The 138,587-nt window shown below is 42.1% G+C and overlaps 2 protein-coding genes, 1 long non-coding RNA gene and 1 pseudogene across 4 annotated transcripts; 3 read left to right on the top strand and 1 right to left on the bottom strand.

The window, feature by feature from the left end:
* Positions 1-5,266: 5,266 nt before the first annotated feature.
* Positions 5,267-6,930, top strand: CCL13 (C-C motif chemokine ligand 13). Its single transcript, XM_057501174.1, has 3 exons — positions 5,267-5,531; positions 6,100-6,214; positions 6,651-6,930. Exons 1-3 carry the CDS (start codon positions 5,459-5,461, stop codon positions 6,796-6,798), a joined length of 336 nt encoding a protein of 111 aa, XP_057357157.1. The 5' UTR covers positions 5,267-5,458; the 3' UTR covers positions 6,799-6,930.
* Positions 6,931-20,423: 13,493 nt separating this feature from the next.
* Positions 20,424-50,911, top strand: LOC130683689 (uncharacterized). 2 transcript variants are annotated; one of them, XR_008997573.1, is made up of 4 exons: positions 20,437-20,506; positions 32,462-32,598; positions 38,556-38,690; positions 50,431-50,911. It is a non-coding gene; the product is annotated as an uncharacterized LOC130683689 (long non-coding RNA). The 2 variants fall into 2 exon arrangements; XR_008997574.1 differs by lacking the exon at positions 32,462-32,598 and having other exon boundaries at positions 20,424-20,506.
* A 15,246-nt stretch (positions 50,912-66,157) lies between these two features.
* LOC118935875 (transcription initiation factor TFIID subunit 10-like) lies at positions 66,158-66,760 on the bottom strand (annotated as a pseudogene).
* Positions 66,761-72,749: 5,989 nt separating this feature from the next.
* On the top strand, positions 72,750-133,218 carry LOC118908930 (serine/threonine-protein kinase TAO1-like). Its single transcript, XM_057499504.1, is given in 19 exon segments — positions 72,750-72,881; positions 78,520-78,591; positions 81,179-81,280; positions 82,675-82,720; positions 83,287-83,383; positions 84,898-85,011; positions 87,460-87,557; positions 91,309-91,402; positions 92,778-92,859; positions 95,401-95,517; positions 97,350-97,553; positions 101,283-101,507; positions 109,668-109,796; positions 112,337-112,540; positions 114,904-115,143; positions 119,048-119,260; positions 120,160-120,342; positions 132,133-132,393; positions 132,396-133,218. Coding segments are annotated over 19 exon segments (2,799 nt in total). The 3' UTR covers positions 132,582-133,218.
* Positions 133,219-138,587: the final 5,369 nt, after the last annotated feature.

Here is a 138,587-nt window from a genome sequence, read left to right as displayed (position 1 = left end):
GAACTCAAGGTTTTAAAGGTAGATAATAGATACATGGATAGATCGATAGATAATTGACAGATTGAACTACATACATGGATCATAGATATGTGCAAATTGAGCATATGTTCAACCACCCAATAATTTTCCAAAATACTGCCAAATATTTTCCAAAGCTGTTGCACCAATTTACATTCACTCCACCAGCAGTGTATGAGAGGTAGAGTTGTTCCACATTTGGTACTGCAACATTTCATACTGTCATTCTTTATAAATTAGCCATTCTGATTATGAGGATAGTTGCGTGTAATCCAGATAATTGTGGTTTAAGTTGACCTTTTACTCATGACTAGTGCAGTTGAGCATCTATTCATATGTTTATTCTATATCTTCCTTTATTGGGTCCTAGTCCATGTTGTCTTTTGTCCATTTTTTAAGATTTTTTAGATTGGCATCTTTTTCTCATGTATTAGAAGCATTTTTTATATTCTGAATAGGAATCTTTGGTTGGGTGTGCTAATTGAAGTATCTTCTCATAATCTGTGATTTTCCTTTTCACTCCCTTAAAGATGCCTTTTGATGAAAACAGCTTCCTAATTTAAAATAGTCCATTTATCAATATGTTCCTTTTTTATTAGTGCTTTTGTTTTCTGTTAAAGAAAATTTTTTTAACCATTTCAGAGAAAGATTTGGCGTTGGCTGGAAGCCTACATGAGTGACACACAATGTAAGCTAGGCCTCGAGTAATTCCTGTTTGGGCCAGATGAGAAGAATGTTACTGGGGATGAGCTATTAGAAGCAAACATGGATCTGGGAGAGAAGGTGGTCGGAAGCAAGAAGGAAGGCAAGCAGTCTTGCACTGTTTTCAGGGCTGGTAGATGGACTTTCCTCCTCCAGGGTCAAAATGACAGTATCCTCTTCCTCTGCAGGCTTTGCCTTTCTCTGGAGACACCGAGTCTGAGGGCAGAGAAGGCCAGTCAGTGCTGGCCCCCTCCCTTTCCATCAGCCACTCCAGTGGTCGGGTATCCATTCTATAAAGTGCAAAGGTTGCTGTGGCTCAATAGTCCTTAGAACCCTGAAGAGTACAGTGAGATGGACAGGGAGAAGTGTTAAGCACTAGGTGGCCCAGCTCTGCTTCCCTGAGCAATTTTACTTTTAATCTGTTACACATCAGGGCTTCCCGAAAAATCATGCGAACAGACTTCAGTGAGTAAACAAGCCTCTGAAAACCACATTGTCCAAGTGAAGCCAACTTTACATGTTCTCATCTAAGACAGCAGGGAACTAAGATTTCCCCTGGCTACAGGCACGTTGCAGGATGCCACAGCAACTTAATGATTCCAAAATCACAGGATTCTATAGTTCTAGGAGACTTATATTGTATAAAGGTGACTGAGCCGGAGAAGAGCTAGCTGAGCTCTGCCCTGGCATAACTGAGTAACTGGTATAGAACCTCCATAATCTCTCACTCTGAGTGGTGGGTTGACCGGATTTTCAGGGGTCCAGAGAATACCATCCATTTAAAGCCAATATCAGATAATCCCAGAAGGTCTCAGTATTTCTTTCCCCAGTGCAGAGTCACCCTAGTTATATGGCAGCAGGTTCCTCTGGGGAAGGCTTGGGGAAGATTTACAGTATAAACCTGTGAGTTTCTAGATTTAGCAAAAATATTGCCAAGGGTATAATTATACTAAAAATGTATTCATTGTTAATCTGAAATTCAAATTTAACTAAGTGTCCTATATTTTATCTGGCAACCTAGCATTGCATGGTCCTTCCTAAAAGAGAACTGGGTCCCACCCTTCTGGGCACTCCGGATCTATGAACTGGCTTAAATCTAGTAACTGGGTGAAAGGCCATGATTCTGTTCTATAGACTTACATTAGGTTTCTGCCCATGAAACCTAGAATTTTCTGCTAAAGTGAAGCAGTATCTTAGTAAGCACCTCATCTATCTCATGCCTAGGGAGCCCATAATCACAGTCACAGGTTCCTGCTGATCAAAACACTTACTGGCACTCCAGTCCTGGGGCTCCTCGGAGTAATTGTGCCCACTTTGTCTCTGCTGCCTGGTAAGCACCATCGTCCAGCCTCTGCAACCCCCGGATCCCATTCCTCCCACTGAGATCCAAACCAGCTCCATTACAACAGTGGCATGAGCCTGACCAGAGGCATGAGCATCAGCTGGGAACTGGTCAGAAATGGATGTCATTGGCCCTGTGCTGGGTACTTTCCACACATTGTCTTATTCAATTCTCACATCACAAGGCTGGAATAATTAGCCATCAGTTTCCTCTAATAGAACCAAGCAGTTTCCTCCAAATCACATAATCAGTAAATGGTGGATATGGGACTAGAACCCATGTCTGATTGAACCCAGATTACAGGCTCTTAAACACACTTTCCCATGAGATATTAGGTCCTGAAGCAGAGGGAAGGACAGACAGGAGCCCTTACATATGTGTGGGTTGAGTGTCTCACCTACTCAGTTTGGAGGAAGATCCGAGGTAAGAATAATATACAAGGTGCAATTGGTCAAATTCATTGACATGGGCATATTTGCCCAGGATTCAGGATTTAATGTGTTGGCACTAGTGCCTGGGAGTGATGTTAATGTTCAGCTAGATTGGCTGATTGGAGTCTAGACTGGAAAATAAGCCTACAGTTAATGAAGTTGAAATGCTGAAACATCCCTGGGATGTTAGGAAGGAGTCCAAAGGCTCAGGAAAGTGGATCTGTTTGGTTGGATCTATTGTATGCAATATCCTCCCAGGAAAGGCCAGACACACTTCCTTTACCAAGGCATTAAGGGATGCTTTGATGAGGCCTTGATGAAAGTGCAGCATCCTTAAGAGCTCTCTGGAGGCTTCATTTTAGATCAGAGAAGGCCAGGGGATATGCTGTAATTCCATGATCCTCAAACTTTAGTGCACATCACAATCATCTTGAGGGCTTGTCAAAACACAGTCTGCTGTACAACTACTGGTAACAGCTTAAGTATTCATGATGCTAACAGATGCCACTGTGGTGCTTCTAAAACATATAAGCAACCCAACCCCAGAACCCTGTTTGGAAGGTGTCTTGCTTGAAGGTTTCAGCCCCAGGCAAGTTCACTATGGATTCGGTGAGACTGAGAAATGACAATGGAATGTTCTTGGGGTAAAAGAATTTATACCTGTGCTTTATTCTCCTGGTGATAGGTTGAGCACAAGAATCATGTCTGCATCCAGCAGTCTGCAGGTCCACAATGCTCCTCCATCTCTGCCTCTACCCAGAGCACTGGGCACAACTCTTTATATAGTGACTCAGTCAATAATAGCTTATTGCCTCTGGGTGTGAAGCAGTAAGCCAATTACATCATCAAGTAGTTTAGGGTTGGGTGAGGATCCTGGCCATAGGAACTTCCATTTTCCCCTTAGAAGGTCTACTTCCAGGAGCCATTTCCAGTACCTAAACCTATGTTGGTCACGATCCTGGAAAGAAATAGGTAACACTTGAATGATTTGAGGAAGGTGTCCTAAGAGCCTATTTACCAAGATGTGGTCTGGGTGTAAAGAAACCAGAGGGGTGCTTCAGTCCTCAGAGGCTAGTAACAGTGTGGTGACCACCTCTAAAGTACAGGCACTGGTTCCCCGAAACTAGATGAAAAAGGCCACTTAGACGAGAAAGCCATTGGTTGAGGGCTGCATCCAGGAGGAATAGCAGAGAAATGGGTGCTTCAGCTGTTCTCTTCTCCCTCTCCAGTGCCTGAGAGGCTCCCAGTGTCCGAGCCCAACCTGAAGCCAGAAGACCTGCAGTCTCATTAACGTGATCCACACAGGTTGGCTTCCCGAAAAGAGGATGGGCGAGAATAGAATGCATCTGGAAGGACAGCTTGCAGTCTTTTCTCATGTGGTTCTTGACAAGTTTTTGTATCAAAATTATGTACGACTCAAATAAAACAATCTGAAGAGTGTACACTCTTGATATACTCTGGAAGAGACTGTGTGAAGTTGGAATTGAGTTCTTGGAATGCTTGGAAAAGCCAGCTGTTAGAACTCTTGAATGTTTTCAGAGTGATCTTCAATTGCTGATCCAATTTCTTTAATAGTTTTAGAGTGACTTGCTCTTTCATTTTTTCCTGCAATATAGTAAATTATATTTTTTTAGAAATTCATCCATTTCATCCAAATTCTGGTTATTGGCATAAGGTTCTCATTTTCTTTTTGGTGTCTGCAGGCTGAGTGGTGACACCCTCTTCTATTTCTACTGTTGTCTATTTCATGGTCAGTCTCAAGAGAGCGCTAGCTTCACTATTGACTGGCCAAAGAATCAACTTTGGGATTTGTCCATCCTTTCTAATATATGTCACTTTCTATTTCGCTCATCGCAGCTCTTTATTTCCTTGCTTTTACTCTCACTGGAGTTTTGCCAGAGTGGAAGGATGCACGAGAATGGAAAACCGAGGGGAGGGTATTCCAGGCAGGTGCAAGAAGTGAGCCAAGTCTGGGAGCCGGGACTGAGACGGGGAGTGGGTCACTCAGGCAGAGGGCCCTGTAGGTTTCCAGTGGGAGTCCACCGCTGTTCCTGGCCTCCCACCATGCCCACTGCAGCCCCCATTCTTGGCTAGGGCACACATCCGTCACAGGAGGGAGCCAGTCACAGAAGCAAGGAACCACGTCCTTGCCCTTCTCTCCCACCCCCTCCTGCCAACAGCTCTAGAAACTCAATAGTGCTTCTGGAAAACAAGGAGCCTGGGCAAATCAGTGCTTTTCAACTCTATCTCCATGGGCCTGAGAGGCAGAAGGGGACATCACACAAGCATGCTATGTGAGGAGCCCCTGTCATCAGAATGTGTCTTTGATTTGTCTCAAGCATTGGACTTCCTCATAAAACTTGGGTGGAAAGAGGGTTCTGCAGCTCAATGCAAGCGTGAAGTCGCCTGTACTCATATGTAAGCACACCGGCTCTCTCTTCCCTTGTCACCACTCACTCCCCAAGAGACTTTGGACAAGTTATTTACTGTCAGCGTCTTCATCTGTAAATGGGTGTGGCGATAATGGGGGACACCTTGTCAGGACTAAATACAAACTGTGTGAAGCCCTTGCACAGTGCTCTTTCTCTACGGGGGTTGTTTTTCGTTTTGGAGAAAGCAAGGCCATGGAACAGCTCCTTGGATCACTGCCTGGGGTGGTGACGGCACATCTGTGTTCCCGCTTCCTCTGGCCTGGGCAGCTGGAAGGAAACCGTGCCCGCCCTGCTGCAGCCCACAGCTTCCCGCCTGCATTTCCTGGAAAACTCCTTGGAAGCCCAGCCTCCAGCTCAGCAAATTCAGGACCCCTCTCCATCTGGACTTGACCATGACCCTGTCCATCCCTCTGGGAGCTCCCCCACCGACTGCTTCCTATAAAAGGCAGGCAGAGCAGCTGGAGGAGCAGACAGGCTGAGCCAACCTCAGAACCCATCTCGCCCTGAAGGTCCCACGCCCAGCCTCCGACCTGATGGTCTCTGCAGTGCTTCTGTGCCTGCTGCTCACAACAGCCACCTTCAGCACCCAGATGCTCGCTCAGCCAGGTAAGCTCCGTCTCTCTCCTTCTTTCCCTCCCTCTTCTTCCATTTCTCTCTCCTTCTTGGAAGGCCTAAGTCAAACTGTCCCACTTCTGAGCCTATCAGAGCACCAGGGATCCTCAGAGCTGCACTTAACACATCTAATTTTACAGACAGACAGCTGAAGCCCAGGTGGGGCCTAGGAGGGGTCCTACCCCCACACCTGCAGTCGTCCCAGAACCAAAATAAAACCTAAGCTGCCCTCTCCAAATCCAGGGCCTTTTCTTTGACTCCAGTTGATCTTCCCAAACTCTGCAGATTGGGGGCCATATCCAGGACCTGTCACACTGGCCTCTCCTGCTCAGCAGTGAGGCATCCCCACCGTGCCGCTGAGAGAAGGGACTTCAAAATCTTAAGCCACATGTTCCAGGTCCCACCCCGCCTCGGGACCGGGGTGGAAGCACTGGACCTGGGGCACATCAGATCCATTCCTAACTCTTTGCTTTCCTTCCCCCACAGACACGTCCTGCTGCATTCATGCTGAGGAAACCCGAGCACTTCCTAAAAGGCCTTTTCTTTGTGACTTTATTTCTAGATGCACTCAGTGCCCTGTCCACTTGCTGTTTTACATTTAATAATAAGAGGATCCCCTTGCAGAAGTTGAAGAGCTATCGAATCACCAGCAGCCAATGTCCCCAGGAAGCTGTCATGTGGGTAGAAAACCCGTCCTCCTTCCCCCCTCCCCTTCCCTCCCCACCTCCAATTCAAAGTTCTGCCCCAGAAGACAGACGTCAGACTAATTTGGGATCTTATATCAGAGGATAAGATCTACCCAGACTATGTAATCCAAAGCCATCTATTACTACATCATAAACTGGCCCAGAGAGGGCCACCTCACTCCCTAAACAGCCTAGCTCACACCCCCACGCCGCTTTGGCAGATGCCAGGCCAGCTCCTCCTAGGGTGGCAAAAATGGCAACTACCTCCACAGGCCCCTTCTTCCCACACCCCTACTTCCTCTTGTCCCAGGGTGGCCCCCTTACCTACAGCATGTGGGCCAAGCAGGTTTTGGAATCCAGTGAGTCATCTCTTAGGTAAAACCCTCAAAGAGCTCCATCTAACTGTATGGCACTCCTTCACCCTCAGCCTCAGAACGAAACTGGGCAAGGACATCTGTGTCTCCCCAAAGGAGATGTGGGTCCAGAATTACATGAAACACCTAGATCAACAATCTCATACCCAGAAGACTAGAACTCGTCCAACCCCTGAGACGAAGCCGGAGTATGAGAAATGACTGTTTATTCTCCTCCAGCCTTCCTGTCTATACCCTGGACTAATTTTGCTGTCATTTTCAAGTAGGGTGGTTTCTGTTTGGGATATAAAATGTACTATGTCATAAGTAATATTTAATAGTATTTGAATTGTTGCTGGTTTGGTGTTTATTTTGAATACTGGTGATCTTTTTTTTAAAAAAAAAAAAAGCAAGAGCTCAAGCCAATTGGTTCCTTGATGAGCCCCAGATCTTTCCCCTGGAGGGAGCAGGTCTCCCTCCTGCTTAACTTTCCAGGGGTTGTGAGCATTCCCTGAGGATCATGGAGATGAAGGCAGTCTAGGGAGGAGAGTGCCTTGTGATTGGAGGGTGTTACTAAATATGTAACAGAAGAATGCAATTCATAAGCCTGCTGACTCTTTGCAGAAAATACACTTTGTTTAAAATCTCTAACAGTGTTTCTTAGCCCGACCAGTAAGCAGTGCTCCGAGGTGCAGGTGGATGGCAGGGGCGCCAGAGGAATGAGGATATAGCGAGGCCTTTCCAGTGGCCAACCTGGGCTCCTCCGAATGTGCCAGGGAAGGCCTGGCTTGCCATCCCAGCATATTCTAGAACGAGTGTTCCAGTCGCTAGCATCAGCTTCTAACTGGCCTCTACCCATATGCCTCCCGGCACTGAGCAGTCCCCAGAGTAATACAGACATTACGTGCACCTGACCCCCAGGGGACCACTAGATGCCCCAGTTCTAGTTAGCCCTGGACTTGACAGAGAGGGTGGGACTTGGGCACAACTGGCCTTGGAGGATAGCACAGCATAGTCATAGCAAAGATTCTCTAGAAGAGGTGCAGAATAGAAAAGTGAGGAGGAGGCCTGGAGGAAAAATCCCCATTTCGTCACTTCGGGCTCCAGAATGGAAACGTTAGAGTTGCTTAGAAAGGAAGGTTGAGGCATGGTTTTAGAGGAACTGCAATACCAAGATGGGGAGTTTGGAGTTAGTTCTGAAGGCAGGAGGTATGTACTGAAGGCTTTGGAGCCATCAGGAGGGCAGGGGGATGCCAGGGCAGGGGAATGCCAGGGCAGGGGAGGCCAAGAAGAGAAGCCTGTGGCCATGGGCAGGATAAAGCTGTCAAGGGAGAACTGAGAGCACCCTACTACAATAGTCCAGGCAAGAGGAAATGGGGCAAAGCGGGGAATTTCTCCCCTAAAGCCAGCACACTGGCCTTTAAAGGGTGCCAGTCCTGAGATCCAGAATTTACTTCCCTCCTTTGCTAGTCTCCCTAGAGTCATGCATTATACAAGCTAAAGCCTTTGACTGTCCCTCTGGAAGGGACAGGGCCTCGTCTTCCTGCTCGTGAAGGGTTCTCCTGCTCTTCCCAAAGCTGCCTTTCCCCAGGTGAGAGGATGAGCTGCGTTGGCACCTCTGTAAGATCTAGGACCCACCTGGGCCTGCACACTCACCAGGACCCTTCCCTCCCAGGACAAGCTCCTGCTAACCAACTCTGCAGGGTCTTTCCAGTGGAGAGAGGGTACCTGAGCCCTGCTGGGTCAGGTGGTCACTTGGCAGTTTGGAACACGGGAAGGAGTTCTGGCCTGGGAAGCAGGAGCCCTGGGCTTGAGTGCCAGATCTCTCCCTGACTTGCTCTGTATCCTCATGCCTGTTGGTGTCCCTCTCCAGCCCTCAGTCACCTCATCTATCAAATGGGGCTAACAACATCTTAGAGGCAGAAGAACTCACAAGATCCCCTCCCGCTAGGGCAGCTGTGACTTTTGGATGACATCAGCCCCTTTGGGCACGGAAGGGAGGGAGAGGCTCCTGCACCCAGACATGGACTCAGTCCAGCTCCCTGCCTGCTGCTTCACTGAGCCTACCCTCACCGCCAAACCCAGAAGCAGAGAATCTGCATCACAGCTGTGAATGCACGCTCACCCCCCAGGACAAAGGCAGTGAGCTGGGAGATGTCAGTCATTTATTGGATCCTATTGACAAGGAGGACTGGCACCAAGTCCAACAAGTGTGCCCGCTCTCCCCCACACACATGCCCCTGTCCCCAGGCCCCCAGTGCCAATCAAATTTGCACCCCGGAATTCCTGTGGTACAAGAGGTCCAGGGAAGCAGGAGATGAAGATTCCAAAATTTAAATATGTAAAGTGCAACAACATAGCTTATCAAGACCAAGCAGACCCTCCACAACCTGGCAAAGTTGGGCAAAAGGACTGATGTGGGGTTAGAGGCTGGAGGGACAGGTGACACCATGAGGTCTCTGGAGTCCAGGGTGGAAAAGAATCTGCTCACATGTGCTTTCACGGGCAGGTTTTTATCCCTTTTAACACATTCTTAATCCATCGGGCTGTGTTCAAGGCACAGATCTTTTGGCCTCCCTTCAGCTCGACTCTGTGGGCAGAGAACAAAAGAGCTGAGTCATCTGAGTCACCCCTGGGTGCCACACACAAGTCCCACCTCCCACTCCTCGCTGCTGGGTGCCCCTAAGCTGCCTCTCTGGGCCTGTAAAATGAAGTCGTTGCATGAGACGTGTGGCTCACACATTGGGAGGGACACCCAAGCTTCAGGGGGAACTTATCAAATTGAGTTTCCTGAACCCCTTTTCTGGAGAGCACAGTTCAGTGTACAAGCGTGGAGTGAAGGCTGGAGACATTCTGAGGATTAGCTAGCCCGGAAAATTTCCACCTAGAATATCTCCGAGGGCCCCCACTCCTGCTCCATCTTTTCATGTGTCTGTGTCCATCTGGGATCCTCAGTCATTGCTTTGGGGTCCCTGTGTGTGTTTGTACATGCGTTTCTTTTCTGGACTGCCCACCTCCTAAATATGGCTATCATCTAAGCTATAGACCAACTCTGCCCTTATTATCTGAGTGAGCTTAGACAAATCTCTCTGCTTCCCTGAACTTCAGTTTTCATGATAATGAAAGTGTGTGCCCCAAGAAACTCAGCAGAAATAATACACTGAAAGTGCCTTAAAGACACTGAGTGGCAAGAGTAAGCGACCTCAGTCAAGCTTCATGTTGAAGCCTCTCCCCAGCTAAAGATGCAGAGGAATGTCCAGATAATAAGGTGCAGGCGAGTTACCTGCCCACGGTCGCCCAAGGCTAGAGGTTGGCAAATCCAGAAGCAGGCACTAATTGTGACCCCTACCCCTTATTTTTTCCACTACGCAGTAATTCCTGGAGATTTTAAATAATTCTTTCCCCTGGGTACAAAGTATTAAGATATAATTCTTGATAGCTTGGCGCTCCAAGAAGCAAGTCACTTGGGGGAGCCCAGTTCCTGGCACCTACGAGGAAGCGCATCGCTCCCCCAAGCGCCCAGCCCGGCTCTGCACCCAAGGTTTTGACGGCCTCGCGGGCTGGGTTTGGAAACCTTAATCTGGTGGTGAATAGCTCCATCTCGTGTCTGCCATTCTAATTGCATGTGGGCCGGTTTCTGTTACCTGCAGGAGGGAGTTGGGGGCTGACAGGGAGGGCCACTCACATTATACCACCATGGTAGGGGCAGGAGGAACTGGTGTTTCTGTAACACTGAACTCTCTTCTGGGAAATCTTTTTCTCCACAAATGTGTAGCAACAGTTGGAGGATGACACAATCACTAGGAAAGAAGCACAAAAATGGTTTGCATCCATTTCTCAACCAGGACTTTGTTTTAAAAAAATGCCTTCTGGGACAGGCCCAGGCTTGGGGACCACCACATCCAGGGGGCTCTGGTGCAGCACTGTGTCACCAGCCACCTAGTTCTATATTCAGGGAGAGTCGGGACACTGGAATTCAGATCCCTGCTCCCCACACACGAGCTGTGTGGCCCTGATCAAGATGAGCACAGACTCCCATCTGTGAAATAGGACTTCCTAGACCGATTTCTAAAAGCCCTTCCAGTTCTGACAGCCCACCATGAGTGTATAGTTCCACCCCAATATTGGGGCTCAAGGGCTCTAGACCCCACACTCTGGGGGCCTAGTGAGTCTGGTACATGCAGGGCAACTGTGATCCATGGACCTGGGGCAGGATTAGGAACTGTTCAAGGAGTTCAAACTGATGGAATGACAGGCAACAGCGTCCACACACTCAGAAGGCAGCTCCCCACTCCCTCTCCACGAGGCCCTCCTCCCCGGGCCCCCGGGCCCCACTCACAGCCACTGTGCTGTGAGCCGTGAGCACGCTCTCTCCCACCCGCAACCCCAGAGAACTGCGTTCCAATCCTGGTTCCTTCCTCCTAGTTCTACTGTTTACAAAGCCCCTTTCGTGTGCCTCGTATTAGGTCAGTATTCTCTCAACAGCCTCGGGGGGTGGGCATTATCGATCCCATTTCACTGATGGAGAACCCAGAATTTGAGAGTTAGTCACTTGCCCACGGTGAGCCAGCTGTTACAGCCCCAAGTCCTGACTGCCAACTCTGCCTGTTACACTGTGGAAACAAAACCCAGTCCCTGCTCTGGACCTCAGGCTTGGCCTACGTAGCCTCCCAGTTCCCCTCCATCAGTCTGCAAGGCCTGGGTGAGGCAGGGCTTCCTTTTGCTGAAGCTAGCAGCTCAGCCATCTGGCTTTGCCCCAGACTCGGTTCTCGGATTGGCGCCCCTGCCCCACCCCACCCAAGTCCTCCATTCTGCCGCTCCTGCAAGTATTCTTCCCAGAGGAGGGGAGAGGGAGGCAGTGAGTCCGCTCCAACCCCAGAGTGCCTGCCTGCACCTCTGCCCTCCCCAAGGTGCCTCCAGCCCCACTCACTGCTCTTGCTGTCCACATCCTGCGGCCACATCGTAGCCAGCAGCAGACATGCCAGGGCCGTAGTGACGAGCTTCATCTTGGGCAGTGCAGCACAGGCCCCTGTGGAGCAGCCTCAATGCATCTGGTGGAGCTAAGAGCTCCCCCTGACCCATCCTGCAGTGCCAGAGCTTTTTATTAGAAGGCCTCGGTGGGGTTTCCCAGACCTTGTGCAGAGGTGGGGAAGTCACAGAGAGAAGAGAATGTTATTCGTGTCCAGTGACCACATGGAAAACTCCTGCCACCTCTCCTGGGTGGTGTGCAAGGTGTGGGGTAACTTCCCTGAGTGGAGGAGCAGATAAGGATCTTGAGAAAACGAGTAGGAGCTGTCCCTGCTGAGTGAGCCAGGGAGAGAGGTGGGTGAGAGGAAGTGGCCTGTTTGGGGCTTCTCCCACCCCACGTCTTTCCATGCGGAGATGGAGCTACTGTCCCAGGAAATGGCAGAGCAGCAGAACCTTGGACCAGGACCAAGACACACCGGTGTTTGAACCCCAGTTCTAAAAATTAGTGGTTGCGTAAACTCACCCAAGTCACATGCCCTGCAAAATGGAAATAGTAACATGTGTCTCAGGATGTGGATAAGAATTAGATGAGATCTGCTGTGTCAAGTGCCTGGCCCACTACTTGGTATTTCTAGTTTTTCAATCACTCCACACTTCAACAGTGTTCTAGGTCCTTGGATGGGCCCAGGGAAGACAGCTCCCAGTGAGGTGTGGTGTCTGACCTTGACTCACTGCCCTTTGACACTCAGATAAACAAGTAAAACCATCCATTGTGAGGATATGTGGAAGGCAGAGAGAACGGGGCACTGTCCACAGGTGTTGGGGGCCTCCCAGGGGAATGCTGTCTAAGCAGAGTCTCCCGCAGATGGGCTGACATGGGAGGGGGCGTGACAATAGAGGAAGGAGCTTATGTCAGGACAGACAGGCAGCAAGGAGCAGATTCATTCTGAGAGGTCAGAAAGACCTGGAGTGTGAGGTCAGGAGAGTGACAGGAGTGGGAGGTGGCTGGAGAGGGATGCGACTATACAGCTACAGAAGGGCCAAGTCGTGAAGACACTGCACGCAGTGCTTGGAATAAATAGCACACAGTAGGTGCTCAAGAAAATATAACTGGCTGGGCCGCATCCATGTATTAAAGTCATGAGGCCCACATGCATCATATAACCATAGAGGGTTGGCTAGGCTGATCTGCTCCAAAGGCATATTCTCTGGCTCAAAAACCTGCATGGCTTCCCCTTGTCAGTTGGATGAAGTACAGGCTGCTCACCCTGGTGTTCATTGGCTCCTCATGCAACGTCTCCACTGATTCCTGCATGTTTGAATATTTGCAGTCCCTTGAGAATGCTGCACGCTTTCCTATCTCTAAGATTTTGTTCCTACTCTATCACCTGTGGGACCCTCCTCGTTGCCTTCCTCTGAGAACTTTCTACCCATTCCAAATGCCACTGTCTCCATAAAGCCCCTTCTGCTCTCTCCAACAGATAGTCATTCAGCCTCCTTGGAAACCCCCTGTCCCTGCGTCACCCACATGCAGGCCTTGTATCCCTGCAGCCCTTCTTTTCAGTGTATTCTCCAGCCTAACACCTCACGTCAGGGCTGAAAGATCCCTGAAAACCATTTGCAACAACGGCTCTTAAAGTTTCCTGGGAGAGTTTTTAGAAAAATGCAAATGCTTTGGCCCTGTTCCAGAATCAGAATCAAAACATATGTGCCTACACATGTTAGGAGGAAAAACTCCCGGTAATTCAGGCACCAGAAGATGAGAATCAGGTATCCAGTGTATTTTACAGATATATATGCGATATATGTTTATATTACAAATGGAAAAAAGGCATCTCAGAAGGAGGGAACTGACTTTCCCAAGGTCATAACAGGAATTCACTGCAGAGACGAGGTGATGGACTTGAACACTGGTGATCAGACTGCCACGCGGCCGCCTCTGAGATGCTCCTTCAGCCGGGCCCTCACCACCTGCCGCTCTGCTCCAGCCATGCCCATCCATCCCACCGGCTCCTGCCACCCGAAAGGACTGGAAGTAATGGGACCACTAACCCGCCATTGTCACTGCCCTTTGTCCTTGCAGCTGGAGTCTTTTTTATTCCTCTACTGTCATTTTGGTTAAAAGAGATAAAGGTGTGTGCTTTAACTGCTGAGTGTAACTGTCGGTGTTTTAGGCTCACTTGGGACCTGGTGCTGGGCCAATAGGGCCACTCAGGAAATACTTCACTCGTCCCTGCCTCCTGGGGGTGCAGCCTGGCTCACTCAAGAAGGGGATGGGGCTGCCTCTCCAGGATATCACCTCCCCTATCTCCCCTTTACTTCTGCCATCACGAGCCCAGGACAGGAAAAGGGGGAGAAGGAAGACTTAGTCACGCCCTCTCCTCAGCTCCTTCAGCACCTGAAGGGCCAGGCACGGCTCCTGTTGCACAGAAGCCCAGGGCTCCCTGGGGGTATCTCCCCCACCCCAACTCAGCCTCTTCTTCTCTAGGCCCTGCACAAAGGTGAGGGCAAAAGTAACTCAAAAAATACATGTGGACTTGCATGAGATGGGTCAGAACGGCAGAGGATGGACTGATAAACAAGATTTGCTCTCAGCATGCATGCTGAACCATTATTCATATGAACACACTTTTCCTTAGCAGTTAGAAAACCAGAAAGTGCCTGTAGAAGGGTTTTTGTATTAGTCATCTTTTGTGAAACACGCACCAATTTACTGAGGATTGGTGGAGACCAAGCAGAGCTCAGGTATGGATTCAACTTAATAGCCTCTCCTCCAGAGGTCCCAGGGGTTCCCAGGCCTCTTGCCTTGGTGTGGACTGGAGCCTGGCCTTCCCTGCTTGCTCACCAGTTACAATTCAGCCTGATCCTTACAGATCAGGACAGAGAAATTCACGGGGGCTGGCACATTGGACCTCAGAAGATGTTTGCTGAGTGAATGAGTGAAGGAATGAACAAATGAATGAATGCATCAGGAATGAGACCTGTCCCCAGGATCCCGCACAGCAGCACCCCGACCAGCACTCTTGGAAACTGCACACAGCTTGGTCTCCACCGAGGTGTGCGAGGTGCTGGAGACAGTGGAGTGCAGCATAAACAAGCACAGGGTTTGGGCCGGAGCTCATCCTAATTCTGCCACTTGCTGCCTGTGTGACTCCCCTAACCTCCAGGCCTTCTGTTTCTCATCCATGGCAGAGGACAGCAATAGTGATGTTAAGGCCTCTTCTTCCTTCTGCTCTAGCCAACAGTCACTGCACTCCTGGGGCAGAAATGCAGACCACGACACAGGGACTCCTGCCCTCCAGGAGCTCCCAGACAAGGGAGGAGTGCGGGCCCCCAAGCAGTGATGATAGTTCAGGGTGCCTACTCCGAAGCGCGAGCCTGCTTTACCCTGGGAGCTCAGGCAGGGCAGCCTGCAGGAAGTTGGCCGATAAAGATGGAACAAGCAGACCAGGTGGAAGGCACGGGGAGGCCCCCGCGAGTGAGCGGCACAGTGGCAGTGCCGTGCAGCTAGAGCCCTGTCGGCCACATGCTGCAGAACTTTGTAAGCCGAGCCGAGACATTCACACTTCACCGAGCACGATGGGCTGAGTTGCTGTCAGCCCAGTAGCTCAATGGCTGTGCAGTGCAAGAGGCCCTGGAAAACGTAAGATGGGGCTGTGCATTCCAAGGCACTGGGGAGCCGGGACACTGTGCTGGGGGCTAGGCTTGCACTTCCAGGAGGCAGCTGGGGCCAGGTGCCAAGGAAGGGGCCAGAGAGGACACTGTGCTCACAGGTGCCAACAGAAAGCTGGGCAGCACCAGATTAGACAGGAAAGAGACCAGATGGGGGACATGGCTGTGCAGCCTAATTCATGTGATGAAGCCTCAGATGGTCCAGGATTGAGGGGAATAGGGGAGCAGAGTACTGTTTCATTGAGCATCGACTAAGTGGCCCCTTGGTTAGGATTTCCACATACTCTGCTGCCCACAGGCCCAAGTCCTGATTATGTTACACTGTCTCCTGCGCCTCGCACACCCGGTGGAGACCAGGCTGCCTGCAGTGTCTGAGGATGCTGGTGGGGCCACTGCGGTGCGGGATCCTGGTGCCAGGTCTCAGGTATCATTAGTTCATTCCTTCACTCATTCACTCAGCAAACATACTCCTAGGGCCACTGGTGCCAGCTCCGGCATGGCAGTCAGGTCAAAGAGACCTGACCACAAGAGCCAGGACCTGGAGAGGGAACCGAACACACAAACCAGGGAGTGGGTGCGACAGGTAAGGACGCCGTAATGCGCAGGCCAGAGGTGGTGCATGCCCAGTGTGAGGGGGCTCTTTGGGGTGCAGCATGGCCTTTCCACTGGGCCTGGAAGGATGAAGGTGGGATTTCCCCAGTGGCAGGGTGGAGAGGATGGGGAGCCGTGGTTATGAGAGTGGGCTCCGGGGAGACCTCCTGGCTCAGGGCCCCAGCCCCTGGTATGTATTGTGTGACTTCACTTGCTTAACCTCTGGGCTGCATGTCCAAATGGGGATAATAATGACACCTGCTTATAGGCTTTTGTGAAAACAAACGTGACATATTTCTTAAGGAAAATTGAACAATTGTTTTATAGCACGAGACTAGCCAGTGTGGAGGCTGGTGTCGCTGCAGTGTGGGGGAAGGATCCCGGCCCGCAGGGAGTGGCCAGAAGTGAAGCCAGGAGGACCGTGGGCCAGGTCTCATGGGATCCCGGTTCTAGGCTCCAGCCCTGGGACTTGACCCTGCTGGCAGCGGAGGGCCCTACGCAATCTTTTGCTCAGGACAAGGTTGTGGCCAGATGTGTGGTGTGGACTGAGGGGCTCATGCTAGAGGCTGTGGGACAGAATGAAGGGAAGGCAGTAGGGCTGGGAATTTTGAAAGAGTCTAGGCGGGCTGACAGGTGAGGAGGTGGGTTTCTTCAGGGGAGAAAGCATGAGAATCAGGAGCCAGACTCTCTGGGCCCTGCTGCTCATTTCCTGTGGGCCTTTGAGCACATCTTTCACCCCCTCTTGGGCCTCAGTGTCCTCACCTAAAGATTGGGAAGGTGGCCTAAATCAGTGACTGTTTCCCTGGAAATGGGATCCTATTAGGACCATTTGGGAAACTTGTATTAAAAGACATGTGCTTAAACCTCACTCTGGACCTCTGTACTCTAAATCCAGGGCACTGGGGTATCTTGAAAAGGCTCCCCTGGTAATCCACCCCTACTGCTTCCCTCCATCAGAAGCCCCTAGCCTGGATGACCACCAAGACCCTCTCTGGTTTGGCATTAAGTGACTGTCTGGGCCTCCATGTGCAGGCGGACTCCTGCCCACAAATCATGCCCCAAACAGCCCGTCAGCCATCCCTTGTGTGACTGGCCCCTGGAGTCAGGCCTATGATGCTGAAGGAGCCTCCTGGGTGGGTCACCCTTCCCTCTCCAAAGGGGATCAAGGCAACAGAGCCTAACAGGGCTGATCCCAACCCCTGAGACATTGGACCCTCCCCACCCTAAGAGCCAAGCCACATTTAAAATGCTTCCAGCTAAAACTTAGATTCTAACACCCAGGAAGCCAGATGTTCAAAGAAGCCCAAGACATGGGCTTGGATCCAGAAGTGTCGCAGATTCAGTTTTGTGGTTCTTGAGCTGTTTGGCCCTGAATCAAAAATGTCCACCTTGCCAAGCACCTGTGAGTTACCCGAGGAGTCGGTGTAGGTTGGGTGTGCACAGACTGGCACCAGAAGGACACCGGCGGCCCTTTGTCCTTCTCCCTTTGGACCCCAGTCCCCACAGAGCAGGACAAATGGGGGGTGGGCCCTCTCACATTACAGATGAGGAGCCAGAGGCCCAGAAAGGAAAAATATGTTGTCACATGGAACCCAGTGACAGAGCCCTTAAGACAGCTCTGCCTCTTAACACCCAGGCAGCGCTCTTCCTCTGTGATATTTTCTGGCAATGTCTCCTGTCTGGAGAGCTGGGCTGTGGTCAGAGAAAGGTGGGCAAGATCAGGGCCCCTAGGATGGTGGGAAGCCCTGTGGGATTTCTGTTCCCCACCTGAAAGCCAGGGCATGGTGCCGGCTTTGCAAGGAACAGTGAGAAAAAAGCCCCCACAATTCCACCGGGTGGAACAAGGAAGCAGGGGCAGGAAGTAGCAGTAATTTGACTCCAAAATATGCCCACCTAAAGCAAGGCCCCTGTGATTCAGGCGACATGCCCATAGGCTGCTGGAAAAGACCCCTGAAGAGCCTTTCTCTTCCTGGATTGGTAGGTGAACAGCCTGAGCCCCACCTCGGCCCACAGCCCATTTTCCAGTGCATCCTGTGCCCACAAGATGGGAGCCCAGGCTGGTCTAGGCTAGGATGCCCTTCTTTGGGTGTCTTCAGGCCTGGTTCCAGGGCTCAGTTCAGAGCTGGCACACCCCAGAAATGCTGCCATTGCCAGGTCGGGCCTCCTGGGCTCAAGTGAGCTGAATCAACTACAGATTCACACACTGAACTCACACTCCTTGCCCCTCAAGACTGGAGCTGGGCCTCAGATGTGCCAGCCACCAGAACCCAGACAGCCAGGTCTCCTGGCCTTCACCTCTGTCCTCTAGTGTGGTGGAAAGAGCATGGTCTTGAGGTCTAGACACCTGCATTTTAGCCCAGGTTGGCAGTTTGTAGCACCTGGCAAATACTAATCATCTTGCTAAACCTCTGAGTCATGTCCTCTAAACCTGGGTTCACAGTGACTCTATCTTAAGATCGCTGTGAGGTTAACATGGAAATGTGTGCAAAGGCTTCCAGCACAGCCCAGCTTACCTACTGCGGTTTCTGAGGGTTCCTGTGTTTCCTCCCTCCCTGCTAGGTTTGTCTGGGGCATCTTTACAGCTGCTCTGAAGAGTTGATTCCAAATCGGCCAAGTCCTGTTTCTCACCTAGCTTGCTCAGAGGTGGGTGAGTCTCAGGAGCCAAGTTCACATGGGGAGCATCAGAATTCAGGGCTGCTGCCTGCCAGACCCATCCAAAGTCCGCAGTCTGCGTTCCACCCACCCGTGCCCATGACCAGGAGACTTCACAACATTTCCAGCAAAATGAAAACAAGGGATCTGCATTCAAAAGCTAAGAATGTCAGAATGGCAACAGCAGAGACCTCGCAGGCGGTGCTCCATGAAGGCTGTCCTGCCCCATCGGCCCTCCGGCCGTGCTTCTGCTTCATGTTGGATGGGCATCCATCAGTTTACTCCCTGGACACTCCTCCAGCCCACACTGGGTCTCTTCTGCCCTGGTTTTCCAAAATCACACCGTTACGGTTTTCTTGTTCCAAAGTCCTTGACATAAAGACACTTCCCAAATGAGCCAGAAGGATGCATTTCACTTCCCACAAGCACGGCTCTAAGTGACACATCCTCTTTCAAGTCACACCCCCCCAACTGCCCTGCAGCAGAATCAAGGGCCAGTGCTGTTGTCAGCCAGCCAGATGTAAGACGGCAGAGAAAGGACTGTGGAGGAGGGCAGATATGAAAAATAGACGGTGTTCCTTCCACTGACCTGAGTCCATCCTGCCCCCCTGTTTCTAGCCAGAACTAGAAATCTCAGCCAAAGATTTCGCCTACCCCCAGATATGTGACTTAATTGGATGAACATGTTGGACACCCAGCCGATGTCAGGTCCTCCTTCATTAAAGGAACCTGTCACCACCCTCCTCTGCCACCTCCTCCATCCACCTTCCACAGATGGGTCCTTTGAGATACAGATGTGATAAAGCAGGTGGATGGCACTGAGCACCCCACGCCCTCTTGCTCAGTCCCTTCTTTAACAGTTATACCAGCATCATGAAAAGAGAGAGGAAATGAGCAGCCTGGCTTCTGTCCCAGCCCTGCCACTCTTGAGTTCTATTTACATAAGTGTCTGCGTGGATAAGTTATGAATTCTAACGTTTCCCCTGCTTAGCTGACCAGAGGTCATGAGTCTCATAGGAGATGATGGCTGGATGGAATGTGTGTTTGGCAAAACAGACGGCTACTGACCTGACTGTCCCTCTGCCACTGCTGTTTCTCGGTTGCATCCCTTTCCAGCCAAGCAACTGAAATATTTCACCCCATGCTCTCCAATTCCTCCCTTCCCATGTTTTTAATATACTGCAGACTGGCCTCTGTCCCTCAGATGTCACCAAAATTGCAATGGCTAAAGTCACCAGGGACCTCTTTCTTGCTAAATCCATGGCACCCTTGGCTGTCACCTTGCCTGACCTCTCAGCACCCTTGACCTTGTTGACCCTTCCTTCTGGAAACTTCCTCTTGCTGTGGCTTCTGTGACACACGATCCTCCTAGTTTTCCTCCAAACTCTATGGCTGTTACTTCTAGGACTTGTTAGAGGCTCCTTACCCTCCATCCATCCCTTAACCTTGATGTTCCCCTAGCCCTCCGTGGAATAACAATAGTTAAGAGCCAACATCACTGTGTGCCAGGCACTGCTCTAAGCACTTCACATGTGTTAACCTGTCTAATTTTCCTCAAAGCTCTGGAAGTAGGAGACAATACCCCATTTTACAGATGAGGAAATGGAGGCCCAGAGAAATTGCCCAAGATTACTCAGCTAGCCACCAGGCAGGTGGAACAGCCATAAGCAGTCGGGCTCCACTTCTGAACTAGTATTTTGTGCAGCCTCTGGGCAGATACCTGCCCCTGGATGTCCCCAGACACTTTAGCCCACAACATTCACATCAGGGTATGTGTAGGGAAAATGGAAGTTTGTATGGCCAGGATCCTCAGCTCACCCTAATCTGCTTGATGATGTAATCAGCTTACTGCATAGGCTGGAGCTTACACACCCGTCGGCAATCAGCCAATGCTGCCTGTGGTGCTATATAAAGAGCTCCACCCAGTGCTTGGGGTGGAGCAGAGGGGTGGAGGAGAGGCTGGCGCGGAGGCAGAGACAGAGACAGAGACAGAGACAGAGATGGACGTGCCAGATGCAGAGGAGACTCTAGCACTTGACCTGCCACGGTGAGAATAAAACTTGGTACTTAAACCTTTCACTCCCACCCCCAACATTCCATTGTTGTATTTAGGTCTCAAAGAATCCAGAGTGAACTTGCCAGGAGCTGGGAAACCCCTCCAGCCCAGAGCTACAGTATAGAGTCATTATTATAAATCTGTTTTACAAATGAGGAAATCTAAGCCTCATGACCCCCCCACCACAGGCCTCCGCCTGAATGCCCTCAGCAAAGGGACGTGCCCTTTGAGTCCCAGGTCAAAGCAGGTTCATGCCAGGTGAACACGGGGTGGGCCAAGGCACACAAAAAAGTGAGTTTTCTCCAAAGAACCACACACGGAGCATTTCTTCCTGGTTCCACATCTGTATTCCCCAGGGTAAACCTCCATCAGTATCTCACGTGGGTAAACAAGCAGAGAAAGACAGTGTGGTTTTACTAATTCAGGTACATCGACGGAAAGGCAAGTTGAAGTTAAGACTGTTATTAAATAAATCTGGTTCTCTTACTTTCAACCATATGTAATTCCTCCTAACAGTATTATCGGGTGGAAGGTACTTAGAAGCTATACTTTAATGGAGAGTTTATCGGGATTTGTAATTAGCAGAGCAATTGTGAGCCCTTGTAAGTAGTTGGAAGCAGATTAAACCCACTAAAGAGAATCAGCTACTCAAAAACAATAGCCGTATCCATTTACAGGCCAGTATTTGCTGTGTCAATTAGAAATGCATACACACAAACAGCTACTGTAAATCGTTCTGCTGATGCAGGATTCGACATCCCTCCCAGCAAAATCAGTCATTAATTAAGTTAACAAATATCTAAAGGATGCCTACTATGTGCAGGCACTCTCCTTTGTGCTGGAAACTACTTGCCCTTGTGGAGCTAACACCCTGGGGGAGAGAGAGAACTTTTCAAGTTAATTATGTAAACAAGATAATTTCAACCAGAATAAGTCAGTGAGGGAGCATAACAACAAAGGGATAGACCCGAGGGGCATTTGAGCTGAGACCTGAATGACAAGAAGATATGAAGGGGAGGAGAATATTCTAGGCAGAGAAAACATGAGTGCAAAGGCCTGACGCGGTATCTTAGCTTACACTACCCTTTGAGTAAGACCTGAGACAAAGAACTAAGTGAAAGCAGTTTGTTTGGAAAGTGAAGTAAGGATGATTAATCGAGTGGGGAACAAAACAAGGAAAGGAAAGGACTTAATAAAGGATATGTTATCAGGCCAACGCAACTGTGGGTGAGCAAACTGAGCCTCAAGGGGACACTTAGGCAAACATGTAGAGCACCTGAGGGATCCCATCCAGGAGTGAGGGAGCCGGGACAGTTACCCTCAAGCTCCTGCCAATCATTGCCAAGGGCTGCTCATGGGTAGAGCGGTCTTCCATGGCAGAATCCAGTTGGTGTGCAGAGATGAAATGAGAGACCTGAACGGGGTACTGGCAGCATTTGCTGCAGGCAGAGAACAGCCTGGAGTGTCCAGAAAGAAAGTCAGTGAGGGTGCAATGACAGGAAATGAGTATGAGAGGAAGGCAGGGCCCAGCTCACCTGAAGCCGAGTAGGCCAGGATGAATTTGAATTGTGTTCTAAGTGCATTTGAAGGACAGCCGAGAAGTTTCATCAGAGAGAAGATTTCTCCCTCAGCTGTGTGGAAAACAGGTTTGGGGAGGAGCAAGAGAGAATGTAAGAGGACTACTCAGGAGGCAAAAGCAGAAATCCAAGCAAGAGGTGCTCATGGCTTCGGCTGGCAGAAGGTGTACAAAGTGGTGGACCCAGGTGTGTCCGCAGAGCGGGACTGACAAGTGGGTTCATGTGGGGGAAGTAATGAAGGATGCAGCCTTGGCTTGGGTATGTTGGTACTGAGATGGGAGGATCACAGCAGGAGCGGCTGGGCTGAGCCACTCAAGAACAGAGTAACTTCGGTTAGTCACTCCCTGTTCTCAGCCTATTTTCTTATTTGGAAAGTAAGCGAGCAGAGAACTAACTGACTCCTAAGGATGCTTTTAATTCTAACGATCTATGACTTTTAAAAAACAACCAAAACAACTTCTTTTAAAGTTTCACCTCTTTTTAATACCATAAACCCATGTGAACCACAGCTCAAAGTGAAAGCTGGCAGCTTGTCTATAATCTACTTCTAGTTCTACCTTCCCTCCATTCTATTTCACCTGACTTCTTCAACCCATGATAACTAACACCCCGAATTCCCATGCTTTCCCTTAGTTCTAATCTGGTTCATAGTTCTAATCTGCATGTGTTTCTAAAATGTGTATTTTTTTTGCTGTAGCTATTTTAAAATTACTAAAAGGATATCATACTGTCCATAATTGTAAGGACTTATTTTTGCCCAATAGTATTTTCTTAATATATAACCACATCGAGTGCCCTGTGTTTCATTCATTGCATCTGCTGTACAATATCCTATTGGTTAAGTGTACTATTTACTCATCCACTCTCTTGATAGGATTTTGAGTTTTTTTTCCATCTTTTTACCACTGTAAAAAGTACAGCTATAAACATTTTTGTATAAGCAAGACTTCTATTAGATATACATAAAAAAATGAAATTGCCGACTTAGAATATTTACTGTTATGAGATGGTTCTAATCATTTTCCAAATTAGTTGCATAAAAATACCAACAACCTATTGATCACATAGATCTGCATTAGCTTGAACACTTAGTATTGTCGGAGTTTGCAATCTTTGCTTACCAAATTACCAAATTTGAGATCTCTTTTCTGGTCTGGCTTGGCATTTCCCTGACCAGTAATGAGGTGAACATTTCTTCATCTGTCTATCAGCCGTAAGTGTTTCCTCTTCTGTGAAATGTCTAATGTTTTTTTGACATTTTGTTTTTCTTATCAGTATAATCAGCCTGCTTCCTGCCTGTTGAATGCTGGGGCTCAAGATCATTTTGTGTCCTGTAAAGTCAGTCTTATTTAATCTAGACAGACAGCACTTTGGACAATGTAACTCTCTCAAAAGCTTTTTTTTTTGAGGTGTCAGTAGCCAGACTCACATTTCACTGAGACATGCCGCTCTTTGTCCCGCTACATAACATGTCAGGTGCTTTACGCTACCAGGCTTTACGGGAGCTTCCCAGGAGTCATTTTGCCCAACAGATGGGATTCCCTGGAGCTGTTTTAATCTCATCAGAGGTTTTAACAAAGGGAGTGACAGTCATGCCCTCAATTTGGTCTCCCCCTGCTCAAAGCCTTGCCTTTGTTTAGATCTTTGCCCCTAAAGTTGTCCTATTTTGAGAACACTTTACAGGCTGGAGAGGTTTAGGAGTGACAGATGATTACCCCTTCCAACCCTGTGAGCCCTATAATTTCCAGACTTCCCGTGTTCCCTTTCAATTCTGCTTGCAAATAAGCCCGTTGTTTTCTGCTATCATCCCTATCTTCAACCTGAAATGTAGCTGGGAACTACCCGCTCACACAAACACTCTGTCTCCAAACTTCTCCAGAGCCATAAATTCAGTAGGTATATTTTCTGCCTTCCAAATTATCATATGTGACAGTTTTGCTAAGTATTTCACTACTGCATTATATAGCTTGCCATTTTTCTAGTCCCCTATAATAATTTCCTTGCTGCTGGCCACTCAGCCTCAAAGCCAAAACCACACATTTTATTCTAGGCACTAGTTTCGTTCTTGGTCAGCTTTTGCTGCAGTGATAAGCAACCTGAAATATCAGTGGCTTGTAACAAGGGACATTTCTTTTTTTCTCTCAAGCATGCAAGTCAACTGCCTCTCTGCTCTAACCTGTGGTTGGGGTCTGGCTCTGTCTTCCCATCCCTGGGACCACACTACAAGAACAGGTTTTACTAGGACATGTCGTTCTCCTGGCAAAGGGTGCAGGAGACAGAGGATCGGCAGACACTTGCAATGCTTTTAAAGCTTCCGCTAGGCTGGGGTATCACATCGTATCTGCTCGCATTCTGTGGGCTCAAGGAAGTTAGTGGCCAGCCCCAAAACCAGTGATGTAGGGAAATACGTCCTGAATCATTTCAAATAAGAATATAGTCTCCCACAAATAAAAGAGAGCCTTTAATACATTCGTATACTTGTCTTGTTAGTGTGTTTATTGAGTATATGTTTATTGTATACATATTCTCTGATTTGTAGCTTATTTTCAAGTTGTCTTTTTAAGAAAGAAAAATCATTTTAATCAACTTTCGCTTGTATAGTCAACTTTTTTTGTCTTGTTTAAGAATTTTTTTCCTTTCCTCAAAGTTTAAAAATATTTCTATTATGGTTTTCTAAACATTTTGAAGACTTATATTTAACATTTAAGCATCTGGAGTTGATTTTTGTATACGGTGTAATGTAAGGGTACAATGTAATCTCTTCTTCCGTATGGATGGCCATTTTGCCAGGCCCAGTTTTCTGAACAGTCTCTCCGTTGCCCACTTCTGTGACACATGAACTATGCACATACCACAGCTTCATACATATGTGGTTCTGTGTCTGGGCTTTCTTATTTCATTTCATTGGTCAATGTGCCAAGCACTGAATTGGTTTATAACTTATAGCAAGTCATGTTATTCAGCAAAGTCAGTTCCCATCTGTGTTTTTTTGTTTGTTGTCTGCTTTTTGCTTTTCTTATTCTGCCGGGAGTCAGGCTATGCCCTTGCGGGGAGAAAAAATTTCCCTCTACCCTTCAAGGTTCTTCTAGCTGGTCTAAGAATCAAGTACAGATTAACAGGAGGAAAAAAAAAATGCTTAATGGTGTACATAGGGGGAATCCATAGACATGAGATTCTAAAGACAGTCAGGGACAGTGATGTATATATGTCATCTTGAATGAAGGGGCCAGGGTAGGGAAGGAAGGCAGTTTACAGGAATATGAAAAAGTAAATGGTAAACAAACGTTTGCCAGGCCGCACAGAAACAATGGGGCTCAGAGGAATTTTAACAGACTTTGCTAAATTCCTCCCTGTCTACCATTCCTGGTTCATATTATAAGGTAATTAACTATGGTGACAGCTGTCTTCCTGAAGCAGGTCCTCCATCTAAATTCTTTATATTCAGCTGGAAGGAGGCGGATGAGAAGTCAAAGTTTCTTTCTGAGTCCAATGGGCTTTGAACATTTTCACCTCCGACATCTCTACATGCCAAGGTGGCACATGTCGGGGCAGCCTGCCCTTGGTCCCTACACTCTCTGCGTTTACTAGCTCCCTGAACCCTCACAATTACCCAAGGAAAGCCAGTGTTATTTCTACACTACATATTTCCAGACTATGGATGAGGAAACGGATGTGCCCGTGAGGCTGACCCACAGTTACAAATAGCTCTGAGATTCAAACCCAGGCCCATCCGACGCCAGAGCCCTGCAGTCCCCACATCACACGGTTTGGGGTGGAGGAGCTCAGCTAGGAGGTGCTGAATCAAGCCTGCTCTCTGGTTCCCACAAGAAAGGAGAGGTTGCCAAGGGCCTTATCAAATGCCTGGCATTTCCTCTGCTCGTCTGCGTGCTCCCCACGCCCACCTCAGGCTGGCAGCACGGTGGGTGGAGTCATAGGCCCAAGACCACAAAGCCTGGCGCATCTGCAGAGTCACTAGCGGTGCACGCTGTCACTTTGCTGAGGATCCCCGGTAACAGGAGAAGCTGTGCAGGCTTCGTCTGACTCAGTTCGTTCTCACCGACTGCAAAGAAAAAAGAGCAGGGGCCTGACACCTGGAGATGGTTCATATTTCAAGAAGGAAGGCAGTCAACAACAGAAGTGTGTGTGTGTTGGTATACACAGCACAGCAAACTTGACTAGGATTTGGATTGTCCTAGTCAATTCACATTCATTCTGTCCTTTAGTCCTTGAAAGAGGAGGAGGTAGTCTTGTTACTCTTAGATGCAATGAGGCAAAGAGGGTTAAAAGGCTTGTCGAGTCACTCAAGATCTCTATCCCCTTAGTCAGTAGGAGAAATATTTAAGGTACTTCACTGGCTGGGTTATTTTGAACAAGGAGATAATATGTGTAGAGCAGTGGCTCTCAATACCACCTGGGGACTTCTTAGAAATGCAAATCCTTGGACCTCCCCCCACACCTCCTGAGTCTTAATTTGGGGGGCCCAGCAATCTCTGCATTCACAACCTCTGTATTAGCTGACCCCGGTGCTCCCAGTGCTCCTAAAATTTAAGAACCACTGACGTGAAGAATCCACCCTGGCACCCAACAGGGTGAATTCTCAATGAATACTTACAACTTTGGCCAAAGGTCACAGAGCTAGTCATGGAAAGTCAAAGACTTGGTGTCTTGTCCTACTGATTCTAGACAACTTTTTTCACCAAGGATAATCTTATCACATGGGAAAGAGATTTGCATATCTGGGAGGATTGGTATAAGGTCAGACATGGTGTTAAGTAGAGATCACCTGAAAATATTCAAGTTTCAGGATTGGAAAAATAACAGGACTGAGCCTTAGGCATGTGAAATGCCATGGACACTTCATACGTGGTGTATCGTTTAAGACTCTTACAGGCTGGGAGGCTGGCAAAGTCAAATGTACACATGCCATTCTTACATCTGCACATGTCTGTGTATATAGCCCCTCATACATACGAGTTGCTAATCCCATTATCCACAAGTGGGTTAAATCTCTACTGTCATCAGGCTGGCTCAGATTGAGTTTATCTTTTATATTACAAATAGCTTTTAGAATTGAAATCATTATTATAACAACATTAAACACACAGAAGAAATCGATGTCATGTCACTCCCAAAGAACTATTTGTTTCTCACTCTGCATTATTTAGCTCTTTGTAGAGAAATCTTTATATCATCCCAATTTTATCTTTTCCTTTTCTCACTGACTTCATCGTAAATATTTTCAGTGATGCCCCTCATCTTCAAAATTGCCATTGTGATGACTGAAAAACAGGCCTTCAAACTGATTTGATGTAATTTAACTACAGGGATTTGGCTGGCTACCACTATTTCCTCAATCACAGTGTTGGGCCTAGTTTTCTATACAAGTGACATTTTTGTCATGTGATGCTCTTCTTTAGATTAAATTTCTAGAAGTGGAATTATAGGAAAAGAGGGTATGAATAGGACTACTGGAACATCTAGGAAAAATGTTTCCAAAAGGAGTGTAAGAGTTTACTCTGTCAGTAGCAATGCATAAATACACCTGTTTCACAAAGAGTGGTCCTCAGCCCGGCGACATCATTCCACTCCTCCCACTCCAGTCGCCAATACAGCGAAAATGCAATCGTATGCTATTATGGGTGTGACTTTCCTTTTTATAAATCCCAGATCCCTTCTTCTTTCCAAAGACAGAGGTGGTCAAACCGACTTCAAAAAAAATTCATTTCAATAGTGTGTACGTGTATGTGCCTGCATGTTGTATATGTGTATGTGTCTGCATACATATATGTATCTGTATCATCTCTGTGGTACCTGCATCCATGTTTATGCCTCAAAGAGCACACATGTGGAGTGCCTATATCTGAGGTTTTGCTGCAGACATTGTGTTTCTGAGCATGCATTCCTTGGACTTTGCTCACATGTATGTATGAATACATTGTTTTGTGGGATCACGGATGGCAATGTCATGAATGAAATCAAACACAGACCATTTATGGTTTAACACAATCCTTCCATCTGTGCTTCTTGTTAACTATCACCTTCTTGCATAGCTGTCTCCACAAATGAATGGACAAATTAATGAGTTTAATATTTAGAGGAGTTAGGGCCCTTTTGCCAGAAAAAGCAGATAGCTACACAGAGGAGACTTTTCATGTAGAAAATAGATAATCCTGAGTAGGCTGGAACTTTGAGAACCATTTATCAGGCAAGTGATACTGAGCAGGTCACATACCACCCTTCCACACCTCTATTTTCTGAGGCTAAAGTGGGGATCATAAGAAAGGATGACTATGAAAGTTACATGGGCCACAGAAGGTATCAGGGGACAGGGTGTGCCCCACAGGGCAAGGAGTGGAGGAGAGCCAGGTCCTGTCCCAGGGCCCATCTCTTCTCAGACTCTGAAGGGTGAAGGGTTGTCAAAAGTCTCTGCAAAAAGTCTGGCCTGATGAGATGTCAAAGCTCACACACCATTGCTAACTACATGCAGGGGGCAGACCGAACTTCAAATCACAGGATCCATGGGGGAAAGACAGTCAAAAGGTCCTCATGGATGGAGGGAGTTGGGAATCACTAGGACAAATCTGTAGATTCCAAACTTTTGGAAAACCAGCAGAACTTCTCTCCTCCCTACACTTGCATCCATACAACCCTTATGGGGAACCCCAACTATGACACAGTTGGAGACAGCGGCAGAGGCTGGGTGGGCTGCCCCCTCTCCCTCCCTGGGCTCTGCTGAGGGGCTCCTGGAGCACCCACACACCCCATAGCTCCCCCAGTGACAGCCTTGCATCTGGATGGTCCTGGAGTCCCTGCCAGCACTGCCGTGCTCCAAGGCTAGATCATGGTTTCCAAGCAGCAAGAGCAGAACCAGCTCACATTTATCAAGAGCTTTCTCTGTGCCAAGGTGTGTGCTCCGCTCCCTGCACACCTGATCTCATTCTATCCTCGTGTGTTCTCCAGGAGGAAGATCCTGATAATACTATTAGGATCCCCATTCTACAGCCACAGAATATAAGGGCCAACACAGGGCAACGTAGAGAATGTGTCCAGGTTCCCTCAGCTTGTAGATTATAGGGCCCAGAAGCAAACCTAGACAGTCTGGGTCTGAATCCGTGTCCTCAGCCCTACTCTGTAAAGCCTGCCAGTTTTGAGAGGTAAGTGGCATCTTTTGGACTTAAATTTCCCAATTCTTCATCAGGAGACTTTGTGACACTCACCTTTTTTCTGTTTTTGGGGGGTTTTGTTTTGCTTTGCTTTGTTTTTAAGTATAGCTATGGGAATGGCCCCAAATTATCCTCAGTCTTTTCCCTAAACCCCAAGGTGATCAGACCAGAGATACTGTCTAACCTAAGTGAGTAGCAGGCCACTGACTCTGACAACACCCATGGCTGCTGGTGTTCCTGTGCATACGTGCTTGATGGCAGGGCAAGATGGGCCTGGAGGCAGGGGAGTACCATCTGATGCCTCTCAACATTTTATAACAGCAACTTATTTAATAGTCACTCCAAAGAGGTAGATATGATTATCCCCACTTCACAGATGGCAAAGCTAAGGCTCAGAGAAAATTTGCTGGGCATACCCCAGCTCAGAAGTAGCAGAGTCTCGATCTGGACCCAGGCCCATGCGACCTTCCATCACACTGCACCAGATTTGGTGGCCTTTGGGGACAATGGGCCCTTGCTCTTCTTCAGAGCCTTCCTCCAAGCTACCAGAGTTCCTGCTTTGCCTGCCTCCATCCCAGCCCTTGTTACCCAGTCCTGCTGATGCTTGTCACCATGTCTGTCTCCCCCACTCCTTGGGGGTCCTTAACACCAAAGGGCATGAGCACAGAAGGCCCTTGGTAAAGGTTTGCTAGGGACTGAGCAGCCCAGCCCCACTGCACAGTCCAGGCCTCTGAGGTGCTGAGAAGCCTGTGGGCCCCAGGCTTTGTGGCCTGCAGTTCTTAGAATGCCTCAGGCCCTTTAAGATTCACCTCCCTCCTGCACATGGTGGCCCTCGTGGGGCTCTAGGAAATCCCAGGGCAGTTTTTGGACTCAAAGTGTTTATATTTTGGGCTCATATTTTCCCCTCAAGTTGAGTGAGCAAAAGGATGTTCAGCCTCTCCTGGCTGTAAGGACTCCTGTCTGTCCTTCCGTCTGCTTCATGACCACGTAGGACCATGTGAATGAGACCCTTGGATCTGGAGTCAGAGGACATGGGTTTGAGTCCTGCTCTACCACTTGCTGCTTATGTGATCTGGGGCAAATTCCTTAACTTCCTGAGCCTCTAAGAGGAAACAGTTCTAACTGATCATGAACACACAGTGATGTTGCGAGAGTCAAATAAGATAACGTGTGGAAAGGACTTAGCACAGTGCCTGGCTCTGAGGAGGTGCTCAGAGAGAGTGGTGGCTCGGCCTTGAACCCTGCCCTCTCTCAGAGTCTCTGAGCAGCTGGCGAAGGAAGAGCGAGCCTGTTGAAGTGGACCAGAGGCAGCTCACCTTGGCAGGAGGTAAGGACAAAGGAGACCAAGAGGGACCCACGGCTGAGTCAGTGGGAGCTGGTGGGGGGACAGTGACTCAGACAGAGGTGCCCACCCAAAACCTCTGTCCACATATCAACCACAGGAGGCCGGTAAGAGCTTAGGCAGAAGGGCCTTTCCAGGGTGGAAACCCATGGGCAGCGTGCTAGAGAATGAGAAGGAGATTACGGTCCTGCTGGAAAAGAGAGAGGGGGCCAGAGTCACAGCCTCCCCCACAGCCCATGCAGCAGGCACAAGGGAGCTGTGAAGAGCAGGCTGTGTGGGATTCAGGAAGGAGCCTGCTTCACTCCAGCAGCTTGGATCTAAGACCCTTCCCCCATGGTCTAAGGCCCCGCTCCACACCTTACAGGGCCTTGGGCATGGCATTAGGCCTCTCTGGACCTCAGTGTCCTCATTCCTAGAATGAAGATAATAATATTGCTGACTGCATGGAGTGATGGTGGGATGTTGTGTGTATGGCAGCCCCTAGTGGGGCTCGGAGTGGAGCAGAGACCAGGAGGCAGGCTGCAGTCTCCCTGTGGTGGCGGGGCCTGAGGTGCTGGGGACACTGAGGGAGAGGGGAAGGAGCATAGAGGAAGGTTCCAATGCCCAGAAAGGCCCAGCCCCTCCTGCAAAACCAAGGTGGGCATTTCCTCAGGCAGCAGAGAGATTCTGAGATGCATGGAGCCAAGATGGGTGGGAATGTTCTGGGACCGGGGTCTTTACCCTTTTCTGCCCCCTTCTGCTCAAGGAGCTGACTGCCCACAGAGACCTTCTCGCTGTGTAACCCAGGGGAAGGCACTCACCCACTCTGTGCTTTCCTTTTTGGCATCAGCACTAGGACGTCCACGAAGCTCCAGGGTGGGAGGGGTGAGGGGGAGAGAGCTAAGCTATTGGGAAGGATGGAGAGAGAAGCCCTCAGCTAGGAACAACCCAGTAGGGCAATCAGTGGGATCCTCCTCAGTGGCTCTGGCCAGAGGACCTCACAGGAAGGGGCGACTGAGGGCAACCGAGCCACAGAGACCAAACTTAGCATCAGGTGCAGGCAAGCAAACCCTGTGGGCGCAGCTCTGCCTCCACCTCACAGCACAGAGTGAGGAAAGGCTCTGCTCCACAGCCCCCTTCTCCCTCCCCGTTTCCACAGGGCCAAAGGAGGCTAGCCTGGGCTGGGGAGCAGGGTGAGGCATGCAGTGTCTTGGATGTTGCTCCAGCTGTGTGGCTGCAGGCAAGACTTAACCTTCCTAAGCCTTTGTTTCCTCATCTCTGAGATGAGGTGATGATACTTACCTCACTGAGTAGTTGGGAGGAGAAAATACAGCTCTAAGAACAGAGCCTACTGGTGTTATGCCAGGGTGCACAGTTTTCACTAACTCTCTCAACACCCCTGCTGTGTGAATGCTTTCATCCCCATTTACAGAGGCAGAAACAGCTTCAGACCCTAACCCTCCACTGGAGAAAGCAAGCCACCCTGGGTCTTTGCCCTCCCTGACAGGCTGTTGCAAGTCTACTTTGGATGCAGGAGGAAAGGAAATGGACTTTCCCCCACACTCCCTCTGCATGCTGGGGCTTCACCCAGGTAGGCAGCCTGAAGGGCCAGCATGATATTCCCTCAGGAAAGGAAAGAATGAAAGTTCCTGGAAGTTCATCCAAGTGCTGAGGTCCCCAGCTGGCCAGGGACAGAGTGGCCTGACTACCACACTTTCCCCTTTACACAGGACCCAGGGGATCCACCTCGTTACCCTGGGAGGCCGGTGCTGTCAGACCAGCCATGCAAGGGGAAGCAGAACCCGCAGGGTGATTTCACTGTCAGACCTTTCTCTACACCTCTGTCTCCATTCTATCTTGAGCCACACATGTCTTATATCCACAGGTTACCTATTGGACAAATGTGTACTCGTTACACCCAAGGCTCTATTCCAGAAGCTAGACAAGCGTATATGAAGGCCAGGAGCCAACCTCAGAGAACTTAGTGGAGAAGACAGATGAAAATATGACCATGGTGCCAAGGTGGGTACCCCTGAGATGCCGTGGGGAGTTAGGAGGACAGAGATGGGGAGGGAAAGAGATCCAGGGCATGTGTCTGACCCAGAGCTACGATCATCACAGCGGGACGGGATCTTAGAGATTTTCTGGTTCAAACTTTTTCATTTTCCAGATGAGGAAACACAGGCAGGGAAAGGGAATTATTTGCACAGAGCCTCATAACTTACTGGGGTCAGCACAGCCAGGTGAGGACCCAGGATTCCCGACTGCTCAGGCCCACCCACAGCACTGTCATGATTCCATTTATGCCTCTGACAGGTGACCCAGCAAAGGGTGCCCAGATAGCCCAGGACAGATGCACTGTTATAACCATCAGAACTCACCGTACTCAACATGCCAGCCTTCTGTATCAGTAAGATTCAGTTCATCCAGAAACCCTGCTTATGCACAGTAGTATTTGATCTCTTCAGTAAAAGTCTAGAGGCCTGAGGTCCAGGTTATAAGAGAGCTGCACTCCTCAAAGTTGCCCCCTCCACCATCCCTAAGGTGTGGCCTGCATCCTGCAGCCTCTGGGGGCATCTGCACTCTAGAAGCAGGGCAGGATGGGGGAGAGGGGGGCAATGGGTGCACCCCTGCCTTCTAACAGGGGATACTGGAGGCTGTCACATGATAGGCCTGGAGTCAGAGCCTGGTCAAGTTGGGGACTGGAAAATGTAATTTTTGTTCTGGCTGGCTGTGACCCCAGCTGGAAGTTCTGTTACAGTGAAAAAAGAGAAAAATGGCCATCTGCCTTTTGTTTTCACACCTAAATTCACTTTCTGGGCTCTGTGTCATTAGCCTGTACTTCCCCAGGTCCTAGATACCCTGGCTGGGCCTCTCCCTTGATACCCCACTTATCAACAGTTTGGGGGTGACCATCCTTCCTCCGCCAGTCCCACCCCTGCACCTTCCCCATCTCAGAAGCTGTTGTCTGCCTCTCTGGTGAACCAGAGGCCACAGGGACTCGGGCAGAGTCGGTGCTGGACTGGGGGGCCAGGCATCTGAGTCTCAAGTCTGACTGGACTCTTCACTTGCTCTAGAACCTTCGCCTGATTGCCTGCTTTCTGGGTGAAGAGAGGGACTGTATTTCTGATCCAGAGAAGGGCCATAGGAAAATTAAAGGGGAAAAATTCCCAGATTTTCCCTCTAGATAGCCCTGTACATAGACCCAAAGATGTATCATCTTTTGAACACTCAAGAAAGCTTTAGTAATAGCAAAAGATTAGAAACAACCTAAATATCCATTAATCAGGAACTGGTTAAGCACGTACTACCTCTATGCTAGAATGTTCTAAAAGTGTTAAGAGGAACAAGGTCACTTTATGTGTACTTCTGTAGAATAATATCCAGAATATATTAAGTGCTAAGTGTAAGGGATGGGATAGCGTTTATAGCATGAAACCACTCGTGTGAAATCATATGCACTCAGATTTTTATATTGACTTGACCGTGTATAAAATTCCTCTGGGAGGCTCTGCCAGACACTATCACCCAGGGGAGGATCCAGTGATTGTGAGGACAAAGACACTTGCTCTTCACTATATGAGCTTTGTGCATTTAAACCAGTAAGAGATAAGAAGGAAAAAGAAACATTTAGTGATAATTATTTAATCTTGGATCCAGAGAGTTTTCTTCTCTAGGCCCTAACTGTCCCTTTAGGAATGGTGAGGCACTTGATAAGCCAGCTGAGGCCCCACCTGGTTCAGCTCCGTCCATGATCACCATCACCACCACCCTGAGACCCCAGGCCTGGTCCTCCCACCAGAGTCCATGACCCTTCTCCCCTCTGACACCATCCTTGGGAAAGAGACTCCAGAAGCTGAGGGGGAGGAAAGAGCCGGAGAAGGAAGCCTGGGGTCTTGTGGAGTTGGGGCCCTCCCCCTCTCCAGACCTCACTGCTGCCCAGCCCTCTGTTCCTCTTACGGAGTGAAGAGGATTGATTGGTCAGGACACCTGCATTGCAAGGGACAGACAGTCCCTAAACTGAACTCATTTATACTGGTGTACTAGTTGATTGGGTTATCAGGAGTTTGATTTTGGTCAAGTCATGCTTGTAATACCTCTAAGACATGCAAGGCAAATATAAACCCAATACACAGGTAGTTGGAGGCACCTGGAGTTCAGGGGCAGTAACATTTGGGAGTCATTAGATTCAACCACATGAAAGTGCTGATATTCAACCATGTGATCTACAAAATGGTGATTTCTTCTGGTTCAGTTTTGAACTGGTTGTTCAGGCCGTAATGTTAGATCAGATTACCGAGGGCTGAATATAGGCAAAGAAGAGACAAGGGCCACTGCCTGAGCCCCAGCATTCCCTGCTGTTAAAATGCCTGGAAGGTGAGGAGAAGCCAGGAAAGAACACTAACAAGGAACAGGACAGGGAGGGGAGGTGCAGGGGCAATAGGAAAACTGGGAGCATAGGGTGCCTTGGGAGCCCAGGGAGGAGAGTGTTTCTGGAAGGAAGGGGTGACCAGCTGAGTCAAATGCTTCTGAGATCAAGGAGGGTGAGAGCTGGTAACTGACTGTTGGATTTAGCATTGGTCACCAGTGACCTTGGCAAGAGCTATTGAAATAGATTCAAGAGAGAATAGAAGAAGGGAATTAGAGACAACTACTTACGGTGTTTACCTTTTTCTTAATACCATAAAGTGCTGCTATATTTGAGTCTTTGAAGGGAGGCAAAGGACTGAGAACAGAATACTTTGTAATCATACTATATAAAGCAAAATTCAGATAATTAACTTCCAATTCCTCTTCATCAGCAATTAGGGAACCTCTCAGCTAAGGAAATTACCTCTATGTGTGGAGCCCACCCAGATCCTTCTCTGTCACCCAGGACTGCTGAAACTTGACCCAAGCTGATCTGATTCCACACCAGTCTGAGCTGGTACCAACATGCTTAATACTAACTGCAAAGATTTACCAGTTTCTCACTGGGCAATTTTCAGTGTGCAAAGTTTAATTTTCAGTGTCCAAATGTAAGCAGACTTCTTACTACCTCTGTTTATATATAGGGTTGCTGTCCCCAGCAGGCTTGCAAACATTTTCTATTATCTGGAAAAATTTCTCTGTCTGGCCCCATTGCTCCCTCTGGAAACTTATTAATGACACCAAGACATGAACCCAGGTCTCCAGTCTTCAAGTACCATGCCCTTTCCACTATGAAACACCAGCTTTTGAGCCATTCTTTGAGATCTTTAAATAGGGAGGCAGCACCTGCAATGTAATTGATATGTTTTCCTATAAATTACTCTGTGTTCCAACCCTACCCCCCGCCACCCCCAAGAGTCTTCAGACAAATCATGACAGCTAGGTCAAAATGGAATTTTTACAACCACAGGAAATGACAATTATTTAAACTGTTTTATCTTAGAATAAATAGTGACTCAATAACTGCTTGGACCCAAACAAATGTGGTCAATAAGAATGTTAGAGCCCCACATCTACTGCCCCAAATACTGACCATCTGGGCTGATAAAATTCATCCCGTCAACTATGGAATGTCCGTGCTGATAAAGGACGCATGCTATCGTATCAGGGCTGTTTGTTTGCCTCAGTTTTTTAAAAGGTCATTGTTTAAAGAATAGCCCTCTGTGGGAAAGAATGCATGAGAATTCTGTTGAATTTTTTAAGCCTGTGACATTTAGGCATTAAATGATATTTGAAAGCTCTCTCTCTCTGCTTCTGTCTCTATTTTTGCTTCTTTCTCTCTTGTCTCTTTCTCCCTCTGCCTCCCCCAGATACTTGATAGGAAAAAAGAGAGTATTTAAATAATATATGATTTTTTTATTACACACAATATTAAACTTTTTAAATTATACAATAACCGTGAGATTTAAAATATTCCCTTTGTAGCTGTCCTTGAAGGCTTTGTCACACCATGGTCCAGGCTGAGGGACAGTTCTAGCTCATAGCCCACTTACAGAGATTCAGTGATCTGCCTCCCCGAAGACCCGCTAGGAGTCTTCCTCCACGTTTGAGCTCTGCTCCCCTCCTTGGGTGGACACCCCCTCCCTGTACTCCCGTCCCCCCACGCCAAGCTGGACTGAGGAGGATGGAAGACAGCTTTCCGCAGCTGCGGAGATTTCGATAGAAACTGAATAGCAGGGAAGCCCCACTATGGTTTCCAAAATGAACCCAGTGGGCCAAGAGTCTCTGCTACAGGTTGAAAGACCAGCAACCTCTAGCAAAGCTGTTGTTGCTCTGGTGAGACCCTAAGGGGGTCTCTGCCTGGGGTCTCTGCCTGACCTAGAATGCACACTAATTCTGCCCCCACAGCTGCAGAACACCTTGCACCCGGCCCGCGCTCTTCCACAAACGCTCTCCGTGGCCCAATCACATACCTGACTGGAGCTCCCAAAGGTCTTCAGCACGAACAGTAACAAAGGCAACCTTACCTGGACAACGAGAAGGCACCCCTGACATCACCCCTCACCCACCCCACAGCACACACCGGTATCATCCCCTTCACAGCCATAAAATACAGCGGCTAAGACACTCAACAGGCTGACTTGTTGAACAGAATTGCTTAGTATTGACCACCTGGGGACCACAGCACATGTACCAACATGAGCAGCTTTGTATCGGTCCCCAGGGCCATCCCAGCTCACAGACCGTACTCACTGAGGGCTTACCCTGTGCCAGGCACGTAGGCTCGGTGCTCATGCGCATCAACCCAGTGAAGCTTCCTGACACACAAGTGCTGTAATTATAATTATCCCCATTTTACAGAGGAGGACCTGGGGCTCGGAGAGTAAGTTAACGTTATCTCCCGAAGTGACAGACTGAGCCCACTCAGGGACCCCATGGAGTCTCACCATAGCAGCAACATAACAAAGTGACAAGATGAGAATTTGAGCCCAGAGTTATTGGTCCCCCCAAATCCATATTTATAATTACTATGTTATACTGCCTTAAAAGTTAGGAATAGCATCAAATTCTTCAACCTTACCCAGGAGGCTGTTGGTGCCTCCCTCTTGAGTAACACATAATGCGCCTTCCCTTCTGGTCTCAGCGGAATGCAGAGGAGGTTTGACAGGGATCTGCCTGAGTTGGGGGAATGCTGTGGGAACTGCCCAGATAGGGTGTGTTTCCAACCTCTACCCTTGTTGCCTAAGGGCTTCTAGTTTCAGTTGACTTCTGTCCCCTTGTGCCCCACATTCGTACTTATAAAATAAACATAATACCCAGGTATCTTTCGGTTTGGGTTGTGACAGAGAAACAGAAGCCAGTTCAATTTTTCACTGAGCCCTTAGAAAATAGTTGGTGAGCCTTCAATATGTGTTCAGTGAATGAATGACTATCTTAGGAAAATAAGAAGGGTATCAAAAGAATCCTGGGGCATCTTACAGCATCAAAGAGAAACCTGGACATCAAAGCCTTGGGAACATCAGGAATCATGGGAAGCTTTGGTGATCCCAGAAGGAGTCCATGACAGAGTGTGGCAAAGACTGGGTCTGCCGGGCCCTCCTACCACACCACTCCCACAACCTTGGCAATGCCTGGGTGGAGCCTGGTATATGTGCACATGCATGTGTGAATGTGTGTGTGTGCTCTTGAAGGGTTAAGGCCTCCTGGAATGGGTTATATGAGAGTCAAAAGCCAAAAAGGATAGATTAATGATAACAAAATTTAAAAAAATTTTTAAAAAGCCAAGAAGGATGGAAAGGAGAGGTTTCTTTTCAGGTTTTGCTTCTAGTCGAGATTCAGAACTAGCACAGCTGTTAATCCTCTTCTTCCCAGAATCAGCTCCAAAAATGCCAAAAGGAATAGAAAGGGAAAACTAAACACCGTAAGAAACTGCTGGGGGTGGGGTGCTATTGTGAACTAGAGGGTAGAGTGCAAGGTGACGGTGGCTTTGACCTGGGCAGAAGCCCAGCATGGCAGTGGAAATAGAAAAGAGAGGGGAAAATAACAGGAAGTCTGTTCTCACTTCACAGCTTTGGGAAAAACTTGTGGAGACTCAAATTTCTGGCCCAGGAATCCTCAGGAGTAGAAGCAGAGCGTTGCCGTCTGCACACAGGAGAGGCAAAGCCAAGCAGATGAGAAACAAGATGAGAAGCACACACATTTCAGTAAGAAATAGAATTGCCTTTCTGGGACCCAGAAGCCAAGCTGGGGTAAAGGGCTGAGATCCAAGCACTGTGGGAAGGGGAGGAGAGGGGGCTGGTCCTGTTACGCAGCAAATACTTCGTGTCAGACACCGGGTCAGCAGCTACCTAAGTTATCGTGGCTAATGTTCACCTCTACTGAAATAGAACATCACTACCACTTCACACGTGCAAAGCTGTCTCAGAGGGGTCAAATGGCCTGCTGAAGGACACCCAATTTACAAATAGTGCCACTAGGATTTTAACCTAGACCTGAGCCTGTGGGCATCCAGGGGCAAGTCACTTCCTGGCTGTGTGAACTTGGCCAAGTCACTTAACTTCTCTAACTTCAAATGCCTCTTCTGAAGAACAGGGATAAGACTGTATTTAACCTTCAGGTTGTTGTGAGGTCACACTGAGTTTAGACATGTAGTACTCAATAAAGATGGGCTGTCATTTTCATCACCTTCAGCCATAAGCTCCTTTAAACATTCTGTCCTATTGGTCAAATGTAAGAAATTCCGTTCTTCAAGTTAACAACCAGTTGGAGTTGTTACTTTCACTTCTTAAATAGGAAAAGTCTACCCATGGTGGCCTGAAAGGGAAGAGGCAGACTGGGATCTGAAATCAAACGCTAATCCTTTAGCAAAGGGCTCAAAATGAGACAATGAGCCCTCACTTAGGAAAAGAGCTCCTGTGAATGTCCAGAAAGACACAGGCATCACACAGAGGTCTTATCCCTAGATCTGATATTATCCGCAATCACAGACAAATACTGAAATAGTAAGCATTGGGGAGTGCTTTCTTAACAAACTGAAATCATGCAGTGACTCTTATGAAACCTCAGAACCAGCTGATACAAAGGCATTAAAACACACACATATACACATACACAGAACCACTTGTGAAATGGTTAAGTGCAGAAAGCTCAAAACAAAACCGTGGGCAGACCATTGTGCACTATAGGAAAATGTGGCTGTGAGCGGGCAGAGGCAACCAGAAAGATAGAGTGAGGGGTGCTCATGTCCAGGGAATATGGATCATTTTTGGGAACTTTCCCTGAAGTTATAGTCCTTTCAATGCAAATATAAAATATTGAGAAACAGAACTATGTTGTACATTTATGTGAAAAAAAATCACACCAGTGCAAATCTAATTCATTCTTCTTTTGCAGAAAATTAATCTAACATATATATAGTCTTATGTGGACTTATCATACCCATATAAAAATACAAAAAGTCACCTACATACATACCCATAGAAACTTACAGAAAGTCACATGGATTTATGGGCATCACTGGAATGGAAGCTGTTGGTTATCAAGAACCCCTAAGTGATTGACAGAAGGAAAGGACCTACTCTGTGCCAAGTGCTTTGCAACGGTTTCCTATAGAATCCCCATATTGTCCCTACAAAGTAGGCATCACATTTCCATTTACAGATGGCGAAGTGAGCCTCAGAGAGGTAAAGTGACCTGCCCAGCATCACACAGCTCAAGGGTGTGGCTTCTACTCGCCACATGATAGGCATCAACGGTGGGCACACTTAAATACTGGATCAGTGGGTTTTCAGGTTGCTTACTGTCAGCCTCGACCCCTCATCAGCATCCCTTTGCAAGGCAGCCCATCTCTGCCCCTTATCAGGGGTGTAGCTCCCTCCCTTCCCCAGGCTGAGCGCTCCCGAAGTGCAGGCTCCTCACCTTTCTCATCTCTGGCACTGGGTTTGGCAAGAGGAGACACTTAGGAAAAGATGGGCACAAGAATTTCCAAGTCTTCTGGACTGCTCCCCCATGATGTGGAGACCCTGAGTTAGCACGAAGGTTGCTTGTAACACAATGGCAGTCACGCATCTGTGGTTTTGCGTGGGGGAAATGTCATTCTAGCCACATTCTGTCATCTGTGATTGATAACTGATGATTGATGTGAGCAGAAATTCTGAAGGAAAGAACAGGATAATATGAGAGAAGATATCAGAACTAAACATGATAAGAAAGATTCTCTTCCTCAGGAGCAGGCTTTAGCCTGGAAATTATGCTGGGCCACCTGGTCAGTGCACGAACAGGGCCTGGCACACAACATTTTCATTTAGCATCAAATTAAGCATCCACTAAGTATTTGTTAAATGAATGGATGAATTATGATTAGTTCTTGAATCCACACAAATTTGGTTTGGTAATCCTACAGGTGTATAGAAATCAATATGCCCCAAATTAAATTCACTAGCTCCCCCTCCCTGCTCGAACCACTTCCCCGTCTCATACTCCCTCTCAGAGGTGAAGGAAGCTTAGTGCATGGGTTACCCAACCAGAATCCAGCTGTTGCCCTTGACCCCTTTTTCTCCCTCATCAGTCACCAAGTCCTGGCAATTCTCTCTTAAACCATGAAACACCTCTGCCTCTTCTCCATCTTGGAGGCCACCACCTTGGTTAAGAGGCAGCACAGTGACTAAGATTAGAGGCTCAGGAGCCAGACACCCAGACCACCACATGTTAGCTTGGTGCCCTTTGGGAAATCACTCAACCCTCTGGAACCCTCAGTTTTCTCACCTGTAAAATGGGGGAAATAATAGTCACTCCCTAAGAGAATAACTATGCAAATGAAATGGGGCAAGCAGTTTTACTTAATACAAGATCCTATTGATTAGTTTCCCTGCTTCAAGTCCTTCCCAGAGCAATCAGAAGACCCGGTTTGAAATGCATGTCTGCTCTGTCACTCACAGGGTCTAGTAGAAAGAACCTGTTCTTTGGTAGTCATAAAATGTTAGACTCAGCTTCATGTGTGCGCATGAAAGCTGGTTTCTTACACTCTCTCAGTCCTCAGTGTCCTCAGCCCAAATGCCACCAGACATTATTGGACTTTGAGATGAAATGAGATACCATGAGTGGAGCCCTTAGCCCAGGGCCTGGCATGTATTGGGCACTCAGTCTTAGCTCTTCTTCCTCTCTCTCTTCCCTTGTCAGAAGCAAGGGGAAGGGGCAGGGGGAATGCAGGAGGAAGGTGGGGTCAATCCCTGGGAAGAGGGATCCCAGTCAGCAGAGAAAATGAAGGTGGCCTTTGGTGAGTCCAGCCAGCAGCCCTTCTGGGAATCTATCCTGTTTTAGCAGATCACCCCAGAGAGCTGGCCCCGCTGTAGAGCAGTGGAGTTCCAGTGCCAGCCATTCATCAGAAGCCCCGGCAGAGCTGGTAAGACAACAACTTCCACTGCCCCTTCACACTCCTTTCCTGAAATCCCCACGTGGCCTGCTTGGGGTGCAGCATTTTAATGTGCAGCCTAGGTGATCCCAGGGCTCAGCCAGGTTTAGGACCCCTGCTCAGAGTATTTGGCTTAGCTTAGTAGGTGACTCAGAAACCTCCCTACTGAAGTTCCCTGGCTGCCCTCTTAGAGGAGAAAAGTGGCAGAAATGAGCCATATGGTTTCAAATGGACGGATTTACATTCATTTCAAGACAAAAAAGAGTAGAAGTTTTGAAAATCCACAGGGGATAGGTGACCCAGAAACCTAGCTTTGTGCCTCTGACCTCTTGTCTCTCAAAATGTGAGCGAGAGACCAGAACAGAGATGCTCAAGGCTGGGCGGGGTCTGGGCTGGGGTCGGGGGTGGGGCTTGGACCAGCACGGGGCCTTTTCTCTGGGCTGCAACAGCATCTGTTGTCAGTGTCTGATGTCCTCTCTTGGTACCCAGTTAAATGGCATATGGGGAGACAGTTTGGTGCCTGAATTCCAATAATGGTACCAAGTAGCTATGAAATAATTTTTTTTGAGAGGGGTAGGAGGATGGATCCAGAGACCCCACAGTTACTATTCTTCAGATGATCACGTGGAACCTGCCACATATCAATACAAGGAAGCCCTCACAGGTATCAGGCACTGCGTTAGGCCATGTACGTGTATGTGTACACACACATCTCTACCTATATCTATATGCACACACACACATACAAATGTCTGTCTATGTACATGTGTGCATATGTATTTATATATTCATATATAGTTATGTATTTATACATCTGGATATAATATGAACAAGTGTGTGTGTGTATGCAAGTATATATACAGAGAGAGAGAAGGCTGTACATATATGCCTTCACAATTGCCCTCACTATCAGTCCATTTTGAAGTTAGGGAAACTGAGGCTCAGAGAGATTAATTAACTTGCCAAGGTCACAAAACTGGGTTTGACTCTAGATGCTTAGGACTCAGAAAACCATGTTCTTTCCACACTGGCTCCCCTCCATACATAAATATACACATGGCAGTTCTAGCTCCCTGGAATGTGTCTTCTAAATTTTGCATATACTGACTATAGGAATCCCCAAAAGTGTCTTACTTACTAATCACATGTGAGGGTGAGGGGAAGCAGGAGGCAGCGTGCTCTGGACACATCCAGGTTGCCCATGTGTACCCGGCAAAAAGACCAGAGAATCAGCTCCCAAATAGGCTGCCTGATGGCCAACCCCTCTCCCTGCCCCATGGTATGGGGCCACGTAATCTATAACACAATTTTTAGACTCCCATGTATGGGCTTAGGAGGAAGGGGCTCAGATTTAGGAGTATGGAGCAAAACTGTTCTTTGGTTTCCACTTTGACTTTGAATGTTACAAACTGCCTCCTTGCAGACTTTAAATAATGCATGGATTTCCCATGATTATTGAACGGAAGTTTTTTCCTACAATATCCTGTGGTCTATTACTAGACTCTAGACTTTTCAATCTTCAGTCAGCACTGCTTAGCATCTCTAGTCTGCTGTGCACACTGCAAGGTGGCTTATACACAATCCCGATACTCACCACGCCAGCAAGGAGGGGTTTTTCCCACTGTGCACATAGGGAACACATTCTCATCCGGTGGCCCCGTGGGCTGTAAGTTCCATGTAAGGCAGAGTCGGTATCTGAATGGCACAGGCCCCAGGATCTAGCATGGCATACACAGTAGGCACTTAGTATTTATTGATGAAATCATAGATGATTGGACAGGGAAGTGCTGAGAGGTTAAACCGTAAATCTAAAAAGCAGGGTCTGAAGGCAGGTCTATGACTCTGATGCCCATGAACCTTCTGCTGTATTTTGCTGTCTTCCCATTGTATTTTGCTTTCTCTAATCCTTTTTTTTCTCAATCACATTTTTCAAAATTCATTTGTGCCATTTATTGGACTGGCTCTATTTATTTAGCTGGGAGGAGGTTTGCGTTTCAAAGTTCACATATTTGTTTTCAAGTCAAGGATTTTTAGTGCATGTCGTTTCTCTGAGCCTTCACTTTTCACTCTCACCTATCATATTCAGAGTTTTACACTTCTCCAGGGAGTGACTGGGTGACTGGGGTGGGGGGCAGTCCAGAGAACTGGCCACATGGGCAGTGAGATGCTGGTTAGGTTGGTAGCCAGTCTCTGGGCTGCCCATCTGAGGGCCCCCAGGCCTCCCTGACCTCCATCAGCACGGACAGCAGGCCCAGCACTTCGGCCTCCTCTGCCAGTGGCTCCCACCTAGGGGACGGATAACAGGCCAGCCGTATCAGTCCGGATAGTCAAGAGTATGCTGCTGTATTAAGCAACCCCCAATCCCAGTGACTTAAAAAAGAACCAATGGTCCATTGCTTGTTCATGCTGCATGTCCACCAAGGGGCTTCTGCTCCACCCCAACCCCCAAGCAGGGGAAGCAGCCACCACCTGAAACATTGACAGTTATGATAAAGGGAATGGGAGCTCTATGGAGTCTTACACCAGCAATTAGATGCTTGAGCCAGAAATGGCATAGGTCACTTCTACACACATGTCTCTGACCAGAGTCATTCACGTGATCCCATCCAAGCACAAGGAGGCCAGGAAATGCTGGTCCCCAAGGGCCCAGAAAGGACAGCCAAAACTAACAGATGACAGCACATCTGCCAAGGCCACTCCCCATCCTGAAAGCCTTCCTGCTTTCTCTTACCACCGAGATCAAGTATAGCCCCAGAGCAGATGACGTGAGGCCTCCACCTGCCCCACCAGCCTGGTCTCCACTGCCCCTGCCCTCCTGTCTGCAGTGAACCAGATGCCTGAGTGTCTTCAGTGGGCCCTGCTGTGCATGTCCACACGCTCTTCCTGCTGTCTGAGCTGCCTATGACCTCCTTCCTGAAGATCTGGGCCAAGGCTCCCCTTCCAGGACCCCTGCCTCCGACAGCTCCAGTTATAGCGGAGTCCTGCCTCTGCATTCCTTAGCACCTTGCTCGTCAGCATTTTGCCCCTTTCTGTTCATTCCTGTGTATGTCTCCTCCTCCAGTCAGACCCCACGGGACAGTGACTTAGAGCTACTCATCTCAGAATACCCAGACTCAACACAGTCCTCAGTCTGAGTGAGATATTCTGCATCTATTTCTTGAATGTTCGCTGATGACTACTTTGAGAGCACCTACTATTCAGTGGGTCTTAATCAGCTTTTAGAAATATTATGAATATAGGTTCTATGGTTTATAACTTATTCTGTATTTCCCAAACGAGGGGCTGCCTTGATCATGTGGCTGCACATTGTGCCGAACTCCATGGCTATTGGCTGCACAATCACCTCTGACCCTGAGAATCAAGAAGGCATGTCACAGAGAAGAAGTAGCGTCTGGCTGATGACAGACCTCCATCTTACCAGGATCCAGAAAGCATCACTGCCACCAAAGCGCAGATGGTATGACTCCTGTAACTCTGTTCTTACTTCTCTCCAGGAAGGACGAGTGTGGGGGGTGAGACTGGGTTCCTGGAAAGAAAGGAACCGAGTATACTTGCGAATTAGCTATGCCTGCTTTGATGTCTGGGCAGGAACCCTGCTCCGGCCAGCGCAGGCGTGAAGGGAAAGCAGCCGAAGTGCATGGGAGTATCCCTCGGAAACCAAGGGCAAAAAGCTGGGTCTTAGGACCAAAGGAAACAAGGGCTTGAAAGGTGCTGGGGGTTCCTCTTCTCTCTGGCCTCTATACTTCTCTCTGTATGTTACCTTCAGCCTTTTTTTTCTAAAGACCAGATTCCTCCCCTTTTCCACTCCACAGGGTGATAAATATGGCATCAGGGAGCCTATTGCTTCACAGATAACAATCCAGACCATGAGAGGGAGGTGGCACAACTCTTTGGCTGCAAATCTAGAAGCCCCAGAGAAAGGATACATTGGCCCAGCCAGGGTCAGCCATCCACTCTCAGACCAACCAACTGTGTCCAGAGCTGGAGTCCCACTGTGACCTAGCTGGTCCCACTGTGTGCAGGGAAGAGAGACTCAAGATTACTAAGAGTCATGTGGACCAAGGACCCTGGAAGTCTCATTGGAGAGAATCAGCATAGACAATGGCTCTCGATGCCAGAGGACAAAAAGGTGACCATGCTTGGTGCATAACAATCATGAGGAGAATTTGTCAAAAATACAGATTCTGGAGCCCTGTCCCCCATGAGTCTGCTTCCGTAGGTCTGGGCTCAAGCCGGAACATGTATGGTTTGCACAGGAATCCAGGTAATTCTGATTCACTGCTTGTGCCTCAAATTCAGTTTTATGTCTTTGTTTTATTCATTTCTGTTTTTGGGTTTATTACTCTTCCTACTTTCCTTCCGCTTGATAATTTGTACCCCTTCTGGGTTATTTAGGTAGAGACTTAATTCCCAGTTTTTCTTCTTTCCCCCTAATAGAGGCCATCATGAGCAATACTTTTTCCTCTAAGTGCCAGCAAGACAGTATCCCATAAATTTATATGTTTTGCTGTGTTTACATCTTTGTTCTTTAAATACTCTGTTCTGAAGAATTGCTTCCCTTCCCATGGCTTTATTTAGGAGTGCTAACTTCCCTGTGACTGGATAACCCCTTCTTGTTTGTGAGATTTATTTCTAACGTCACTGAGCTACAGTCTTAGGCTATCAAAGGCAAAATGTTTCTGACTTTTCTTATTGAATAAGTGTCTTTGTTTCCTAATAAGTGATACATTCCATGAGGAATCTATCCAGGAAGGCTAACTGGTCAAGTTCAAGATTGGGGTGTTGCTACTTTATACCCTACCCCATTAAACAACCATCCTTCATGTCACTCTTTAGCACATACTTGTTTAAAAATTTAGCAGGTAGTCGGTTGTATTGGAAAGAGAAGGTCCTTGGAGTTGACTCCTGGCCATGCTGATCATTAGCTCTGTGAAACCTTGGACAAATGATTGAACTCCTCTGCGTCCATTCCCGTGTCTGGGGAAATCATGAGTGTAGACAGGCAGGCCTCAGCTCTGCCAGGTTTTCCCCACAGGATCAGCTGGGTAAATTGAAATAAGTGAAGACATCATAGGGGTTTTAAGAAGGGGGCACAGTGTTCAGTATCCCAGGTGTGCATCACAGCCTTTCAGTGAAATAGAGCTGATGGGAGGTGAGGAAATTGTCCGTGGAAGTAGAGCCTAAATGGTGTCTACTTAGCTGTTATCTGGCATATACAAGAATATGAACCTGAATACATGAGCATCTTTCCTTCATCCCCTGTCCAACTCTTCTTATTTTTAAAAACTTAGCTCAGAGTCCATTCCTCCAGAGAATACTAGCCCATCACATATCATTGGCTCCTGTACACACAAGTCTCCTCGTGTTATTCCCATTATCATTACCTGCTTCCTTGAACTTCACCATGACACTCCGAGCTTCTTCATGGCGAGGACTGGGAGTTACTTAGAGCAGGAGGAAGGGAGAGAGCTGCTATCCCAAACCAGGTGTTTTCAGTAGAGGAACACACTGAAGAGCATGGATAGGGCATGCACATTATCCCACGGGGTGGAGTGAAACCTTTACTCAGCAGATGTTTACAGAGCACCACATGCCAAGTGCTAGACATACAGGGGTGACCCCCAGTGTCATGATTTCTCTGGGGAAGGGGGAATGGAATTCTGAGCAGGTGGGTGCGGGGGACCCAGTCCAGGTGCTGTGGGAACATGCAGACTGACGCATCTGTTCCCGTGCTGGGACGTTGGAGAGGCTGCCTGGAGGCTGTGGGTTTTAATGAGGTTCGAGAGACATGGTTCAGTAATGAAAAGAAAGGGTTCAGGAGAAGACTGCTCCAGGCTGAGGGAAGAGCGGGTAGGAGCGCCAAGGACACTGTGATGCAAGAAACCATACCCGGAGTTGCTGGATGTTAGAGGGTGGGCAGGAGTGGAAGAAGGACTGAGCAGCACCAGGCCAGATGGGCACTTGGGAACCATGTTAAGGGGTTTGGGCTTTACAAGCAAGGGGGTCCCACTGAGAAACTCATGCAGCAAACCTAAGTGAGAGATGACGGTGGCCAGGCTGAGGGTGGGAGCAGGGGAAGCGGGCCAGGGGGGTGCAGGGAGGCAGATGCATGGACGTGGAGGTTGATTGGCCACAGGGGCGAAGACGGAAGGGCAGTCCAGGGGGTTTGCAGACATCAGTGGCATCATCCACCACAAGGAAAGGAACACACGGGGGATAAAAGTGCTGACGGACAGGTGGAGAAGACGGCGGATTAGGTTTGGACAGGTCACGTTCGCTGTGCCTCCGGGTCACCTGAAGGAGATGATATGCAACAACCATCCGCTGTGCCTAATAATAATGGCAACAACTGTATTTGGCCCTCACTATAACCTTAGGAGGAAGGAAACTGAGGCACAGAGAGATCAAGTAACTTGTCCAAGGCCACAAAGACACTAAAAGGCAGAGGCAGCTTCGTATGCAGCCATTCAGGTATCAGAGTTCATATCAGGAAGCCGAGACTCAGGAGGGAGGTGTCCCGGGCCCGGACGTGTAACCGGAAAGTGGTCCACACGTGATAGAGGGACACTGAAGCCACAAGAATGGAAGCGATTGCCGAGGAACAGTGTCGAGTGGCAAAAACCAAGCGTACACAGAGTGTCTGAGGAACCCCTGCCTTGAAGACAGGACAGAGGAAGAGAAGCTGAAGGATGAGACAAGAGAAATGGCTAGAGAGGCAGGAGGGAGGCCCAGAGAGAGGCTACTCCCCAGTCAGAGAAAAAAAGTGTCCCAAGGAGAGAATAGCATCGTTAAATGCTGCTTGCAAGTCAAGAAGACGAAAACTCAGAAGTGACTTTGGGTTTAGAAATAAGGAAACCATTAGTTACATTGGTAAAAAGTTTCTGTGGAGTGGTAGGGGAAAAATCAAGGCAGTGGGCGGAGAAGTTAGCTGCAATCAAAGGCATAAGACAGCAAGTGTAGACAAGCTTTTGAAGGTAGCGGAGCGAGGACAGAGAGGACGGTGGGAAGAGGCAGTCATGGGGCTTTGTGCATAGAGCGTCTTCCTCTATTTATCCATTGTCCGTATTTTATGTTGAATATGGGAAGCACATTCAAGTCCTAAAACATCTTTAAGGAAGAAAGAGTTTTTAAATAATGAAGATAGTATATTGAAGTACTGAGGAGGAGGAGGCACTAGAGAAGGCAAGGTTGAGGTTACAGGACAGGGAGTGCATAACAAGGAGAGTGAGGTCCCCGAGAAGGCGAAGGGCGGGCGGGCTGCAGGGGGTAGACCCGTGCCTAAGCAAGGACCCTGCTCCCAGGGAAACAAGGAGGAGGCGGAAAGACAGGCTGCAGAGAGCACCCAGACCAGGGTCACCAGCATCACTGAGCTTGGGGACCATGAGTTTCCCCCGGCACCCGGGCCCACACTTGGGAGGTCTGCCTTCCGGAGCGTGCTGCAGCCCAGCAGGGACAGAGGAGGTGTGCAGGTGCATTGATTCAATGTGGGGGCTTTTCCAGAAGGGAGTAACCAAAAGATGCTTGGACAGAAGAATTTAAAATCTTGGCACCAAAATGGTGGGAGTCACATTCCACGCACCCCAGGCTGATCGGAGGGGCTGTGAACCCTGTGTTGTCATTCCCACCCCAGCCCACCCCCCACCAGCCAACATCTTTACCGCAGACCCCCAGGGTATATAGTCAAGATCGCCTCCTGGTCTCCATCACTCTCCCGGGATTGGGTTGTTGGGATGAGGGGCACAGAAATATGACATTACTGAAAACAATCAGTCTGAGGACAAACCGACCCTGTGGGGCACTCCCCAGGTCAAGCTCATTTGAAAGAAACTTGATCTTCCCTTTGTTTAAAGCTCAGAGGTGCTGGGGGAGCTTTCCAGCTGTGATCTGATTGTAATCCCTAAGTACGTACACTATGTCCCAAAGTCAGTATAAGGAGTTAATGCAATACCAGCATAAATCCCCCTAAGTCCTCTAACAGAATTTGATGGCTCTGTGTGTGGACCGCTTATTCTTCCAAATGAAGGACCATCAAAGGATTTGTCTTTTAATGGCAGTGATAGCCAATCCCTCCGGAGCAATTAAGATGTGAATTGTCAATCACTGAAACTATGCTGAGTTAAAAACGGCAGAGGTCACTGGGAGATTCCTGAGATGAATTTGAGCCCTAGTGAGGCTAATGCTAAACCAGCCAAAGGGCACACTGGGGAAAGCGATTGTTATTTCATAAACATGGCAGGGACAGTTGGCTAAGGAGCTGGGGGAGAGTTCATTTAAATTCATGCAGCATGCCGGTCAAGTTGAGTCATACTGTACCGTTGATCTGGCATGGACCTGGAGACCAGGGACCAGCATTGCCCTCCCTGCTGCTGCTGAGGAGATAAATTCCCAGCTATTGAAGAAACAGATACCATCAGAGCTCTGATGGATGTGTTCAAATACATAAGAATGAAAATTTTTGCACCACAGTGTAATAAAAATAAATATTAAAAAGAAAGCAGCAGCATCCATTATGTCCGTCACATTCTCCTTTCCAGGCCTGTTTACTGCCCAAAACAGATAATGGATGGGCCGCTGTGTGATTCTTCCTGATAAGTGGTCAAAGGAGATGAACAGCATCACACCAGGAAATGGAGATAGTAAATCACAGTGTGGAAACATGCGCGATCTCGCCAGCTATGAAATAAAATTTAGATTCAAGCAACTTTCAGGTCCCATTACATGCCTATTAAAGCTGCAAAAATAAATATGATAAAACCCAAGATTGGCAGTCGGTAGAAGCACATCCTTGAGCATTGCTTTCTGGGCCAATTTACATAAGCAATCAGGCAGCATGAATGAGAGCTCTGCCATTTCTATACTCTCTGACCCAGGAATTTTCTCTTTGGTAACAAACGCCATGGTATTAGCCCCAAAGAAAGAAAAACATGTGTAGAGCAGCATTACCTGTAATAACTAAAACTCGCCCACAACCCAAAGGCCGAAGAAGAGGGGGCTGACCAAGCAAAGACACATGTGTTAACACAGTAGAATAACACGATGGCATTTCAAATGATGAATATGGGGGCTTGGGAGGTTGCGGAAACGTTTCTATGAAATATGATATGCATGGTCATTATTAGTTGTGCATATCAAATGTCTTCCTGGGTATTGATAAAGAAGAGACTTTGGATGGAAGAGGATTCACTTAGAATTTAATGTTCATTAAGATTTTATGATAAGTTGGATACCAATTTTAGTCATTCACTCAACATTCATTGAATGTTGACCACATGCCAGACAGTAAGGATGTTAAGACGAGGAAGAAATGCTTCCTACCCCAAGAGCCCATGGTCAGAGGGGAAGACAGGCTGATACACACACGCACACACACACACAGCAGTGGCAGGGCATTGTGTACAGGGGAAGGCGTGTGGATGTCATGGACAGAATTAGGATAATTCACAGGTTGGGCAGAAGTGGAGGAAGATGATGCTCCGGAGGGAAAGCATTGCACAGGCAGTGGCCATATAGGTCTGGTGTGTGTGTGTGTGTTGTGTTTCTCTATCCCGATCCATCTGCAGGGCTTGAAGAGCCCAGGATACCACTTTCATGGGACCCAGGACTGCATTTCCAGGGCCAGCTCCGCCCTGCCATTTCCCGTCACTGTCTTCCGCCCTCAAATGGTCATCCATCCCCACCATGTACACTCCTCACCGAAATCACTCAGGGCCATTCATCCTGGGTGAAGATGCTCTTACTGTGTTATATGCTATGTGAATAGGATTATTCTGAAGGCCAGTTTAAATAAGAAAGGATTCTTATTTTATATCGTCCACGACCTATTCATTGTGGAGTGTTCTTAAAAAGATGCTTGGTGGATGGAGCTGGAGGACATTATGCTCAGTGAAATAAGCCAGGCGGAGAAAGACAAGTGCCAAATGATTTCCCTCATTTGTGGAGTATAACAATGAAGCAAAACTGAAGGAACAAAACAGCAGCAGACTCAGAGACTCCAAGAACGAATTAGTGGTTACCAAAGGGGAGGGGTGTGGGAGGGTGGATGGGGAGGGAGGGAGAAGGGGACTGGGGGATATTATGTTTAGTACCCATGGTGTGAGGGATCACGGGGAGAACAGTGTAGCACAGAGAAGGCACATAGTGGATCTGTGGCATCTTGTTGCACTGATGGACAGTGACTGCATTGGGGTATGGGTGGGGACTTGATAATATGGGTGAATGTAGTAAACACGTTGTTTTTTCATGTGAAACCTTCATAAGTGTGTATATCAATCATACCTTAATAAAAAAAATTTAAAATAAATAAATAAATAGATGATTGGAAAAGATCCAACTGTATTTTTTCTTTTAGGCCTTAAGGCCCCCTTCTTATTTTATTTATTTATTAATTTTTATTAAGGTATCATTGATGTACAATCTTATAAATGTTTCATAGGAGCAACATTGTGATTACAACTTTCACCCGTATTATCAAGTCCCCCCCCACCCCACTGCAGTCACTGTGCATCAGCGTAGTCAGATGCTATAGACTCACTACATGTCTTCTCCGTGCTGTACTGCCTATCCCGTGACCCTCCTACATTATGTGCACTGATCATAATGCCCCTTAATCCCCTAAAAGATCCAACCATATTAAAAAGAGACATGGAACCCCAGACAAACTTACCCTGTTACCATCTTCCTGAATGTGCTTGATATGTAAACCACTGCTAATGAATCGAGTGAAGTGGGAAAGTACATCAGGAATGCAAGCCCCTGGCTCAGATCAATATTAACAGATATGTGGTGTGCAGGATGTCATCCGTAAGAAATGAAAGCAAGTAGCCACAGGTTGGCATTCATTTGAATGTTGATATTTTGATAGCTGTGGGTATTATTTTAATTCAACATATAGTTTGGTTTGACAATGTGCAGCTTGGCATTTAGAAGCTAGCATGTTTGTGAGAGGAAAAGCTGGGAGCTCTGAAAAGGAAATAAGGACATAAATCAAGAGGTTCTTATGGGAGAACAATGAAAGAAGGGGCTTACTGAAATGCTATGATTACCAACACATCATCGTGAACTGGTGACTCTGAAAAAAAAAAATACGTCTCTCTTCTGAGATGACCCTAACTGCTGTGACCAATGGCGGTGCCTTGTATGAAGCCAGTAAGCCTGCAAAGTCATATAAATGCAGTCACAAGCCCGGAACGCAGTCCTTCCTTACTGCCATTCTCAGAAGACTAGGGCTCCCTGAAGGAGGAGCCTCTCCAGAGATAGATCCAGAAGGAAGCTGGGTCAGAAGTATCGAGCAGGAGGAGAGTCGCAACGTTTGCAGGGCCCTGTTGGACCACATTGGGGGTGAGTGGGGCCTGCCTGAGAAGAGGGCCCCCTCTTGTGGAAGCTGTCATGAAGCAGAAGAAGATCTTCAACTTGAACAACAAGGCAGCAATTAGAGCCAAGTGAGCTGGCTGAGAGCCTGTGAAAGACACTTGAGCCTGAGATGATCCTTTGAAAAGGAATGCTCATATGAAGTGAGCTGAGAAGATGGTGCAATGGCAGCTGGAGTGTTGTTGACGGAAGTCAGGAGTTGCTCTACATTCCTGACACCGCATTCTCAGAAATCCACCCCCAAGTCTCCATCTGTCTCCATGCTACAAATCACAGTTTCTCTTGCTCAACAAACCTCCACACAGCCCAAGCAATTTAGCTGAAGTTTCAAAATGTATCCAGATGATTCTATCATGTCTTTAAATCATACATGGTATGTGTGTGAGAAGCAAAGAGTAGAAGGCAGTGATCCGAGAATCCCTCTCTGGGGCTCCTGCACACACAGGGCCCCTTGCCTTTGCCCTGGGAGTGGGTCATGGTAGCTAATCAAGGGCACAGACAGAACCAGGGTTTTAGGGGTGGCTGGAGGGGAGTCTTAGCGGGAGGTCACCAACAACAGAGTCTGGTTGCCCTCCCTCTGCTGATGTGCACCCATTTCCTCTGCTTCCTCTTCAAATGGTCCAGTCTTATTTAGATTGGGATTACGTGGCAAAGACTGCTCCATGCTCACCAAAATCTACGTCCTGCTCTTAGCCCATCGCTAGACTGTATTTCCCAGTCTCTCCTGTAGTCGTATGCAGCTTTGTGATTAAGTTCTGCTCTAGCCCATGGGAGATGAGCAGAAATACATGCTGCTTGTGAAACTGCCCCATACGCAACTGCCAGTGACACTCCTCTCTGCTAGTGCTGCTCTCCAGCTGCCTGAAATTGAGATGCCCCCTGGGTGCCCTTGGAAACCCTTAGTTGAAGATGGCAGAGCATCCGGGAGCTTGGGACCCAGAGATGACATGAAGAATGGTCTCCTGCTGACCTCATCACGCACCAGTCCTGTAACAGAGGGAAGAAATAGCTTCTGTCATATCCGAGCCACTGTACAATTTGGGGTTTATTTGTTAGAGCATCAAGCATTACCCTAACCCGCTCAGATAGTAGCAAATGGAGTTGGAAACTGCAGCCACCCAGCCTTGACTCTGACCCAATACAGCCGAGGGATGATTTCACTGACTCCTTGCTTGCTTTTGCTAATTGAAGGAATGGTGATATCATGTGCTGAAGGTCACCCAACAAGGGAGAGTTGGTGCTCTTTGAATGGCAGCACTCTGGGGCTACAGAAAGGAAAACACAAAGTTGCACAAAATGCTGCAGGGTCGCCAAGACAGAATGATGCGTCCATGTGCTATCTGGGCTATGCTCTGCGGGATCCATAATGTGTTGGATGCTGTCCCAAGGGCAGAGACCAGTTCTGAGTGCCAGGGCAGTAGAGGCAGAAACAGGGGCTTGTGGGGAGGCCACGCAGCCAGTGGCTGGCACACAGAGTTCTCTTCCCAGAAAAGAAGGATCCTTTTAGTTAAATGTAATAAATCTCCTTTTAAGTAACACATGGCTGGGCTTGTTACTTTCGCTTTTAGGGCCCTGAAACTGGTTAAAAGAGCAATTCACATGAGCCACAAGGGAAGGAACAACTGGGATACCTAGACTGGAACCAACTCTCCCCACAGCTGGGCAGGTTTTTAAAGAGGAAACCTGGGTCGTTTACTAAAGACTTCCCCAAAAGCCATGAATTTGTGTACTTGTATCAGATCCCAGTCTTGAGGTCGGTTCTTGACTTTATGCTGACTGACAGGGGCACATCCCAGGAGGCCAATCACGGCAGAGACAGGAAGCCGTGTTACAAACAACAAAGTCTAGGGGATGTGCAGTCGAGAGAAGACGAGACCCGGGATGGCTATGATTCCAGTTTATACATATATGAGGGCCTTTCAGGCGGGTCCACAGGGCTAGTGTCATGGTTGCACAGTTAGACAGATGTGGACATTCAGTGTAGAGGAGAACTAATCCCCTTATGGTTACAGCTGTCCCAGGGTGGACAGGTTGGCCTGACAGTAGTGAGCCGCCTATCAGGAGGGGGATGCAAGCAGAATTGGAATGGCTATCTCTCAGAAAGGTTGCCACAGGGGCTCTTCTTTGTCTGGGATAGCAGGGGCGTGTGTTTGGAGGACACTTCAGGTCTAAAATGCTAAGCTTCTGAGAGAAGATCCTTTCCCAGAACAGAATGCCATCTATTGTTTTGTGCTCCCCATTCCAGCATCCACTCCCTTTTCTTGTGATAATCCATACCCCAAGCATGTTTTGCAGGGATCACCTTTCCTAGTTTAAGGGCTCAGGGACAAGTAGAGCCAACCCCTGTCCCAGGCGCAAAGCATGCTATCCGTGTTCTCTAAGCTTAAGGTCAGGCCACAGCTCTGGTGACAGTGATTAGTGCAGGAGGGAACAAGCAACTCAAGTTAGTCCAATCACAGTGAAGTTTAGGTAGGAGCTCCCAGGGAGAAAATCTTGCTCTCTGCTGCAGATCTAGAATCGGGAAGGCTGCAACTAATGCTGGCATGGGGGCCTGAAGATGGAGCCGCAGAACCTGGCTGGGAAGCAGTGAAAATCCAGGTCCTGATCCCAATGCCTAAGTGCCTGGATCCAGCTATACCTGAAGTGAGTGGTTTTTCAGTGTATTGAACCAATATAATCCATTTTTTATCAATAGTGTTTGAGATGTGATTTTTTTCTTCACTCTCAACTGGTAGAGGGTCCTGGCTAACGTGATGGGTTTTAGTGGAGAGTCTTGAGAAATAACAAAGGAGTAATAAGAATAGGAAACCAGCAATGACTTTGAGAAAGACCACAGAAAGAGGAAAGGGGACCTGTTAGCCTTTTGCCTGGGTCCCCAAGGCTGGCCAACCATGGAAGAGCCAACCACAGGAGCAGCTGGTGTGCATATCAGTAACGTCCCTAAAATTCCAGCCCAAGAAAATCATCCTAAATATTCAAAACCATCCTACACAAAACTGCTCTTTGAAGCATTATGTGTAACTTTGAAAACTTGGAGACAGTCTAAATGTCCAAAAACCAGGGGCTGGTCCACTGAGTTTGCTGCCTTCAAAAATGACATTTATGAAGTGTGTGTAATTAACATGGGAAGTTCTTATGATGGTGTGAGTGAAATCAGGGCATGAAACTGTAGAGTCAATATGAATTCAACTCTGTGAAAAGGAAAAAAAATTGTAGAATCAATATGAATTCAACTGTGTGAACAGGGCAAACAAAGAATGTAAATGTACCCAAAAGTTGAAGCTTGGATGGTGGGACCATTTTTCTTTTACCTTTGCATTATTTTCTAAATTCTCTTCATGGTTTTTTAAATGGAAGGAAGTATTGTGTGATGTTCATTGATATATATAGAGAGGACATCCCCACAGCCCCCCCTACACAATCAGTTTCAGAAAAAAGGGACAGATGAGGGACCTCTCTAACCCTTTGCCCAGCTAGAGGCAGAGGATCCTCGCAAAGCAGTCAGATCTGGTCTCAGGAGTTCCTCTCAGTAGCTAGATGACCTGTGGCAAATCTCTTTGTCTCTCTAGACCCCAGCATCCTCCTCTATCAAAGAAAAGGCATCCGAATAGATGTCCCAGGAACACAGCAAACAGCAGTCAGAATACCCAGGTTCACCCAAATGCTCAGCCATACACTTGCTGAATGACTTCCTCTCTGAACCTCAGTGCTGCCGATGTGGGTGCCCACCCGCTCTGCCCTGCCCTTGGGCTGCTGTATGCAGACAGCAGTTTGTCTTGTTAGAAAGCCCTTCCCCGCTCAGCCCTGGCTTGGCCCGTCTGTTGTCATCTCAGCCCTTGAGTTAGGCTGTCTGTAAATAGCAAGACAGCATTCTCTCTGATGGCTCTCCAGGCTGTGCTCTTTCCAGTTTTCCTGTGGCAAAGCCTGTTTACTGGCTCTCCAGAAACATGGCTGAGCAGACAGGAACCCTGGAGCTACTCCGATGGACACGGGCCCAGCAGGAGTGTCTTGGGACTTCACAACCACAGGTCCCAGCTTGTGCCCCTTGGGATGCCCCAGCTGAGAGCCTGATATACATGCCGAAGGGCTGCCTTCCCCAAGTGGATGGAATTGTCCCCATTTCATGAAAGACCCGAGTGCTGGAAAGGGGGAGTGGTCCCACAGGCTGATCAGAACACAAAGCTCCAGAATGGGGGCTGTCTGGCTGCAGACTCCACCTCCAGGACGAGCTCGGGAGTAGAATGTGCAAGAACATAGGTGACGAGTAGAAGGCCCTTAGAGGTGACAGGGTCCACCCGCTCCTCATGCAAATGGAGAAACCAAAGCCAGAGAAGCTGTGACCAGCCGAGGTCTCGTAGCTTAGCAGTAGCAGAGCTCAGGTCGGCACCCAGCGCCCCTGGGCCCTGCTTCCGCGTCCACCCAGGCAGCTCTCTGCCTGGGACAGGCAGGGAGGGGGCCTGCCAGAAGCGGAGGGAGGCCCTGTGGCTCTGGCTGGGTGGGTTTCTGTTTGTTCTCTGTGTGTGGAGCCCCTGGTCAAGTTCTCTCCAGCCCTCACCCAGAACTGGGATTCTCAGGGGTGCTGAGAAGGGGGCGCCACTCTCACTGACTCTCTTCCTCCCTACCCTGGACCTTACAGCAGCCTCTACTCTGGTCTCCTGAGACAAGACTCCTGCTTGCAACCACCAGTGGGTCCCCACTGCTCCCTGCTAAAGCCCAGCCCCTCTGCTTTACTGTACAAGGCCCTCTGACCCAGCTCCCATTTGTCCCCTAGCCCCCATTCCAGCCACATTGAGCCTGCTGAGTCTAGGGTGACCATAATCTATCACCCGAACTGGGACACCTTTAAGAGTGGAAGGGAGCTCTGTGGACAATCGTGCTGGAGCACCTTGCATTGACTGGGCTGTCCCAGACGCACCTGGGCCTGCGGTCACCCGAAGGCCAGGTCCTTTTGTAACATAATCTTACCATGTTCCCATCAGTTTTCTAACGTCTCCCCTTTCTACTTGGCAAAGGCCTACTCATCCTTCCAGGCAAGTTGAAACCACACATCCTCTGCGAAGTGAAACCCTCCCTGCCTCCAAGAGACAGGAGAATTACTCTCTCCTCTGCACCCAAACAGTTGGTTAGCACCTGTATTACAGTGCCTGACACAGTGACTTTGCTCAGGGCTTCTCAACCTCCGCACTTAGTGACATTTGGGGCCAGAACATTCTTGGTTATAGGAGTATGTCCTGTGCATTATAGAATCTTTTGCAGATCCTTGGCCTCTGCCCACTAGATTCCAGTAACAACTCACCGCCTCTACCCAGTTGTGACAACTGAAAAAATGTTTCCAGACATTACCAAGAGCACCCCCAGGGAGAACCACTGTCTTACCAATGAGTTTTTGTCCTTTATGCCGTGAATTCCAAGAGAGCATTTTATTCTCTTCTGCACTGGTCAGTGCCCCGCGCAGAATAGGTGCTTAGTACAAACTGCCTACTGAATGAATGAGTTAGAATGACCCAGAAGAACCCCAGAAATGTCTAACTCACTAGCTCCCTTGGGTGCGTTCCCAGTCGTGACCACTGGAGGGCGGGAAAGGCCTGCCTGAAAGCACAGAGCTGGAGGCGGGAAAGGCACAGATCAGGGAGACCCCAACTCTGGGGGGCCAGGGCCCCCATGGCTCTGGGGGCTGCGGTGACAAGGAAGGCCCCAGTCCCCTTAGCTGGTTCCTCATCACCTCCCTGCCCTGTAAATATTCTTACCCCGCAGGACTCACTTCTCAGACCTCTATTCTTTTCTATTCTCAATTCTTGGCTCTCATTCGGTGCCTAATTTTAAATACCATCTACATGCTGATAACTCCCAAAGCCACATTTCTGATCCAGAAATTTCCCCAAATTCATGAATCTATTCCAACTGCTTACCAACACCTCCATTCAGAGATCTAATTAATAGGCATGGGTAACAGTGCAGCCAAACCTGAGCTCCTGACATCCCCCCACCTCCGGACCAAACCCCAGTCTTTCTCCACCCCGGCAGATGGCCACTCCAGCCTCCCATTGCCCCATCCGAGCCCTTGGGCTCGCTCTTCTCCATCCCCACGTCACTCACTCAGGTCATGGCTCAAACGCACCTGGAGGCGTCTCTGTCCTGCCATTTCCACTTAGTTCACCCCACGGCTGTAACTACTTACCACAACATCATTTTGGTTAGTTTCTTGTTTATTCCCTTTCTTTGTCCCCCCCTTGTGGTCTCACTAGGGTCACAGCTAGTGTCCACTGTTATGTCCCCAGGGCAGGGCACGGGGTAAGTGCTCATTAAATAGTTGTGCAGTGAGAGTGAGTTAAGGACTTGAGGGGATGAGGGCAAGTCCTCCGTGGAAGAGCCCTGAGCTGACCGAGGAGAAATCCACTTTCAGGCCGGCGGGTTCTCCTAAAAAGAGATGGCCCGCAGCAGAGGCGCCTTTGTCCAACACAGAGCACTGAATCTCCCCGAAGTTTGGGCGAAGCGGAAGGCATGAGAGGCACATTTATTGGATGCCTATGATGGATTAGGAGGATAAACTATAAGGCCCAACAGAGTGGGCTCTGCTTGACTCTGTCCTGCCTGTGAGACCACAGATAAGCACATTAATATCTCTAGGCTGTGGTTTCATACCTGGAAACTGAGGACAGTCATCATAACAGCCTGGTAGGGCTGCTAGAGGAATGGGGACTTAGTATGCGTAAAGCACGTTGAACAGTGGCTGCCATGTGGCAAGTGCTACGGCAGAGTAGCTGCTGTCTGCGCCATGCGCTTCCCATCGCTCATGTGGTGCTTAGAACACTGTTGGGTAAGTGATTTTATTAGCCCATTTTGCAGATAGGAATGTTGAAACTCAGAGGCGATGTGTCGCTTACCTGAGGCCTCACAGCTAGAGAGAGACATTCCAGCACAGCTGTCTGACTCCTTTCCCAGAGTGGGTGGGTGGCCAAACAATAGGCCCCACATTAGGCCCTGGGGCCCCTCCTCCCCTTGTCCCCTGCTCTGGTTTCTGCTGCCACCACCATCATCAGGGCAGCTCAGTGCTTAGTACCTCTGCTTTTTAGCTCTGGCCCAAGGGAAACACAAATGCCTTCCCACCTGCATGAGCAGCTCCAAATAAGGCTGGTGTATTAAAGAAAGCTTTGCTAAACATTGAAGCAGTCGGGGTCCTCAGGCAGGGGTTTCTGTTCCTAACCTCCCCCACCAGCCTTCTCCCCATCCCCAGGGGACAAGAACAGCAGCCCCAGGGCACCAGCACAGTGGAGGTCCCACCAGGCCCATCTGCTGCCCAGGCCCTTCCCTGGGGATTTGGGTTCAGCGGGTGAAGAGAAGTCTGCAGTCTGCGCTCTACCAGGTTTCCAGGTGATTTTTGTCTTGGAAAAGTTTGAAAACCACTGGCATAGAATTGAGGGTGTGGATTCTAGAGTCAGACCACCTGGGTTCAGATGCCAGCACCACTTGTTCCTGTGTGATTCTGAATAGCTTTTCAACCTCTCTGATCCTCCATTTCCTTTTCTCTGAAATGTGGGTCATAAAACTACCTAGCTGGTAGGGTTGAATGAGGGTTCAATGAAATCATGCCTGCAAAGTGCTTAACACAATGGCCTGCTCTGAACAAAACAAGTTACTGTTGCGATTGTCAGTACTGCGGTCCTTTGTATTGTCCAAAGGGAAGCTTCCCGGAGTCTCAGATTCCCTGGGGCCCAAAGCTCAGTGCGGTGCCTTTTGCCAGTCCCTGGTGCCAGGCAGTCTCAGAGGTCCAGGCTCGGGATCCAGCCTCGGGGTCGTAGCCGTGGGGACCCAGCCTGAGGGGCCCAGTACAGTAAGGGCATGTTCTCAGCGCTCAAGAGAATGCTGACACCTGTCATTCAGGTAATGCCTCCTGGGTCACATGGACCCCACCCCCTAGAACTGTCCATGCAGGAGGCAGGTGGCCCTCTCAGACTCCCAGGCCCTGCACTGAGATGGAACCCATAGCCTGGAGGGAAGGTGAGGGCACAGAGGACCCCAGACACCTCCTTTTGGTTCTGGGGAGCCACTGGCATATGGCCTGTGACTAGATGCTGACTGACAGGTGTGACCTTATCTGCTCCCTGCCTTTGCCTGGAGACAAGCCACTCCTCAAGACATCAGGGATGCTGGGGCTAAGAAGATGCTGGCCCCCACTTCAGGGCCATGTGCCGCTCCAGAAGAAAACACAGCGATGAGCGGGCTCTCCAACTAGCGAGCAAGAGCTCCTTCCTGGTGCTCCCCACCAGCCTCCGGACATGACCTGTGCTCTGACCCTGGCCCTCCTGGCCCTCCCCTCCTCAGCCCCTCCTGTCCCACAGGAGGTGGAAGGTGGAGGTGACCAGTCATTTGGGAAGCAGGGGTCTGGGACCAGCTGGGAGAGCAGGAAGAGCCTCAGACGGGACTTGGAGCAGAGGTGGATGGATGAAGGGACCTAGAGGGTGAGAGACATGGAAGGCAGCCTGGACGCCTTGGTGGGCCTGCGAGTGTGCAGCCTCATCCCTACGGCGATGCTGACTTCTCCCACCCTGCCCCGAGCGCCTTGCACTGGGAGCCCTGCTCCTGCTCTGGTCCCGGCCTCCACTCACGCCCTGCTCTTGACAGGAGGCCTTCCGGGCAGACCCCCTTGTACTGACTTACCTGATCCCTGCTTGCCTCTCGGGCTTCCGCCTGAAGTCACAGTCTACATAGGCTGCCCTGAATGTCCCCCTTCCCCCGACTGGCTGGCGTCCTCCTGGACCCCTCTGCTCCCCGCACACAAGCCCACCCCTCCCCGCTCCAGGCCCTTTGCAGGACCAGCTCCCCACATCAGACTGGGCTCTCATGGGAGCAGACACTCTGTCTGGTGGCCGACTCTTTCCCAGCCCCTTCGCAGAGCCGAGCCTTGGAGCTGCTGACAGAAGCCGACAAAGGAAAGAAACTCTCAGGAGTCCCAACAGGAGGACATGCTGCCTGGCCTCTCGGCGACCCTGAGTTAAGCCCTCTTTCCTGGCCCCCAGGCCAGATTCTCTCCCTGCCACCCTGGGAGCCCCAGGCCTGGGGGAGAGGTCACCTGTGACCCAGGGGCTGAGAGATTCCTATCAGGTGAGGCCACCCTGCACAGCAGCTGGAAACATCTAGATGAGAGAGAGTTGGGAGCACCCATCAGCAGAGCTGCGGCCCTCAGAGCCTGAGACAGTAACCTGTCAGCCAAGGTGCCCCGTGAATATTTCACAGCTGTCAATGTTTAATTAGTGCGGACAGATTAACTCTGAAATCACACACACGTGGGCTGGCTCCCCACACCTAGAGGGGGGTCTAGAGGAGAGGCCATGCTCGCTGCCATATGGCCAGAGACGCTGCTCGCCTCCCCCCAGCCACCCTGCTGCAGGAAGTGGGGCCCCTCAGGAACCTCAGGGAAGGGACGCTGGGCAAGCGGAGGGAAGTGCCTCCCTCTCCGGAGGGGTCTGGGTATGGTGGGGCGAGGTCAGGGCTGGGGCCTGCTCTCGATGTCAGCAGCCCTCTTCCGGGCCTCCCAGACCCCAGCCTGACTTCCGGGAGCAGGTGTCGGTGTGTAATTACCTCCGTGCCTTTGGCATTCCTGGATTATGCTGTTTGTTTATTGCTTCTGCAGCAGTACCGGGAGTCTTTTATTCCCTTTAAGTTTCTTTGAGTTTTATCACATCCTGTGCCACTTTTTAATTTAATGGAGTATCCTTGGACTTCATCATCTGGTAATAAATTACCATTGTTGACGCAGTGTTTATAAAAACATTTGATCAGGGGCTTGTAAAATTTCAGAGCTGGACCTGGGCTCTGCCTGCCTCTCCATGCTGAGGTTAACCTGCCAGCACAAAGAGGAAGTCGGGTCCCACAAACGTACCAGCTTATTCCATGCCCTTGTACCTCTGGGCATGCCCTACTTTCTGCTTTGATCACCTTTCTTCCATTTCTTCCTCCTCCAAGACTAGACAGAGATCTTTTTCCTCCAAGAAGTTGTCACTGAGATCGTATTTTGTAATCATCTGCTAAGCTGAACTCCTCAAAGAGAGGAAACAAAACTTCTAAACACATCATGCCTGACTTGGGAATGGGTACATAGTGGGTGCTTAGTGATTTGTTGTTACTTTTAATAAATCGAGGTAAAAAGGAATTTTAGATAGGAACTGATCTCAGAGCACACTGTGATACAGCTGTCTTGCTGTATAACAAGTTCTTGCTGCATAACAAAACCACCACAAAATATCAATGGGATAGGATAATAAGCATTTATTTTTGAGAATATTCAGGTCAGCTGAAATTTGGCTGGTCTAAGTTCAGTTGAGCAATTTGCTTCAAGCCACAGCAGCTGGGGCAGCTCTGTTTCTCCCTGAAAGACTGGGGGTTGGCTGGGGGGCTCTGCTCCAAGTGTCTCTCATCCATCCTACACTAGTGGGCTAGCTGGGGCATGCTCATCTCGTGGCAGTGGCACGGGTGCAAGAGAACACACCCAACCACACAAGCACATTTCAAGTCCTTGATTTTGGCACATTGCTAACATCTCATTGAGCAAAGCAAGTCATATGGTGAAGTCTGAAGTCAGGAAACAGGGACATAAACTCCATATATAATGAAGCCATGGCAAGGGTTAGATGAAGGGAGTAAATAATCCATCACAAAGGGATTCCCAGCACACTATGCACAGGACCCCAGAATGACAATGGGGCAGGAGAGAGACTAGTTCTACAGACCTCTCCAACCATCATCCCCACCCTCTGAAGCCACCCCCGCCAGAGCACCAGAGTTAACAAACAGCAACAGAGATGAGATTTGAGATTAAAGAAGCCACTGATGAGAGCCACGGGTTATGGCACAAAAGCAGAAAGAAGGGGACAGAACCAAAGCTGAGAATCAAAGTCAAGGCCAGTTTTTAGATGCCAAAAGACAGAAGTCAGAGACAAGGGCAAATAATGGGCTTGGCCAAGAAGCATAGAAAACAGCCTTGTTGCTCAGGCCTGGCTGTGGGTCCAACACACGCTGTTGCCTTGGGAAGCCCCGCCCACCAAGGAAGCCCCTCCCACCCAGGCGCCATCTCCCGTCGGCGTGATCCTTAAGGACTTCGGACTTTGTGAACCTGACCGTTCCTGATGGCTCGCACGTCCGTTACCCTCAGGCCCACTTCCTCAACCTCCCCCCTATTTCTTTCTCCTCAACATACCAACTCCGAAATCCTCCCTAAACATCTCCGTGCGAAAATCAGACAGCCTCTCTCTACATCATCCGAATCCCGGGGCCTCAGGACGAAGGATGATTACCAGCAGCGGGTCACTGACAGGTAGGTGAATTTCTCTCCGACGTGTGGAACCAAATATTGAGAGTTAAAGGAAGCAGCTGGTGGAAGGGAAAGGAATCTTCTTTGGAATCAGAAAGACATGGGTTCAAATTCTGCCACCACCGTTTGCTAGCTGAATAATCTTGAAGAGCCACATGAACTCAGAGGCTCCATTTCCTTGCCTGTAAAATGTGTTCATCAGGGAACCACACAGGGCCGCCAGGGGGTCAAATGACAACACGTGCAACGCAAGGCGCCAGGCCTAGTGCGCGAGCTCGAGCTTGACATATGGCGTCCTTTGCGCTCCCTCTTTGGCCCCAAGCTCTTGGATTTTCACTGATTCTGCCTCCCTCCTCAAAAAATATATATACATACATATAAATTAAAATACCTGCCAAGGGTTTAGTGATTTCATCAGGTAATTCCCCTCAGCCCCTAAGGCCTCTATCCGGACATGGTGATTTGGACTGGGTAGGCATTATCCAATTGTTCTGAGTATTCTCTTTCCTACCTTTCATCAACTATATTGACAAGGCTTCTGTCCCTTTCTAATTGCCCATCCCTTGGATTTTTTTTCTTTTCCTTGTTAAAGACCAATTTTACAAAGCACTTCAGCAGCTCAGCCATTTTTATCATCATCATTAATTTTATTTCCCTTCTCATTTATTAATGGGCCAGGAGGCTCTCAAGGATTTCTTCCCCCTGATATATTTGTAAAACTCCCTTCCTATTCCCTTTGGCGGCCCCAACACTCCCTACAGCTTTTATTTCTTCCCTTGGCTGCCCTGCTCTTTCTCTGCCGCCTTTGCTGACTCCAGACCTTCCTTTCGGCACCCCCTCCCTGGCGGCCTCCTGTGATCCTCCTCTGCTACCCCTCCCTCCTCCCTCCCTCCTCAGACTTCATGGCAGGCCTGGCCTCTGAGACGGTCTCCAGTGGGGGCCCTGGAGGCCTTTAGTTAGCAGCAGGGGCTTGTCTGCTTGTTTCTGTTCTGCTCCCACTCTGTGAGCAGAGAGGCCCTTTTATCCACGTTGGCAGTCGGATGGAAGGGACCAGAGGCCTAGCCCCCTCCTACCGCTTCATTGCGTTAAATGTATCCTGCCACTCCCTTCTGGCCTGTAAGGTTTCTGCTGAGAAGTTCTGATGATAGCCTGATGGGTTTTCCTTTGCATGTGATCTTTTTAGTCTCTTTGGCTGCTTTTGATAGTCTGTCCTTATCCTTGACCTTTGCTGTTTTAATTATTATATGTCTTGGTGTTGTCTTCCTTGGGTCCCTTGTGTTGTGAGAACTGTGCACCTCCATTGCCTGAGAGACTATCTCTTTCCCCAGATTGGGGATGTTTTCAGCAATTACCTCCTCAAAGACACTTTCCCTTTTTTATTACTCTTCTTCCTCTGGTACCCCTATAATACGAACATTATTCTGTTTGGATTGGTCACACAGTTCTCTCAATATTTTTTCATTCCTAGAGATTCTTCTTTCCTGTTGCTCTTTCAGGATTAGTTGTATTATATGTTCATACTATATGTGGTTTTGGGAGGAAGCCTCTGTCTCACTCCTCCTGCCACCATCTTTAAACCAATCCTGTCAGTAGTGTAGCTTCTTTACACTGATGTCATACTCACTGAGGGCCGGGGTCAAGTCTTCCATAGTTAAATGTACTTGCGGCCTTTGCCTTTGCTTTGGGAGGTGCCAGAGGCTGTGCCTTTCATTTTGTGTTGTTGCAGGGCATCATGGGCAATATCTGAGATGAACTGATGGGCAGCTAGGGAGATGAGCTGAATTACATGTGCGTTCACGGCCTCAAAGCCAGCATGGTGCAGCAGTATCCAGTCAATACATCTGGGAATATAGATATGGAATCCTCCAGCTGCAATCAGGAAGTCCACTAGAGGTGTGCTGGGTACCATTGGCCTCACCGCTCCATTGGCAGTGTTGAGAGTGGCCCCCTCTGAGGATGCTGCACCGCCCAATGATGGCTTCCCCGCTCCGCTCGGCCAGCTCTCCAGCCTGCACTGCCGTGCTTCCCGTGCCCCCTGCTCGCCTCCAGCCGCAGACACCCCTGCTGTCACTGTGGGGCTGGCCTTGTTCCTTTTTGCAGCAGTGCACTGAGGGCCGTGCTGTAGGGGCAGAGGCAGTAGAAGCCAGTGCTTCTTTGCGGTCTGAGCCTGAGCCGCTACGGTTTGTCATCCGGGTGCAGGAGGCAGCTTTCTATTTCTTCTTGAGTGAGTTCTGGTAGTTAATAACTAGCACAACCAAGTAATTTGCCCATTTCAGCTATTTTGTGAAATTTAGGAGTTTAGAGGTGTTCATTGTATTTCCGTATCCTTTTAATGTCTTTAGGGATATAGTAATATCCCCTCTTTTGGGAAGTTTGCTCTTGTTTTCTTTGGTTAGCTTGGCACCGTTCTTTCAGTTGTACTGACTTTTGTTTCTCTGCAAAAAACTAGCTTTAATTTTACTGATTTTGTTGTTTAGTTTCATTGATTTCTATTCTGTCTTTAGTATGTCCTTCTATATTTAGTTTTGGTTTTATTTGCTTTTCTCTTTCTAGATTTTAAAATGGGAGCTTGGATTATTCTTTGCAGTCTTTTTCTACTATGATTTAGTGCCTTAATTTCTGAGTAAGAATCCTGTAAATTTTATGTTATATTTTAATTTTCACGCAATTCATATTATTTTCTCTTTTCCCTTGAAATATCTTTATTGACCCATGGGTTACTTAGAAGTGTATGTAATTTCCAAACTTGAGGTTGTTTTGCTTTTAACTGTTTTGTTACTGATTTTAAGTTTCTTACCCTCTTATCAGAAAACGTTTTGTATGAATTGAAATTTTTCACTTGTTAAGATTAGTTTTATGGCCCAAGGTATGATGTCACAGTGAATGTCATAATGCACACTTGAAAAGAATGCCTGTTGTGTTGTGGCCAGGTGACATACCTGAATGTCATTCGGTCCTGTTGGTTGGTGGTGTTGGTCTATGGTGGTGGTGTTCGAGTTACCCACTTTTCTCTTTTCAGTTGTATCAATTTTTCCTTCCTGTAATTTGAAGCTCTTTTGTCAGGTGAGTATACATTTAGAATTTGATGAATGGACTCATAACATTATGTAATGTCCCTCTTTACTCCTTGTAATTTTCATAGCTCTGAAGCTCTGAATATTTTGTGTGGTATTAATATAGCCTTAAGCTGTCTTTTGTTTAATATTTCACATTTCCCTTAATGGAGGTCAGATTCTCTTAGCTTTCCATCATCTGTGTCTGTTTCTCTCTCTCTCTCTCTCTCTATTTTTTTTTTGCAGTCATTCCACAAGACTTTTGCTTTGATGAAGGATTCTCTTCTGGGTTGGCAGTTCTTTTCTTTCCTCCCTTTAAAGATATTATTCAACGTTCTGTGGCCTCCATTGTATTTCATGAGAAATCTGTAATCATTCAAATTTTAGTTTATCTTTGGTTTTCAGCATCATGACATGTTTAGGCCTTATAAGGCCTAATTGTTTGTTACTGATTTTGAGTTGAGGCCTTCTCAGACCTAAACTCTTTGAATTTGCTGTTTGGGGTTAGCTGAGCATCTTGAATCTCTAAATTTATGTTTTTGTCAAATCTGTGATCTTTTCAGTTTTCAGTAAGAATTGTTTTCTCTAAAATAATTAAATTTTATTTTCCTTTGTATAACACCTATAATGTGAAATTTAGACAAATTGATACTGTCCCACAAGTTTCTAAGGATGTATTCATTTTTTCCAATGCTTTTTCCTCTCTTTTCTTCAGTGTAGATAATTTCTATTGCTTTGTTATCTTCAAGTTTACAGACTCTTCTATCATTTCTGTTCAGGGGTTGAGCCCATGCACTTTCTTTTAATTACATTTTTCAGTTCTAAATTTTTCCATGTGGATCTGTTTTTATAGTTTGTATTTTTCTGCTAAGAACTTAAGTCTTTGCAGTTTTTTCAAGAGTGCTAACCATTAGCTCATGTACTATGCTTATAACAGCTGCTTTAAAGTCTTTATATGATAATTCCAGCATGAGGCATCTCAAAATAGACATCTGTCCTTTCTTTCCCTTGCTAATTTGTCACATTTTCCAGTTGTTTGTATGTGTGTGTTGTTTGTTTCACCATGTGGACTAAAGTTTGAATTTTATTCTGGCCATTTTGAATATGATATTGTCATTTCTGAGTCATGTTTGCATTTTCTCAAGAAGGTTGATTTGTTTTATTTATTTACTTACTTACTTTTACTTTTTAGTAAGGTATGATTGATATACAATCTTATGATGGTTTCCCATGAAGAAACAATGTGGTTACTACATTTACCCATATTATCAAGTCCTCACCCATACCCCAATGCAGTCGCTGTCCATCAGTGCAGCAAGATGCCACAGATCCAGTATGTTCCTTCTCTGTGGTACATTGTTCTCCCCGTGATCCCCCACGCCATGTGTTCTAAACATAATACCCCTCAATCCTCTTCTCCCTCCCCACCCACCCACCCACACACCCCCTTTTGGTAACTACTGGTTCCTTCTTGGAGTCTGTGAGTCTGCTGCTATTTTGTTCCTTCAGTTTTGCTTCATTGTTATCTTCCACCAAGGAGGGAAATCATTTGGCATTTGTCTTTCTCCACCTGGCTTATTTCACTGAGCATAATGTCCTCCAGCTCCATCCATGTTGTTGTAAATGGTACGATTTGTTTCTTATGGCCGAATAGTATTGCATTGTATATATGTACCACATCTTCTTTATCAATTAATCTACTGATGGACACTTAGATTGCTTCCATATCTTGGGTATTGTAAAAAAGTGCTGCAATAAACATAGGGGTGCATATGTCTTTTTGAATTTGAGAACTTGTATTCTTTGGGTAAATTCCAAGGAGTGGAATTACCAGGTCAAATGGTATTTCTATTTTTAGTTTTTTGAGGAACCTCCATATTGCTTTCCATAATGGTTGAACTAGCTTACATTCCCACCAGCAGTGTAGGAGGGCTCCCCTTTCTCCGCATCCTCGCCAGCATTTGTTGTTCTTAGTCTTTTCGATGCTGGCCATCCTTACTGGGGTCAGGTCATGATTTGTTTGTTTTAGATGACAGGTTCCGTCTCACTTTCTGTATGTGGTGCTTCTAATACTAGTTCTGTTTTCAAAACTTTCCCTGAGCTCTTTGCATTTGCCCTGTGCTATGTCTCTCAGTGATAGCCTAGGACTTAGGCAGTAGTATATGTCATCCATTATTAGTTCTCTTTCTCATAGTCTTTGCTATACTTTCTGAGTCTATTTTCAACAAACACAAGTTGTTATTTGTATTACTTCATACCAAGAATGGGGTTGTCTTTTCCAGTTGTTTTCTTCTCCATGATTTCCTCCATACTCTTCAGTTTCCAGTGGCCTTTTCCCAGTTACTTTGATCAGAAAGGCACAGATGTGTTTAGACTGCTGCATTGTACAGCTCCCCCATAACTGGGGCTGTCCTTGCTTAAAGTGCAGAAAGAAGAGAGAAAATGAGAAAAAACATAATGACAGTTCCCCTCATCCTTTGTGAATGACAGAGACCCTGTTTCCTAGCTTTCCTGGCCAAAGAGTGAGGTTTTTCTCACAGGGCTGTTCTGTTCCTTTGGCACTGCATGTCTGCGGCTTAGAGAAAAAAGAAAAGGGGAAAAACGGCATATTTCCTCACAATCTGAAGATCACAGGGTCCCCTTTGGGACAGAAGAGCAGGATTCCTTTTAAGGGTTTCCTTGTCATCAGCACTGTCAAAATAGTTACTCAGGCAACTCTTTGATCAAAGCCAGGAGATAGAGGAAAGCGGAATCAGAAAACTCATGACTACACCCATTATATTTCAGGTTTTGACTTCTCTGTCCAATTATTTATATTACCTGTTTATGGAATATTGATATCCTTTGGCCATTTATATATTGTTGGATTAGGTACTTTGTGAATGATTTGGATGATGTGTATATATTTAAGGAATATTAACCCTTAATGTGGATGTTTCTGTTCTTGTGTTTGACTCAAATTTTTTGACATAGAAAGTTTTTTAATGAGTTAGTCTTTTGTGGATTAAAAAAATTTGCTAAAAGCTGTTTGGATAGTCTCCTTAATCAGAGTTTGTGTTGTAGTTTTTAAAACATTCTATTTTATTTTTCTCAAATTTGAGCCAAATTTCTTAAAATTTTTTAAAGGGGCTGTAAGAAGAATTAAGTAATCATTTAGTCCAACAAATATCTGCATATTAACTGTAAGAGATAGTGTGTAGGATGTACAGAGGTTATGTAAAGATGAATGAGTCACACTGTGCCCACTTGTCTAGAGCAGAGGGACACTTATGGTGTAGTAAATGCTGAAGGATGTTTTGGGGCATGAAGGGACAGTGACCAGCTCATCCTACTGGAGTTAAAACTTCACAAACATTACCTTTAATCTAAATTTTGAAAGATTTTGAGTGTGAATTTGTTAGGCAGATAGAAAAGAAGATGCAAATCATGCAGGGACTTACAAATTTTTATGTAAAATAATGCTTGTAATAAAGGTACTATAATTTGATAATTCAAAGTTCTTAAATACAGTCTTAAGTAACATAAAAGGCTTTTTGTTTTTCACAGGTATATAGTAAGAGTTTATATAGATTTTATTTCAGTCTCCTCATTTTAGAAGTGATAAGTTAGGAGACTTTCCTGTGGTCACATATTCTTGGAAGAATTGTAATTGAAGCTCTGTTCCAGGGAACTAACTTCCAGAGCAGAGAGATTGGTAAAAGTGTAGAATATGGGGCAGCTTTGAAAATATGTTAGAAAAGGAATACAAACTAATGATTTGAGTTTTTACTGCAATGTAGTATTAATTTAGGGAGGAGCAAAATATATGTAAATGTGTTTTATGTAGTTAGAAGTTTAATAACAAACATAATTGGTTCAGTTGACTTCACTAAAAATGAGACAGGCTTAAAATTTTTTCTTTAGTTTAAAAAATTTCTGAAATTAAAAAAATTTTAAACATTTAAAAATTAAAAAAATATGCTTTGGGCATGGAAAGAACTGGCTAGAGCTTTATTTTCCCTTATGAGTTTAATGAAATCAATTTTGGAGTTTTTCATTTTAATTGGTACATTTAAGGAGGTCATGATAACTAACATTTAATGTACTGCTCGTTGTTCCTGAGTACTAGTCTGTACTTAACATTTATCAACTCATTTAACCCTCACAGCTACCCTAGGAGGTAGGTTATTTCTTTCATTTTATAGATTTGGAAAATGAGGCTACCCAAATTCATAGTTGGTAAATAATTGTTGCCAGAATTCCTATCTAAGCAGTGTCATTCTAGAACCAGGTTCTGAAGCCTCTCATTTATGGCAGTCATTTTTAAAATTTGGTAATGTGATATAAAGGAACTGCTATCAGAACCACCAGGAATTCTGTAGTGTATCTACTTATGTAAGGAAGCAGATTTGATGAGGCCATATTTTAATGTGAATCAGGTTATGAAGGAAACAGTTATCTATCTATGTTAAATTCATTACTTTCTCGCATTTCATTTTTCTTAGGAATGTCTGTGTTAAAGTTGATTAAACACTGCCATGTGGTATCTGAAAGGAAAAGAAATCTCACTGATTTAATTTAACAAATTAAACCTATTGTCTTATTTTCTTGCATTTGCAGGTCATTAATAGGTGGGAATCTTCCTGTTGTCAGAAACATATTATGGGTACATTTTGAGTTGTTGGGCATGTTTTTAATGGTCTTCCTACTATATTTATCTCTTTTGCTGATGAGCTTATTGCATCAGAGTTAGATAAATCTTTAAGTACTGATACAGAAAACCTTCCAGGACGTAAAGATTTATCTAAGTTTTAGAAGTGTATGTATAGTATGTACTTACATACTATGTATAGTGGGAATCTTTTTTTTTAAAGCAGCGTAGGTGATTGTGATGATGAGCCGGGTTTAAGACTCCTGCCCTAGTAGGCAACACTTCTTTTCAGTGAAATTCCAGGTCTAAAATAATTTTATATATGTAGTCAGAAAATGATGTTATACTAATTATTCTTAACGACTTTTGCTTTTCCTTTTTTCTTTTCTTATTTCTCTACAATAGTTTATGCCAAAGTGGCTTCATTCATATGGATGAACCAAGGATTGGGATAGCGCTATACCATTAGAATCAGACAGCTGATTGCCCAGCAGGATGCCGTCGACTATCCCAACAGAGGGCCTGAAGGACCCTGAAATTGCAGAGCTCTTCTCCAAAGAAGATCCAGAGAAGCACTTCACAGATCTCAGAGAAGTTGGCCATGGGAGCTTTGGAGCAGTGTACTCTGTAAGTGTTAAAGGCTTAATGTCAGTGACCAGCGTTTATTTAATATCCAGTCCTGGAAGAGTAAAAATCAGTAATACAAAGAGATATAGGCAATAGTCTATTTTATAGTTACTTGCATTAGGTATATGTGAAAAGGTCATTTTATTTATTGAGCTTCTTAGATTATTGAAAAAATGGGAAAGATATTCTGCTTTAATTTCCATGTTGTTTACACTACTTTAGCAGTTTTATGACTTACATTGCTATTGATTCAAATATTGCAAAATACTGACTTACGTAAAGTCCCGTACACACATTTCATTATTATTCATTCATTATTTCTTCCTATTAAGACTGCTTTTTTTTCCTCAGCAACAAGTTTTGTATAGATGTTAAAATTTTGGTAGTATTACAGATTTAGTTTTTTAGTTTTAAAGGGTACCTTAAGAATAAAACAACAATTTGAAATATTATTTCCTCAGAGAAAATGTGTTCCAAATTTGCAACAATTTGAACTTTTTATTTATTTCCCATTTGTAAATTAGAGGTAAAAATAAGGTAGTAAAAATTCCCTCTGTAATTTTCCTACCCAAGGAGAGCTGCTGTTAAAATTTAGATAAACATCCTTCAGAATATTTTTGTGTACACATGCTTTATGTGTGTGTGTGATGTAGGTTATGTTTGTTGATTTCTGAGTTGGACACAGAATAAGGGAAGAGGCACTCAGAAACAGGTATTTCATAAACAACCTTTTTTCTGTGTTACAGTTTTGTCTGAATGTACACTTCTCCTGTTGTTCTCCTTAATACTAATGTGGAGAAATATAGAATAATAAAGGAAAAAAATATACAGACTCTTAGAAATGGGCCCAATAAGAGAACCCTGTTGAAAAGATCCCTGTCATGTAGCCCTTCAATGAGTGTCAGTAGTATTTTTTAATTGACTTACTTTATTAAGTATAATTTATATACAGTAAATACAGATATATTAAATGTATAGTTCGATGAAATTAGACAAGTTATATGCCATACAACAACTATTCAAGATACAGAATGGTGATAGTGTGGGGACTAGAAAGAAGTACATAGAGGACAGAATGATAACTTGTTTTACCTCTTTTGATAATAAATATTCTATATACTTAAAAGTTTAAATTAAGTCATTATGTATGGGGGAGTCATGAAAAGGCAAGCAGGAACAATGAATCCAACTGTATTTGGGCTATAACCACATTGGAGTAAAAACCAAAACTAATACGAGTAACTTTCATACACAGTATTTTAACTTTATACCCTCTGTCTCCTTGGGAAGAGGAAACTGCAAACAAATCTTGAACTCTTCTCAGTAAATTTGTTTCATATTGGTATGGGTGTGACAGTTCTGAAACTGTGTGTTTCAAGATTGAGCAGTGAGTAATTTTGATGTCATTTGGAGTCAGATCCTAACTGAAAGAATGATAGAAATAGGAAATTGGCGAAAGTAAGGAAGAACCATGTGGAACTAGACAAGTATTGGATAGGAATTTGTGGCATTAATATGAACTAATTGTATGACATATATATTTCCTAGCTCTCTCTTCTGTAAGATTCTAGTTGCATTGATATCCCAGTAGCAACAAGCACACTTAGCACTCAGATCTTGAATTCCTCACTACATGGATCAAGAGCTCTTGGAGTAATGGTTCATTCTATTGTGGGGACAGGGATCATTAAAGATAAGCTCTAGAATATCTTGTACCAGAAGGTTAAAAAGTGCTTTAAAAAAAAAGGGCCCTTTCTCAATAAATATGAGAGATGCCCTCACAAAAAAAAAAAAAAAAAAAAGGACAGACTTCCAATGGTAAAATAAATTAGTAACCGGGATGTAATGTATAGCATAAGGAATATAGTCAAGATATTGTAACAGCCTGGTAGGGTGATAGCTGGAACCTAGAATTATGTATATAAATGTTCTACCACTGTGTTGTACACTTGAAACTCATGTAATGTAATACTGTGTGTCAACTACCCTTCAATAAAAAATAATTATTAAAAAAAAAAAAAAAAAAAAAAAAAAAGGGCCCTTTCAAGAGGATGCTAGAACCAGCTTGAAGGTGCTCCCACTGGCCAGATCTGGAACAATTTGAGCATCAACATAAACATCTATTGATTATAACCCATTGAATAAAATAGGAATTCCTAATTTCCATGATAGATGAAGGATGGATAGATAGTTGGAAAGGGAGGGCTTTTCTTTATAATAGAATGCTGACTGATACGTGTGAAGGGAATGATAGAGTTGGGAAAAACCAGCATTTTGAAGATTGCAGCAATCATTGCAAAGATTGTTTTGGGTAGAATCTTCAGTGGTTGCTAAACCTAGGGGGAAAGTTTGATGAGCAGGATATTTATATAGTATAAAAGTATCTCTCCACGGATTGCTTGTTAGATACAAAGTAGGAAACAGGGGTTATAACTATATACATTGGAAAGAAACAGTCAAATACCTTGAGTGGGTGATGAAAATTAGTAACCAGTGATGAACAGACATTGTATGTGTCCAGATATGATACTCTGGAAAGGACACAATATAACTCCTGTAGTATTTCAGCCAGAGATGTGTAACCAGAATCTAATCTTGGAAAAGCTTCAGACAAACACAAATTTAGTAAGGTAAGTGCTGCTATGTAGTCTCGACAACTGCCAGTGTTACAAAAGACAAGGAAGGGTTGAGCAAATTGTTCCAGATTAGAAAGATGAATAAAACATGATGAGTAAGCACAATTTGTAGTCCTGAAGGGAGAGAGAAACATGACTGTGGACATTAAATATTTTTCTGTGGGTTTTTTTTGTGTGTCTGTGTGATAGGCAAACGTAATCTCATCTTAATCTGATTTAATTGTAATGTAATCTAATGAGTTTGGATTTTAATAAATTACCATGACTTTAACGTACTGTTTTAAAGTAATACTAGATTTGCAGATTTTGCAATAATAGTAAAGAGTTTTACCCTATAATCTTCACCCAAATCCTTTAAAGTTTACAAGTTTCATAACCACAGCACCTTTATCGAAACTAAGAAATCAACATTGATACACTGATACTATTAACTAAACTACATACTTTATTCAGATTTTCCCAGTCTGTGTGCTGTTTTCTGTTCTGGAATCTACTCCAGGATACTGCACTGCATTCAGTATACCCACTTTTGAACTTTATCTTGTGCTAATTAGAAAGGTAGCTCTTTAGCAAAACAGTGAAATTGGACCCTTACCTCTTACTCATACATTAAAATGTATCAAAGACCTAAATATAACAGTTACAACTATAAAACTCTTAGGGTAAAACTGCATGACCTTGGTTTTGTCAAAGGATTCTCAGAAATGACAATAAAAGCATGAACAAAAGAAAAACATAGGTATTGGATTTGATCAAAATGTAAAACTTCTATGCTTCAAAACAGTGCAAAGACAACCAACAGAATAGGAGAAATTATTTGAAATAATATGTCTGCTAAGGGACTTGTGTCTAGAATATATAAAGAACTCTTACAACTCAATAATAAAAAGGCAACCCAATTTTTAAATGTGCAAAGGATCTGAATTGACATTTCCCCAAAGATGTACAAATGGCCAAAAAGCACATGAAAAGATGCTCAACATTCACTGGTCACAAGTCTTGAAAAATTATACTAAGTCAAAGAAGCCAGTCACAAAAGACTGTATATTATATGGTTCCAAAGTGTACAGAATGGGCAAATCTCCAGAGACACAGAAAGTAGGTTAGCTGTTCCTTAGGGCTGAAGGGGTGAGGAAAAGGGATAGGAGAGTGATAACTAAAGGGTGTGGGGGTTTTGTTTCTTTTTTTTTAATTGGGAAAAATTTTGAGATAAGATACACATAATATAAAATTTACCATTTTAATCATTTTTAAATGAAACAATTTGGAGTTTCTTTTTGAGGTAATGAACGTTCTAAAATTGTAGTTATCAGTAAATTGCATGTATCTTTCATATCAATCAGTATTGCCATGTATTTGTCAGTGTACTAAAAGCTATTGAATTACACCCATTCAAATGGTTAGACCTATTGCCTAAAATAGCTGGTTAGACCTATTGCCTAAAATCAAGGGGCTCACAAATAGATGAGTAGAGAACATTTTGGAAAAATAAATTCATATTCAAGATCTTATGCAGATAGATCCACTTCACCCATTATGGTAAGTGGTGCACGTTTTCATTAACCAGTCTGCCAGTAAGTGAAATTGGAATGTCATTAGTTGTTCCCAGGACCCACTTAAAAGAATATATGTATATATATGTGCTTGTCTAATTTTTTAACAGTTTTTTTGAGATTTAAATTCCATACTCTAAGTTCACCAATTTTAAGTGTGCATTGCATAGATTTTTAGTAAGTTAGAATTTTGTAGCTATCACCATAATCTAATTTTAAATTTAAAACATTTTATCTTTGGGAATTCATTAAAGACTGAATTGAAGATGAATTCTTCCACAGATGTCTAGAGATGATTAACCCTTTTTAGTGAACTCATTTGAAATATTTTGCAGCTATCCTCTTGTGCCTTCTTTACATATAATCTTTTTTAAACACATAATGAGAATTTGGTTCTTAGTTTCTAAAGAGTTAACTTTCATGTTTCTGTTATGCTTTTATTTTATCAAAATTTCCAGAACAGTGGTAAATAGTAATTGTGGTAGCATTTTAGCTGTCTTGTCTTAATTCTAGTTAATAGTTGTTTACAATAGACATGATTTATCATGTTGAGGAATTACCTTTCCCGTGTAGGTTTTCTAAGAGTTTGGTCTTCCCTGCATTGAATACATTTGGAGTTGGGCCTTTTCTGCATTTTCAGCATTTATTGAATATATATATATATATATATATATATATATATATATATATATATGTATATATTTTTCCCCTTTGATTTGTAAAAAAATATGGCAAATTCTGAAATGTTTTCCTGTATCAAAATTTTGTACTTCTATGGTAATGTATTTTATCCAAATGAAATATTGTTTTAATGCCCTGTAATATATGATTAAAAATTTTTATTTTGAGTTCCCTTGTCTAAATTTATAAGTCAAATTGGTACCTAAGTTTCTGTTTTGTGCTGCTGGGGAGGGTTTAGTTGCTGGGTTAGACTGTCTCCATAAAATTAATGGGATAGCTTTCCTTTTTTCTCCCCTTTTATCCTGGGAAGTTCTCTGGTGAAACTTTTCCACTCACAACTATTTTAAAGATGATTAGTATTCTTTTCAGTCTGCCACCACTGTTTTACTCAAATTTTCTTCTCTAGAGCAATTTTAGTAGTTCTTTCCTAGAGAATTGTCCATTTCATTGAAATTTTGAAGTTAACAGGCCTAGCATAGACTTGTATGTACTAGTCATTTTTTTTGTTTACAGTTCTATTCAAATTTCTATATTTTTCCTCTCAACTAGCTCATTCAAAGATGAACATTCATTATTTTTATTTCTAAAGTACCAGCTCCTTGATAATTTGATGTTTTTTGCTATCTATTTAGTTATTTTTTTAATGGTCTTTAAAAGCAGTTTTGATATCTTTTTTGACATGGTAGTTTATAAATGCTTTTATTCTCAAAGAAATGATTTCCCAGATTTAATCTGATAATTTTTACAATGCTCTTATGTCTTTTTTAGGCACGAGATGTGCGCACCAATGAAGTGGTGGCTATCAAGAAATTATCTTATACTGGAATGCAGTCTACGAAGGTAGGTGAAATATATATGTGTGTATTGGCATGTTAAAGAAAGCCATACCATTTTAAATTGGGTATAGGTGGGAATTTTTTTTTTAATGTTGAAAAACATACAAATGTTAAGTGTATATCTCAGTGAATTTTCTCCCACAGACTCAATGTGCCCATTTAAATTGTACCTAGAGCCGTAAACAACATTCCTGACATTCCAGAAACCTCCCAACTGTGTCCCTTACTTTTAATTGTTTTATATATGTGCTGCTGACACGAGTTTAATTTTTTTAATTGTTGTTTAGCAGTTTATTCTATAATAGAGGGATTATCATGTCTAAGAAAGTAAACTAGAATAAGGTACATTTGACAGTAAGTATACTGGATATAAATTTTTAATGGTAGAGAAATTATCTAATGGCTGTTTCAAATAATCATCAGACAGCATATATCTAGTCTGAAAAATAAGGCAGTGGGTAATAATCTGAAAAATAAAATTATTGATACTGTATTGCATGTACTTTTGTTCTTCAGTATTCTGATTAGTTCTTAATTGCATAAGTTTATAAAATGTCTACTTCCTAAGTGTTATCTGTTTCTTTAATTCTTCAAAAATTTAATTATTTTTAATTGTGGTAAAGTACACAAAACAAATTTACCATCTTAATCACTTTAAGTGTAAGTTCAGTGGCGTTAAGGACATTCACATTGCTGTGCAACCAACACCACCATCCATCTGCAGAACTCTTTCACTTTGCAAAAGTGACATTCTACCCCCATCAAACAATAACTCCTCATTCCCTCTCCCCGCAGCCCCTGGAAATCACCTTTCTACTTTCTGTCTCTCTGAATTTGACTCCTTTAGGTATCTCATGTAATTGAAATTATGCACTATTTGTCCTTTTGTGACGGCTTGTTTCACTTACTATAGTGCACTCAAAGTTCATCCATGTTGTTGTGTGTGCTTCTGACTGTGTGTGTGTGTCTGTGTAAAAACACCACATTTTGCACATCCCTCATCTGTAAATGGACACTTCGTTGCTTCTACCCCTTGGTCATTGTGAATAATGCTGCTGTGAGCATAGGTACACAAATATTTCTTTTGAGTCCCTGCTTTTAATACTTCAGGGTATAGGCCCAGAGGTAGAATTGCTGGATCAGTCTTTAATTTTTAAAGGTTTTGGTTTTGTATATTTCTGGAATCCCTATTTTATGTTAAATCTTGTTTTTTGTGATAATCACACTTATGGGTATGATAACACTGTTGTGATTGATCACTGTTCCATTATGTTGATACCTAAAAAAACCCTTAATAATTTCTAAAACCCCTAAAGAAACTCCATTTTTTACAAGTTTACTGTAATTTTATTTGCCATTCCATAGCATAACTTTACAACTAGCTTTCCTAGCCAACTTGTGTTGGAGTCTGTTTAATTAGTCACGCCTAGAACAAAAAGTTTCACCTAGGGCAGCATCTCCTCTCATCTAATATTGTATCCTTCCTGGAAGTGTTTTTTACATTGAAGAATACAGGTTTTAGCTTTGTTTTGTTTTGTTTTGAGAGTTTGCTCCCAGAGCATTCAAATTTGAAATGTAAAGCCCATAAAACACTTTCTAAACTTAGCATCTTCCAGCTTACACATTTTACACTGTCAATATCTTCTGCTCTATTTTGTTGAGGGCTTATGAAATAACATAGGAGATATAGGATCTTAAATTCTAGTACAAAACATTTCTTAAAGTTCTGTATTCTAGTTCCCCTACCTTTAGAAATAGGATACAAGTGAGTGGTAAAGCTTGGAAAAGCTGAAACAAGAACAAAATACAGATTCCAAGTTCCCATCCCACATCTACTAAGCTCCTAGAGTCTCTGGGTATGGGCCCAAGTACCTGTATTTTCAGAGTTCCCTGATTGCTTCTTAGAAGTAACTATAGTTAGGATATGGCCTAAGTTTCTGAAGTTGTCACAGAGTAGCTTTAATTGCTGAAGGTTCATCTGTTATTTACTAGTAGGCATCAATGGGAAGGCTCTTCCTAAAACCCTGTAGGAAAATGTTTTCATGCTGCTTGGTTTTTCTGTGAACTTCCCTCTGTTATAACCTAAGTGTTCACTAGCATTTTAGAATATGTGCAAGGAATTTAGGTAATTACTTGATTTGAGTTTAAACAGCAGAAAAAACTTAACATTCGGTAGACAATATAAGCCAAAAACACAACAGCTGAACTTTAAGGTATGTAAATTATGCCACAGTAAAGTTGCACAAAAGAAGGGAGAGGTTGAACTTTTGAAGAAAAACCACTTAATATAGTATATAGTTTTCAACAGGCTTGTGTGTGGTTGTAAAATTTTAATAAGACTCATTGATAATAAATTTTATGAAAATAAAAATATGTCCTACCTGGAATGAATTTTATGTAATTGAGTTGTAAACTATACGGATGTAAGTTCTTTAAAATGTATTAGTTTGACATTTAAATATTACAAATGAAACAAAGTTGTATGTTCTTATTAACATTTTGATCTAATAATTACTTTTTTACTTGTATAGCTTTCTAAGGAAAAGCAACTGTTCCTAATTATTTCCTGTATTCTTTTTTTCTCCCCACAGAAATGGCAGGACATTATTAAGGAAGTCAGGATTCTACAAATATTAAAACATCCCAACATTATAGAATACAAAGGCTGCTATTTAAGTGAGCACACAGCATGGGTAGGTATCTGTTCTCCCCTTGCTGTAATTTTAGTAGGTTTAGTTTATAATTAATTCTAAAATGTCTCAAAATAGTCGTGTAAAGCCATGCACAAACACCTTGAAATGTCAGTTCATACCGAGAAAGGAGGAGCAGCTTTTCCTGGAACTCTTGGGCAGTAGGAGATAATAGAACTTTTGCCAGTTTACTTCAGAGATTCACCTGATCATTACATGCATGGGAAAATGTTCTGATGTATGTTAGCGGTATCATTCTTCAAATGCTTTATCAAACATTTGTTGAGAACAATCCTATCACTCAAGGATGAAAATCAGCATATATTTTTGACATAAATGTATTGTAAACTATTTAACCACAAGGATCTTGTGTGAAATGTCGGTGGTGAATCTTGAAGAAATCTGAACTGATTGTGATTCTTTGGCTGAATGATACTAAAGGTAGAAAATTGAGACATTTTATTGCAGAAAATGGAAATTAATTTTGCCCCATTGTTTAAACTAAGATAAGGTAGTAATCTTACAACAGTATAGGCATAGTAATTATGTTTTTTAAGAGGAAGGCTAAATTTTCTTTCAACAGGAATGACCTTTTATTTTTTTTATTATTATTTTTTTTTAGATAATTATTTTTTATTGAAGGGTAGTTGACACACAGTATTACATTAGTTTCAGGTGTACAACACAGTGATTCAACATTTATATACATGATAATCCTATGACCTTTTATTTTTAATAAGCTATAGCTGGTTATCATTTTAATATACTGAACTTAGATTTAGATTTGTAACATTTGGTTTAATTTAGTGGTGATGGTACTCCTAAATTTGAGGCTGTGGTTAAAGAAAAAACAGTGGCTGACAGGGTAGACTGCCTTTCTGTCTTTCAGGTTTCTCCATCTGTAAAACAAGGATGATAATAGGGTCTACTTCCAAATGTGGTTATGAGGATTAAATTAGTTAATATATATAAAATACCTTGCACATAACAGGTGTGCTGTGTTGGCTTTATAGGAAAGATTTAAACTGTAACCTAAACTTCGTATATATAGTACCAGAGGATAATTTTCTGCTTCCTAACAATACCAGTATTGCTACTATAGGTTAATATTAATAGAATATGTATATTCCTTTATAGCTTCAGTTAGTAATTATATGAAACACACATCTACAAGCAGTTCTATGTTGGCATTATAAAAGATTAATGTAGTATTGGCTTAATTTCATGTATGCATTTAACAAGTTCACAAAATGTGTAATTACAGGTAATTGATAATCAGAGTTTGTTTCACTTCAAAGTATCTTCTCGATCTCCTTGCTGAATTTGTTTTATCTCATATAGAATCTTTTAATTTTAGTAGTGTATTTTAATGATTTTATCATTTTTTTCCCATGTAGCTTGTAATGGAATATTGTACAGGATCTGTTTCAGATTTTCTGAAAGGTAAGTTTCCTTTATTTATTAAGAAAAGAAAAGTATTAGTATAATAAAATGAGAATTTGTTCAGTAAGAGATTTTTTTAATAATGTTAAAACTTTTCAGGAAGAGTGAAAACCTTTGTCTTTTCTAGAGTCTCAGCATGGTGTGCACTGTCCTCATTAAATATTATGTTTTAGCATACAGATGAGTTTTCGTTCATTATGATTTAACAGGCATTTTTCTGCATTCTTTATCATTAAACTTGATTGGTTCCTTCTGTTCAGAAAGAAGATATGTAGGAATATAAAAAGGGAAAACTTCTCTTTCATTGTTTTTATAATCACAAAATAATTGTTAAATGTTGTTTGTTAACTTTGAGGAAAATTGCCTGTGAACTATAACAAATAGGCACAACTGCATGCTTGTTATAAAGTTAAATTGCCTTGTTTTATTATCTTGGAAAGCAAAAAGTTCCTTCTTGCTAAATATTAGTTTTTAAAAATTTCCCCATATATTAGATATGTGTATATATATTTTTAAATAGAAATGTTCTATAGAATAACCATTTTCAAATGAATTCTTATTTTAAGTTCACAAAAAGCCATTACAAGAAATTGAAATAGCAGCAATTACACATGGTGCTCTCCAGGGATTAGCCTACATACATTCTCATACCATGATCCATAGGTAAGTACTTTAAAAATGATCATATGTCAATAAGCAAATGGCTTATTGAATTTATCAGACCTAGAATTTATTAATCCTGAAAGCTTTATTTGTTTTAGGTAAATGAAAGTATTCTGGAGTTTTACAAACTCATATTTTTTTTAGGTTATCCATGTCTTAAAAAGAATATACTAATTTATTTGATCTCTTTGTTGAGGATAATTTTTATCTTTTTCTACACATGCTGCCAGGCTGTCTGAAGTATGTGCACTTTATAGATTTGTGATAGAAATTTAATTATAGAATAATTTAATTTGTGAAGTGGAAAAGACGATTGGGATGATGTATTCTTACTCTTTTCATTTTACAGATGAAGAAACTGATGCCCCAATTTGTGACTAACTTCCCAAAGCTTACAAGCAAGATAGATTAGACTAGAACTAACCTAGATCTTTTGTCCTCCTGGTGACTCATAATGCCAGATTTGATTCCATGACAGAGACAAGTAAAAGCTACTTAAGACTCTATGCTTTTGAGATAATCCTTGATAGTGAATAGTAACTTAAAGATTAAACCATCATAAACTACATTTTTAGCATTGGTATTGGTTTTCCCTGCTTTTAGAAGGAAGCTAGCATTTTTTAAATTATCTATGTGAACCAGACAATACAGAGTAAACTTATATAGTAGAGTCATTGCAAATTAATGGGTTATCAGTTTTTTAGATGAGAATACTAAGGTCCAAGAGAATCCACATGCATAGTAAATAAGAGAACCGAAAGAGTTGGAAGTAAAACCTAAGGTCTTCTCAACTTCAAAGAACCTATCCATTTGTTAACAAAATCAAATGGACGAAAATAGATTGACTTACTATTATATCCATTATAGTACTATGTAGTATGAATTGACAAGTGCTTAGAAATTTATTTCTTTTTGAATGTATGGTACCCATTGGGCATACAATCCCATTATAATTTTCTTAGTTCACTTGTACATTGTTGATTTAGAAAAGAGCTTAAAAGTAAATTTGGGATCATTGATATTACCTTATCTATGTGTTTCAGTTTTCATTTCATATTTAGGTAGGAGAACTATGCTAAAGTTTGGAAAGATATGAGTTATTAAAAAAAACAAATTTAGGGCATGAGATTCTTTTTTTCCATTTTAATGTTAAGGGTATACTCAGAAATCTTACAGTTATGTAAGAATGTTCAGCTAAATTTTTTAAACCATTATTTGTACCAATAAACAGGAACTCAAATATAGAGTATGTGCTATTAATTACCTAATTTTTTCTTCTGTTTCTACTGCTATTTTATCTTCTCTTTTAGAAAATTGTTACTATATACTTACAGGAATTCTGTGTATCTCACTTCTTAATTTGGATCTTAATTCTCATCTCAACTGAGAGATTATCGAAGGCCTTAATTATTCTGATTTCTCCTGTGTTTTATAAAATTTTATATGATTTTTATCATTTTCAGTATAATCTTATGAAGGAAAGACAAATAATTTTCTGTGTTCTTTAAACCCAGAGATATTAAACCAGCAAATATCCTTCTGACAGAACAAGGCCAGGTGAAACTTGCTGATTTTGGATTGGCTTCCATGGTCTCTCCTGCCAGTTCTTTTGTGGGAACGCCATATTGGTAAGAATAGTCCTGTCTGGTATTGATCCTCATAATTGAAATAGGCAGTGTGTGGTTGTACTTTTTTCAGATGCTTTATCTTTTTTCTTGGAAATACAGTGCTGCTTTAGACATTACTCTAAGCACTATAGTTAGTTTCAGATATAGATTTGGAGTGCTGTCCTTGTATCTCCTATTGTTTCATTTGTCCCCCCAATGTTTCTTTCCTGTTATCATCTACATCATGTATTGGGTGTAGGAGTGAAAACATTTAAATATTTAAGAAGGGAGAGGATAGAAGTGCTAAGTGGAAATTTTCTTTAGATTTATACTTACTGTGTGTCAGTATCTCTGAATAAGAGTATCTGAAGACTGGTAGCTAACTACGAATTTTTTTTTAATTTTTCATTCTGGAGAATTTCAAGTATACAGGGAAATAGACAAAAATATAAGGAAGGCTCACACAGTGGTCAGCTCAGCCTAACAGCACTAGCCCGGGGCCCAGCTGCTCTGTGTTCTTGCTCCTCTTGCCCTCCCTCCACCTCCAGTTATTTGAAGCGAGTTCTAGACATCATCTAATTTTATACATAAATAATTCCATATTAATGCCAGCAAGTCTGAAGGGAATAATTTTCCACATCTTCAACTTCCATAGGTGTTTTCTCTCTGTATATGTTGAGAGGTGTCTTAGGTCTACTGCATCTTCTTTTCCACTTACCTTTCAAATCTCCCAACTCCCACTTTGTTAAAGAAAGGCTTCTCACCCATCCTGAAAGTAGAATGATGCATTGTTCTGAGGATTAAAAGCCTCAAACCATCGCCAGAGGGACAACTTGAGAATACATAATATCTAGAATATATAGCATCAGAAATATTGAAGCATTAGGATACAAAGTTTTGGCAAGGGCCCTCTGCCTTCACAGTCATCTCTCTTCACTTCCTTTTACTCCTTGCTCTTTTCCCCAATTATCTTCCCTCCTATCTTCTTTTCTAGTGGATCATAAATTACCTCATTTATAACTGGGACAATTGCCATGAGGACACATTAACATGTTATTTACATTGAAAAATGAAGTTTGGCATTTCCTGATAGAAAATAATTCTGATTTGAATGGTTGATATGACCATGCAGACTGGGTTTGCTAGTTAGGTTATTATACAGCAGTGTTTTTAATAAATTGAATGAGCTAGGTCCTCAGCTCCAAGTTGTAAATATCTGTAAAGCATGTTTACAAAATAATGTATATACATATGTGTGCATTATATCCTTTGCAACTAAGTTTATAAAATTTTGATACCAACTCAAAAATGTACAAGCACATACATTTTAAAAATAAATTCATTGGAAGTAAGAAAATAAAAAGTTTGAAGGCTACTGTTCTGTATGACCAAAACTTTCTTATGTTGAACCCCAGTTTAGATAGAATCCTCTTCCCCTGTATAAAAAAAGGGTTCTTTGGAGAAATAATTCTTCTTAGTGGTCCCCTTTTACAAATCAGTGATCAATATTTTATACTAGAAAGAAGCTAGAAAGTTGTGCATTAAAAACAAAACTACTTTTTTAACTTTGTTGAACTTACTGACTCCCCAAGCTTACTTCAACATCTTAACACATTAGAAGCCCACTATTATTGGCAATTGGAAGTTACATATGTATTAATTTGTATATAGTATATTAGGAACACAGCACTGTGTAAATATTTACATGTTTTTACACAGAGGAACACACATACGCCTGGTGACAATCTTACTAAGCAGTCAGAAACTGTTCTAAATGTCTGTCTGTGCTTAACAACAAGTACAAAGGAAGTATAAGGTGAAGCATACCAGTGAGAACATTAGAGTCTAGCTGAAGATGTGAATGAGCATTTCATTTTATAACCAAGACACCTACAAAGTTAATAATTGTATGATTTATTTAGTTATGAGTGGCTGTCGTAGCCACTTTTATCACAGAACACTACTCCTATTTGCAAAAAAGACTGACAAACTGCTTATTCGTTGTTGCTTATTGTGGCAGATATTTTCTCAGCTAAATGTAGTGAGCTTGTTTACTTCAAGGAAACAAGTGCCAGTGATAAAATGCCCTCTTTCAAGCAAAACTTAGACTTTTGTAGTAAGATACTAAAATGAAAATGTTTGAGATTCACTGGCAAAAAAGATATACAATATTAGAATCTGCAAACTTGAATTGATGCAGAATACAACCCTGCTCTGGGTAATCTTTCCTCCAGGACGCTGTTCCATGATCATGACAAATGGTGAGAATAAGTCTAACACTGTATATGCAATGGTAAATATTTACCTCCCAACCTGTAATGCATTTATTTCCCTTTACAAGAATTCTTATGTCCAGTTATATCATCTGGAATTCACACAGGTATTCTCCATGTAGACGGTCATTACGTTTTTAAAGAATAGTATACTTTTCTTTTCTTTTTTAACTTTAAGTGACATTTTATGTTTTAGGATGGCCCCAGAAGTAATTTTAGCCAAGGAGAATGAAGAACAAAAATATGGTACTGAAGTAGATATTTGGTCTCTTGGAATAACATGTATGGAACTAGGTAAGCATTGCTCTTTATTACTGTGTAGTAAGTTTTGATCAATGTTTTACCTCAATTTCTGTACAAAATTACAGATTTTTATTTTTATGTTAGTGTTTAAGGGGAGCAATAAATCTATTAAAGTCACTTTGGTTATTTGGCAATTTATATATATATATATATGTATATATATATATATATATATATTAGGTTAGGTGTATTATATTTGCTGTATTAAATTAGGTCTAAAATAGTTTATAATGTGGTATTAATTTTGAGGTATCTTTGTCTAACATTTAATGAGTATTTGTTAAACACCTAGAATATGTCTATGGTTATAGATTTACCATGTATGAAGGGTCTCTAAAGCATTCAATACACTAAAAAAATAATACACCATGATTAACTGTGACATATCCCAGGGATGCAAATATGGATCACTATCTGCAGATCAGTGTGATCCACAACATTAACAAAATGAAGGCTGAAAATCATGATTATCCCATTAGACACAGAAAAGCATTTGACTAAATTCAGCATCCATTTGTGATAAAAACTCTTAGCATAAGTATAAAGGGAAGATAGCTCAACATAACAAAGTCATAAATGGCAATCCCACTGCTAATATCCTACCTAGTAGCCAAAAGGTAAAAGTTTTTCCTCTAAGCTTGGGAACAAGACAAGGATATCCCCTCACCACTTTTATTCAACAGAGTATTGGAAATAACATCCAAAGCAATTAGATAAGAAAAAGAAACAAAAGGTATCCAGATCAGGAAGGAAGAAGTAAAACTATCACTGTCTACAGATGACATGATATTATTACATATAGAAAACCCTAAAGACTCCACCAAAAAATGGTTAGAACTAATAACCGAATTCAGCAAAGTTGCAGGATACAAAATTAATACACAGAAATCTGTTGCATTCCTATATACTAACAACAAACTAGCAGAAACAGAAAACAGGAAAACAATTCTATTTAAAACTGCATCAAAAGAATAAAATAGCTAGGAATAAACCTAACCAAGGAGGTGAAAGACCTATACTTTCTTCACGAGAGAAACTAACCAATAAATGGAAATGATACCATGTTCATGGATAGGAAGAATTAATATCATCAAAATGGCCATCCTGCCCAAAGCAATTTACAGAGTCAGTGCAATTCCTATCAAAATACCAATGGTATTTTTCAGTGAGCTAGAACAAATAGTTCTAAAATTCATGTAGAACCACAAAAGACCCCATATAGCCAAAGCAGTTCTGAGAAAGAACAAAGCAGTTCTGAGAAAGAAGAAAGCTACTATGGGGGAGGGGTTGGGGTGAGTAGTTGAGGGTGAGGGGAATAAAAGGGCACAAAAATTTTCAGTCATAAATTGGTCACAGGGATAGTAGTATAGCATGGAAAATAAAAGCACTGCTTCCGTAACATTTTCACATGTTGACAGTAACTGCAGTGGGGGGGTGAGGATTTAATATGGGTGACTGTAGGACCACTGTGTTGTATACTTGAAATCAATATAAGATTGAATATCAAGGATACTTTAATTAAAAAAATAATTGAAATGTAAAATGTCCTTTGAATCCACTGAAGGCTCCCACAGTTTAGATTTAGTAAATCTCTATGGTTTTTAGCTAAGTGCAGTGTTCTTTGACTGAATTGAGATGGTCGGGTTTATGGTTAATGACAGAATCAAAAATCATCCTCTGGTCTGATATATTGATGGTACACCATTTAGAATTTTTGAATACTTTAATAAATCACAGTAGAAACACAAGTTATTTTATTCATTAAGAATTTCTTGCTCTCTTACAACACTAAACTATGTTTTCTACCTTTATCTTGCATCTACCTACCACTTCAGCATTTTAGTAAAAATAATAATAATAATAATAAAGGGAGAAATGTGGGATCCACATATAAATCAAGTATAAAAATCAAATGAATATTCATATTTGAACTGATGGTTTACAGTTCATTATGCGTGATCAAAACCGAAAGTTTCTGTGATGACTGCCCTTGTACTGTTCACCATGTAAGAACTTATTCACGATGTAAGAATTTGTTCACCATGTAAGAACTTGTTCGTTGTGCTTCAGAAGATTGGAGACTGACGAGAATTAGGCTTGGGGTGGATTAATGATTGTGCATTGAGCATTGACTTCCCTATACAGAATTTTATTGTTAACAACCATTTGATCAATAAATATGAGATGCCCTCTAAAAAAAAAAAAAAAGAATTTCTTCAGTAATCCCTTCCCCTTCCTGGATCAACCTAGTCATTCTTAAAGCTGTTGGGAGGACAGTATAAAGCAGGTGTCCACGTCACCTGCTGAGTCATGGTAGCCCGGAGTGGCGTGTCAGAGTGCTGTGAGGAGAGGAGGGAGTTCCCACAGACAGAGTGCCTTGTAAGTGGAAGCAGAACCTATGCAGGAAGGGCGGCAGTCACGTTTGGAGATCAGAGTCCTGGTGGGGTAACCGAAGCACTCATACCTGGAAGTAGCCCAGCATGGGGTGTCAGAGGCCAAGGAGCAGGTCCACATTTTGGGGTGGGTAAACCTGACACATGGCGGTGCCTGACTGAAAGGAAGGGGGCTTCCCTCCTGAGGACTGATGAGGAGGGCCTCACTGCAGAAAGTGATCCAGTTTGGATGGGGTGTCAGAAACTGAGTGGATGAAGTAGACAGACTTGGAATGGGGTTTGAAAACTTGATGGGGAAGAGCGGAAAGGGTGGTGGCCAAGATGGGAGACTGGCTATGTACAGGGGGGGTTCATCACATATATTAAGGATAATCAGAGTGAGGTCTCTTATTGTCAGAGACAATACAAAGGATATTTTACAAAGGAAAAAAGTGAAACTTTACTATGAAAACTTGTGGAATGGCCATAAGTGATCAAAGTGAACACCATCAAAAACAAGACGACCTGAAACCATGGACTACATCACAGAATACACTGAGAAAAGGGTGATATTTGCTTCTGTGATATTCCTACCAGAGATGTTGAAACCAAATTTAGTAACAGCACAAAGCCAAACTGAGGGACATTTGAGAGTCAAAATTATACTTGTGAATTGTCAAGGTCATGACTTCAACTGTCACCTTAAGACTAGAAAAAGAAGGCAAATTCAATCCACAGTAAGCAGAAATAAAGAGACCCACAAAAGATCAAAGCAGAGAAAATGAAAGCAATAGAGAACATCAATGAGATCACAAATTAGTTCTTTGGGAAAAGTAATGAAATTAATAAACCTCTTCCTAGACTGAGCAGAAAGAAGACACAAACGACCAATATCAGGAATGACAGGGGACATGACTCCAGATTTTACACGTATTGAAAGGATTATAGGAAAATTTTATGAACAATTTTATGTAAGTTTAAAACTTAGAAAAAATGGACAGTTTCCTTGAAGGATGCATATGGTTGAAGCTCATTTTTGCTACAAAGGACATTATTGGGACATTTGATTGAAACTACAATGGAGTTTGAGGATTAGATAATAGTCATGTATTCATATCAATGGTCTGATTTCATGAATGTACTAGGTTCTCTTAGAATGTTCTTGCTTATTGGAAAAATACACTATTTAGAGATGACGTGCATCAGGGCTGCAATTTCCTCTCTATTGGACTCCCTTGAATAAGTTCTCTCAACTCTACTTTCAACTTTTTTGCTAAGTTTGGGTTTATTTAAAAAAAAAAACTAACAGTGCTTCCATTCTCCTGTATAACAGGCACATATTTTAACAGGAAGTTTTCTTTCTTTTATAGCGGAAATGAAGCCTCCTTTATGGAACAATAATTCAGTAAGTGTCTTCAGTCACATAATCAGAAGTGAATCCCCTACAGTACAGTCTACTGAATGGTGAGTATGGCTGAGAGATGTATTATTCACATGGTAAAATTTAAATATTTTTCATAATGTTATCAAAATGATTTCATTTCAATGAGGTGAAGTGTATATAACCTGACGAAATATTAAAATAGCTTTATTTTATCCATACATCATGTTTATCCTTTATTATCTCTACTTTTCATAGCATATAAGTAACTCAGTTTAGAAATAAAAGATACATGATGCTACAAGGGAGCAAAAAGTATGGCTTTTGTATAAAAATTAATTTATTTTTTGTACCTTAGCAACACATACAACCCTAATTATATAATAAATAACATGATTTAAAGATTGATATTTTATAACTGCAATATATAGATTGGCACACAACCTGTAGAGATATTTAATTGGGGAATGGTTTATAATTGATATGGTATAAAACATAGGTAAAAATGATTAGATAATTTATCAGAGTTACCAGATAATTCATAATTTTTGGATCATTCTAATTGTCATTATTTATTATTCAGAATGTTCTTTGATGTTGCATCTCCTAGTGCTTCTATGATAATACTGTTATTCTGTAAAGAAGTTTATTGAAAACAGATGAACGATTTTAGGAAACAAGGATTTTTATCAGTGATAGAAAATTTTAATGGGAAATTCTTCAGGCGTATCTAGCATTTGAAAAGTTCTAGGGGACTACCTACCATACTTAACAAATACTTTAAAATTCACAAGTAAGATGCATAAATTAGCAAAAAAGAATTCTTGTATAAAACAATTAAAAATCTTATTTGACTATTGATGACAAATATTGATGGAATATTTTTTACCTACTGCCTTACTGAACTCTCATCATTAACACTATATAATAGTATGTTACAGAATTCTAATTTTAAAAAATCTTACTGTTTCCTGGAACTTTTATCCATTTGCTCAAGGATGCTAAATACTTAGGTATAAAAAATGTTCCTTCCAAAACAAATAGCCTGATATTCTGACACATGCTATATGGAAGATGATCCAAGGGTCAAGTAAGAAAGAGATGTGGCTAGAGGAAAGAAAAAAAAAACCTAAAAATATTATCTTAGATTTGAATGTGAAAAGGAAAATGATTGACTTCCCTAATTCACCTCAACATAGAATGAGTTGTGATACTTAAGTATGTGAGAGCAGGATTTTAAAATAATGTGTGCAAATTTATCTTTGGTAAATGGTAAAGATTCATTAGTTACTTTGCATAACTTTTTATAGACTTACATGATGAAATATATAGTGTATTTTGTCTGCTTTTTTTTATCATTTCTATTCTCCCTCCCACCCATAGGCACATGCCTTGATTTGTGGATATGTTTTTAAAGGAAATAGCAATATGTTCACTTGGTACTTTCCTTTACAATAGGTCTTATCATTTTCGACGATTTGTAGATTCTTGCCTCCAGAAAATCCCTCAAGATCGCCCTACATCACAGGAACTTCTAAAGGTCAGTTATACTCTGTTTTGTACACCTAAGAAATTGTTTTAAAGAATGTGTTTTATTCTTCTTTGATTCCAAATCAGTATTAAGTATGGTACCGGTTTTTGCTAAAATACTAATTTCATAATATTGTTCTTTCTTGGAAACTTTGGAAGTTGCTAAGGTTTTTCATTTGTTTTTCAAAATTAACTGCTTTTACCATGTCTGAATAGAATATATAGTTAAATATTCAATTTAGTAGTATTAAATGGCTTAATTTTTATATGTGTAAGCATATATTCATGAGTTACAACTATAAATTTTAATTCATGTGGAACCATGGCATTTCAGAATTGGCAAAACATAGTTTAACTTTGGATTTAATTTTTGTATGTACCACACTTGATATATCCATCTGTCATATATAAAATAATATGAAAGTAAGAGAAATGATGTGTAATACATTTACGTAAATACTGTAGGAGAAAAGAGATTTCAAAAGAACTGCTAAAAATGGATTTCACATTTTTGTTTCCTTTTGAGAAATATGTTTTTCTAACTTAGCAATGAAAATATTTTAAAAGTAATGTGAATTCTATTCATTTTTCAGTAGGTTTGGTTACCTAATTTAAATAAATTGTTAGTATATGCTTTCTGTTCTCAAAAATAGGTATTCACAATAGCAACAAAAGGTTTAGTATATCTATGAGTTATGATAGTGAAAAATAAGCAGGACGCATTTGTAGAAAACTGTTAAATAACTTAGAATTACAAGATATATTTATTTCATTTTGAGGTTGATATCTTATTAATAGCAATAATAGTATTATTCGATTTAATATAGTTTTTAAAACATCTAGATAAGGCATTAGTGAGTAGCAGTTAACTCTATCTCTTTGTGACCTTAAGGAATTTTGTGGATTTTTCACTAGAAAATAAGAATTTCTGCATGAATGTTTTAGAATTTTAAAGAAGTTCAGTTTATTTTCACCAACACACAGTTCAAGATGCAAGGATATTGAAAGGATCATGTACATATTCAGTAGGGTCATTTGCAACTACAGTATGTAGAAGAGCAGTATAAAGTTTCAGTAACACTTAGGGAATTCTAGGCCATAAGCACACTTACAGTCTCAAACGAAAGCCCAAAAAATAGGTATTCACGGTAGCAACAAAAGGTTTAGTAGAGCTGTGAATTATGTTAGTGAAAAATAAGCAGGATCCATTTGTAGAAAACTGTTAAATAACTTAGAATTATAAGATATATTATTCTCGGATAAAAAAAGACCGAATATCATGAATAGTGGTACATACCAAGCTAAGGCTCAGGAAAAGGAAGAATGTGACTGGCTTCTTACATTTGCCTAATGAAGGCAAAAGAAGCCCTTTTGGTAATAACCCAACTCTCCAGGAGTGGATACTTGGCCTTGGGTGATCGGATCCCAAACATGCATATATATATTCACTTACCTGGTCCATTTTGTGTATTGACCTTATTGGAAGTGATAGGAAGTATCTATCAAGTGCATCCTTCACTTTGACCTGATCACATTTCTGTTACAGTCTGTCATGAGGAAAAAAACTAAAATGGAAAAAAGTGACTTACTGTATGAAGCTATTTATCTAAGAATGCAAAATTGAAAATAATTATCCAGAATTAGAATGACAGTTTATGTAATTTTGGCATGAACATTTGATGAAGTAGTCTGTAGGCATTATGTTTATGAGTTGAAATAGCATAATACAGCAATGAAAAGAGAATAATATATAGTTACAACTCTTCAGAGAAGAAATAAATTTGAGCTAGTAAAGGAGGTAAAAGTCTTAAAAGAATTCAAGATCATCTCATGAACTCCAGTGCACAAGGCATATTTCTGCAATCTGTGCTAACTACAAAACAAAATCTATACACAGAAAATTTCTGAGAAGAAATAAATATCCAAAAAATACCAAAAGTAACAATGATAATCTTATGGTAGAATTGTTCTTTCTACTTTTCTGTATTTGATAATGTTAAGCTTTATCAAGTATTAATGGTAAAAATCACTAATACATAATGTCTCTTAATCAACTGTTAGTGTTTTATGAAGTGTCATTTAAGCAACATAAAGGAACCCGTAATACCCAAGTGGTATGTTACGTAATTCACCATCACTAAATACGTTCCTGTTGAAATCTAATGTAATTCAGAACTGAATGTGTCTCCTCTATGAAATCAGTTCTTAGAATTTGTGAGCATTTACGTAGGGCTGTAATTGGATTTAATTCTTAATGTTTACTTAGACTCTGATTATTTCAACTCTGCATTTTCAGTTGTCCAACAAAGGTGTCATGTTCAAAGTTTTCATAAAAAGTACGGGGGATGTTATGTAGGCACAGAGTGTATACATGTAAATTAAATTTTATAAATATAAGTAAAAAGCATAACAGAACTAGGTAGCTATAGATTACATGCATTATCTATCATTATTTAGGATAGTAACTCTAGGGTCTAAGAAGGGATTCATTTGTTCTGAATGAAAAAATATATAGTTCTCAACCTGACTTTTGCCTTCTACTCTTAACCAGCACATGTTTGTTCTTCGAGAGCGCCCTGAAACAGTGTTAACAGATCTAATTCAAAGAACAAAGGTGCTTTCCCAGGAGGCACATAATGGACCAGCAGTAGAATCACAGGAAGAAGAGGTAATAACTTAGAAATGGCTCAACTATTGGGGTGTCTTTATTGACTTCTTTCCTTATGCAACTTTTCTTGCCAAGAATCTTTTATATCAGTGGTTTCCAGATTGTGCCTTAACAGTGATTCTCTAAGGTTCCACCCAGATGGGGAAAAAGGTTTTGCATTCTTTAAACCATCGTCTTGGTAGTGCACATTAGCATAGTAAAGCTCTGTGAAGTCCATTAAAGAAACCTGTTCAACTTTTATTTAATCTAGTCCCTCTCAAAATTCTGGGCTAGGGGGAATTTTTTGCTGATTGTCTGATGGCATGGGACATGCTTTTGGAAGTATTTGAAATTACAGGCTTTGGAAGTTGACGGTGCTCACACAGAAGTCATTAGAATTACCAACCATTCTCTTATTTTATAAACCTTTCCCCCAGTGCCTTTTATATAATGTTTGATAAGTGTTTATTAAATTGGAAATTTCTTGCTTCTTTAAAAATAAATAAGTAAATAAAATAAACATGTGACTTAACTAAACTTACCCTGAGGGAAAAAAAATTACCAAGCATTCTTATTCTGTTACTAAGAACACTTGATTCTTTTCAGTTGTGTACAGGGATTCATTCCTCTACATGGTTCTAAAATACTCATTTTATAGGTGAGTAAAGTAAGGCTCAGAGTGGTTAACTAACTTATTACTGTAGAAGCATATGTGTTCAGATTCATATATGACTCTTGAGGACCAAGTTCTTTCCATTTTGCCATGTTTCCAAATTTGCTGGAGAAATGTTATAGAACTTTCTCACAAGGAAAATACAAAGCTAATTATTTGTGGAGCTATCTTTTTTAGTCTGAGTATTTTCTGTTTTCTTCTTTGCTCATGTCACAATGCCAAAGCTTTGATTCTTTTTTATTGCTTTCTACTGAGAAAGATCCCTGCATTCTGAAAACAGGAGTAGTAGTTACTTTTCTTTTTAAAAGCACTACATGATTAATGAACTATAAAATAAAAGACTCTCTTACATACAGTTTTGGTGTTTTTGATATTGCCTTTTAGTTCTAACAGTAGTCACTAGAAAATTGGGGCTATTTTAGGTATATGAAATACTTCAGTAAAGTGAAATTAATAAAATTCTAATGTCATTAAACATTAGAATAACAGCAACTTTTTTAGGCTGTGGATGTAAGAAAAGACCCTCTAAATACCTTGGGTCTGTATTTATTATTCTGCTTATCTTAAATAATTTTGGTATGGTAAGACTATAATATTGGGGCCCAGATACCAAAGCTTGCCGGATTTGTTCAGAATAGTCTTCTAATTATGATTAAATATATAATTTTTAATTTTACACAGAAATAGGTAGGAATTAATATTAAATTACTTAGTGGAAAAAGTTTAGGCTAAAGACTATATTCTGAGAAGAAAATAAATATAGAAGGCTTCAATAAAAAATAAGTAAAAGTGATGTTTATAGGATTAAAAAAAAAGGTTGGTGTTTGTTTTCACCATTGGAATCATTGAGCAGCGTCCCTGTGTATACCCTGTGAGATGTGTAGTAGAAATGGATTTCAAACTAATGTCAAAAATTTTAAAGAAAAGACTACACTTTGGAAATAACCCGGAATTGATTAACTTTTTCACATGGTTGGGCTTTTTGGTATTTACTTTTTGGTCACTTTTTTTATCTGTCAACTAGCAACTGATAAACTTCCTGGTCTTGGCAAATACAAGGAATTTCTCAAAATAAACCACCAACTTTCTAAAGACTGTGTGTGCCAAGCAGTGTTCTAGGTGCTAATAATCAAGAATTTAGGAGATAAAGGTATTTGAATCTAATGTTCTTTTCCCTCAGGGACTAGATTACTGTGTTGGATGGAAAGGGACAGTGAATAGTGCTGAAAGTCATCAGTCTGTTGCCAGTATGTCCAGCGGGGCCAGTAGTCAAAGCACTAGTGTCAGCAGTTTTCCAGATGCCTCAGATGCTGAGAGCGAGCTAGACATGATGGAGGGAAACCACCCAGTCACGCCTAGTAGTTCTGTCACCCATTTAAAACCTGTGAGTATTTGGATTTCAGTGAAAAAAATTTCAAATTTGGTAACTAATTCTCTTAGTCTGGTTAGTCTAAGAGTTTGGGTTTTTTTTTCCTTTGATGTTTCAGAAGTTTGGAACATAATTTTAGGCAACTTATTTTAAAGTGGCAAAAGGCTTTTAAATTCCCAGTTTAATGTCTGCATTTAGGGAACATGTTTTGGAATGCAAAAAGAATATTTTTTAAATCTTCAAAGAAAGAGAGAAAGAAATGCCATATAATGCATTATCTGAAGTTACATAGATGAAAATGAAGGTATTTAAAAATAGTAAGTATTCAACATGATATTAATGATAATGGTTGCCTTTGGGAAGTGGAGAAAGGGTTAAGGTGGGTGATAATCAAAAGTGATTTTTGCATTTTCCATAATGTTTACATTTTTTAAGTAAAACAGTGTAACTGTAGAAAATTACACCGTCTTGGTTTAGGAAATACAGATGTTTGCTACACTTTCACGTGTAAGATTTTAAATTTTCTTGAAAACATTTGAAGGTCAGGTAACTCCTTTTTGCAATTAATGGAAATGCTTCCTTTTTAACTTCACTGCTTTCAATATTACCAAAAAGTTACTGGGCACAATAGCTAAAAGATGGAAACAACCCAAGTGTTCATCAACACATGAATGGATAAACAAACCATAATATATACATATAATGGAATATTATTCAGCTGTGAAAAGAAATGGCGTTCTAATGTATGCTACAATGTGAGTGAACCTTGAAAACGTGCTAAGTGATATAAGCCAGACACAAAAGGGCAAATGTTATTAGAATTCCACTTATATGAAATATCTAAAATAGTCAAATTCATAGAAAGTAGATGAGAGGTTGCTAAGGGGCAAGTGGAAAATGAAATAAATATTTTTAATCTTTTTATTTTGGTATCATTAATGTACAATTACATGAGCAACGTTATGGTTACTAGACTCCCCCTATTATCAAATCCCCACCACATACCCCATTACAGTCACTGTCCATCAGCATACTAAGATACTATAAACATTGTCCATGTCTTTATGTGAACATGATGTATTAATTTCTATGACAAAGTCATAGGGCATATGTATGTTGGACTTCATAAGAAACTGTCAAACACCTTTCCAAAATGGTTGTACTGTTTCACATCCCCATTAACAATGTATAAGAGTTGCAGTTGGTTCACATATTCTCCAGCATTTGGTTTGTCAGTCTTTTTTATTTTAGCCGTTCCAGTGGGAATGAAATGGAATCTCATGTAGTTGTTTTTGCAATTCCCTATGACTGAAGATGGCACCAGAATCACCTTTTCGTATGTTTATTGTCCATTCGTGTACCTCTTTAGTGAAGTGTTTTCTTAAGTCTTTTGTCTGTTTTCTTATTCCGGTGTTCATCTTTTAATATTGATTAGTAGGAGTTTTTATATACTCTGGGTACAAGTATTATATCTCAGATATGTCTCACAAATATTTTTTCTCCATCTGTAATAAATTAAAACTTTTTAGTTTTAAAATCCAATTTAAACAACCCATTAAAAATGAGTAAAGGCCATAAAAAAGCTTCCTCTAAAATCAGGAATAAGACAAGGATGCCTACTCACAACACTTTTATTCAACAGAGTGTTGGAAGTCCTAGCTACATTAATCAGGCAAGAAAAAGAAAAGGCATCCACACTGGTAAGGAAGAAGTGAAACCAAACTGTCACTGTTTGGAGATGACCTGATAGTACATAGAGAAAGCCCTAAAGACTCTACCAAAAGACTATTAGAATTAATACATCAACTGTACCTCAATTTTTAAAAATGTGTTAAAGACCTGAATAGACATTCATCCAAAGAATATATACAAATGGCCAAGAAGCACATGAAAAGATGCTCAATATAATTAGTCATTAGGGAAACACAAATCAAAACCACAATGAGGTACCACCTTACAGCCACTAGGATGGCTAACTATTTTGTTTTTTTGTTAAGGTATCATTGATACACAATCTTATGAAGGTTTCACATGAGCAACATTGGTTACTACATTCATCCGTATTATCGAGTCCCGTGCTAACACCCCATTGAAGTCACTTTCCATCAGCGTAGTAAGATGCTATAGAGTCACTGCTTGTCTTCTCCATGCTATTACTGCCTTCCCATCTCTCCCTTCTACACTATGTGTGTTAATCATAATGCCCCTTAATCCTCTTCTCCCTCCCTCCCCACCCCCTTCCTTTGGTGACTGCTAGTCCCTTCTTGGACTCTGTAAATCTGCTGCTGTTTTGTTAGATGGCTAGCTATTAAAAGAGAAAAGCAAAAACAAAGATGGAAAATAACAATTAGGGAGCACATGGAGAAATTGGAACTCCTGCTCTGTATTGCTGGCAGGAATGTAAAATGTGAGCTGCTGTGGAAAACACTTGACGATTTCTCAAAAAGTTAAACATAGCATTTCCTCATGACCCAGAAATTCTTCTCCTAGATATATACCCCAAACAATTGAAAGCAGGTACTTAAGCAAATGTATATCCACAAATGTTCATAACAGCAGTATTCACAATAGCCAAAAGGGGGAAATAACCCAGAGGTCCGGCAACAAATAAATGGATAAACAAATTAGGGTATGTGCATACCATGGAATATTAATCAGCTATAAAAAGGAATGTAGTACTGATACATGCTATACAATATGGATGAACCTTAGAAACATGCTAGGTGAAAGAAGCCAGATACAACAGGTCACATAGTATATGAAACATCTAAAATAGATCAATCCATAGACAGAAAATAGATTGGTGGTGACGAGAAGGGGAGAATGGAGAGCAAGTGCTTAAAACATACAGGGTTTTCTGTTTTCTTCTGAGGTGTTAAATATGCTTTGTAACTAGATACGGGCAGTCATTGCAGAACATCATGAATATACTAAATGCTACTGAATTCTTCCCGTTAAATGATTAATCATACATTGTGTGAACTTTGCCTCTATTTAAGAACCCAGTTTGTACATTTTTTTCTTTATAGTAGGGGCAGTGGTTGCAGAACATCATGAATATACAAAATGCTACTCAGTCGTTCACTTTACATGATTAATCTTATATTATGAATTTTGTCTCTGAGAATGCAGTTGGTACATTTTTTTCATTATAATCAGTGTTTTTTGTGTCCTTTCCAAGAAATATTTGCTGACCCCAAGGTCATGACAATATTCTGTGTTTTCTTCTGCTGTATGATTCTGGATTTTAGGTTTAGGTCAAGTGATTCTTTTCTAATCAATTTCTGTATATAGAATGATTAAGCATTTATTCACTTTGAATACAGAGAACCAGTTGTTACAGCAGGGTTTGCTAAAAACACTTTCTTTTCCTCTTTGAATTAACTTGACTTTTTGGTAGCAAATCAATTGACTGAATATATGTGGGTCAGTTTCCAGATTTTACTATTTACTTTTGCTCTATTCAGTCTGTCCTTATACCAATACCAGTCTTTTGATTACTGAAGTTTACATCTTCCAACTTTTTATTCCCCCTCAAAATTTTGGCTATTGTAGGTCCTCTACATTCCCATTTAAATTTTAGAACCAGCTAGTTTGTCTGCTTCTTCAGATGAAATTTTATTAGAAGCTGTTGACTGGGTTCTCCTACATGAATTACCTGCTTAGTTGATAGTGGACTGCTGAAGATGGTTTTGAAAGAAAAAGGTTTTGCTCTATTTCACTCTTTCCTCTCCATTGCTGTAGGTTACAAGGCAAATACAAGAACAGGAGCCTAGAGAACAAATGTTTTGTTACATCGAAATGAGGCGGCAACATCGAAAAAAGCTGGTGACTCTGGAAAACAAGCTAAAGGCTGAGATGGATGAACATCGTTTCAGATTAGAAAAAGATTTTGAAACTCAGTGTAACAACTTTGTGGCGGAAATGGCGAAACTTATCAAGAAACATCAGGCTGCTCTGGAAAAAGAGGTAGCTGATCAGTATTACTAATGTATTTATTCTAACTTGTGACTATTTCAAAATTAACCAAGATGGCATTTTGCTATTAGGGTGTCTGTTCCCCAGAACCAAGCAAATCAGTTGGGGAAAGGGAGAAATACTTATATAATAGGTAAATTTTCCAGTGCTGAGTCTGGGAACCAGTAGATATGGGATTGATGACTTGACAGTTTTATCGTGTAACAGTGGTTAAGTCAAGTAGATCAGATTAAAGATGATGACATCACAGGTGAGAAGAGGCATTCTCCCAAAACCACATATAATACAAAAATATAGTTAATACAACTAACCCTAAAAGATCAACAGGAAAAAAGGCTGCCCCAGACTGCTTACACCTGGAGAAAAAACAAACCTCTAAAAGGGTAACATACGAAAGCCATGATCCGGAGGGACCCACACTCTTCCCCCACCCCAACTCACTGGCAGAAGGAAGAGAAATGGAGTGGGGATGGGTGGAGGCCTGGGACTGCTGAACACCCAGCCCTGGAGATCTGCTGTGCTGTGGGAGCACAAACCCACATTGCATGGTGCTCTGGCGATTAGTGGGGTTGGAAAGCTAAGACAGGAGGAACACTTGGAGAGACTGAGATTCCAGCCGCTTGTGGAAAATGGGGATCCACATCTGGCTGCTCTGGGACAAAAGAAAGGCAGGCAGTATAAGAGACTTCCTAACAGTGAGAGGACTACTAAAGGGGCAAGGATTGCACAAGGCTAGCTGCTCAGGAAAAAGGACAGGTAGACAAAATTGTCCAGGTACACTCTGCCCAAGAGATTGGGAACTTTTCAGAAACTTCAGGCGCTGTATCCCCCAGGCTGGCTACCCAGCTCTGGGGCCTTCCACCATGATACGCAGCCTGCTGCACCTTCCAGACAGCTGGCACTGGCTTGCAAACCAGTTGCCCCTGCCCTGGTGTCAGTCCAGCCAGAGGGAAGCCCTGCCTACAGCAGCTACAAATGCAAAGCATACAGGGTTACACCTGTGTGTTCAGCCCACTGGTCTGACTGTGGAGAGAGGCACAGTAGTCAGGAACCAGGAAACAGCTCTTCCCAACCCCCAGTGACCAGCAACACTCTCTGCGACCCCCGAGTTCTCTCCATGGGCTAAGCAGCTCCAGAGAGTAGACCTTCTGGGTAATAGAGGGTGCCACATACAGATATGAAACATCAAAGGGATCAAACGCTTTAGAACAGATGGACCTAACAGATATCTACAGAATGCTCCACCAAAAAGCCGCAGGATACACATTCTTCTCAGGTTCAACCCCAGATCCCAAAAACACCAGAAAAAGAATCAAGTGAAAATGAACTCATCAACCTTCCTGAAAGACATTTTAAAAAGAAGTCATAAACATGCTCATAGAGGTACAGAAAAATATTCAAGAAATCAGGAACAAATTCAAGACAGAAATCCATTCATTATGGAATAGAATGGGGGGATTTAAAAGCAGATTAGATATGATAGAGGAGACAATTAATGAAAAAGAAAGTAGAGAAGAGGAATACAAAGAAGCTGAGGCACAGAAAAAAGGATCTTTAAGAATGAAAGAATATTGAGAGAACTGTGTGACCAATCCAAATGGAACAGTATTTGTACTATAGGGGTACCAGAAGAAGAAGAGAGAGAAAAATGGAAAATGTCTTTGAGGAGGTAATTGCTGAAAACTTCCCCAGTCTGGGGAAGGAGATAGTCTCTCAGGCCATGGAGGTGCACAGATCTCCCAACACAGGGGACCCAAGGAAGACAACACCAAAACATATAATAATTAAAATGGCAAAGATCAAGGATAAGGACAGAGTATTAAAAGAAGGCACAGAGAGTAAAAAGATCATATACAAAGGAAAACAAATCAACAAATCGGGCTATCATCAGACTTCACAGCTGAAACCTTACAGGCCAGAAGGGAGTGGAATGATATATTTAATGCAATGAAGCAGAAGCAAGAATACTCTATCTGGAAAGATTATCATTTAAAGTTGAAGGAGGGATTAAACAATTTCCAGAAAAGCAAAAGCTGAGAGAATTTACCTCCCACAAACTGTCTCTACAGTGTATTTTGGAGGGACTGCTATAGATGGAAGTGTTCCTAAGGCTAAATAGCTGTCACCAGAGGTCATGAAAGCACAGTAAAGAAAGGAGAACAATTAATTACTAAGCAAATGCAGAATTAAATCAACTACCCCAAAGTAGGTTAAGGGTAGACAAAGAGTACAGAATATGATACCTAATATATAAAGAATGGAGGAGGAAGAAAAAAGAGGAGTAAAAAAAACCTTTGGATTATGTTTATAATAGCATAGTAAGTGAGTTTAGTTAGACTCTTAGATAGTAAGGAAGTTACTCTTGAACCTTTGGTAACCACAAATCTAAAGCCTGCAAAGGCAATAAGTATGTAACTATCGATAATCACTATAAATGTAAATGGTCTGAATGCACCAATCAAAAGACATAGAGTCACTGAATGGGTAACAGAAGAAGAACCATCTATCTGCTGCCTACAAGAGACTCACTTCAAACCCAAAGACATACACAGACTGAAAGTAAAGGGATGGGAAATGATATTTCATGCATCTAATAGGGAGAAAAAAGCAGGAGTTGCAGTACTTGTGTCAGACAAAATAGACTTCAAAACACAGAAAGTCACAAGAGACAAAGAATGACATTACATAATGATAAAGGGGTCAGTCCAACAAGAGGATATATAACCATTATAAATATCTATGCACCCAACACAGGAGTACCTACGTGTGTGAAACAAATACTAACAGAATTAAAAGGGGAAATAGAATGCAATGCATTCATTTTAGGAGACTTCAACACACCACTCACTCCAAAGGACAAATCAACCAAACAGAAAATAAGTAACATGACAGAGGCACTGAACAACGCTTTAGAACAGATGGACCTAACGGATATCTACAGAATGCCCCACCAAAAAGTCGCAGGATACACATTCTTCTCAGGTGTACATGGAACATTTTCCAGAATAGATCATATACTAGGCCACAAAAAAGAGCCTCAGTAAATTAAAAAATATTGAAATTGTACCAACCAGCTTCTCAGACCACAAAGGTATGAACCTAGAAATAAATTACTCAAAGAAAGTGAAAAAGCCCACAAACACATGGAGGCTTAACAACATGCTCCTAAATTATCAGTGGATCAATGACCAAATAAAAACAGATCAAGCAACACATGGAGGCAAATGACAACACTAATTCAACACCACAAAATCTGTGGGATGCAGCAAAGGCCGTGCTAAGAGGGAAGTTTATTGCAATATGGGCCTACCTCAGGAAAGAAGAAAAATCCCATATGAACAGTCTAAACTCACAATTAACAAACCTAGACAAAGAAGAACAAATGAGGCCCAAGTCAGTAGAAGGAGGGACATAACAAAGATTAGAGCATGCTTAACTAAATTGAGAAGATTAAAACAATAGAATCAATGAAAGCAGGAGCTGATTTTTTGAGAAAATAAGCAAAATAGATAAACTCCTAGCCAGACTTATCAAGAAAAAATAGAGAGTAAAAATAAAGAGTATCAGAAATGAAAAGGAAAATCACTACAGACACCACAGAAATACAAAGAATTAGAAGAGAACTGCTGAACTGCTTCTCTTCTATGCTAACTCCAGTATGCTAACAAACTGGATAACCTAGAAGAAATGGACAACATTCAAGAAAAATACAACCTTCCATGGCTGACCCAGAAAGGAACAGAAAATCTGAACAGACCAATTACCTGCAGCAAAACTGAATTGGCAATCAAAAAACTACCTAAGAGTAAAACTCATGCACCAGATGGCTTCACTGCTGAATTTTATCGAACATTTAGTGAAGACCTAATACCCATCGTCCTTAAAGTTTTCCAAAGAGTAGAAGAGGAGGGAATACTTCCACCCTCATTCTATGAAGCCAGCATCACTCTAATACCAAAACTAGGCAAATACCCCACAAAAAAGAAAATTAGAGACCAATACCCCTGTGAACCTAGGTGCAAAAATACTCAACAAAATCAAATTTTAAAATATACCAAACAAATCGTCTATCATGATCAAATATGTTTTATTCCATGGATGCAAGGATGGTACAACATTCTAACATCCATCAGCATCATCCACCACATTGACAAAAACAAAGACAAAAACCACATGACCATCTCCATAGAAGCTGAAAAAGCATTCAACAACATTCAGCATCCATTCATGGTAAAAAAAAGTCTCAGCAAAATGAGTATAGAGGGCAAGTAACTCAACATAATAAAGGCCATATATGACAAACCCACAGACAACATCATACTTAACAGTGGGAAGCTGAAAGCTTTTCCTCTAAGATCAGAAAGAAGACAAGGATGCCCACTCTCCCCACTTTTATTCAACATAGTACTAAGGTCCTAGCCATGGCAATCAGACAACACAAAGAAATAAAAGTTATCCAGATTGGAAAAGAAGAAGTTAAACTGTCACTGTTTGAGATGACATGATATTATACATAAAAAACCCTGAAGAATCCACCCCTACACTACTAGAGCTAATAACTGAATTCATCAAAGTGGGAGGATACAAAACTAATACAGAGAAATCTGTTGCATTCCTATACACCAATGATTAACTAGCAGAAAGAGACATCAGGAAAACAATTCCATTCACAATTGCATCAATAAGAATAAAATACCTAGGGATAAAACGAATGAAGGAAGTGAAAGACCTATACCCTGCAAACTACAAGACAGTTGAGAGAAAGAAGATACCAATAAATGGAAATAACATCCCTTGCTCATGGAAAGGAAGAATTAATACTGTCAAAATGGCCATCCTGCCTGAAGCCATCTACCAATTAAATGCAATCCCTATCAAAATGCCAACAGCATTCTTCAATGAACTAGATCACATAGTTCTAAAATTCATATGGTACCACGGAAGACCCCAAATAGCCAAAGCGATCATGAGAAGGAAGAATAAAGCAGGTGGGGGATTATGCTCCCTGACTTCAAGCTCTACTGCAAAGACAATTTGGTACTGGCACAAGAACAGACCCATAGACCAGTGGAACACACTAGGGATCCCAGATAAAAACCCAAGCACATATGGTCAATAAATATATGATAAAGGAGCCATGGACATACAATGGGGAAATGACAGTCTCTTCAACAGCTGGTGTTGGCAAAACTGGACAGCTACATGCAAGAGAATGAAACTGGATTATTGTCTAACCCCATACACTAAAGTAAACTCAAAATGGATCAAAGATCTGAATATAAGTCATGAAACCATAAAACTCTTAGAAGACAACATATGCAAAAATCTCTTGAACATAAACATGAGCAACTTTTTCCTGAACACATCTCCTTGGGCAAGGGAAACAAAAGCAAAAATGAACAAATGGGACTACATCAAACTTCTGTATAGCAAAGGACACCATCAGCAGAACAAAAAGGCATCCTACAGTATGGGAGAATATATTTGTAAATGACATATCTGACAAGTGATTAACATCCAAAATATGTAAAAAGCTTACATGCCTCAACACCCAAAAAGCAACTAACCTGATTAAAAAATGGGCACAGGATATGAACAGACACTTCTCCAAAGAACAAATTCAGATGGCCAACAGGCACTTGAAAAGATGCTCCACATCACTAATTTTAAAAGCACAATGAGATATCACCTCACACCAGTTAGTATGGCCAACATAGAAGAAACTATGAGCAATTATGGTGGCTAGGATGTGGAGAAAGGGGATTCCTCCTACACTGCTGGTGGGAATGTAAACTAGTTCAAGCATCGTGGATAGCAATATGGAGGTTCCTCCAAAAACTGAAAATAGAAATTCCATTTAGCCCGGCAATTCCACTCCTAGGAATTTACCCAGAGAAAACAAGCTGTCAGATTCAAAAAGACATATGCACCCCTATGTTTATTGTAGCACTATTTACAATAGCCACGATATGGAAGCAACCTAAGTGTCCACTAGTAAATGGATGGATAAAGAAGAAGTGGTACATATACACAATGGAATATTATTCAGCCATACAAAGAAAACAAATCCTACCATTTGCAACAACATGGATGGAGCTAGAGGGTATTATGCTCAGGGTATAAGTCAGGGAGAGAAAGACAAATACCAAATGATTTCCCTCATTTGTGGAGTATAACAACGAAGCAAAACTGACGGAACAAAACAGCAGCAGACTCACAAACTCCGAGAAGCTACTAGCGGTTACCAAAGGAGAGGGCTATGAGAGGGCAGTTGGGGAGGGAGAGAGAAGGGGATTGAGGCTATTATGATTAGCGCACATGGTGTGGGGGGGATCATGGGGAAGACAGTGTAGCACAGAAAAGACATGTAGTGACTGTGGCATCTTACAACACTGATAGACAGTGACTGCAATGGGGTATTGACGGGGGACTCGATATGGGTGAATGTAGTAACCATATTGGTTTTCATGTGAAACCTTCATAAGAGTGTATATCAATGATAACTTACTAAAAAAAGTCATTAAGTATTCTGTTCTAAGCCTTGGACACTGGTTATCTGAGGAGTTTGATAAATCAGTATTTAATTTCGGTTTCAGAAATTGTTCATCATTCTCTGTGTACTTTTTGGAAACCTTAAATTTGTAGTAGCATTTTTATATCAGAAGAATTGAAGAGTACTATAATATACAGAGAATGTTAAAGTGAGAGGGATTAAGAGGGTTTCAGATCCAGATTTAGCCCATTTGTTTACTGCAAATAAGTATCATTCGACTATATGATAAAGGTGCATTTTTTTTAGGAGTTATGTGAAAACTTGTCTTCTAATTTCCTTGGTTCCCCATTTGTTTCAATTTATTTTGATCATCACAGTTGTCAAGTAAAATGTAAACTTCTCAATAAACTTACACTATTTCTTCTAATATGTCTGGCTAGTCCACCCTGAGGCATTTATAGCTACCCTGCTCACCCTTCCCTGCAAAAAAGAAGAATCACTCTCTCACAGTAATAGAGAATTTAGCAAAATAATTTCTGGTGTAAATGAATATTTGATTTTGAAATAATTTGGTAAGGGAATGTAAAAATATTTAGAATTGTGTTTGGTGTTGTACTTTCTTGAATAATTTGTAAAGTGGTAGATACTAACATGTTTAGGAAAGCAATTCATGAAACATGATGTGCTATATGATTTTAGATTTATTTTATATATTTATATCTATGTCTATATATGCCTAGAAAAATTAGGAAGTACATGCACCAAAATGTTAATATTGGTTATCTCTGGCTGGTAAAATCATATAAGATTTTTCTTTTGTGTTTTTTTGTATTTCCTAAATGTTCTGCAATGAATATGTATAGTTCACCCTTGAATAACATAGGTTTGAACTGCACAGGCTCATTTATACACATATTGCTTTTCAATAAAGATCTTGGAAAATGTTTTGAGAGACAGTTTGAAAGATCATTTTCTTTTTTCTAGCTTTCTTTATTGTAAGAATGCAGTATATAATTTATACAACATACAGAGTATGTGTGAATATCTGTTCCTGTTGCTAGTAAGGCTTCCAGTCAGCAGCATGCTAGTAGTAGTTAAGTTTTGGGGGAGTGAAAAGTTATATGAGGACTTTTTTACTATGTTGGGAGTCAACACCCCTAATTCCCACATTGTTTATGGGTCAACTATTGCATATATCATCAGAAATAAAATAATATTGTACAGGGATTTAATATTTAACACTTTCATATTACTTAAAATACAAATTAAAAGTCAGGGATTAATTTGAAGATGAATGTATTACATTATTTAATATACAAATCAAGCTAGATGAAAGGTCATAACTTAATTACATTTGTTTTGTTTTATTGGGGGTGGGAGACGGGCAGCATACTCCAGTATGGGGGAAAGAAGGTGAAAACACTGACCCTGTAAAAGATCAGCATTTTAAAGATGAGTTCCATTTTATTGGTTCTCTGAAATTCAAATAAGAATGCTGAGTAATACTTAATAATTTATTGGATATTCTTGCTTTGGTAATGATTATACTGATTTTATATTCTTAGGTGGGAGGAAGTATCCTTGCTAATGTGTATTAAACTGCTGCTTTGAAGCTTATCTGCTGAGCTAATTTGATCCATTTAAAAAATTTCCTATAGGCTAAAGTGATGTCCAAGGAGGAGGAAAAATTTAAGCAACATCTACAGGCCCAGCAGAAGAAAGAACTAAACAGCTTTCTGAAGTCCCAGAAGAGAGAATATAAACTTCAGAAGGAACAGCTTAAGAAGGTATTTACTTTATAGAACTTTTCAAGCCAGTTACCTGCTTACTGATTATATTCAACAGTGATCTACTCATAGAACCATTAGCAAAAATTTTTCTTTTGTTTATGGCCACTAACTATATATCAGTTTAAGTGAGGACATTGATTATAACCTATTCTCAATGGCTGATATCCTCAGTTGAGTGGGATCTAGAAAGAGTGATCTCTTGAACATTTAAATTATTTTATGAAGCTATTATTTATAAAAGCTTTCCTAAGCACTTAGTAACTGAGTCACTAGAAATAAAAATACTTTAGCTGTGAAAAAGAGCCATATATTTCTTCCTTTAAAAGTAAATCATACCTTCTTACTTTGGGCTCAGATTACAATACTTTGTTCTTATTTTGATTTTTAACACAGAATAAGGATAAGAGGCATTTCTGCTCATCCCATTTTCTTTAATAGGAAAGCATGCTAATCATGTCTTTGTGGTTACATGATTTCATGTGTGTTTGCCCTTTATGTGCTGCTTCCTTGAACTTCTTTTTATCGCAGATGTACTCTAACTTTGAGGAAAGCCATGGTTGTTCCAAGGCAATTTCTGAAAGGGGATTATTATTCAGGATAGTGATCAGGACATGAAAATGATATGTGTCAGCTATTGCATATTTATTGTATTGCAGAGAATATAAATCAGTCATCTTTCCCAGGTCTAAGGTGATTTTTCAGAGAATATTCACCGTATGGTTCTTCACCTGTTATTCAAGAAAGAAACCAATTCTTTATTAGTTTCATTGATAAGATACTCAAACACATAAATATAAAAAATCACATAAAGTTGTAGTTCTCAACTTAAAGATGTCAATGAGAAGACAGAGATAATAGAGGAGTACACACAAAGAATCATTTGGCTATGTTTTTCAAAATCTCTTGCCAAGGAAATTCCCCACCCACCAAGACTTCTCCAGTTACACCCCCTCTTACAAACTGATGGGCTGAAATTTTTAGCCCATGTAATAAATTATTAGCACACAGATAAATTAATATTGATAACATAACCATAATATCTTTGGTACAGTGCTTTTGTGTGTGTAGGAATTTGACCTATAATTAGATGTTTAAGTCTTATTAAGGACATATTAGTGGCACAAAGCCTTGCTATATATACCCTGCCAAGTGAGGTTCATTGATAAGATTTTTCTGACTCGAAAGAGTATAACCTGCTATGTATTCCCATTACTGTAATCTAAAAGCTAAGCTCAATACTAGAACATGGAATTTGAAAAGTTGGTAAATAGGATTCCCAACTGTAAATAAGTACCCAACAAAATGCAGTTCTGTAGTTGTTTCTTAGTGAAATGAGGTTTTCGTTTTATAAATGAATGTGTTGGTTTAGATAATCCTTCAAGCATATAATTCATAGTCTAACTAACAAGTTCATTTTCTTTTAGAGGGTAGTTTTGTGTATTTGTGTGTGTGTGTGTGTGTGTGTGTGTGTGTGTGTGTGTGTGTGTGTTCATTTAGAATGATTATTATCGGTATAGAGGAAGGGACATACTAGAGTCTTGGTGGGTGGGGAGTTTCCTTGGCAAAAGATTTTGAAAAACAGCCAAGTGAGCTTTGTGTACATGCCTGTATTATCCCTGTCTTATCACTGACATCTGTAAGTTGAGAACTACAAGCTTATGTGCTTTTATTTTTATGTGTTTGAATATCTTATTAATGAAAGTAATGAATAATTGGTTTCTTTCTTGAATAACAGATGAAGAACCATAAGGTTAATAGTCTCTGAAAAGTCTTCTCAGACCTAGGAAAGATGGCTGATTTATATTCTCTACAAGGTTGATGCATTTTAGGTTGAAATATACTAGCATTAATTAGCATCCTCAGGTCTGTATCATTGAACGTATTGTCAATATTCTCATCTTGTCCAGTATAAATGAATTTTTTTAGGTAGTTTGTGAGATGATATTTAAAATGCTGTAGAAAAACATTGGTCTTGCCTTGTGCAGTGGTTATAGTGCTGAATATTAAATCCATTCTAAAAGGTCTCTATTTTCCTATAGTTTTCTTGATTTTCCATTTAATTTCCAAAGTCTTTTATACTGAACCCATCCTTAACTTTGCCAAAAACTTAGCATTTCTATTGCTGAAAATCAAGAAGTGAGACATAACTATATTTTAACCTTGATTTTAATTCGTGTGTGATTTTTACTTGAAAGCACTGCCTTCTTCCCCTTTTTGGGAGGGATTTAAAGAAAGATGCTTTACTTCATTCACCAATCATTGTGTGCTTTCAAAGCGACGAGCCATCATAAATATAGCTGTGCAAAGCTAAAAAGTATGCATGTTTTCTAGTGTATGTTTTCTCTTTTCTTGTCCTACTTCATGGATAACTCAAGAAATGGAAAAATACTACCTACCTCCTTAAGGTCATCGCCCTGCCTGCCCTTGAGAGAGGGCACAAATTAAGTACTTTTACTGAAGATTACCAGCTACCAAATAATATATTCATGTAGTTAATTTTTATGTATTTTGAACTCAGTTGTTTTTTATCTTGCCAGGCGCTGAATGAAAGCCAGAGCGCCCCAAGGAAAGAAAAACAGGAATGGCTGTCAAAGCAGATAGAGAACATCCAGCATCTCCAAGCCGCGGAAAAGACCGATCTTCTTCAACATCAGAGACAGTGCCTAGGGCTGCAATGCCGTCGCTTCCAAAGAAAGATATTCCTTGGGCGCTGTAACTTGGAGCAGGACCTTGTCATGGAGGTATGTTTAACTGGTGTGAAATCAGAATCTTCCAGAAAAGATGTCAGTCACATCCCACCCTCAAGGCCTGAGAGCGCTTCTGCTTCCCTTTGCCTAAGTCCTTCTTCCCTGGAAACCCAACCCACACGGTTCACCTTCTCCCTCACTTCATATCTCCCCAATTCTGATCACCAAATCCTTCTCCTTCTTTAAATATTCTTGCACTCCTCCCTCTCTCTCTCTCTCTCTCTCTCTCTCTCTCTCTCTCTCACACACACACACACACACACACGCACACACACGTGCACACTTTTTTCGGGGGATCTCTCTCTCCCCAAGGAGAATGGAAATTATATGAATTCCCAGGTTCTGTTCAGGGCTTTTATATCCAGTGGATAGATATCTCCAGGCCTTATACCTAGTGGCTGGCCCATAATAGGTATTCAATAAATATGTATTAAGTAAATATTTAATAAATATCAAATCCATGAGTGAAAGAAGTATTAATTTTTAAATGTGAGAAAATTAATTGGATAATTTATGCCTTTTCATCTGAAATAGGTGCCATGAAGATATATACTACCATTTAACATATTTTTATAATCATGAAATTATTCATTGGGCATATGTAGAAACTTATGCCAATGAAAACAATGGTTCTCATTATCAGGTATACCTATGAGCAAAGAGCAATTTATTTCCAAGAATGGCTTAAACTTCAAATATAAGTTAATTATTCAAATTCACTAATTAAAGAAATTCAAATTAAAACAACTGAATCAATTCGATAAGATCAGTCTACAAAATTGGTAAGTCCTAGTAGTGGCACGGGAAAGTGGGCAACGTTGGGAAGAATATAAATTGCTACTGCCATTTTGGAGCATAATTCAGCAGCTTTTACAATTTAATTTGCATGTATCTTCTATCCATCAAATCCACTTCTCAAATTCTATCCTAAAGATATAATAACATAATTATATGGTGTATTATGTGTAGATGTTTACTGAAAATTTGTCATAAGCAAAAAATGGAACAACTAAGGCATCACAAAGCAGAGGCTTACTATAAAACTTAAAAGAAAGATCTGTATGTCCTGATCTGATCTGGATATTTGTCCATTATATTTTTAGGTAAAGAAAGCATATTATATGCCTATAATATATTTTTTATTCAATTTTAAAACTGTATGTTTTTGTGCAATAGTTGTGTCATGACAGCACGGGGAAGGTTGGGAAACATATGCACCAAATGTTGGCCCCTGGAGAAGGGGCAGCAGAGGCGAAAGGGCCAAGTCTGGCTTCCTTCGACAGAGAAAAAGAGAGAGAGTGTGTGTGAGTGTATGTGTGTGTGTTGTATATTTGATCTTTTTAAACTGAAAAAATTGTAACATTTATTGATCATGAGGTAGGTATTCTGAGAGCTTTCCACTTATGAATTCATTTCAGCCTCACGTTAATTTTATGAAACAGCTATGTTATGGTCTCCATTTGAGAAGTGATGAAATTGAAGCACAGAGAGTTTAAGTAATTAACCCAAGGACTCACTGCTAGTTGGTAGCAGAGCCAGGATTTAGAAAGCAGGCAGCCTAGCCCTAGAGTCTTGTGTTCTTTTTTGTTTGTTTGTTTGTTAATATTTTGTTAAGGTATGATTGATATACAGTCCTGTGAAGGTTTCACGTGAAAAAACAATGTGGTTACTACATTTACCCATATTGTCAAGTCCCCACCCATACCCCAATGCAGTCACTGTCCATCAGGGCAGCAAGTTGCCAGAGATCCACTATGTCCCTTCTCTGTGAAACACTGTTCTCCCCGTGATCCCCCACGCCATGTGTACTAAACATAATACCCCTCAGTCCCCTTCTCCCTCCCTCCCCACCCACCCTCCCACACCCCTCCCCTTTGGTAACCACCAGTTCATTCTTGGAGTCTGAGTCTGCTGCCATTTTGTTCCTTCAGTTTTGCTTCATTGTTATTAGAGTCTTGTGTTCTTAACCACTACACTACACTGGGTATACTGCATGTAATAGAATTGAATGTATACACTGAAGAAATTCAAAGGATGACTTAGAAGTCCTCTTCAAATACAAAATTAGGAAACATAAATGAAAGAGAGTGGAAAGGACATTAAGTCTCTTGGGACAGATTTGATATGTCTTAAGCTCATTGCTAAAAATAGTATAAATAGCTAATGAACAGATAAGGAAATTATGCTACCAATTGCCCATTTTCTACAGTTACAGTAATAAAACCCTAATATTTACTGTGCAGCCATTATTAAATCAGAGGATTACATCTATATCCTGGTTATTCTGCTTCTTGGGATTTTTTTTGCCTGGCACTGTACATCAGTAAATTATGCCTTTGTCTTTTGTTATGAATTAGGAGTTAAATAAGAGGCAGACTCAAATGGACTTGGAGCATGCAACGCTACTGCGTCATCATGAATCCATGCAAGAACTGGAGTTCCGCCAGCTCAACACAAGGCAGAAGATGCGCTCTGAGCTGATCAGACTGCAGCATCAAGCCGAGCTCACTAACCAGCTGGAGCATAATAAACGGAGAGAACAAGGACTAAGGCGAAAGCATGCCATGGAGGTTCGACAACAGTCTAAGAGTCTGAAGGTACCTTTAGCCTAAGCTTCTTGACAAAGGAGAACAGATAAAAGGCATCATGTAAACACTAAAAGTCTAAGCCAGATGTCTGCAATAAAGAAATTGAATAAGCTTTTTCCTTTTCATTTTAAGCATGTTTGGTTAGTTTTGATGTAGGGGGTCTGTAGCTACAGACTTCTGCTTATGTATTTCTCAGCAGAGTACCAAAAATGGCCAGAACTTTTTCACTGTGGAAAGTGCCATAAATGAGATTCAAAATTCTTATTTTAAGTGTACCCAGATGTCCAATGTTGATACTACAACTATATATCAACATACTAACCTGTTGGCTTCTCTCTGTTGTTCCAAGTTTTATAGTTTTGGGATCTTATTTCCTCTGAATGTGATTTGTATCCAAAAGAGGCAGTAAGTTCTTGATTAGTACAGAAACCAGTGAATGAAAAATGCCTTTTTACTCCCTCTCCCTTCATTGTCTATACTCATCCTAAGAGGAATAGTGGAATTATCACATTGTTACTCCCATTCTTTCTGTGCTTGGTAGCATAGGTAAGACCAGGGCATGTGTAGTTGGAGTGTATTTTTTTCATTAGCACATCAGAGTGAAGCAAGTTATTATTATATGCCCTCTTGTAGACAAATAAGGAAAGACAAGTGTTGGTGATATATAATATCTAAGGACTTAAAATTTTGTATTTGCTTTGCATAGAGGAATTTATTCATAGGATACTAAATTCAAAAGCTGCCAAAGTGTATTTATTATAAAGTTAAAGGTTTCCCTCTCCTTGTCCTTTAAGCCACCTGGTCCAGGCCCCTCTACCAAAATTAACCAGAGTTAATAATTCCAAGGAATTTTCAAATTTTATAACTTGTAATAAATATTTGAAGTATAATCACATGTATCTTAATAAACAAAAAACTGAAACAACCCACTATATATGTTGTCATCCATAGTAGTACCTCAATTAATCTGTACATGTCTGCACATTTTAAACTTTTATTTATATCCAATAAGGCCCAGATCCCACAGTATCTTCTTTACCCCCTTTTTCAAACTCTTTGACAATTTAACTATAGAACTATCATGTAACAACACTTACCTGAATAACTGTCCTGAAGTGAAGTGAACTTCACTCACAGAAGTAATCTGTGTCAGAACCAGAAGCTAAATCAGAGGGATCTCTGGTTCCTATTCAGCTCCATTCATACAGGTTGTCCTGAACAAAATACAGAAGCAAAGCTACGATTCACCCTTTCCTTGTGAATCTAAGTAAAATGTTACTTTGCTGTATCTTCAAAACAGCTAATGAACATCGTTTACAGAGTGGCTCATATGTTGACTACCCACATAACCATCATTAGTTAATGCTTATGAAAATCAGAATTCTTAATGATTTTCCAGATTTATTTTGTCTTTGTAGTAGCTACACAGTAGAGTTTCCCACCAAAAGATATTTAAAGCATGTCTATAAAATGAATTACAATTTTAAAGTGAGCAGCACCCAGAAGTAAACCAAACTGAAAGCTTGTTGGTTTTCTTTGGTCAGACCACAAATCTGATACGACTTCATTTCTCTGGGGCTTGGCATAGGTTAGTTGTTTGCTATTTAACCCTTCCTTTTTTTTCCCTGTTGTTGCAGCCTTCTCAGTTTGAAAGCTTGTGCAACACTAGTCTTAGTCTCACAGATACTATTAAAAAATCAAGGGGAAAAATAATGTTTCACAATCATAGTCAGACCTTGGATAGAAAGCTTCCTTCTTGTGATACATAAGCTCAAGATTTTCCATAAAAGAAATTGTTCTGTTACTTTAGTGGGAAAGAAAATCACCATGTTCCTCTTAGTTGTATATATCTATCTACTTGCACAATTTGAACAAAACAGACTCTTTTTTTTTAAATTAAGGTATCATTGATAAACAATCTTATGAAGGTTTCACATGAGCACACTGTGGTTTCAACATTCACTCATACTATCAATCCCTCCCACCCCATTGCGGTCACTGTCCATCAGCGTAGTAAGACACTACAGAGTCATTACTTGTCTTCTCCGTGCTGTACTGCCTTCCCCATGACCCACCTATATTGTGAGTGCTAATTACAGTGCCCTTTAATCCCCTTCTCCCTCCCTCCCCACTCATGATCCCCAATCCCTTCCCTTTGGTAACCCTAGTCCCTTTGTGGAGAAAACAGACTCTATTTTAACACCAGGTCATTTCATTTACATAAGTAACAGTTGCAACTTTTTAAGGTAAATTTTTATTTACTAAGTAATAGTTCAACTTCAATAGTGGCAACTATTCCAGCTTTCTCCAAGAATTTAAGGGGGATAGGAGGACGTCGGTGTGCACACTTAGATAAGCTGGCAGTATTTGTAGACATTGGGCACCATTTCTGTTGAATGACTTGGGTAAACACCTATTGTCTATCTGCCATTTCTTCATCTGCCATCAGGTGATGTTTTGTCAGTGTTAAGTGATTAAGAAACAACTGGAACATGTTTATCCTGCTTTCCCTTGAGTGAAACATTGAGGGACATAGTTTATTCTTGGTATAAGTATTAATCTTGTTGAAAAAATTTTTCAGGGCATTCCTTTTTGTCATTAGCTAGTGATACAGAGTGACTGTAGTTTTCTTGGCAAAATATTTGAATATTTAAAAGTTTTTTTAAAGAATGGAGTCTGTTACACAAAGTCAGAAGAGAATTCTAAATTTCATTGTTCCATTCCTAACTTGGAGGAATTTTATTAACCAAGGGCAGTATTTAAGAACAGTGCTAAGCCAACTAAACCAAGAGTTTGTCTTTCTAGCTAGACATTTCTTGACCCTTCACAGAATAAAGGTACATGACTATGGCTTAGTACCTCAATTGGTGTAAAATGCAGAAAAGGATATATATTTGATTTTGTAGTATTGGAGCAAAGAGTGTGAACTAGTTCCTTGACAAGAGTGTTTGGTCACACATGCATTTGCACACTGACTCAACCATTCAATATCTGGCAGTATATATATTGAGGGAAATAATTTTGACTATAGGTTCTGCCTTTGTGTAGTAAATGAGTGTTGTTACTTGTAGGCTTGATGGGTATACCTTATAAAATATATCTCATCTTACTAAGTTTTGTTAAAATTTGAGTTCATAGAATAATTAACCTGTGATTTAAAGCCAGAGTTATTCTGTTTCTGAACTCAAATTATTTTATCTCAAAACTGTTTATGTAGTTCATGTCTGTTATCATTACCGCAAGAAGGGTTGTCGTCCCTTCCCTTGCCTCATAACTTTTCTTTGACCTTTGAAAGATTAGTTAACTTTCAGGTTTTTGCTCATGGTGCTAAAGAGTAAGCCCTTATGAAGTAGTTTCTACCTAGTTCAGTATCTCAAGGAAAAGACAATTGTAATAACAATATCAGTCAGTTACTAGTGCCCTACTTTTATGGGGTCCGTCACAGACTATATTTACAGTTGAGATTGTCATTAAAAGAAATTGGAGCAAAATGTCTTAGACAAGGAACAGAATAAATATACTTATTTTCTGCTTCAGAGATATGATAAAATATTGACTGGCCAGTAAAATTATTTTACATCTACTGAGTGCATGAAAAGAAATATAATTTTCTGCCATCAATATATGCAGTAATCAAAGGTAATTTTAATATTTACTTACATCACTAAATTAAAAACAAAATAAGTATTGCCTGAAGTCCTATGATAAATGAAGTTCTTGGTATTCTTATGTTTTGGAGTTTGTTATAAAATTGCATGGAATCCAATGGTTTGACCCAAGTATAGAGGTACCTGCGACCTTATGATCTGAGTTTTTGTTTCCTCTTCTTTTCTATTCCAGCCTTTTCATGTAAGCATAAGCTATACCAAATGCCGTATGTCAAAAATTATATGTCTGTTTCTTTTCGTTATAGTCTAAAAAACTCCAAATCAAAAAGCAGTTCCAGGACACCTGCAAAATCCAAACCAGACAGTACAAAGCTTTAAGAAAACACTTACGGGAATCTACACCAAAGAGTGAGCGCAAAGCTGTTCTGAAACGGCTTAAGGAGGAGCAGACCCGGAAGTTAGCCATCTTAGCTGAGCAGTGTGACCACAGCATTCATGAAATGCTTTCCACTCAAGCCGTAAGTTTATTTTACTTAGGCAAAACAAATATAGTGCCCCTTTCCTTGCACCACATTAATAAAATCCCAACAATTAAAATATTAAGGTGGAAATGAAAACTCTGCGGCACCTTGGGAAATAGTGCTGCTGGTCCATATTCTTCTTGTTCTCAGCATTGCTTGGAAATATGCATGATGCATATATATTTCTCTTTGATACACTTGGACATGAGGTTCTCCATAGGCTCTCTGCTGGTGCCTTGCAGGGGTTTAGTACAGATACCAACAGCGTATCAAGACTGGAGAAGCAGCTTTGTTAAGCAGAGTTTGAAAAGTAGTACTTGATTGGGAATCCAGGTGGTTCCATTTGAGTGCAGATACAAAATATTTGCTATGTAAGTTTACCGTTTTCTTAATGGGCCAGATAGTAAATATTTTAGGCTTTGTGGGCCAGGAGGAAAAATTGAGGTTATTATGTGGGTATTTACATTGCCATTTAAAATGTGGCCCTTTCAGAATGTAAAAACCATTCCTAATTAGTGGACTGTTGAAAAACAAAAACAAAAATCAGGTAGCTGTTCAGATTTGGCCCATAAGCTGTAGCATGCTTGTCCCTGTTCTATAGTTATTTCCACTGGAGAGAAAAGATTCAGAGTCTTATATCAATCAGATTCTATATTTTTCTTTAAAAAAATAATGATTATTTAGGCATCATCCAAGTAGCTTATGATAGCTTTATCCTTATAATGCCATCATTGGTGCTATGTTTTCCTTTTTCAGAGATGTTTACTCCAAGATGTAAGCGAGAACAGCTGTGCCCTATAGAAGAGTAGTCTGTCTTAACTTACACCTCCTCCTTTCCAGACGTCATGAAAAGATAGCTCACAGGAGGGTATATCTGTTTTCTTTCTCTCTTTCAGCTGCATTTGGATGAAGCACAGGAGGCAGAGTGCCAGGTTTTGAAAATGCAGCTGCAGCAGAAACTGGAGCTGCTGAAATCATATCACAGCAAAATCAAGCTGCAGGCTGAGGCACAAGATGGTCGAGAGCTTCGGGAGCTTGAACAGAGGGTCTCCTACCGCAGGGCACTCATACAACAACAGGTATAAGTAATAGGATAAAGTAATTGTGGGGAGGTGGAGCCAAGATGGCGGCATGAGTAGAGCAGTGGAAATCTCCTCCCAAAACCATATATATATATATTTTTTTGGTATCATTAATCTACAATTACATGAAGAACATTATGTTTACTAGGATCCCCCCTTCACCAAGTCCCCTCCACATACCCCTTCACAGTCACTGTTCATCAGCGTAGTAAGATGCTGTAAAATCACTACTTGTCTTCTCTGTGTTGTAGAGCCTGCCCTGTTCCTCCCCCCATATTATACATGCTAAGTGTAATACCCCCTTTCTTTTCACCATCCTTATCCCTCCCTTCCCACCCATCCTCCCCAGTTCCTTTCCCTTTGGTAACTGTTAGTCCATTCATGGGTTCTGTGATTCTGATGCTGTTTTGTTCCTTCAGTTTTGCTTTGTTCTTATGCTCCACATATGAGTGAAATCATTTGGTACTTGTATTTCTCTGCCTGGCTTATTTCACTGAGCATAATACCCTCTAGCTCCATCCATGTTGTTGCAAATGGTAGGATTTGTTTTCTTTTTATGGCTGAATAATATTCCATTGTGTATATGGACCACATCTTCTTTATCCATTCATCTACTGATGGACACTTAGGTTGCTTCCATTTCTTGGCTATTGTAAATAGTGCTGCAATAAACATAGGGATGCATCTGTCTTTTTCAAACTGGGCTCCTGCATTTCTTAGGGTAAATTCCTAGGAGTGGAATTCGTGGGTCAAATGGTATTTCTATTTTAAGCATTTTGAGGAACCTGCATACTGCTTTCCACAATGCTCAAACTAATTTACATTCCCACCAACAGTGTAGGAGGGTTCCCCTTTCTCCACAATCTTGCCAACATTTGTTGTTGTTTGTCTTTTGGATGGTGGCCATCCTTACTGGTGTGAGGTGATATCTCATTGTGGTTTTAATTTGCATTTCTCTGATGACAAGCAATTTGGAGCATCTTTTCATGTGTCTGTTGGCCATCTGAATTTCTTCTTTAGAGAACTGTCTATTTAGCTCCTCTGCCCATTTTTCATTGGACTATTTGCTTTTTGTTTGTTGAGGTATGTGAGCTCTTTGTATATTCTGGATGTCAACCCTTTATCGGATCTGTCATTTATGAATATATTCTCCCATACTGTAGGATACCTTTTTGATCTATTGATGGTGTCCTTTCCTGTACAGAAGCTTTTCAGCTTGATATAGTCCCACCTGTTCATTTTTGCTTTTGTTTCCCTTGCCTGGGGAGATATATTCATGAAGAAGTCACTCCTGTTTATGTCTAAGAGATTTTTGCCTATGTTTTTTTCTAAGAGTTTTATGGTTTCATGACTTACATTCAGGTCTTTGATCCATTTTGAATTTACTTTTGGGTATGGGGTTAGACAATCATCCAGTTTCATTCTCTTACCTGGAGCTGTCCAGTTTTGCCAACACCAGCCGCTGAAGAGACTGTCATTTCCCCCATTGTATATCCATGGCTCCTTTATCATATATTAATTGACCATATATGTTTAGGTTAATGCTTGCAGTCTCTATTCTGTTCCACTGGTCTGTGACTCTGTTCTTGTGCCAGTACCAAATTGTCTTGATTACTGTGGCTTTGTAGTAGAGCTTGAAGTTGGGGAGCGAGATCCCCCTGACTTTACTTTTCCTTCTCAGTATTGCTTTGGCTATTTGGGGTATTCGGTGGTTCCATATGAATTTTTGAACTATTTGTTCCAGTCAAAACCATATATATTATTGAAAATACAACAAATACAACTATTCCTAAAAGAGAGACCAGAAGACACAGGAAAACAGCCAGACTACATCCACACCCTGTGAGAACCCAGTGCCTCGTGAAGGGAGTAAGATACAAGCCACAGCCCCATGGGACCCGAGTGCCCTTCACCCCAGCTCCCGGCAGGAGAGGAGGAGTCAGAGCGGGGAGGGAGAGGGAGCCCGGGACTGCTAAATAGCCAGCCCCAGCCATCCAAACTAGAGCACAGACACACAGTGTGTGGTGTGCTGGATGCTAGGGAAACAGGACAGGAAGACCTGTGAGCGGGTCCCCACAGCTAGCACCCCTGGGACAAAGAAAAGCAAGTGCCCTTTGAAAATCTTAAAGGGACAGGGGCTTCACAGCTGGATGGTAGCACCCTGGCACAATCAGCCCAGTAACTGGGAATTCCAGGGAACTCCAGGCACCCAACCCCCTGCTCAGCAGTGCAGCTCAGAGGCCCCTCATGGTGATAAACAGCCTCCGGCCCATTTCCCCCCTGGCACTACTCCGCCATAGAGGCAGTGGCCATGCCCAGAGCAACCAGGAAGAGCTTCATCCACAGCGGCCCAGCAAGAATCAGACACCCCATCTGCGAGCAGCTGCCCAGCACAAGCCACTAGGGGTCGCTGTTCTCCCAGGAGAGGAAGGCCACAAACCAGCAAGAAGGGACATTCTCCCAGCCATCACACACACCAGCTCCACACAACTACCTCTATTGCCATGAAAAAGCAGAAGAATTTGATCCAGACCAGACTAACAGAGACAACCCCTGAAAAGGAGTAAACCTAACCAATCTTCCTGAAAAAGAATTCAAAATAAAGGTCATAACCATGCAGATGGATCTTCAGAGAAATATGCAAGAGCTAAGGGATAAAGTCTGGAGGGAGATTACAGAAATGAAACAATCTCTGGAAGGATTTAAGAGCAGATGGCGTGCAAGAGGCCATTAATGGAATAGAAATCAGAGAACAGAAACACAGAGAAGCTGACACAGAGAGAGATAAAAGGATCTTCAGGAATGAAACAATATTAAGAGAACTGTGTGACCAAACGAAAAGGAACAATATCCACATTATAGAGGTACCAGAAGAAGAAGGGAGAGAAAAAGGGATAGAAAGTGTCTTTGAAGAAATAATTGCTGAAAACTTCCCCAAACTGGGAGAGGAAATAGTTGCTCAGACTACAGAAGCACACCGAACTCCCAACAGAAGGGACCCAAAGAGGACAACACCAAGGCACATAATAATTAAAATGGCAAAGATCAAGGACAAGGACAGAGTTTTAAAGGCAGCTAGAGAGAGGAAAAAGGTCACCTACAAAGGAAAACCCATCAGCCTATCATCAGACTTCTCAACAGAAACCTTACAGGCCAGAAGAGAATGGCATGATATATTTAATGCAATGAAACAGAAGGGCCTTGAACCAAGAATACTGTATCCAGCACAATTATCATTTAAATATGAAGGAGGGATTAAACAATTCCCAGACAAGCAAAAGCAGAGGGAATTTGCCTCCCACAAACCACCTCTACAGGGTATTTTAGAGGGACTACTCTAGGTGGGAGCACTCCTAAGACTAAATAGATGTCACCAGAGAAAATAAAATCACAGCAAAGAAAGCAGACCAACCAAATACTAACTAAAGGCAAAAAATAAAATCAACTACCCACAAAAGCAGTTCCAGGAAACACAAAAGATCACAGAATAAAACAACCAACATATAAAGAATGGAGGAGGAAGAATAAGAAGGGAGAGAAATAAAGAATCACCAGACAGTGTTTATAACAGCTCAATAAGCGAGTTAAGTTAGACAGTAAGATACTAAAGAAGCTAACCTTGAACCTTTGGTAACTACGAATATAAAGCCAGCAATGGCAATAAGTACATATCTTTCAATAATCACCCTACATATAAATGGACTGAATGCACCAATCAAAAGACACAGAGTAATAGAATGGATAAAAAAGCAAGACCCATCTATATGCTGCTTACAAGAGACTCACTTCAAACCCAAAAACATGCACAGACTAAATGTCAAGAGATGGAAAAAGATATTTCATGCAAACAACAGGGGGAAAAAAGCAGGTGTGGCAGTACTAGTATCAGACAAAATAGACTACAAAACAAAGAAAGTAACAAGAGATAAAGAAGGACATTACATAATGATAAAGGGCTCAGTCGAACAAGAGGATATAACCATTATAAATATACATGCACCCAACACAGGAGCACCAGCATATGTGAAACAAATACTAACAGAACTAAATGAGGAAATAGAATTCAATGCATTCATTTTAGGAGACTTCAACACGCCACTCACTACAAAGGATAGATCCACCAGACAGAAAATAAGTAAGGACACAGAGGCACTGAACAACACACTAGAACAGATGGACCTAATAGACATCTGTAGAACTCTACATCCAAAAGCAACAGGATACACATTCTTCTCAAGGGCACATGGAACATTTTCCAGAATAGACCACATACTAGGCCACAAAAAGAACCTCAGTAAATTCAAAAAGATTGAAATTCTACCAACCAACTTCTCAGACCACAAAGGTATAAAACTAGAAATAAATTGTACAAAGAAAACAAAAAGGCTCACAAACACATAAAGGCTTAACAACATGCTCCTAAATAATCAATGGGTCAATGAACAAATTAAAATAGAGATCAAGCAATATATGGAAACAAATGACAACAACAACACAAAGCCCCAACTTCTGTGGGACACAGCAAAAACGGTCTTAAGAGGAAAGTATATAACAATCCAGGCATACTTAAAGAAGGAAGAACAATCCCAAATGAATAGTCTAATGTCGCAATTATCAAAATTGGAAAAATAAGAACAAATGAGGCCTAAAGTCAGCAGAAGGAGGGACATAATAAAGATCAGAGAAGAAATAAATAAAATTGAGAAGAATAAAACAATAGAAAAAATCAGTGAAACCAAGAGCTGGTTCTCTGAGAAAATAAACAAAATAGATAAGCCTCTAGCCAAACTTATTAAGAGAAAAAGAGAATCAACACACATCAACACAATCAGAAATGAGAAAGGAAAAATCATGACAGACACCACAGAAATACAAAGAATTATTAGAGAATACTATGAAAACCTATATGCTAACAAGCTGGAAAACCTAGAAGAAATGGACAACTTCCTAGAAAAATACAACCTTCCAAGACTGACCAAGGAAGAAACACAAAATTTAAACAAACCAATTACGAGCAAAGAAATTGAAGCAGTAATCAAAAAAAAAACCCAAGAACAAAACCCCCAGGCCAGATGGATTTACCTCGGAATTTTATCAGACATACAGAGAAGACATAATACCCATTCTCCTTAAAGTTTTCCAAAAAATTGAAGAGTAGGGAATACTCCCAAACTCATTCTATGAAGCCAACATCACCCTAATACCAAAACCAGGCAAAGACCCCACCAAAAAAGAAAATTACAGACCAATATCCCTGATGAACGTGGATGCAAAAATACTCAACAAAATATTAGCAAACCAATTTCAAAAATATATCAAAAGGATAATACACCAGACCAAGTGGGATTCATCCCAGGCATGCAAGGATGGTACAACATTAGAAAATCCATCAACATCATCCACCACATCAACAAAAAGAAAGACAAAAACCACATGATCATCTCCATAGATGCTGAAAAAGCCTTTGACAAAATTCAACATCCATTCATGATAAAAACTTTCAACAAAATGGGTATAGAGGGCAAGTGCCTCAACATAATAAAGGCCATATATGATAAACCCACAGCTAACATCATACTGAACAGCAAGAAACTGAAAGCTTTTCCTCTGAGATCGGGAACAAGACAGGGATGCCCACTCTCCCCACTGTTATTCAACATAGTACTGGAGGTCCTAGCCACGGCAATTAGATAAAACAAATAAATAGAAGGAATCCAGATTGGTAAAGAAGAAGTTAAACTGTCACTATTTGCAGATGACATGATATTGTGCATTAAAAAAATGATAAAGACTCCACTCCAAAACTACTAGAACTGATATCGGAATACAGCAAAGTTGCAGGATACAAAATTAACACACAGGAATCTGTGACTTTCCTATACACTAACAATGAACTAATAGAAAGAGAAATCAGGAAAACAATTCCATTCACAATTGCATCAAAAAGAATAAAATACCTAGGAATAAACCTAACCAAAGAAGTGAAAGGCCTATACCCTGAACACTATAAGACACTCTTAAGAGAAATTAAAGAGGACACTAACAAGTAGAAACTCATCCCATGCTCTTGGCTAGGAAGAATTAATATCATCAAAATGGCCATCCTGCCCAAAGCAATATACAGATTTGATGCAATCCCTATCAAATTACCAACAGCATTCTTCAACAAACTGGAACAAATAGTTCAAAAATTCATATGGAAACACCAAAGACCCCGAATAGCCAAAGCAATCCTGAGAAGGAAGAATAAAGTAAACCCAAGAATGGACTAACCCAAGAATGGACTAACAGTTACCAAAGGAAAAGGAACTGGAGAGAATGGGAGGGAAGGGAGGGATAAGGGTGGGGAAAAAGAAAGGGGGTATTATGATTAGTATGTATAATGTTGGTGGGGGGCACGGGGAGGGCTGTGCAACACAGAGAAGATGAGTAGTGATTTTACAATATCTTACTATGCTGATGGACAGTGACTGTAATGGGGTTTGTTGGGGGGCTTGGTGAAGGGGGGACCCTAGTAAACATAATGTTCTTCATGTTATTGTAGACTAATGATAACAAAAAAAAAGTAATTGTGCTAGTATTTGCTTTCATCAAAATCATTTCATAAATATATTTTCATGATGACAGAGGTGGCATTAGATTGTTTTCACAATACCCTATTTGCTTAATTCTAGTTTTGGTAGTGTTTTCTTTTTCTTTAAAATTACTGACTCAGTAATGAACCTTAAAATTAATGAGTTTGATATATTAAGGGAATATCCTTAAGTAGTAATTGCTAGAGGAATGATGTGGAGTTATGTGAATACAGTTGAATTGTGGAAGGATAGCTCTGGCTCTGTCTTGCTCTCTTCTTTTGTGTACCTAGTTGTACCTAAAGAAATTGGAGAAAAAGTTGGATAGTAAAGGAAAAAACTTTAGTAATTGCTTGGGAGAGACAAGGAAAAAGGATCAGGAATATGCTTTATTCATTCATCCTTGGTCTGGCACTGTACAGATTGGTAGATAACTAGAAAACAAGGTAAAACCAGTTTTACACAGATGAAGAATTAGGCTGAAAATATTATTTCTAGATGTATCTTTATTTTTTTTACTTATTCTGTCATATACATTAGAACAAGAATCCCTAAATTCACTTGTATCTTTTAAGGTACTGAGGCTATATGTCTGTGTGTGTTTGGAGAAAGAATAATGGGCAGAAGATTTAGAGAAAGAAAGAGAGGAAAGACATTTGTTTTGAGTAGTAGTAGAATATCAGTTGTATCCAGGATTGAATGTTATGTTCCAGAATTCCTGAGCCATAAGTTCTCAGCAGCTGGTATGGTCTTAGGTGCATTGGTCCCTTGTAAGTTACCATGTGCCTAAGGGTTCTGTCTATTAAAAATTGTCATTGCTTCTGGACTATTAATTGGCCCATAGATTTTCCTCTGTTTTCTACAGTTCTTGTGATAAAAGTAGAATACCTCATTTATATAAAAAAAATATGGTCTTAAGGTGTTGCTATTTCGCTGGCTCAGCTGTCTTTATTACTGGCTCCTTTGACAGTTACTTGCCTCTAAAATTGATCTCAATTATGTTTCTCGTTCAAGATGGGCAGATTGAAACACATAAATTTTTAGAAAAATGTAGTTGTCCCATGTACAGAATTCATAAATCTGCCTGATTTCAACTTGCATATTTGAAATTTAATCTAAAGTTCCATCTCTTATGCTTCAAAATTATCACTAAAAGGAAAACCTGTACTCTTTCAGTAACAGTGTTGAGAGAGAAATATTGGTACTGTTTTATTTGTATTTTTAGCTCCACCTAGTGGCTCAGTTAAAGAGTGCTAATAAGTATCTTAGGTGTAGTCTTATTTCAATATATGAACTAAGGCCTTCATGTTCTACAAAACCAGGTAAAATGTTGGCATAGGGCTGATAGCATTGCCAGAAGTGCAGTGGAACTCTCATACATTGTTAGTGCATTTTGGAAAGCAATTTGGAAGTATGTATTGATCTTTGAAAATGTTAAGCAAAGAATTTAGAGAAAAGAAATCCTGAATACAGTAAAAGCAATATGCATAATATGTTAATTATGGCATCATTTATAATGGTTTAAAACACCTAACTATCTAAAATAATTAAGAGCTCATGACCAAGCCACTTAAAATCTTGCTCAACCATTTAAATGATGGCTACAAAGATAGTAATAATGGGGAAAATGCTTATGAGGTGTTGAATAAAATAAAGACAAATCACACTTAAAGTGAATTGAACTAATGCTTATAGTGGCTATATTAATGTGGTAGATTGGTTGTGATGGTTTACATTATTCTGATAATGGACATGCATAAGGTCATTTAGTATTAAAAATAATAAAAGAAACAGTGGAATAAATCTACAGTGCTTTGAGTTGCTACTTGATTTTTAGGGCTCATGTTTACATTTCAAGTGAAGTGCATGAATATAAAGCAGTTTGGGGTCAGTCAGTTGGCTACTGCCAAGGCCGTGATACACCCATGGTATGATTTGTAAACATCATAACATCTATATTTTCTGTACTTTGTGCTTACTGGTTGTACAGATAAGAAGCAGTCATCTGAAAATAGAGGTGGAACCAGAGAGAATGTTAGTTGTTTCTAGATGAATAATCATTCTGTTTGAAGATTGCTTTCAGCCTCCAAATGAACCAAGAACTGTCCTCCAGGTCACCAGCAGAGTAAGCCTCAGTTGAGGCTCACTTGAGGTCTTACTGCAACTTTTCTTGTGCTTTATTTACATTAAATTTCAGCAAAATGAGAACATGCTATAAATGTTAAAATTCTATGTGAATTTAATACATGCATAAAAAGTGGCAGTATTTCCAAAGTATAAATAGGCTTTTCTTTGTTTTATCATTTCCTTTAATTTTTCCTGAATATTTCACGTAGTATCAACAACATGGTTGGTAGTTTTTAAATAAGAATTGACAATTGGAATATCTTATAGGACATTTCAAACTGAAAGTATTCACACAAAAATATCACATTTGATTTCAGAAAAGATAGGTTAGAAGTCTCAGAAGTCTTATATTCAGTGAAACCACCCTTCTTAGTTACCTTTAACTTTTATTGAAAAATATTCTGAGTTTCTTAAATGACAAAACTAATTCAGAAACAAAATTCAAGCTGTGCTTACTGAATAAAAGTGGATAAGCATTATGTGTTTAACATTTTTATCATGAGTTTCCTTCAAATAATATACAAGGCATTCGAATTAGTTAAATCCTCAGTACAAGCCTATCATTTATTAGGTCCTTTGAATTAAATGTTCTTAATAAATGGAGTTTTGAAAATTTAAAATAGAAAAGAAAGAAAAAGATTTAAAAGAAAAATTTGAAGTTATTTGAATCCTTACACATATATAAATTTAATTCTATATGAATTGGGTATTTTATATGTAGATAGTAAAAGAGTAGAAAAGTTATTTTACAAATACACATTTTTTTTAATTTGGCAATTATAGAGAAACAAATAGAAATTAAAATGTCTTTAATCCCACCACTCAGAAGTCACCACAGACAATTTAATACCTTTCCCTTAATAGAAGCATTGTGTCTAATCTAAGTTCTCTTTCAACCTTCATTATGAAATGCCCTCTTTAAACCTTTGTAACACGTTAGCACTTAGAGTTTAATAATTTTCAAATTCACCCTACCAAAGTCCTATTTGTAATTCCCCACACACATTTTATCATTTTGCATGCCTTTGCCCATGTTCCCTCTGCTGAAAATATCTTTCCCTTCCCTTGTCTTCTGGTAAACTTGTGCTTTTCCTTCAGAATCCAGTCTCTGTCACCCTCTCTGAGAAGACTTCTTTGCCCTACTCTTCTTCTCCTATACAGTGACTTACTCCATCCCTTTGTATTTCTGCTTCACCTTATAAATCTGTTATTACGTCTGATCATATTGTGTGGTAGTTTTTTATTTGCATGTGTTTCCATGCTAAATTGTGTTTTTTTAAAGGGCACTTTAAAAAATGATATATAAGAGGGGACTTGGTAATATGGCTGAATGTTGTAAACACAATGTTGCTCATGTGAAACCTTCATAAGATTGTATATCAGTGATAACTTAGTAAAAATATATATATATAAATTAAACATACCTGTTGAGTTAGATTTCTGTAGAGAACAATGACTATTGGTTAAAGTCCTCAAATATCTTGAAACCTACTTGAATATTTATTTACAAATACTCTTTATTTCCTATTTTTAAAAAACTGTATCATGGAAATTTTCAAACATACACAAAAATATTAGTGAAATTATTAAGAATTAGTACAATGAAGTCCCCAAATGCTCATTACCTAACTTCAATGGTTACCACTATCTTACTAATATTTCATGTGTTTCCCCACTCCACATGCAGCTTTTTAGGGGAGCAGAATATGGGGCAGAGTATCTGGAATATTTTTAAGCAAATCCCAGCATAGAATCATTTCACTCCAAACACAGATAAGGAAATAAGGACTCTTTTACTTTAACATAGTCATAATTCCATTGTGTTAACTAACAAAAGTATAATAAATGTTTAAGATTACCTAATACTCAGTCCATACTTAAATTTCCCTTTGTATCTAAAAAATGTCTTCTTGGTTTATTTAGACTGGGGCCCAAACACAGTCTAGACATTGCATTTGATTGTCTTTTAAGCCTTTCGGTCTCCCCTGCCCTTTCTTGTATTATTGTGGACTGGGTCATTTGCTCTGTAGGAATTCTCACCTTTGGATTTGGCTGATTCCAACCTCATGGTGTCATTCAATGCATTCCTCTTTACTTTATATTTCCTGTAAACTGGTAATTAGATCGAGGGGCATGATTATATTAAAATTTTTTTTCCTTTTAAAAATTTTTGTGAGGAATTTTCATAAGGGTTACAGTGTTACACTTCCTTTTGCATCACATCAAAAGATATATAATGTCTAGTTGTCCCACTTTGAAGTGATATTTGATGAGTGGGTTCAGGTATTCTCATTCATTAACAAGTTCTCCATCAACTTCTTCCCATTGTCATTGACTTTATTATGTATTTTTTCACATTAAAAAAATTTATAGTCAGCTGTATGTATTTGTAAGCCTGTGAGTTGTCCAGAACTGATTGTGATGGCTACCCAACCACTAATTTCTAAGTACATAGAGTGTCCTAACTTTCTAATGGAAACTTTATAGTTTTTGTTTGTTCAGTGCCTTCACTTACACTCTTAATCCCTTAATGCTCTGATCTGTGTGGAATATGGTATCAGATGAGGTTCCATTTTTATTTTCTTCCAGATGCTTGGCCACTTGTGCCTGTGTTGTTTTTCCCATTAAATTAATTAGTGCTTTTGTCCTGCGTTAAAAACTTACAAGCTTCATTCTGTTTCTGTTTTACTAATTGCTGGTTCCTACACCAATACCATATTTATTTTATTAGAGTGACATAACGCTGTGTCTAATAAGGCTAGATTCTCCTTACACATTTTCTTTTTCATTCTTTTTACCTAATGGATTTAGTAGCCATTGATGATAATTGCCTTGATTTATTATTTTAATAGAGGTTATTACCTTTGCTTTTAAGAACTTGATTTTATACATTTTAGCAATATAAGTTATATATGATTCCTACAGTACATCTCTTTGATTTTTAAATGTACATCCTTTAAAATAGCCTGAGTGGACATTTTATGATTCACTTTAAACCACAATAATTATTGTTTCTGTAGTTTATAGATTTTTTTAAAATAAATGAGCTTTCTTTTTGCTCCCCCCCCCCCCCGCCAAACCACAACAGATAGAAGAAGAGGTACTGACGTTTCAGAATGAATCTACGGAACGAATACAAAGCCTGCTGGAGCGTCGAGCAACACAATTGAACGCTTTCAAGTCTGAAAGCGAAAGACTAGGTTTTAGTAACCTTGCCCCTGACGCATTCAGCCACAGCTCCTCCAGAGCTTCTGATTGGCCTCACAGTCCAACTGGGGGTCCAGGACCTCACTCGGGGCATCCCATAGGTGGCCCACCACAAGCCTGCGGCCATCCAATGCAAGGTGGGCCCCTAGTCATGGAGGTCACCATTCCGCGCCAATGCATTGGGTACCCCGAGGTAGCAGTATGGGAGTTGGCAATGGCCCTCAGGCTCTGAGGCGGACAGCTGCCAGGGGACGGACCGAACAGGGCATGAGCAGAAGCACGAGCGTCACTTCACAAACATCCAGTGGGTCACACATGCCTTACACGTAACTTAATAACTGAGAATGGCAATTCCGCTGAGCTGGCCGCCACTACAGACATCACCCCAGCAGCCTCCTCACTTGGCTACTACCGTGTGGAAGCTGAGTGCATGTGGTATATTTTATTCATTTTTGTAAAGCGTTTTGTTTTGTGTTTACTAATTGGGATGTCATAGTATTTAGCTGTTGGGTTTTGTGTTTTTTGTTTTTAACTTTTGGGGAAATTTTATGAAAAGGGGAATTGGTGTGTATGTGTATTTATCAAATACGCAGACACACACAATGCATGTAGGAAAAAGAAACTGGTTAGATAGGGTATTTTCTGAAAACTGAAAAAACAGAATTCAGCAGTGGCCTGAGTCATCATCACCTTTGGGCAACTCTATCCTAAGAAATTTGTGAAAAGATCTAAAGCCTTTCTCCGTATATCCCACCCAGGTTCTTATGAGCCACTCACAGCAGGCAGCATGTGCCAGAACAAGTTATTATGGAAACACCTGTATCCCCTCACCAATGTATTTTGTTTATTAAATAAATGTATTTTGTCTGACTTTTGTTTATTAAATTGGCCTCATTTGAAGTAGGAAAAAAAGTGGAAATCCATGAACACTGAAGAGTTGCATTGACTTTTTCAGAGAGTAGAAGACAACCTAATTCTTTTTCTCAATGCTGCAAGTTTGTCAGTGATTTTTTTTTTTTTTTGTCCATTCAATTGTGCCTTCTTTGGGGCATGGTGAGATGGAAGTTCTTCAGGGGGTCACAAGTCTTGTGGGAATTGCTTCACAGCACTGATTTGGGTCGTCTTCAGCCCATCAATACTAGTTGTGAGACCTTAACCACAGCTTCTCTGACCATGATTCAAAAGAAATAGGAAAACAGGTGGTTTCTGGCTGGAACAAATGAACCAGTGTGAGACTCATCAGCCATATTATGGTTCTCAGAGTGTGTGTGTCTGTGTGTGGGGAGTGTACAGTGGGCAGCCCAGGGCCCAGCCTGAGAGCCTCAGAGATGCCCATCTTCCAGGCCCTTCCCAACTTTGCAATGGAATTAATAACTGGGGCGTCTGGCTTTGAAGAACTGGAGAATAGATTCGGATCAGAAAGTAGATGCCATTTCATCATAGAGGTCTTTAATAGACTCGGAGAACAGGATCTAGCTACTTTGGCTGTTTCATTATATTCTAACAGACCAAATTAAGGTCTATTCACAGTCTCAGCCTTTTCATAGGGAACAACTCATGAGTCAGATGAAGTAGAAACTAAAAGCCACATCTCCAAACTACCTCAGTGCTCTATCCACCACACAAGTTGCTAATTGTCCTCTGGAAAATATCTCTACATAGGTACCATTGATAATCGGGGAATTTTGAGCTTGCTGGCAAATTATTAGCCCAGAGCAGGAGGCCAGGTTGTTGATTAAACAGAGCTGCTACTGGTTAATGTTGGGCACAGAGGCTAGATCTACAGAAGCAGCACCTAGAGGATGGAGGGTGGACAGGGGGCTCAGTCAGCTCCACAGGCAGGCGAGCATGGCTCAGCACACAGAGAGCTTCAGAGGACAGACAGAACATTTCTTTCTGGACATTCAAAAAATAATGACATGCCATCATTGCAGGGAAACTGTAATTTATATATTGTTCAGAGGCAAATGAGTTGGAGAGAGATTTTTGTTCAGCCACACTAGTGATAAACACTAGGGCAAGGTATTCTCTGATTACACAGGATGGATGAAAGGCTAGAGATATTTATGTTTTGATGCGTTGGTGTCTTTTATTGTTTGTTTTCATGAAATTCCACTTTTCAAACTTTTAGCTCTTCTTGGACACTTTAATGCAAGATTATTGGCTATTTTAAATTATTTTCTGGTCACTTTAGCAGAGTTATTTTAATTAAAACCTTTATGTCATCTCCCAACTCCCAGGATCTGGATCAGGTCTGTGATCTGATCTTCAAGCCCATAAACCAACCAGACAATTTTATAACCCATTGAGCTCAATAGCATTATTTCAGCTCACCGGCTCTCAGATGAGAAGAGACCTTACATCTAATCTAGGCCACCTTATTTCCCCACACATGTCCTTCTATGATCTGTGCCAAGTGGCAGTCCAGGTTGCATATCCCACCAATGATGCGGCACTTAAACTGCCTCCTGAGGCATTCATTCCATCTCCGGGCACCCAGATAGGTGCAACTTCTCAATCTTATCTCTGCAAACTAGTGAAGGCAATTTCTGATGCTGTCCTTTGTGGCTTGGCTGTACAATCACTGATACTCATTGGCATTGTTACCAAGTTCTACCAAAGTGACCAAGTATATCTGCTTCTTTAAGCAGGGAGAGGATTCATGCTGAAGTTCATTTCTAAAGAGAGAGATCTTGGTATTGTTACTAAGAGTGATTGACAAAGGATCTTGTGGTCTGGGTGGAAGATGAGTACAGAGGAGCTTCTGACTCAGGTGGTTTTGAGGTTATATATATATAATCCAAGATGACACTTCCTGTGTCAGTCCCTCTTTTCTAACAGTACTCAAGTCTTAGAAAGGATATCCACTCAAAAGAGAGATGATAAATCTCAAAGTAAGGATCTGGTGATATGTTTTTCATACTGCCATCATTGGCCAAGTCACCCTGGAAACCTATGTATAAGTACATAAAATACTAAATTTTTGAGAGAGTTAAGTTATCACTTAGTAGCCTTAGTGTGGATAAAATGAGAGTTCCTGTGGCCAGGATTCTCACCTGGCCCTGGTTGACTAGCTCACTGCACACCTGTGGGCAAAGATGACTGGTGACTCTATATGAAGAGCTCTGCCCAGTGTTCTGGGTGTGACATGGTGGCAGGGCTGCAAGGCTGCAGGAGAGCAGAGCAGAGGCTGGAATGGTGGCAGCACTGAGGACAGAGGCCCAGAGGATGGCTGTGTGGGACGACTATGCAGAGAGGCCCAGAGGACAGCTGTGTGGACAGAGGGGCCCAGAGGATGGCTGTGTGGACAGACAGGCCCAGAGGATGGCTGTGCAGGCCGAGAGGCCCAGAGGCAGAGACCGACTTGCTGCATGCAGACTCACTCTGAGTGAACAGGACTTTAGTGACTGACCTGCCACCTGAGAATAAAGTTGGGAATAACCCTTTCACCCCAAGAACGTATTGCTGTCAATTTCTTTGGTCACATTGAATCCATAGTGAACTTGCCCAGGACTGAAACCCATTGGCAAGACACTTAGGTATCAGAAATCAGAACTCAGCAGAACTCAAAGAAGCCTGCAGAGGCAGCTGTCTGCTTCCTGTATTCTGATTCATTGGTGTAGACAGAGGACCCAGTCGCTACTTCAGAAGTAATGCCTCCTTTAATTACATCACTGGAGTGTTCCCCCTCACCGCCTGGAGGTGTTTATGAGTAATGAGGAGACCAAGAGGTGGCAAATGAGGCCTGAGAGGATCGCTGAAGACTCACTACCTGGAAAACTCCAAGTCAGTGGTACTTTGGGTTTGTTTGTTCCTTGCTTCCTCAGACTTGTAGCTTACTCTGTTCAAGGAGGGACTCACATTCTCTCAGAAAAGTGTAGCTGGGGTTTCTCTAACTGGTGTCATGTGATTTGCTATTAACCAAAGCAGAGCCAGTTCAGGTGATTCCTTCACTGCTAGACTAAAGGACATGGTCACCCAAACCTGCTTGAATAGGAACTGTACTTTCTTGGCCAAAGGGGACTGAAAAAGTAGTGATGCCATCAAGTAATGAGGAGATGAGAAAGAAGCAGCTTCCTGAGATAGCCTGTGAGCCCAAAGGCCATGGAGGAGAAATAGTTGAGGGCTTAGGTGTTAGTGCTGTGGGTCCAAGGGAATTAGTGGAACCTGGACGAGGGCTGTTCTGCTGTTCTGAGAGCTTCAAGACTATACCCGAAAAGGTATATGTCTGTGTACCCACCCCCTGCAAGCTTGCTTTCCTATGAAAAAGGAAAGGAAACCAACCATAATTTCTCCAAAAGCTATTATCTTAAAGAATCACAGTTCCATGGTTTCTGGCCTAGACGCATGATCCAGATTTAGTCCTTAGGGGCCCTTTCAGCAGGGTGGGGAGGGGGAGGTGAGGGGTGTTAAAACACCACAGGGCTGCTTCCACTTTGCTGGCAGTTCTGCATAATCCTACGGTCCTGCACATGGGACAGGAGACCCTAATAATGAAATCCCCACTGCACCAGGTGCTGGGGGAGGGGGAGCCGGGTGTCAGACATTCTTCCTCATCAAGCCTTATGCAGAGGCTGTTACCCAGCAGTAGAATGGCTTCTTTGGATTTCATTTTTTTGTTACTTCTCCTGATCAGAAATGGTGAAAGAATGTTAGGTGAGGAATGTGGGGAGGAGGAGCTAGGTAATTTTTCCAGGACAGAATAACATGCCTAAGACAACTGAGTGTTATTTGCATTTCAATTTAGATTCTTGGATAGTTCATTTTCTTTTCATTTGCTCTATAAGAACAAGGTTAGGCTAAGATTATCCAAACCTCAAATCGTAACCCCAGGAACTCCCCATACCAAGCCTTAGGATATGGCTTTTGGTAAACATCTCACCTCTTTAAACTGCTTTGTTGTTTGCGAGGCCAGGATGGAGCTTCCTGTCAAAGCAGCTGCCCTCTTTCTCAATGACTAATTTAAACTTCATGGCAAAGCTCTTAGCAACACATGGCTCCAGATGTCCAATTGTAGTGTTTAACAGCCTAACCCAAACCGGGGATATTGGTCTATAATTTTCTTTTTTTGTGGTGTCTTTACCTGGTTTTGGTATTAGAGTGATGCTGGCCTCAGAGAATGAGTTTGGGAGTATTCCCTCCTCTTCTACTTTTTGGAAAACTTTAAGGAGGTTGGGTATTAGGTATTCACTAAATGTTTGATAAAATTCAGCGGTGAAGAGGAGCTTCTCAAGATGGCAGTGTGGGTAGGGTGGTGGAAATCTCCTCCCCAAACCATATATATTTTGAAAATACAGCAAATACAGCTATTCCTAAGAGAGAACCCAGAAGATACAATACAACAGCCAGGCTACATCTACATCTGTGAGGACTCAGCATCTCATTAAAAGGGTAAGATACAAAGCCATGACCCGGCGGGACCTGAGCACGCACCCCCACCCCAGCTCACCCATGGGAGGAAAAGAGTCAGAGTGGGGAGGGAGTGGAAGCACAGGACTGCTTAATGACCAACCCTAGTAATCTGCACTGGGAGCACGGCCACATTGCATGGTGTAATGGATATTAGAGAAACAGAAAAGTAAAATCTGAGACTAAGACTGCAAATAGGTCCCCACAGCTGGCTGCCTTGGGACAAAAGAAAAACGGGCACTTTAAAAGTCTTAAAGGTGAGCCAGGTGGAGAGGGACAGGTATCAAATGATTTCATTCATCTGGGGAGCATAAGAACAAAGAAAAAAACTGAAGGAACAAAACAGCAGCAAACTCACAGAACCCAAGAATGAACTAACAGTTACCAAAGGGAAAGGGACTGGGGAGGGTGGGTGGGAAGGGAGGGATAAGGGGACAAAGGGACTTCATGATTAGCACACATAATGGGGGGGTCATGGGGAAGGCAGTATAGCACAGAGAAGACAAGCAGTGATTATATAGCATCTTAATATGCTGGTGGAGAGTGACTGTAATGGGGTATGTGGTGGGAACTTGATATTGGGGGGAATCTAGTAACTACAATGTTCATGTGATTGTATATTAGTGATACCAAAAAATTAATTAATTAATTATTTAAAAAGTCTTAAAGGGACAAGGGTTTAACAGGTGGATAAAATCATCCTGGCACACTCAGCCCAGCAGGCTGGAAATTTTAAGGAACTTCAGGTGCCCTAATCCCCTGGGTGGCAATGCAGCTCTGAAGCCCCTCATAGTGATAAGCAGCCTGCCATTGATTGCCCCTTGCCAGCACTGCAAGCAAACTGGCTGACCCGCCATTGCTGCAGAGCAGCCGGGGAGCAGCCCTGCCCACAGCAACCATACAGTCTTCTCCCAGCAAGCAGCTAAC

Source organism: Manis pentadactyla, chromosome 4, assembly GCF_030020395.1.
Source record: "Manis pentadactyla isolate mManPen7 chromosome 4, mManPen7.hap1, whole genome shotgun sequence".
NCBI lineage: Eukaryota > Metazoa > Chordata > Mammalia > Pholidota > Manidae > Manis > Manis pentadactyla.
Note: the sequence above shows the minus strand (reverse complement) of the source record. Positions and strands in the feature narration are given on the sequence as shown.

Bases quoted from the DNA above. Each gene is read 5' to 3' on its own strand.
- CCL13 (XM_057501174.1), top strand. From the start codon at position 5,459: ATGGTCTCTGCAGTGCTTCTGTGCCTGCTGCTCACAACAGCCACCTTC. The intron at 5,532-6,099 runs GTAAGCTCCGTC...CTTTATTTCTAG, and splicing joins CCAGATGCTCGCTCAGCCAG to ATGCACTCAGTGCCCTGTCC. The intron at 6,215-6,650 runs GTGGGTAGAAAA...CTTCACCCTCAG, and splicing joins TGTCCCCAGGAAGCTGTCAT to CCTCAGAACGAAACTGGGCA.